This window comes from Coturnix japonica, chromosome 4 (genome assembly GCF_001577835.2).
Source record: "Coturnix japonica isolate 7356 chromosome 4, Coturnix japonica 2.1, whole genome shotgun sequence".
In the NCBI taxonomy this organism is placed as follows: Eukaryota; Metazoa; Chordata; class Aves; order Galliformes; family Phasianidae; genus Coturnix; species Coturnix japonica.
Genome location: NC_029519.1, coordinates 61,533,379 through 61,665,931, shown reverse-complemented (window position 1 = coordinate 61,665,931; position 132,553 = coordinate 61,533,379). Strand labels below are relative to the sequence as shown.

Here is a 132,553-nt window from a genome sequence, read left to right as displayed (position 1 = left end):
ATGGTAGCTAACTGGATTCTTGTGCTGAGTAAACACTGGTGAGACAGAAAATATTGTCTACCTTCAGGAGCAGGAAATATCCAGTGTTTTAAATGGAATTGTATTGTGTGAGGAAAAAAAAAAGAACTGGTCTCCCTGAGGACTGGAAAATGGATAAATGAATTATTTAAATATAGTTAAAGGACACACAGGAAAAAAGTAATGGCTTTGATACTCAGTGTAGGAAAAATTATTAATATTTTAAGGGATCAATTGTGGACACATGGAAAAGCTCATTTTAATTAAAGATCGCTTGCATAGAATGGTTTGAAGAAGGGGAAAAATTGTATAGGGTACTTGTTGCTTAGAATTTCTTAGAAATATATCCTGGATAAAGCTGATGATATGACACGTTCATAACTTCAGCCTGCCCCTCTGGGCTGGTTCGGAATGGCTTCAGCTTCCTGATTTAGTGGCTGACAACCACAAACGTCCACAACAGGAGGTTGGAACTAGGTGATTTTTGAGGTTCCTTCCAACCAGAATCATTCCATGATTCTATGATATTCTCTCATGTAGGCTTGGTGCTTGCATGCTGGTCATCTTGTGATTGCTCTGTGATGTTTTTAGCTTTGTCTTGCAGTGCTTGATGTTTTGGGAGCACTTCTGAAGATGTGTCTGCTGATGTCCTGCAGGTTGGGATCACACAACGTATTCCTTCCACTTTCCCTTAAGGGGATTGCAAAAGGGGGTCCTTGTAGGACAGGAGCAATCACACTGAATGACCCCTGGCTCTTTGCTGATAGTGGGCATCACCCAAGAACAGAGCTGTAAGTAGGGCTGTGTGGGAGCTGAGGGGCAGGAGGCCATCCCTGCATTCGCCTTCATCACCCTTCCATTCTCAAGCAGACTCTAAGCCTTACATTAAACCATGACAAATTAGCAGCTCATTCTTTATGGAGAAGAAGTAAAGGGCTCCCTCTACATTAATAATCTTGTAGCAGTAACACTGGTGATCCTTTGGGAAACCCCAAAAAGCTGTTCTCAGGGGCAAAATCATTACGTACAGTCTAGAAGAGCAGAAAGCAATGGACAAAACCTGGAATCTCCTGAGATCTCTCGATTGTGCAGTGCAAAATGACTCCATTGGGAGAGGTGCTAAAATCTTCAGAGCAAAAACTAAACTGAGTGCCTCACTGAAAGAAGCTGGGAAAAAAAAAAAAGATAACAGTACAAAAAGGCAAAATTGTATGGGAAAAGGACCAGAAAGCTGTTGTGGTCTCAGGCAAGAAGAAGTTCTGTCACCCTGCAAGTTCTGTGTACCTGGGAACACGTCCATCACAAGCTGCATTTGCTAAGGGGAAAACAGAAAAGTGAAACCATGTTTGCTTAAGGCAGTGTGCAGATGTGTTTGCGGAGGCTGAAATTCACCTGCTGCATCACCCACCTCTGCACACAGATGTTTCACCCAAAGACATCCAGAGGGGATCTCTGAACAGCATTCCAAATAAATGGCATCCTGAATAAATGAACATTTTCATTTTCTTAAATGCAAAGCATCTCAAATAAAATTGATGCTATGTCTGTGGTTGTCTCAGATCATACCACGATAATACCCTGAGTATATATCAGCTCTGCTTTTGTGATTGCTATATCACGAGACTCTCTGTGCCCTGATTGTTATTCAGAATCCTCATTACCGTGTTTGTGTTTCTTTGCTATATGACGATGGGTTTAAGTCTAAAGCCAGGAGGGACCCTCACCCATCAATGTCAAGAGAGCAGTGACAGTTAACTTTAGCTAATGATCTGTTCCCAAATCTCTTCGCTTATAGCTCAGGAAAGTTCTTACGTCACCTACCATCCCTGGAAATGTCTCCTGGTTTTGGTGCTGATTCTACCAGCCGTACTAAGAGTAAAGAAGATCAGAATTTAGGTCATTTACATTATTTTAATCTGGACTAATGTTTAAAAATGTATGAAAATCTTCCACCCAGCTGGTAGGAGAGTGGCTCTGGAAGAAAGACAGTATTTCCTGCTCTCCCTCCACAAGCATCCATTTCACTTACGTAGCATTTAGCTTATTAAGGAAAAAAGGGTTGTGGGTGCTGGGGTATTTTTTTTGTTGTTTTTGATCTCTGTGTAATACTCCAATCCCTTTGATTTTTTATTACATTATGTCATTTCCTTTTAGTGGGCTAAAAATCCTCAGCTCTATTAATGATGGAGGAAACCATGCTTACCAAAGTAAGGGCTTTAGTTTGCCTAATTGTCGTGCCCAGACAATATATATATATATATATCTGAAAGCAAGAAATCATGGCCCCTGGAAAGCAGTAGTAACAAGAAAGCTGCTTAGATTTTAAAGAAAGGACATTGCATGACCACATGTGGGCAAAATATGTATACAGCCCTGTCTTGCTTTACAATGTATTGCAGACACATTCAGGAAAGTAGAAAACTAAATATTAAAATCTGACTTCTGCACAGTTAAGAGGTTTGCCTACACAGGCGTCTCATTAAAAATGCAAATGAGGCTGGCTTCTGCGAGCTGCTGACCTGAGATCAAGCTTCCTGAAGACAGGCTATTTCCTCCTTCCTTGGAGCTCTTATTCACCTGGATGAAGCACAGAAAAATGGTGTGAGAGCTATTTATAAATATGTATGAATAAATATTTAATGATATATATGCTGAACAGTTGAACTGTTGTTCAGCAAATACATAATTTGTTAATTTTTCCTGCCTTCCACTGAATAATTTATTCAACAGATCAGCTGTTTTAATATTCACTAGATGATCGTCTGATCAAATCCTGTTAGCTGAATGTGTTATTTGATTTTTTTTTTTGCCCTTTTCAAAAATCACTTAGTTTATTGGAAGAACATTGCTGTGATTTATTAGAGGTATATTCCATCCAGTCCATGGTGACATTCTTCAAGAATAACATCTGAAGACAGTAGATTTCTTGCTCCTGTCATTCGATATTAACCTTTTGTAATCCTGACATGTATTAGATATCTCTGACCAGGGAAATAAAGCCTTGTGTCCAACAGCACCCTTCTGTGTCTCACATCCATGATGACATGTATATGATGTGGTTTATTCTTTATTTGTTGACTGAATATTGAATTATTTAGATTAACCACATCAATCGGTCCTGAATTCTTCTTCATCCAGGGGTCCCTACAGTTCACTCAGCAATGCGTCTCTGCAAAGGATTTCTTCTAACTCCTGAAATTGTCATGTAGTTTCAGAAAGACCCTGACATAGAAGTGCAGAACAAGATGCAGAAAGGACAGTGTCTAATCCTTTACGAGCCAGCCTTGAAATCAATCATCTGGTGTCTCTTTGTAGCTAGAAAAGGACTTCTTACACTTCCCACTTGAAAAGGGAGGTTTCCAGCCTTCTTTTGAACTGTCCTCACTCCCAGGGAGGCCTTCAAATATCAGGGCGTGAAGCCATGATATCATTACATCCAAAGAATCATTTAATGTTTTATAGTATTATTTTACATTTTCATAATGTTTAAAGCTTGTAAGGTTGTGCTTCTAAGTTACCGAGGCTGTAAGAAGCAGCCTCTTTTTTAAAGAGATCTTTCTCAAGTTAATTCCCTGTAAACTTGCTCTATAAAATCTCTGGCAACTGGGGAATAAACAACATCCAGAAGCACTGAAAGCACTCTGAAATGACCTGTGCAACATTATTTTTGCTACTGCCATCAAGGCTAATGCCGACATCTAGGATTCAGTTGTCTGTGCCGTAATCTGCATGGCACAGCCTAATGTATTCCATATTTCAATATGCATGCATATGTAATAGGCTATATAATATTCCATACAAAAACTGCATTAAGAAAATGTTAAAGTTGCCTAATTCGGCATTTAAAAGTCAGGAAATAAAATTAAGGTTGTACATGCAACATTAACTCTGTTCCCTAGTGCATTTGCCTATGATACACTCTAATTACATGATCAAATATTATTTCTCAGATTATACAGTATAATACCTAGATTTTTTTAATTTTTTTTTTTTTCATCTTACAAAGTGTGAAGTGAATTAGGCAGGACTCAGCTAGATTTCATAAACCTCCAAGTGAAGAATTTCTTAATGAATAGGGACTCACCAGTTTGGGAAATGAATGACTGAAAAAATCCTGACATAGTGTTATAAAACCATGAGTGGTGTGGAAAAGGTAAATAGAGAAGGATTACTCACTGATCCTTCTATGGTAAACTGGAGGGCATTCACTCAGGTTTGTACGTCACATACTTTCACGCTGTAGGACTTCACCACCACTGATTATTCGGTAGTTCCAAAGTGTAATGCCACCCAAAGGCTACCAGAGAAATGTGTAGAGTATCCAACTATCACTGAGTGTTAAATGTGAGATGTGGGCACACTGTCCATGCCAGGAAGTCACGCTCTTCTTGATGGTGAGGGAAAGAGCTGCAAAGGCAACCCCTTGGTCTAGGGCAGATGTGCAGATGTTTACCAGCTGAGAAACCCATCCTCAATGGGTTCTTCCCCTAACCCAGATGCCAGAGCTGTTGGTTATATGGTTGCTGGCATGGTATGCATCCCTGGGGACCCTGTCCCAGAGGAGCCCAAGGGCTGCATGTCCCCAGTAGCTTGTGTCTGAATGCTGCTCAATGAATGGCAGCACTGCCTAATCATAGAATCACAGAATGGTGTGGGTTGGAAAGGACCACTGTGATAATATAGTTTCAATTCCCATGCTATGTTCAGGGTCTCCAACCACTAGACCAGGCTGCCCCGAGCCACATCCAGCCTGGCCTTGAATGCATCCAGGGAAGGGGCATCCAATATGTGGGGAAAACTGGAGTGGACTGTTTTCTGTTCTGTGGGGCTGTTTTCATATATCATGAAAGTGTATGTCAGAAATAAAACAGGTGGAGATGACAGCCATGTGATAGACAATATTCACAATAAATTCAATTCACCTTGCATATATTATCTGCCTGCTTCACCTGCACTGTCACTGCTAATTCATTTCTACCAGCAGTCTTTTTCTCATGCTAATGAGGCTCTTTAAACAATTGTTGCTAAAAACTGAGTTGCTAGAGAAATGCTGGTTTCTTTTCCCAAACTGCAGAGCAGTCCTTCCTTCCTTCCTTCCTTCCTTCCTTCCTTCCTTCCCCACCAGGTCTGACAAGACAGTGTTGTGCCAGCAGTTTTAAGGTGTTATTTCAGTCTTTGTTGGGTATACAGTTCAGTATTCTTATAGTTAAGGATCAACAAATATCAGTTTAGAGGCATTGGAGTTTGTGAAATGTTGCCAGATTGCAAGGTATTGCATACAATTAACATGAAATAATCTGTAATTAAAAGATTAGCTATGTAAAAATGGTTGTTTTGGGGAAATTATGAACAGTTTAGAAAATCTATTAGTGATGATTTTTTACTCCCTCTGAAGTCTGAGGAACTTCATGACTTAGCAGACAGAGCAATATAAAAACTAAGTCAGTGTTCATTTCAAAAGCCTTGAACTCTTAATTTTGTATTCTGTAAAATGTCTGTAACCATCGGTAATGTTGATCTGTCTGTAACAACTCAAGATTACATCTGGATGAGGTACCAAATAAAAAGCTGGTCTGTTCTTACAGAGGAGAAAAACAAGCTGGATGCTTATGTTTGCCATGCTACAGTGGCTCCTGCAATAGGATTTTCGGGTGGGGAGTGGAAAAATGTATGTGAGAGGAATTATGATCTTGTGATAAGGACACAAACTTACAGTGCTGACTGTACGCAGCTCTCCTTTTACTTACCTGCATGGCAAAAATGAGGTCATTGGTAATTTGGAGGGTTTGATTGCCTTTTTTTCCTGCCACCCAGCTGGGGTGTAAATGGAAGCCTTGTGGAAGAACTTTGCACTGGAGCAAATCGTTGCACAACATCATAGCACTGGGGAATGCAACTCTGTCCCATGGGTCATTTCTAGGTGGAGATTGAAACCATTTCCATTGTCTCTCTTTTGTTTATCAGCACTCCCAGATTGGAGAAAGACCATTCCAGAAAAGGACAGCCAAGGGGCCACCAATCTCTCTGTCTGCTCCTACCACCAAAGTTTCTTTTACTTACAACTTGTTACATGCAGAACAAAGAAATAATATGTATCGGTAATGTAGCCGCACAATTGTCGGTCTGAGCCCACAAGTTGGTCTATCCACAGAAAAGCAGAAAAAAGAAGCAATGCTTGAATGCCTGAGGTCTCATAAGCTTGTATGTGCCAGTGGGAGCAACTGAGACTGCTTCTTTTGAGCATCAAGAACAGCAGAGATATTTAAAGAGGCAGGAACTTATGGTGTCATTTGCACAGACTGATAGAAGCCATTAAATGTTTGCAAAGCAGTTCTTCTCTGTAACATTACACTTAATGGGAATAAATTATCTGAAATATATGATTGCAAGAACGGTAACAGCAGGATTCTGTACGAGCTCTGAGCTTACTGAGTGTTTTTTCTGCTCCTCCATAAAGAGTTTTTTATGCATAATTTCTGTGGCATTTTATATACACATTTTAAGCCAATAAAAGAGGATGTAACTCTTTGCCCTTAAGAATGGCTTGAGTTAGGTGGTGCACAGATACAGATTAGATGTGACTCTGAACTACTGTATCCCTTGGGGCTGGCACAGTTCTTGTATAATAGGACTTTTTAAAACAACAAGGTGAACGTGGTTATAATAAGTAGTAGAAGGCTCGAATTCAATGTGAAATTGGTCAGATTGGGCTGGCTATGAGAAAATTAAAGAAGTGATGGAAAGAGCATAGGTAAGATGTTCATAGCAAGAAAGCGATGAAGCTTGGTCCAAACTACCTTCAACGGCAGGGTTGTGGAACAGTTATCTAAACTGCTACTCAGTAAATCATTAAGTCTGTTTGTGAGAAGACAGGCACCCCTATGCCTGAGTGTTAAATCTATATCAGAACATGGTGTCCAGCCACATTTACTGGTATGAATGAAATGGCTCTCAAGCTGAGTCCTTCTTTATTGTATTTCTGGATTTGCTATACTAAACAGATTCTTGCTATTCAGGAGTACCTGAGCACTTTTACAACAAAGAAACTGCAGAAGACACATAATTTCAAAATCAGTATGCAATATTTCACTGCCAGTGTATGCCTCGAGCTTACACTGTGCTCAGCTCTTCCAAAAAGTAAGGTTGAAAGGTTTGCCCAGGACCACATAACACAGCTGGAAGAGCAAAATATGATTTAGGATCAGCCACCCACCAGAAGGCTCTCACTTCTCCATCCTATGCTTCCTGATCATGCTAAGTTAGTCACAGCTCTGGCAACAGAACTAGGAGGAGCTGTTTATTATCCACAGCATAGTAATGATACCTCAGGCCACAGTGACAAGTAATTGGAACAACAGGAGTCTCAGAGACACTTAAAAGCAGAGATTTTAAAATATACAGGAGACCGGCATAGACAAATAGGATGTGTAACTAATAAATCAATTGCCAGCTGTCTGCAGAATAGTATTTGAGCCCGAATTCAGTCATTCCAGAGAGTTCCACAGTGCCACTTAGTACCCTTCAGAGTGTAAATCTGCATCAAGCCAAGGCTAAAATAACATCAATAATAATAATTAGTTATTCACGCATACTTTTGCCTAAAGGAATTTTCACTTGTAAATCCGAGGCAGGTGAAGAGTGAATTTAACACATAGGTGTGACAACAATCACATCCAATTATGGACCTACTGCTATGCAGTACTGAATATCTATGGCTTGAAGCTGATGAGAAATTAATCAAGTAAATGGTGATGCTTATAAATATTGTTGATTTAATGCATTGTGTTGTGCTGGCCTGAAAGTCTTGTTATGTCGTTTTGATGATGGGCTTAGAGATGAAGAACAAAACAAAGAGTTTTCTCCACTGTTATATTTGCCCTAAACAGATGTCATGGAGCCTTTTATTGTAAGCTCTCAGGAAGGAGGGATACAATCTTCAAAGTAAGTCTTATGCCATTAGACCCACTGACGTGTATTTCTTTATGTTCATTATTAAATGAAATTGCATTTTATATTTTTCATTTGCTTTTATGATCTATTAATAACACTTTACTTACCCATCAGTCTGTATTTTCTGCATCATTTTATCCAGTGCCTTTTGCTTTTAAGATGGTCCTAGAATTTATAGTACTATTCAGTGTACTGTACGCATTTGTGGCATATATTTTATGCAGCTGAGATATATCATACTTAACAGAAAGTTTTGCAAAACCATAGTCTCACACTGTAATGAGATACAGAGAGATTAAGGCTATTTTAGTACTTTGGCTACTGGATGGCAGATGAAGGGCAATATGATTAAAGGTGAGATAAAACTGTGAGCTGAGTGATAAAAACAGACAAGTACATGAAAGACTCTTCTGTCAGAGGTTTTACTTATTTATCATGTAAATATTGCCTGAATGTGCTATTACTGAAACTAAAGTTTGTAATTTTGCACCTAGTAATTCTCCATTAGAGGTACCATTTAATTTATCACTGTGTGAATGTCTTAGGGAGAACAGGAAATGTGGTGAAGCTATATACTAATAATCTCCCTTAACCCATACTAATCTGAATGTGCTGTTTACCTCTAGTAAGTTACACCATTTGTGGGAGCTGAGATCTAGCAAAATCTCCCAGTGCCGATGAGTGTTTCTGCCATTACAAGTACAAAAAAGCGGAGAAGAAAAAAAAAAGAATCTGCCTTTGTAGGAAGGGAATGGGTAGGAAACCAAGAGTACAGCTGCTAAGATGGCCAAAAAATGAACATCACTGGCTAGTGTGGTGGTGAGGCCATTGGTCTGAAGAGAGTTTGGTTTCTTCTTGCCTGCAAACAGGTCTGCCGGTTTTGTTCTGGCTCTGGATCCAGTGGCCACCTGCAAAGGTGCGCAGATGTTTGCAGAGGTGGCTGCTGCCTCTTGCTGAAGTGTTGCTGGGGTGCCCACCTGCTTCTGCAGCACAGGAGGAAGGCAACGTTCTCCAGGAACTCCCCAAGCACACAGAAGGCTCTGTGTAAATTGCAGAAATTACTGGCCAAATATTTCAAATAACAAATACTTTTGTTCTCAAGGTATTTATGAACACAAACAAGCAAACAATCAATCAAACACCACAAAACCCAGTGGTGTGTTGAATGTACTTTTTTTGCCTGGATGTTTGAAGAAGCTGGGCTGCATGACTCATTCAGTCAAGCAGTAGAGGTAATCAAAGGGGGTGAGAGATTCTTCCATAAGATCCAATACTATATTCTTCAAACATCCCAAACTTCCAATGAGTTCAGTACTGAAGCATTAAGATGTTCCAATTCTCATGTTTCCCTACTACTGTAGGGACTTAATCAGCTCTGAGAGCTCATACTTAAGTTGTGTATTACATTTGTTATGTGCATTTCTAATTCTTGGGCTGGATCTCATCTATCCGAGTGTGTCCTGATGCACTTTTCCCCTGAGGCCCTCCAACTCACCTGGGGATGGAGACCTCACTGTGCAGACCCAAGTGCTTTGTTAATGAGCTGTCTGGATGCTCTTGCTGAAATTCTTGGGTCCCCCGTGGATATGAAGCACCCAGGAGTAAAATGGAATTACCATTATAAAAAATCTGATCTTTTCATGTCTGTAATTTGTTCCCGTGTTTGTGTGTTATTGCATTGCATTAAGCTCCCTCTAAAAATAAAAAGCAACAATTCATAATCAGAGAGAGAGGGAGAATAATGCCGAGAATCCCAGATTACTGAAAAGGAGAAGAAAGGAAAAAAAAAAAAACCAACAAAACAACACTAAATTGCTGCCTGGGATGATTAAAGACACTTCATAATTTTGTAGTGAACAGTCTTCAAAATTGCTACTGAAAACGGTGAGAGAAAAAGAAGAAAAAGCTACCAGAGGAAGAAACTGGGGATGCAAAAAGTTGCCATGTGAAAATATCCTCTCTGGTCTCTGAAACTAAAAGGTGCCAAGAGCAGATATAACCAAGGAACATAGAGATGATATGTGTTCCCATGCTTCATTCAATCAGGCAATCAAGATAATTAGAAAGTATGGGCAAGATTGATTAATGGCCAAGGTAGACATTGAGTTGACCTTTTCTTTATTACTACAGTAGTACATTTAAACAGTTTCCACTTAGTGGGATTTAAAATAGAAAAGCGAGCTGTTATAGATGTGGTAAATGTGTACCTAAGGGTGCACGCTCTAACACCCCAGTTCTGTAGCTTGCTTCCCATCTGTAATCTTCACACCATCTCACCTGAATATGAATTAGTTTAATTTCTTGAATCTGTGCTCCATCAGCAGAGCCACAGCACTGGTGACCTCTCCAGGCTTTACAAAACACAGACAGTCTGAACAGGGAAGAATCTTTGCTAAGGTATCTTCAGGATGTGTGGTACCCAAATCACGTGCTGCTGGTGGTGTTCATTTGAGAAGCTGAAAACTTAACACAGGTTGCAAGTGACTTGTGCATCTGAGATGGTGGCACAGAGCTGGTTTGCTTCCTGGCTGGAGCCACTACCTGGGCAGCAGAATTTGGTCACGCAAGGAAACTGGACTTAAGTACGTTCAGGGAACATTCCCTCTCGAGAAGGGTTTAACCCATCTTTTTATTCAAATATCCCTAGCTCTGTGAGAAATGCATACAGTTGGACTCTGTAAGGTGACCCTAAATGAGGAGTAGAGCCAGGGACCAATGCTCCTGGGCAACAGAGTAGGAATGAACAATACTGGATCTTGCCACAAGGTATCCCAGGGCAGCAGTCTTGTGGCATCTTGAACAAAGATGGTGCACCCTTTGCCCTCCCATTAAGAGTGCTGAGTGCTGATCAGTGCTGAGCACACTGCCGCTGCCTGCTGTGGCCTGGCAGCTGAGCTGAAGGCCTGGTGTAGGCAGTGTCCCTGCTGGAGCCCTAACCTTTTAATTTTGTAGAGCTGAAAGCCATGGACATACTCAATGAAAGGTTTTCTTCTGGAAGGTATCACTCAAGTAGAAATAATCCCACACCAGTACAAATAGTCAGATCATGCAAATCAGTAAATCAGCAGAACTCCTCTGTTGTCAATAAAACCTCCTTGATTTACTGTAGCATGAGATCTGGCCTATATATCCTTTAGAAAAATGGAGGTATTCACACACTTACTGTTTCAAAGGTAGAGTCATGCTTGGTTCCAGTGGGACATGGCTGTGCTGTGTTTGTCCAACTGCAAGGTCCCTGCAGGTGCAGGAGGAGAAGGGCTTCCTCACAGCTTGTGCTGTGTAGGGATTCACTGAGCAAGAAGCAACTCCAGCATTTCCTTAGGGACGTCTCTTTACCCAATTCCATCACAGAGGCACTTGGAATGGTGATTAATTGGTTCTGGGATACCCTCCAGTGCAAAGGGCCAGATCCAAAGATCTCTGTTCTGCTGGCCTCAATGGGCACCCAGCTCAGTGTCAAGGATGTCTTTTTGGAGGCTGGCAGTGGTGCTTTATATGCATTTGGGTCATATCCTGTCTGTGACCAGACAAGAGAGCTGTGACCCTGCTCCTCTCTCAAGATGGGTGTTGGGCCATGTGAGTCTCTTTTAATGATGCTTTGGAATCAGTATGAAAGCAAAGGGCTGTGTGAGTGTGCAGAGGTGCTCAGCCTGACTGCGCTTGCTTGACTGGACCAGGCCTTGTAGTCCTGTTCCTTTGTGTCACTGGTCACTAGTGAGATTCTGGTCTAGTTTAGAGAAGTGCTGTTATTCAAATAAATATATTAAACAAATAGACTAATGAAACATGAACCTCACAATAAGAAAATGAGGATGCATTTTAAACAAGAGGGCAAGAAACAGCCATTTTGGAGACTGCAGAAAGTGCCAAGTAGTGTCAGAGCAGAGCTTGGTTTGGCTTTTGTATTGCATTCAGAACTCCGGAACTGGTGGCTCAGTGTGCCAAGAGGCTGAGCACTTCTGCCAGGTGCCGAGCTCCTTCTGCTCTCATTGACTTCACTGGAGGCCACTGAGGGAGCTAAGCACCTTGGAAGGTGACTGCAAGCTCTGACATTTGAATCATATTAATAAAATAATTTCCCTTAGTAGGATGTGCATTTCCCTTCCCCCTAAGTTTCAAATCACGCTACTTCTTAAAGTAGGAACAAACATTTTACTTATGGCTAGAATGCATTTATTGGTAATTTTCACATAAATCAACTTATATGAAAATGAATTCATAATCCAAGGCTTCTCTATAGTGATAAAATGTTTCTGCTTCTGTGATAGAAAATAGCTTATTATGCAAACAGCATTGCTAGTGTTACATTATGCATGGGAGTCACCTGGAGAACATCACAAAAGCTTCAACCAAAAGGCAAAAAAAAAGAGGGGAGAAAATCGGGTGTTCCATTTACTGCACCACTTGCCTATTATAATTAGCTGTAAATGAGCTGATATCTGTACTTTGAAATGTATCTCATATATGCCTTGGTAACACTATACAAATAAGAAAAGCAGAACAGAATGGAAGAATATGAAACTCACCAAGGAATGGCCTTGAAAAATGTCATTCCAATTAAAAAGCAAAAGCTGCTTTCCATTTTAAAACCTGTTAGTTGTATTTACTTTTAAGAATACCTTCGTTATATTTTTATACCACTTGATTTAATTCAGGATGCTATGAATTCCCACTGGACTGTTTTTATTTGAAATTACATTGTCAAGAAGTTTGATTAAATAATATCTGTTCAGAGAAGACAGAGAAATATTGCCTTAGATTTTTTTTTCTTTTTTTATATTATTATTTTTTTAAATAATAGGGAAAAAAAGAATTAGTCCCAACACAAACATCTGAGACCCAGTGCCTCATGTGGCCTTTCTTACTTTGGGAGAAGAGAGTGATTTTAAGGGAGGATTGCTGCAATCCAGGTAAGTCCTTTGGATCCACATCTTTTTAGGAGCTGTGGGAACAAACCATGTACCACCACATCTCTCTCCCACCACTGGTGTATGGTTGAAGTTCAAGACAGTGTCTGTGGTGTTTATGTTCTGAGGACCGGCATTCAATAATTCTGAGTCTTTCACAAAGCACAAGACTCAGTTTTGGGAATGTATGTGGCTCCTTTCACCAGCTCTATCTCGTCCACTGTCTTTATGCCTAAAATGTTGTTAGATCTCACGTATTTTCACCAGAGGGATTTTTTTTTGGCTGCAGTCTTGTTGTAGGGGCCAGATGTTTCCATCGCCTTTTCTAAATCAGCGTGTGAGCAGTGAGACTTCTGTGATGTTCTTGGCTTTGTCTGTAGTCTAATTGAATAACTAGTATCTCCCTGAAACATTTGGTTTTAAAAGCATTTGGCTCACTCAAAGCTGCCTCTGTTATGAAGCACTCATTTGATGAGTGCTGCTGTCAATAGCAGGACCAGTGGCTGTGCTCCCCAGGGCAGAACTCACCCTTCCAGACATGTCAGACAGCTCAGAGCCAAAGTTATCCCCCATGAGAAGAAGAAGAAATCGAGAGAAGGAAGAGATTGTGAGAGAGTTGTGAGATTGCTTCCATAGGTTTCTTTTGCATTTTGGCTCTGTATGACTACCAAATGACGTAAGGCAGTAGGAGGAGAAGAGCTAGGTAAACGTCCTGAGAAAAAGGCTGGAATGTTAGATGTTGAATCTCTCTGAAAATGTGCCAGACAACTGGAGATGATTTCCATCTCACTTCACCATCCGCGAGATATGGAAGCCAGCAACAAGAAGATAATCAGAAGGCAATTTCGTTTCTGGCAACACTTTGATCTGAGGCAGCTCGTCTGCTTAATAGTTTTCATTTAATGCTCTCTTGGAGAGATCACTAGGAAACTGTACATGGAAATGTGAGGTGTACGGTCCAACCCAGAAGAAAAACATGTTGCTAACATTGCACACATATACTATATATACAGTTGTTTATGGGAACGTGTATACACATGCATGTATGTGCGTATCTATCTATGTATCTATCCAGAAATCCATGAGCCAGTGCAGAGGAACAATCTGCGACTTATGTAAGGCTAACAGGGCAATCCTAGAGCCCCAAGTCTTTATGATAATGTCATGATAAGAATTTGGGGCAAAATACAGGAGTGACTGAGAGGTCAGAATTAATCTGTGGCAAAGGAAACAACATTTCTAAAAAGTGGTAATAGAAACTGCTTTATTTCTTATGAAGGTGATGCTATGGTCAGTAAAGGTGATACAGAATATTGCATAGAAACAGGAGCAGAAAGTCATGGCCAACAAAAATAGCATGTAGAAATGCACTGAAAGCTACTGTAAGCAAAGATAATGCCTGATATTTGGGAAGATATGCAAAATTGAAATGGATTATGCTACTTTGTAAGAGTGCATACACCAGCACAGTGTGCACAGCATGGACAAAGCAGATGACAACAGTATCAGTTGCTGAGAGCTGTTCCTTCTTTGAACAATGGATGCTGCTGCAGAAGACGAGTGGAATATTAGCTTGAAATAAAATGGAATATTTATGAATTTTAAGTTGGACACAGGTAGACAAGCTGGTGTGGGGCCAGAAACACTGATATTATCACAGAGATAAAAGCCACAGGCAGAAGGAAATGAGCTGGAAATGTTGGGGCTTACAGAGGAAGCTTATCTCTACCAAGGGAGTGTGTGAACTAAATGTATGAGAAAATGATATTTTCAGGAAAGAAAAAAAACAACAACAAACATTTGCAGATGTGCCAAGGGTGTGGGAATGGATCTGGTTTTGAGTTAGAAACACAACAAAACATGTACAGCTGTGTCAGTGAAATGAGACTAAATCTGTTTGGTAAGATTTTGAGGACATCTTCCAGAGGATAAGGAATGAGGCATTGAAACCCAGAGAAACCCTGACACTTCCAAGCCAAAGATTTCTCTCATCCTAAACCAGGAAAGGTAAGTAAGATCTTGGGACGGTGGCTGGAAGTTAGGAAGGAACATGAATGTCTGTGCAGGTGTGGAGAAAGGTTCAAAAGGACTGTGAAATAAGGTGTCCTTTCAGGCTGCTAGGCAAGAGGGAGCAGTGCTTCTTCAGACACAAGGCTGGGTTGATAGGGTAATAGCTTGCTATAGTCAAACTGCAGACGGGGTTATTATGGCTTTAGATAAGAGCTATTAACTATTGTTAAGGTGATTGATCACTTTTATCATTTTGTCATGGAAGGAGATTCACAATCAGAGCTAATCATGGGGCATTACAGTGTCCCTGTCTGCTTAAATGCTGAAATCCAGAGGGACAGATTGTGAGATGATTACAAAAATTGCAGGACTGCCATTTCCATATTCAACAGGGACTAGGCAGAAATCATAACAACACATGTATTTCTGAGATACCCCATGTGGGGGAAAACACTGCTGAAATTTGCTTTCAGCCTCTGGAGAGGGAAACAAACAAGTTTGCTTACTGTTCTGTTTAGCTTTTCCAGCACACAAAGTTTCTAGTTTTAGCACTGTGCTACTGTGCCATTCCTATGGTACATGCTGGTCAGGCTTCTCTGGTACCAGATTCTGCTATTGGCTGCAACTCTGCTCTTTGCATCCCAGGAAAGTAGCTGCACCTTTTCAAGGCTCATTTTTCACCTTGGGCACTCCATGAAGATCTACCTACCAAACTAATGGCTATTCACCCAAAACACTGTAATATGCAGCTTCTGTTGAAAGAAGGCATGTGTTCAGTTTGACTTTACACATAATAGTAAACACAATAGTAATGAAAGACCAGAGACTGCATCGGTGCTGGACAGAATGGAAAAGTGAATGACACTGGCCTGGCACTTCAGGTATTAATAAATAGTAAATAGTACAAATAATAAATTGCAATAATTACACAACTAAGTAGTGTCTTATTGTGCATCATATTAATAATGTGCAAGGTCACCAGTAATCTATGAACTGGGGTGTCAGTAAAGATGTGAGTTTTGGTTTATTTTTTTTCTGGATCAATGAATTTCAGTGCATTTCCCAAAGTGCACAGACCAAAGGAGTCTTATATGGGTATTACTTGTAATCCTTTGTCATGAATGACTACATACCAGAATTTAACCCATTTGCCTCAGTTCATCTGCCACTAATGTGCAGAGAGTCCTGTTGATATGTAGATGGTGCATGCACAGGATGAATTTGGAGATGCTTTGTATGACTTACCGTACTGCCTTGGGAGATGGTGATTTTACAGGTGATGGAAGAACTCAGGAGGAGAGTCCGTCTCATCTGGTATACCCAGATTTCAAACTGCTTTCTGAACAGAGGGACTGAAAGACTCTAAAGTCTCTGAATGTGCATGCCAGCTAGATTAGATCTGTACTGATAGCGTTCGTTTCTGTTCTTTTCTCTCTTGCCTAGTTTAATATGCATGGCTATATATGGAGAAAATGTGTCTTTGTGCTGGCATAGCAAAGATAACCTTGAAGAGTATAAATGAAAGTACGTATTGATGGAGCAATTTGTGTTTTTATTGATTTCTTGCTGTGTCTTGCTGAATTCCTAGTATGTAGAATAGGCTGTAACTATTTCATTATGAAGAATGCTACAGAATATATTTTCCCACACCAATTCTTAAGGGACAAGGGCAATTTATACATGAGAATACAAGAGAAAGCATATGGTATGTATTGATTATTATTATTTATCACTGGAGGAAAGATTTAGGGCTTTGGCTGAAGATACAAGACTTGAGATCAAGAAAGGGTGGCATGTTTTCTGTCTAGAAAGGTGGAGCTGCCAAGATGAAATATCTTGGTTTTAAAGTCTAATACACGGGCACAGGAGTCCAATCTGTACGTATTAAATCAGAGATTCCCTGCTTGTAACTTAGGAACTCAGTTTGAATCGGTGATAGAATGATTAGTGATATTTAACTGAAGACATGCAGATCTTCTTCTGCTAGTTTGCTGTTCTCCCACTGCACAGTAATCAGAAAAATATGTTGAGTGCTGGACACTGTGCAGTCTTGCTCTGTCCCAGATTTGAACCAATACTCAATTCAGAGACAAGGGCACAAAACTCAGTCTTTCTTGCCTGGTTGATAATGAATGAGGAGATGAGCATGGTGTCCATCTTCCCACACAAACACTGGTAACAAAAGGGATGCCGTGATGGGGAGAATGTACTTGCACTGATCAAGTATTTGTTCTCTGTAGGTGCCTGGAAAAGAGTGCCTGAGAAATCACATATGAAGTAGTGCATGTGTAGATTTTGGCCTTTGTAACATTCTCTGGTAATAAACATCATAATTTAATTGTATTTTTTGTGAGAAAAAGGACTTCCTTTGATCATTGTATAGATCTGAACCTCTTAATTACAAAAGAGCAGGTGTGTCAATTAATAACTTTCTTACAGTGGGGAAGGAAAGTCACAAAGCTGCATGTATAGATCTGGTGCATGAGGATGGGCACCAAATTGTGGACAATGCCAAAAGGCTAAGCAATGAAACAGAATAGTTGAACTTTATAGACCTAGTTAGATATATATACACTTTTCAAGAATATAGAATAATTATGTGAGAACATAAGAATGTGTCGGAACAATTGATGTGTGATGTGCATTATCAGTGCAGTAGTGAATCATCACACAGGTATTGGTGTCTGATGGATGCTTGTAAATGAAGGCAGCTTTAGTGTGCTTCCTCTCCATTCAGTGTCCTTGCCAACACTTGAACTACACATTATTCAGAGTTTGCATATACCGTGGATTTGTACCATCATACACTGGTATCATACTTTTCTCTTTGTTCTCAGCTTTTGTTACAGTTTCTTAAATACTACATTCTCAACAAAGATATATAGGTCTTTATTATTGAAGAGTGATGATCTAAACCTAGACAGCCTGCAGAAAGATGCAGATTTAACAACAGTGACTTAAAATTGCATTTCTAAGCACAAGCAAGCAACAAAGCTCCAGATATGTCAAAACAGCTCACACCTGAAGGCAGCAGACAAACCCAGTGACCCTTACAGCAGCAAGGAAAGCAAAGTGTGTCTCAGCCCTCAAAATCTGTGTATTCTCACCTGCCTCTGACCATGCTGTGGAGCACATATCTGTACTCTGCATGCTTTAGAAACATGAGTTTCTCTTGCGGGCACAGATTGGAGCATTTATTCCACAGTAGTGGGACCAAGATGCACGTACTAAATGATTTCTCTGAGGCTAGGAAGACCCAGGGTAAAACTCACACCTCTCCCTTGTGAATCCAGTATCTTAAAATAGGACTTTGTGCAGGGATAGTCATTTTCTACACATTAATGTCCATCTCCTTTCCTTTTAAGAAAGACTCTGACTCAGACAAATGCAACTCTCTTTCTCTCTGCATATGTGACAGATGACAGATATACCAGTCAGAGGGTCCTTAGCAATGGTCTCTGATTGTAGAGACAGCATAAGAAGTTGAAGGTCTGGGATGAGCCCAATTCAGCTTAAAGACACAGCTCCTGCCTAGCAAAACTGATCCATCCAATCCTGCGGCTGTTGCATACAGACTACTCTTTTCTACCATGATGTAAAAATGTTGCTCTGTGGGCCTAATTTTGGTGAATCATCATCAAAGAGAGTTGCATTTCACTAGACTAGCCAGCCATCGAGTGGGATTTCCTTAGATTTTAGCAGACTTCTGGTACTTAAAACCACTTTTGGTCAGAATAGCAGATCTGGAATGACTTGGGAAAACGGCAACATTGAAGTATCCTCCTTTTGATCATCAGTATTTCAAGGCAAGCGTCAAACTGAATAAAGAAAGTGAAAGGTTTGTGGCTTTTGAGTTTGTAACAACTGCCATCATGTCTTTGAGAGAGGTTGCTCAGTCCTGTACATAAATTTGCTTCTGTTCTGAAACATTTATTTTCCAGTGCCTCTGGCCAGATTCCCATCAGTTTGGATCTTGTGTGAACCCACAGAGTAAACAGCAGGTTGTGATTTTCAGACAGAATGAAGTTCCAGAAACAAAATTCTGATCTTCGCATCTAGTGCCTCCTTTACTGAACTTAACAGAAATTTCCAGAACCAACTGGACTTCTATTTATTTCCCTCTTTATTTTAATGACAACAAAAATGCTCACATCCAAAGCAAAAGCATCAAGGAGCTTAGAAGTAGAAAATTAAGAACCGAAGGGCTACATTTATATTGATTCTAGATTTTCTTTTTTTTTTTTCTTTTTTGCTAATAATTATATAGTAACAAAATGCTAAACTGATAGTACCAAATACAAAAGAAAAGGAGAAAAAGTCAATACTTATTATATTCAGCCTCAGAACGGGCAGATAGATATGACCACTTTTTGACACATTTGCCAATATTTCCTTCTCTCCTCCTGTTAGCAACTGTCTGGTGAAACCTGATGAGTGGACACAAAGGGACAAATCTATCCAGAGCCTAACTTGGGGGACACGTTCAGTCCGTTACAGTGTGCAGGGAATGCATGCTGATTGGAATCCCGCCAGCATTACAAGGTTGTTTTTAAAGCTGGAAAAATTACACGTAGCACACATTGTTTGCCCCCCAGAATGTATGCACAGCAGCTCACGCTGCATTCTCAGAACTCAGATTGCCTTTGAAAGGTAAGCTGCTGGGATATATTTTTTATTCTTCTGATTTATGGATGGAGTGGTTTCTCTTTGCAGGGGGTGGAAGTTTTTTTTTCACTTTGTCTGGGTCTCTTGTAGGAAGTAGTCCATCTATTTCTAATAAGGACAGAGTCTGTAGGGGTTTGATTAACCTAAAGTAACACCTGAAAGCTGGATCAGGAAGATATCTTGGCTGCACATTTTTCTCCTTAGAAACACCAGTAGATCTGTTTTGATGACGCTGCTGAGATCAAACCTAGAAAGAATCTTCTAACTTGGAATCAAACGAACTTATTTACACATGAACTTCCCAAGGATTATGAACCTTAATACTTCTAAACTGGCACTCTGGAAGGCCAAGAAGCCAGAGAGGGGCCATCCAATTGCTCTGTGGATGTGCAATGACTCATCCAGAGGGATTGTGACCAGGCCACCAAAGATGGCGGCAATAAAGAGGACTTCCCTGTGTCTTGCTGAATCCTGTGCTTTGCTTTCCTTCCTTTCTTAATATTGGCTTTTCCAGATAACAGCTGTGTGGATTTGAAGGGTCTTACACACCCAACTTTGCCAAACATAAGGCAGAATTTGTAGAACAGGAAAGGCTGCCAGATCCAAGAGGGTATATCTTCACACCCTTCAAATGCACAGAGTGAGCTTCAACATGGAGGAGAATCAGGCCAGTGCTCTGCTGAGGGATAGTGGTGATTTGTGTGACCCTGTTTTTGCACAGGACACTTCCATATGTCCTGCATTTTATAGTGATGCATATATGTGTAAGTCACAAATGTCCACAGTGTCAGAGCCTTCATGCTCATGCATAGTTTTTCTGAAGAGTTAAGTGGCAGATGCTAATGATAATGTAGCCAGACACCCAAAATTCAGTTGTACCAAGGCAATCTGTGTTGTATTATGTCTCTGAGAACTTAGAATGTTGCAAGAAAATGTCCTTGGCAAGCACAACAAGGTATTTTGAAAAGTCTTACTTCTAAGATAAGTAGTGCTGTATTACATTTAGTTAGCACTTCCTATTAGGAGTGCACTTTGCTCCCTGTCTACATGCCAGGCCCATCTGCAGGAGGCTGCTAGCAGCAAGTTACAGCCTTTCCTGCTGCCATAGTGCAGATGTGGAACTTCCCTGCAGTAAGGGGAGTTATCAGCATTCACAGAACGATAGAACAGTGTGAATTGGAAGGGATCTTTAAAGGCCATCTAGTCCAATTCCCTTGCAATGAACAGGGACACTTATAACTCAGTTGGGTACTCAGAGCCCTGCCCAGCCCTGACCTTGGATGTTCCCAGGGATGGAGCACCCACAGCTCTGGGCAACCTGTTCCAGTACTTTATTACTCTTATCATACAAAACATATTTTTCTATATATCCAATCTAAATCCCCCTTCTTTCAGTATTACCTGGAGCTCAGACATTACTGTCCAGAAACAACTCATGTTATTCCTAAACGCTTTAGGGCCATCAACTCCCTATGGGTTCTCCCCAGTGCCCTCCTGGACATGGTACCAGTCTGACAGCATGTGGGCAACTCCCACATCACCTCAATCTCACCAGCAATTCCGCCTTGCAGGCACAACGAGCGTCAGCATCCTTCTGTTGATAAGGAGCTCTCACAGGCCAGCCTGCGGTGCGTGGGGTGTTTCAATCCAGGGCTATCGGATTTACGGGAAAAGCAGTTCGGCCTGTCCGAACCCCAACGTACCCCTAGAGGGCACTGCCGGACTCCTTTTGGAGCGGGTCGTCTCCGCCGAGCGAGAAGGGAACGCGTCTCTTCCCAATTCATTGGGAAATCACCTTAAAGGTACTGACTTGAACACTTAGGTGAGGCTATGCAGTATGCTGGGACCGACCCCGCTCCTTCTAAGGAAAGCTGCTTCACAAACATCAGAAGTTTCGGGGGGGAAAATGGCTGTAAGATGAGCAGAAAACATATAAATATATATTTTTTCATTAAGGATCATTGTTTTGATTAATAAAGCTCGCAAAACACTTGGAGAGACCATACACAAGGAGACTGGGCTTGGTCAACGTGAACCAACCACTTCAGTTCAAGTAACCCACAGTGAAGGAGGAAGGTTAGTTAATGAGATTTCTCCATGTTTTGAATAGTTCTGAGTGCTGCTGAAAACTCATTTGCTTCGTGCTCTTGTGTTTACCTTGAATTAGAGGAAGTGTGGATGAAATAAAACCCCAAAGGTCTGCCCAGGACTTCATGAAATCCTCCTAAAAGCACACATTTCTGGATTAATTTATCAAATGAGATAGATCAGATTTCAGTCTGGATGATTTTCTGTGGTTCTTTATACGAGAGAGTTTGGACAGTGGAAATATGGGTAGCATGACCTATATGTTCCAGTCCCATTATTTTCCCATACATCAATACCATGAGGATAGATCTCACTGAGAAGTTCTCCTGTCCTTCTGCTGGCTGCTTGGTTGGCCTCGGATAAACACAGATGCTCCTGTCCTGATGGCAAATATTAGGCCTGCCAAAGTAATAATCAGGCTGTCTGAACACAAAGGCATAGCAAGAAATAGTCTATGGCTTCAGTTAACTCAGACTGCAAACAACGCAGTGTAACGCTGTGGCTGTGATGTGTCACAGTGCTGCAGCTGCAGGTCTGGGTTCTGCAGGCACAGCCCACATCTGTGTGCACACACTGGCAGCGAGCTCTGACGAGGAGCTCTGATGAGGCACAGCAGCTTTACCAGATCCCAGGGATTTGCTCTTGCTGTTTGTTCCAAAAATGAGCACATCTCCTCCTTATAAACGTTGTATGCAAATACGGCTCAGTCATTTCTATGTGAGACTTTAATTCATTCGTTTAAAGATGTTCATTTTGGAGGGTATGCAAATTTGCATATGTAATTCAGCAAAAGCAGAAGCAATCTTTTATTCTTATCACTTCTGACATTTTAATCAATGATTTATGTCTTATTCTCCCATTTATTAGCCCTCTCTCAGAATGCTAAGGCAGATTATTACTTACTGATATTTCCATACATATACAAAGCTCATTAAGACTCTCTGACAGAGAGATGGCTGAAGTGCAGGAATGAAGGCAGGTGTTTAGGTGCTTGCCTTCCTTCCTCTATGGACTGGTTACACTCGTATGACTAACAGCTTCACTGTGCCACTGCCATCCCAGCTGTACAATAGAGATGGCACTACCCTAATGCAGGGGTGAGGCTAACAGGAGCATTTAAAGCTTTCTGAGCTCCCTGGCTGGTAGCTCCTGTATAAACATTCCTCTGGTCACAAAGAAAATTAATGAGGTGAAGTCCTACGTAACAGAGATATTATCCATTATTTCTAGTTTTTCTGGCTCTTAAAGGCAGTTGAGAAATGGCATCCTCTTATTGCAGAGATTACCCCTTGCAAGTATCACACACTCGCTGTTTTATTTTATTATTTTATTATTTTATTATTTTATTATTAATTTAGCCCAAAATATGGCTTTCACTGCTGTTTCCTCCCTCTAAGTCTGTTAGCTTAGCAAATCTGAAAGACTAGACTGTATTTTATTACCTCTTAGGCACCACGAGCAGAATAATTTATCCAGTCTCAGTGCTGAGTGGTCAACGCGCTGTGATTCCTTGGAGGACAGTTGAGCTACAGGGATGAGTGGAAACAGTCTGACTGTGACATAGAATTACTGAGAAGTAATGTAAAGGCCTGGTTTATGTCTGGGAGCAATTAGTGACTAAGAAGAAAACAGTTTGGATCGCAGATCCCATTTTGAGTCTGAACAAGGTCTCAGTTACTTACTTACAATGAGAGAAAACAATAAGAGATTTTAAAAAAGTATAATTTCAACTTAAAGCATGCTGTAGTAGGATGAGAGGGCAGTGTTAAAACTAGGGGAGGTTTAGGTTAGTTACGAAGAATTCTTTACTTGGACATTGGTGAGACACTGGCTCAGGCTGCCAGGAGAAGTTGTGGATGCCCCATAGAGTCACAGAATGCTTTGAGCTGGAAGGAAACTCTGAGGTCCATCTAGTCCAACTCCCCTGCAGTGACCAGAGATACCACAGCTAGATCAGGTTGCCCAGGGCCTTATTCAGCCTCACCTTGAAAGACTTCAGGGACATGCCATCAACCACAATGGTAGCATATTCCAGTGCCTCACCAACCTCCATATAAAAGACTTTTTCCTCATATCTAACCTGAATCTATCCTCCATCCCCAGCGGTGTTCAAGGCCAGGTTGGAAGGGATCCTAGGCAGCCTGATCTAGTGGGTGACAGCCCTTCCCACAGCAGGGGTGTGGAACTGGGTGGATTGTAACATCCCTTTCAACAAAAACCACTCTGATACTATGAGTCTATAAATCTGGCCCCACAGTTCCCTCAGAGTTAGAGCTGTGCTCATGTGATTTTTGGAAATACATTTGTTTTCATACGTGCAATAAAGGCCTCCCTAGTGGAATTCAGTTCCAGCTTCCAGAAGTGCGAGTCTGCTGATGGTACTTGTGAAAAGAAGTACTCCAAGCATGTTTACACTTAAAAATGAATACTGTAATCCTGTACTTTGTTCATGGAGCTGTGCATTTGATAAATGCTCCATCAGGTTCTCAAAGAACATGTACTTAGGTGAGAAATGTTATTTGGTACAAATGCTGTCATATCTGTTGCACATTCTGTAAAGAAAAAATCTCTAGAGCAGCCTTTAACAGAATCATAGAATTGGCTTGGGTTGTAAGGGACCTCAAGGATCATCAAGCTCCAATCTCCCTGCTGCAGGCAGGGCTACCAACATCCATATCTAATACTAGACCAGGCTGCACAGGGCCCCATCCAACCTGGCCTTGAACAGCTCTAGGGACGGGACATCCACAGCCTCTCCAGACAGCCTGTTCCAGCTTTGAAGCCTCAGTTCAAACTCTTCAACAGAGTAATGTATGAATTGCCCATACTCATACTTGATCCTACATCCCTTGTAGGAGCAAATCCATGTGACTACAATTACCACCACAGCTGGATAGTTGTCCCAAAGTAAGGATGATTGCCACGAAAGACCCAAAATATATATCTCAATATCTTCACTGTAAGAAACTCCAGCCTGATGAATAATTCACTCAACTATTTTTGTGGGTTTGATGACTGTCAAATACACACAGAAATAGTTGATGCCATGCTGTCAAGCCCAGGTTAATGGGATAGAAAAGGATAAACAACTGGCACTGCAACTTTCTAATAACAAGTAATTAGATTGATACTGTTAGCAAGCAGCATAACACTGCAAAAGGGTCACCATTGAATGACTTTCCTGAGCATAGAGAGTGCTTGGTTCCTGCTCTGCACTTTCTCTCATCTGAGAGTTTTGGCCATGAACCGAACATTATTCACTGCACTCTCACGTTGGGATTTGTTTCTCAAGAGCCGGGTAGGTCCTATAGAGTGAACACCAAACTTCCCCTCGATAGTAAAAATCAAAACAAAAGATTTGGAGTATGAAATATGAAGTGCAGTAAGATTTTGACTTCTGGGTCAGACACACGCAGACATATTTTCAGTCAAGTATGCATGTTCCGAGCTTTTAATTTAATGTGAAGTCACTGAGCAATACACACGAGTAGCACAAAACCTGCTGCTCCCTCAGTTGCTGGCTCACAGACCCCACCAGCCATTCCAGCATCTTATGAAAGCTGCATTTTTCAGGTTTGATATGTTTGCCAGCACCCCCACAGGTCCTAGCAATTTTTTTTTCTGGTCATAAGTGCTATTTATCCACCGAACTTCAGGGTTTTTTTTGTGGTTTCAGAAATAATTCCACCAGAGACCAGGGCTGCAGACCCCATAGGCTGTAGCCAGCTTTTGTTTCACTTTAATCATACGGGGGAAAGTCATGGCTCAGACACACCCTGAGTACAGCCATCACCTCTGAGGTCTGGCAAGCTTGTACCAGTCAAGTTGCTTACAGTACTCTTGGTAGTTTTGCTTTGAGTCACATCAAGACTTACTGTGTGATGAGAGTCTGATGACTTGACAGCTACCAACTACTACTGGAAGATCCAGTGACCAGCTGCTCTCTATTCACTTGCTCCATGCTACTCACAACTTGACTATATAATCACTGCGCTGTTTCTCTGTTCTATGCTACAGAGCTCTGGTCCATCACTACTTCTCACAATGGAGGTACTCAATCACTCTACCCATTCTTGGCACTATGCTCTTTGCTTTTCTAGTTGTCCTGTGGTCTTTCTGAGCATCACTTCCAGCACACAGCTATTTATGTGTCTACACCACATAGTTTGCCAAACTGCTTTGTGTGCTTCACTCTCTCCTAACAGATATCCTAGTATTCAAGGAATGTCACTTCTGCACCATCTAATACCCAGATGTCCTGATGACTATCAGAAATGTATAAACCAGCAATAATATCCCAAATTGATCTCAGTATGCAAGTCAATAAATATATATATAAAGTTCACTGGTCTGTATACAGAGAAATTAAACCTTTTTCTTCTAGAAAGTCTATCATATAAAGTATAATTTCAGCTACTACACAAGGATATGATCAAACAAAAGATGTGAGGCTTTATTGCCTTTTTAATTCAAAGCTGAGGTACAGACTACTGAAATGGACAAAATATTAGACTTTTAACCTGCTACACTTGTCTACCCTCTTTCCCATTACAACTCATTCCAACATACAGTCAGTAAAAGAAAACAGACATTATGACATCAGTAAATAGCTCATCTGATATCAATAGCTCTATTTTTATTATTATTGATTAAAAATTAGTCTGAGGGCTGTTGAAATGTATTTGCATGACAAATTCTGCACTAGGGATGCCAATACTTGCTGTTCAATAGTTCTGCCTTCAGCTTATCTAGTAACCATCCATTAACAGAGAGGTTCCTCTCCGTTGCACTCTTGTGAAGCAAATAAATGCACCTTGGCAGTAGGCACATCTCACAGTGTCACAAGGATAAGTGATATTAGAGGAAATGCTAAATCTAACTTAAGGACCGATGATCCAAGAAGGTATATGTTTACAGACTGCTTGATGTGAATATTGTGTTTTGCACATTAGTCCTGTATGGTGATGCTTGTGCTGGAGCACATCATGAAAGGCTTCAAGAATGATCCGATATGGAGGTCTTTATAAAAAATCTGTAACATTGATTGATAGCTTTTATATCTTGGGTTGTTAGAGCTGTAGTATTGTGTAAAAAAATCCAACAGTAATATAAAAGTTCTTAACTCAATGAGAAAATGAGTTAAGTCATAACTTTTGGAAGCCAGATTCAAGCTAGTGAAAATAAGGTTTCTTTGCTTACCTAAGGCTATGAAGAGCTCTTTCACAGCCTTCCCATAACAGCAGCCTCGAATCTGGGGACTGTCAGCCACACTTAACAATCCAGCCCCCACTCCAACTGGAGCACAAAGTGTGGCTACAGATCATGGGTGATGGAGCGAACAGAGAAGAGGCACATGGAGGAAGAGACCCATGACCCCCAGGACCAGATCACAGTCAGGCTGGCAATGTTGCAGCAGCTCCCATCAAAGGTGAGGGTTGGTGCTATCTCCATGGTAGCTAGCACAGGGACCACCACAATCCAACCTGTAACAAGTAGAAATAAGTCCACCAATCTTGGTGATCTTTCTTGGAATCCCTGCTTCTTTATGTTTCATAGAACAGTGGTGTCTGTCTTTTTACTTATAAATGCACCATTAAAAAAAAAAAACAACAACTAAGTGGGACTTTAACAGTCAAGCTACATGAAAATGTGCAGTCTTTAAGTACTGTTTCCATCATTAATAATATTAGCAGGACATGCTCTGTATTTGTGTAACCTCCCAGTTTCCATTTTGTTGCTCTATATCATCTTGCTTCAAGTATTCAGTCTCCATGATTTATAGCTAGACCTGCTTTGTCACCATCTGCTCTGCCGTTGCTCAAAAAAGAACAAATCCCCAGAAGACATGACTGTCCAGACTAAGAATCAGAGAAGCATCCTCTGCACATTCAGCCAAACACTGACTAATGGAGAGCTAAGCTATAATCAAAAAATCCCCTATTTCCCGTTCACTACAGTTCAAATCCATTTAATAAAAATAAACCCCCAAACTTAGTGGAATTCAGCTATCCTCCTTGGGGATATAGGTTACCATCTGTCTGGTTTCCAGTGGTACATTTAAAAAACATTTGTCCCATTTTCATAGAACATCCTGCTGCACAGCAACCGCTTTAATATCTAATTACACAGCATTATGTATCACATATGTCACAAAGAGAATAATTTGGCCTAAGTTCCTAGTATGTAGTCTAGTCTGTTTTGCTATTTTAAATTAAGTTATCCAAACACCTACAAAACCAACATTATGCTTCTAGCTAATGTAATTAGAAGAAAAAAGTAAACATTGAACCACCCAGGGAATATTTTCAATTTAATTTGTATAAGATTTTCATTTCGAAGATGAGCCAGAATATAATTCAAAGTTTAACGTACTTCTTGCATAAAAAAGAAGAATAAATAAATTCAAGTTCATAAAGGCAAGAAGAGAACACCAAAAATCTTCACACATAAAACAATGACAACTACCCACATAGTATGAGAATCCCCATTACTGAAGTCTTCCCAGCTGGCCCCAGAGGGTGGGCAGTCCTTCTGTGGCCAGCCAAAGAAGTGCATCTTCCCCAAACACATCTGCTTGGGGTCCTCAGTGTGGAGCTCACCCGGCTCTGCAGGGACCTTCTCATTAACTCCACCAAGCCCAGGCACTGCTGGGAGAACCCAAAGAATGCTCAGAGAGGCAGGCAGACTGCACAGCACCCCTGACCAGCCTACTGGCCATGACTCTGAACACCTTTATAATGAGGATCAGGGCACAGATTCAATGGAAGCATAATGACTGCAAATGCACACAGAACCACTTAATAGCAAAATCCCACAGTGGTGGTGACATTCCTCAACCTAGACCAGTGGACTGTACCACCTTGCCTGGCTGTGCTGTATTTCTGCCCAGCTCACACGTACTATGCTCCAGCAGTGGAGCCTCCCCTACAAAGAGGTGTCTGTGTTGTTGGAGTAGAGGAGTTTAGGTGGCTAAATATATAATAACTTGAGATGCTAACTCTAATGCCTTGAGCATGAATGGCCTTTACATACAACATAGACAAAGCAAAGAAAGCTTGCATGCCCTGGTCACACATTACAAGAGTAATTTTCATGGTAGCAACAACCATAACAATGTGGGCATTGTCCATCCTCAGGCTCAGAGGGAGAGTGCAGGGCTGGAGGCACACAGGTAGTTGCAACTGCCCATTTAAAATCACTTTGTAACTTATTTTTTTTTTCTTAAAAATATGTTATTGATGTTAAACTGTAAGAGTTGGGAATTTACAGTAGTAAGTGTCAGGTTTTACATAGAGAATGATACTATATACAAAACGGACATTAAATTCCCAAGAAGAACTAGAACAAAAGGAAAGTTAATAAATCACTTACATTGTAGAGAGCTTGGTCTGTTCTACAAGAATCCCCATAGGACAGAAAACGCTCTTTGTAGGAAAAACTGCACAGCCATCACATAACATTTCATTATACTGCTGAGCTAGTCAATGAGATTTAGGAAATATTCAGACATTGATACCAAAGCCTATCCTCTAACTGTCCCCAGTGGTAATATTGCAGTATCAGGAGCAGTTAGCAGAGAGAAAATTCATCTGACACCCATGAAAATTTATCTACTGTTTGAGGATAGATTATCTGAACAAGATCAGTCTGGCTCTGAACGTACCTTGGAGAATGGATCCTGAACTGTACAACATTCAAGTCAACATCTGAATGAGTGAAGTACAGCAAGCATCATGACTAAGGAGACTTTTCATTTTAAGTCTATAATCAGTGGACATTTTAGCTCTCCAATTGGAAATAAAGACAAAAGGAAAGTGATCTCTGTGTCTTCCTTCCTGTAACTTTCAACTTATTGCTGAGTCAGAACTCGCAACTTTATGCTCAGATCTTCATGTAAACAACCTCATTTGGACACAGGATTTAACAGTTCATCCCCCTTCTCATCATGGAATAGGCCAGGACAACTAGTGGCAATGCAGACTTCCAATTTGATAACAAAATAATAGCCATAACTTTTACACACACAGAAACTGTTTTTGATGTCCCTGACCTTCACAGGGAGAGAGGAACATCTGCAAAAGAAAACTGAATGTACCTAATATTTCATCCCCAAGCAATGGAAATACTCTGCAACATTCTTTGCCTAAACCTGAAATGTTTACTAAGATATTAACTCTATTTTATGACTGATCAATGTCTGACATCAAATCCACATATGTAACCCCAGAAAAAGAAATAATAGTATCAATTATAATATCAATAATAATGAAAATAACAGCTGCAATAAATTCAGTGTAAGAATCTGAGATACCATTAAAAATACCTGTAAAATACAAAGGCTTTCAAAAATGATTTTCAAGACAGATAACTTTTTACATGTCTTAGTTTTAACAGAACTTTTCCCAACCAACTCAAATGTCTCTGCTGATACCATTGAGAAAATCTGCTTGGTTTGTTTAGAAGAGGGCATTGGGCTGAGTCTGCAAAACTCAAATGCAACTTTGATTACAAACCGGCAGGATAAAATTAGCCTGCATTAGTAAAAATGAAGCTGAGTGTTTCCACTTTGACTACACCAAAGACTGTGATTACCCAAAGCACAACTGTCACCCCCAGAGCATATCTGACAGAACAAACAAGTCTGAATGAAGAGTATGAAGTCTGAATAGCCCACCATGTGTTGCTGAAAGCACCTGGTGACTGGCTGGTGACAGGAGAACTGCTTGTGTTCAGTGTAAAGATGTGAGAACCAATGTGAGCTCTTTGGGGCAAAGACCTCATAATTGACTAGCAGAGAGTTTTGTGGAAATGTTTCTTGATACTTAAACTGAACTCTTAAGCACTTTCTGTAATAGAATAATAACGATTAACCACACTGTGTACTAAAGAATGAAGCAGTTTCAGAGCAATTGGCTGTTCACAGGAACAGGACTTTGTAACTCTTACCTAGGTTAAACTACAGGGTGCACAGCTATTTCACTCCTTGGTACCCTAAATGCCAGGATTTGCAATACTTCAATTAATGAAAGTGGTGGAAGTATGAAATCCTCACACTGTGCCAGGAAGACATCAAGTCAATATCAAAATCATAACATTTTTAGTTAAAGCAGTTTATCTGGACTTTGGAAATGTTTAGACTACACAGCTGAAACTTAGAAACCAAACAATTGAATTAAGCTGATAACAAATGAACATTAATTAAGACTGACATCAACAGTCTTGCAGTGAGGAAATTTCTAGGACACTGAGCCAAAAATCTAAAGATAGCCAAAGGAAGTTCCGCATCATTCATCATTAATTCCAACCAAGATAAGTTCACTGGAAGGAGCCAAAGGTGGGTGGGACAAGGGACTGTAGGCTGCATGTGTGGTAACACTTATTTCACTTCTGAGAGTAGCAGGACTCAGTACTCAGCTCATTTAGGACTGCCTTCTATGGGCAGTGTGCAAGGCACAAGCAGAAGCTGTAGGTGTCACTCTGTCTACTTCTGCTTTCTGCAACAGCTACCAATTCATTTCATCAAGGCATCTCATGCAGTACTCTTAGCCAAAGGATGGCAGAGTGAAAGTTCTTTCCTCGGCACCTTTCCTTGACTTTTGCTGGAAAACTACTCAGCGAACAGCAAAGACAACAACATCTGAGACTATATTTGAACATTAGTAGTTTTGTATCCAAAATAGGAGTATTTGTTAAATGCTTGCTGTGAACTGCAGAGTATCATAAATCCTGTTGATTTTTGTAGGTCAGATCCCAGAAGAAATCTGAGCAGAGACTGAAATGCAGATAAGGAGAAAAAAAAATCCTCAGGCTGTTATATGTAAGAATAACAACAAGTAATACTTAGAAGGAAAGCTGGTAATTCCCCAAACACGACTGCATTCAGCCTATGCAAATATTTCAAGTGAAATTCAAAAGCTAAATATTTTAAGTCAATATGACTGCTCTCCAAAATAAGTAAGGTGCTCGCTAAAACATTTCATGAATGTACACGTAGTCCTTCAAAGACGTGGTCCTTTAGGCCTCCTACATGCAGTCTGTACTTGGTCCACACTCAAAGACATCCTCCTACTCAAGGTCTGTAAGAAATGTAAAGAAACCTTAAATGAGGCAAGTGAGCAACAGAGACGATGAAGTGCAGTGTCCAACAATGCAGTGTATATTGGTTTAGAAAGGCAATCCAGGATTCATCTTAGACACTTTCCAGGACCTTTAGTTGACTGCATTATTACAGGAAGAGGGCATTTCGACCAAGACATCTGCTCAATGTTTGGCTGCTGTAAAAAACAAACAAACAAAACTACCAGCAAAGTATTTTGGACAGTGTATTAGTGTGTCTGCTCTCACACTTGAGTTAAAGCCACTCCCCGCAGTTTAGAACTCTGACATATCAGGCTCCCTAAGATAAGACTCCTTTCCTGCACATCAATTTTGTTTGGGTAAAACTCAGGGCTGTGCATTTCAGATCAGAAACCACAAATATTCCTTCTGAATGCCTTGCTTACAACTAGAACAAAGAATCTGGTTCTCAGCCTGTTAGCTCCCCTCCATTCACTGCCTGGATTATCCTAAACATAGATCTAATACATCACAAAATGGTATTTTCAGACATGGGTTATTTCATGTATTTGAGGAAAACCACTGCATATAGGAAGGATTTCTGTGAAGGATGAATCTTACTTTATGGCTTAGGGCACTCTTATCACATAAGGAAGCTATTTTTACACTAAATAATTTATCCATCAAAAATTTTCTACTGATGTAAATAGATATAATAATTTAAATTAAAATTTAATAATTTTATTTACTTGTAAATAAGACAGCAATTTAACAAGAATTACAGTGATTGAATATACTCATTATCTACTGTATAGAAGGTAGAGTTGAATGCACTCATTCGGGAGACCTTCCCATTGGGTCATAAGGCTCAGAGCAGACTCATTTGCTTTCTAAACTTGAACCACAGAGGTAAGGAGCCTGAATATGGCTGCATCCACTCTGAGTTCCATACTTGTTCCATGGCTTATATCTAATGAATCACAATCAATTTAAGACATAACCTTAGCAAAACTAAAAAAGCTGAAGACAATTCATCACCTACCAAGGTTCTGTATCAGAAGGCATCTTGATATCAAGGCCTGAGAGATCTCTGAAGCTGTATAACCTTGAGAAGGGTCCCCACTCAAGAGAGACCTTGTCACACAGACAGATGCTACGCAGGAGCTTTCAGGCCCCTGGACCACCACTATTTCTGAGGTAAGATGACTGACTCACAGCCATAGGCTGGTTTTAGGTGCATGCTCAGCTGCTCTCAGCTGTTGAACCAGGCGTTTGCTACCAGTTCTTTCTGTCCCCCAGTCTGTGTGACACACAGATGTGTGGTCATTAATCTCCCTTAACAAGGGATAGAGTTATCCACACTGTTACTTCTCTACCTGAGCAACATCCTGTGCTCAAGGTCTGGCCCAATGAGGGGTTTGTTGGGAATAAGTGTGTGGGGAGGGAGCATGATGTCAAAACTTTTTAACCAATCCATTGGGAGATTTCTTTACACTTATTACTTACTCTGGTACTTTAGTTTTGTAATAATCTTAAAAATTTAAGATTAAAACTGTGCTCTCCTGTTTAACACCATGTATTTCATATGTATTTATATGTATTTATTGCATTGGTAATTTCTTGCTCCTGTCTTCTTGAATGTACAAATGTTAATACTTAACTGATGAAAATGAAGGAAGCATTATTGCATCTTCCATAAGGTCACCATTCCTATCTCTTGTAGAGATCTGTCCTTGCTGCTTTCCTTCCAGCATCTCTGTCTGCATATGGATGCAGAAGCAGAAAGCCGCCACTGCTGTTGCCACCACAGGGAGAAAGAATAATGATTTCTGAGGTCCGAACCCAGCTTGTCCACCAGCTGTGCTGCCAACTTTACTGCTATGCGCTCACACACATACCTGTACACCCCTAACCCAACAAGTGGCCACATCCTGCCCCAGAGTACTTAGAGGCCAGTTATAAAGCATAAAATACCAAGTGCCAGTACCTGCAGCTGCAACCCCTGGCTGCATCATAGTGAAAATATAAAAAAAACCCAATCAACAACAAAGCTCCAAAGCCAGAAGCCCAGGAATGGTGTGATCATTGGTAGGAGCTGTGAATGTGTGTAAGGAGTTTTCAATGCCTTTTTACAAGCTGTCAGCTTGGTGGAGGTGGACTAATTACTGCAGACATGGTAGTGTCTGCAGTAGTGCTTTCAGAAGTAATTTAAGTTTGATCTTGCACCTAAATTGTGCTGTAATGAGCTCTCCCTGTGAGTCAGCTGTGGGGACAGTGAGAAAAGCCTGCTAGGTCATTTTGTCGGCAACTTAAGGTATTATTATCCTTTCTGCTTTTTACAGGGCTGTTTTCCTTCATTAGTTTTAATACTAAAGCCTTATAAACAACAACAGCGATGGGAGCAATGGCCACACGAGCTGTTAAATTCAGTGCTTTTCATCCACAATTGGTGATGGCACATTACCTGCGAGTTGGGAAGCTTCAGCTCGGGCTAAGCAACACGCAAAGCCACCGCGGGTACCTCGCAGAGACGTCACCCAACACCACGCGTCTAAATGAGCCACTTGTAGCATCGCGATGACCCCGAACTGAAGCTGAGGATGCTCAGCAACCGCCTGAAGACTTTGTTCCCCGCGCGGTCGGTCGTTGGTCCCGCCAGGGGGAGCAGGGAGAGGGGAGCACCGGCTCCGGGTGTTAAAGGGATGCGGAAAATCCTTTTGCCTTACACGATTTTTAATCCGCATTTATTCCTCCTATCCGGTAGAACTGAGAGAAATCAAAATGAGAGGGTGGGGAAAAAATATGTTAGAGAGGGAGAATAAACCGAGAGAACGGCCCGATTAAGGGGAAACAGACGGAAGTATTTCCCTTGAGGGCTGCGCCCGGGGTCGGCAGGAGGCTCAGCCCCGAGGGACGCAAAACCGTGCCCTGAGCGCCCCGATGTCGGAGGCGCATCGCTGTGGGTGGCACAGCGGGGACGCATCACTCACAGTGATGTTTCCCTGCTCAAAGCAGCAGCCCAGATCTGCTCGGTTTATTTCCAAGATTACTTCCCCTAGAATAAAGAATGGATGGATAAGCGGCTCCTTCTGTGGTTGTGATGCTGGCCGACTCGCTATTACGCTGTCGGCGGAGAAAGGCTCAGACGGCCACAGAACAGCCGGGTCGCTCTGCTCGGCCCCGCTGTCCCAGAGGTGCGGTACACCTCCTGCGGGTCCGCGTCGCGCACCAAGTACCCGGGAGTGGAAGCGAGTTCAAAATCAGAGTCCTAGCGCTAAATCTCACGCTCGCTCGTTTTCCGACTCTCTCAAGGCATTGCAGCCAAGCCTCCTGCCTTGGGAGGAGCGCCGTCTGCTCACGCAGAGCCGATCGAGCCTCGGCAGACGCCTCAGAGCCCCCCCGAGGGCGCGGGGCCGTGCGGGACGCCGCGGGGCGGCAGGTGAGCGCGGGGCCGTGCGGCGGGGGCGGCTCCTCCAGCGGGGCGGCGGCGCGGCGGGGTCGGGCGGAGGGGGCAGCCCCCGGACGAGGCTCCGCACCCGGGGCCGCCCCCTGCGTGCCCCCGCCGGGGCGGGCGGGCAGCGCGGGGCGATGGCGGGGCGGCGGCGGCTGCTGCTGCTGCGCTGCCTCCTGCTGGGGCTGCTGGGCGGCGGCGACGGGCAGCGCGGCGGCGGAGAGTACTGCCACGGCTGGGTGGACGGGCAGGGCGGCTACCACGACGGCTTCCAGTGCCCGGAGCGCTTTGACACCGCGGCGGCCACCATCTGCTGCGGCACCTGCGCGCTGCGTTACTGCTGCGCGGCCGCCGAGGCGAGGCTGGAGCAGGGCGGCTGCACCAACCACCGGGAGCCTCCGGAGCCGGCGGTCAGCGCCCGTGAGTGCCGCGGGGCGGGGAGAGAACGGCCGCGGGCTCCGGAGGGGTGAGGGGGAAAGAGCGGGATCGGGGGAGCCCGCACGGAGCGGACGGTGGCGGTGTGGTGAAGGAAACGCGGTGTACGGAGCTTCTGTTGTGCGTTGGTGGGAGAGCTGTCAGCGGAACGGAGCTTTGACCCGTAGCTCTAAGAAACGGACTTTTAATTTAGTTGTGATGAGAGCGGTCAGAGGCTCCGTCTCCTGCGATACTCAGTGCCCACCGGGAGCAAAACAGCAGCGTGGGACTTTGGGAATTCCGTGGGGTTTATTTCTAAGCCAGAGAATAGGTATTTCCCTTGGCTAACGCAGCTTTTCCTTTTCTTTCCTTGCCAGAACCCATCTATGTCCCGTTCCTCATCGTCGGGTCAATATTTATCGCCTTCATCATCGTGGGCTCCCTGGTGGCTGTTTACTGCTGCACGTGCCTCAGGCCCAAGCAGCCGTCCCAGCCCATCCGCTTCTCCCTCCGGAGCTACCAGACCGAGACTCTGCCCATGATCCTGCCCTCGTCCAGCTGCCGGGCCCCATCCCGGCCGTCCAGCACGGCCACCAGCTCCAGCTCGGCCAGCGGCTCCCTGCGCCGCTTCTCCCTGGCCCGCGCAGAGCCGGGCTGCCTGCTGCCCTCACCACCGCCCCCGTACTCGGCCGGCTGCTTTCCCGCATCCCACACCGCACACCTGGGGTCACCGCCGGGCTTCCTGCAGGCACCGCCTTACCTGGGCTACCCCGAGCCGGCCCTGGGTGGGAAGGGCTGCGCCGACCTCGCGCAGAGCTGAGCGGAGCATCACGGCCTTCAGCAGCGCGAGGACTGACTGCGGTGCTTGATGCTCTGCTGTGATGGATGTGATCTGTGAGTGAGTTGCCATTGAGAAGCGCACGGCCTCAGAACAGTCCTGAGTTCTTCCCCCAGCTTGGATTACAGCTACGGATGTTTTGTAAAGTATTCCGATCTTAGTTGCCTTAATAACCAACTGCTCTGATGGTTTGGTCTGAGTTGTGCAGAGCACATTGAGATACAACCAGAAAACCATTCTGGGACAAAGTTACTCAGTTCAAGGTGCTGTAAGCGATGTTTTAACCATAAATGATATTAACTTTGCTAACAAGCAGTGGCCGCGCTCCACGGCTCCAATAACCAGCATAGTTCTACCCAGCAGCAATAAGAAGTAACAGAGAGGTAACAGTACTAAACCAGAGTTCTGCGCACCCTAACCCAGCTGCCTGCTTCCATGGGCAATATGAGGAGGTACGTACTAAAGATATTGAAGGCTGTGGTTTCTAAACGTACTGATAATGTACCTGAACCCACATTGCATATTTGTACTGTTGAACTTAACTAATAGAGATAAAATAGCACAAATTAGGCTAGCTGAAATCATAGCGGTCCCGAGCAGCCAAATAATCCTATGCTAGAAGAACAGAAGGTGTTCGCTAATATTTCCACATAACTGCTTGGCATGGAATCCCAGAGCTGGTGCTGCACTGAGGTGTTTTTTAGAGGGACATATTTATTGGTGGCCTTTTGCTCGGTGCCGTGGGTACATTGGACGAACTGATCCTGAAGTTCTGTATGTAAAATTAGCCGTGTATAAATGTAAAGCTTGTAATTTAAGATGTATTTACAGCATTGACAGCACTAATTATTTCATAGTCACACCGACAGCTTATCAATAAACGGTGGTGGAAATCCGGTGTCAGCTGTGTCTGTGCACATACAGTGCTCCACGAACGCATCTTCACTTTGGCAGTGGAACTATTGTGCATATTTTCCTGTCAAAAACAGTATTTTGCATTTGTAAATGCTTTACATCTTTAGCTGTGCACCTGTTGTGCAGCCTTAACGTGATATGAGTCTCTGCAGCTAATAGACTAATTAATATCCTATATACGCACCTCATAATGTAATGTGGTTGAAAACGACACTGATTAGTTGGGTACTTTAATCTGAAACAGCCACAGGAATACGTTTTGTTTGCCCCCTACATTCCTTCATCCAAGTAAATCAACAAACCAAATGGAAGAAGAAAAAAAGGCATCTAAATCAAACACACACCAAGCCGAGGGGAAAAGGCACGAGAAAAACGGGCAGTTATTAAAGGGCCTCCTTTATAGTTCATTATGTGACAAATGTGTGGACTTCTAAGGAAAAGAAAATGCGTGTTCCATGGAGCGATGCTTTATGTAGTAGGATTTGATTTGACTGTTGGAACCCAGACCTAACAGCGTATGTGCTCTACAGCATATAACAACATGCAGCAGGAATAAATACTGACCTGTATTGACTTCAGAGTGGTTTGGAAATACGTAATATGTCTTTAGTTGGTATAAACATTCCTCTTGCAGTAAATTCAAGCAAAAGAGCTCTCACGGGCAGAAGCATCAGTGAGATCCATTTGGGCTGGGAAAGATCAATTTTATTTTCTTTAAACATTGATTAGGCATCAGAAGTGCTGAGAAAGGTGACAGCAGGCTGAAATTTGGCTTTGCTCTCGAAGATGTGCCAAGCGTGAGCAGTTGGGAGTTTGGCACAGTTATCGCCTATTAGCGTTTGTCAGTGTACATGAGAGGCAGGCGCTCAAGTTGCATCTACTCATGTATTAATGCAGGGACTGATTTTTGCTGTACTCAATGACAGTCTTTCAGGTGTGAAGGTTTATTCAGCCTAGGCAGAGGCTGTAAGGTTTGACATGTTTGTGAAATTCAGCCTCATTGGGAAGAGCTGCCTGAGCTCATTCCCTTTCTCCTCTGATGCTGAGTTTGGCCTCATAAAATGATGGAAAAATGATACAAAGGAACACCTCTATTGAATCAGGCCTTGGTGTGCTGAGCTCAAGGAGTTCTTGGGAATGATGACACCAGGTCTGGTAGGGATGGCGTTGTGCAAACAGGCTGACCAAGAATGGTGCGTTACTGTTAAAGTAAGGATAGTGACAGTGAGGCATACAGTGCAAGGGAGAGGAAGAGAGGTTGCCAAAATGCAAACCCAATGGTTGAAGTAGTCATTACCTATGCTGGTCATTTCCAGTGCAATTGGATTTAGGCTCTGAGTTAAAGTGCTGAATTTCCTTCCCAACAAGAAGGACCCAATGGCAGAGATGCTGCCGTCATTTACAGAAAACATCCATTCTTCCAAAGCCTGCAGACAGAACACAAATGGCATTTTGGTCAGCAATTTTAATGACTGGTGAAGCAGTCTGAAGGGCAAGATGTTGGCCTGAAAAAGAAAAGACCATTTAGGCAGTACTTGCTTACCATCCACACTTAGCAGAGAAGGTTTACTTCATTTGTCGTGGTGAAACTACTTCATTTTCTCTTTGCTGGAGCGACACTGATGTCAAATATATCAAAATGAAAGAATAAATCAAAATGATCCACAGTGGGCTGATTACTACCATTCACACACATTACGTCCAAAATGCTGTGACTGCAATTAGCTGCAATGGCACATCTGAAACCCGAACCTCTGGGCAAAGAGGAATGGTGACATGAATTAGATCAGCCCTTTGTTTTGTTTTCCTCTACTAAGGGCTTCTTCCACACACATCTCCAAAACACATCAGACCTCCAGTGTGCAAAGGAAAGCATTCAATGCGCTCACGGGATTTGCTGAAGGATTTTATATGAAACGAGGTATGCAGCATAGCAAATGGCTAGGTACAATGATGGGCTGCTTGTAGTGCTAATGCCCGTGGAGTATAATAAAATGATATCCGACAATTTCAAAATTATTTTTCTGCTACCATTAGCATTCAGGTTGACAGTAACATTAAAAATCTGGAGCCAGCCCTTGATGCTGCTTTTCTGCACGCAGCCATGCACCGTGCAGAACAGAATTGCTTCTGAACAGTCCGCTGTACTGCAACATCCAGGCAAAGTTTTTGATTTGCAATTATGCTGAGGCTGCAATTCCATGATACAGTCTTTGCTAGCAGAGCCAGCAAGAAATGCCTCTCTTCTTTCTCTTCACCTGACTTACGATGGATTCAGGTCTGTACTACAATTGGCTGAATGAAATGGTTTTGCTTATGACTAACATTGCCCATAAGAGAAGAGGGTAAGGACTTGAAAAAGATCCTGTCTCGTTATAACCTGAGTAATTTCAATGCCGTTGTGACTGTCTGTGTAACAGTACGTGGAATTACCTTAAAGCAGCTTTACCATTACTGATTTTTATTCAGTGGGTGGACACTGTTAGGGTAAAGAAGCATCCGCTACTATTGCATTCAGAGGATATGGTACTTACCCACGTTGTCTGAAAAATGAGGCAAGATTTTACCATTCCTGCTTTGCCCTTTCTGTACTGCATACTTCTCTTTCTGAACAGGGTAGCAGCACCAGAACTACCTTAGGGCTGGGCTGCAAATCATTACATTGCTGACTCGCATATTCTTTTTTGACTTCACGTGAGAGCCAAGCAAGACAGTTGAAAGCATCTACTACATTATTATACTTTTTCAACTTAACAGAGTAATGTAAGTGCTCTTTGATGCTTGTGAAATGCCATTCCGGATACATCCCATTTCAGAAGAATAAAAGAACAAGAATGACAGAGATACGTTTTTTACCTTGAAAGCAACCCCTTGCACTTGTAACCATTCATTCACTTCAATAAAACATCTTCATTAATGGCAAAGTTTATTTATTTATTTTTTTAACAATTAAAAGACAAAACATTTAAAATTTGCAGTTCAAAACATGCACATTCACCAAATGCTAAATGACATGTAACACTGCATAGAACCAAATGTGTTACTAAAAGAGAATAACTATAAAACACAGTGCATTTAACATCCAGTTAAAACGAAACCTGAGAAACTACCATAAACACCGATTCAAGAAGTCTTCGTTCATGCAGCTTCATAATTTCCACAACAGTTTCAGCAGTAATGGCTCAGTGGGGCTGTAAAACCTCACTTTGCCTCGAATGCAGAGTTTGCTTGTACATAGCGACCACTTTCTGCAGCAGTTCATACATATCAAACACCGAAAGTCTTAATGAAAAATTAAGTTGACGTATAAAAAAAAAAAAACAACAACAACAATATTAGTGCATTTATGGCTTCAGTTCTACAATAAAGAAACGCAATAAAACATAACTTTAAAAAATAGAAAAAAAAACTTATTCTGGTCACAGCTTTTGCAATTATGAATCACACTATTTAGGGAAATGCTTTCATTTAAGCAATCCTCTGAAAGTACCAACCCTCCTACGTGCCCAACTCTGCACGCCGTTACTCAGCTGAGCAGTCCTCATACTTATGAGCAGCCCAATTGAAGCCTATGTGAGTAACGGCTTGCATAAGCAGGAACCAGGTTTGGAATGCTAAAATATTCCTTTGTTTAATGAAGACCTATTGGTTAACAGAGAACAAACTGGGGGAGAGAGGGTAGGGGGCGAAGGAGCGACTCATTTGTTGAGTTTGCTACCAGTGAAAACATTCAGTACCAAGAAAATGGAATCAACAAACTCATTTGCTTACACAGCGCTAGCTTCTGGCTATACTATGAGGAGACTTTTAACGAAGGCGGTAAAAATGAGGGCAGAGCAACCACCATGCATTGCCTCGGAACACTGAAAAAATATCACCTCATGCAGACGAAATGACAAATTCATCAGAACTACAAGTGCTCTTACACAACACAGAAGGAAACAGGAAAATAACTTCTCTCCTTAAATTTAACACATGTCCCAAATTACAATCCCAAATCATCATTCAAGACGGGTTTGAATGTAATGAAAAGCCCTAAGACATTTTATATGCATCTCTGTGACACAGGGAATTTCGTGAATGAATGTGGGCATACAGGAATTTTCTTCTATCTCCCATTGTTTCAAAATATTTTATCTTCTTATACAAATACAATGATGATCGAGTATAAATCTGTTGAAACTGCCTTGCAAAAATAAGTGTAAAATTAGGAACCGGCAAGAAAATTTTCCAAATACAAGTTAGCAATAAGTTTGTTAAAATTGTTTCCAGTTAGTCTTTTGAATCACTTATATATCTATCTATTTAAAAATAATTAAGCAGCAGTATTTATATAAGACATCTGATTTCAAAGTGGCACCGCTCCAACTTTCTGACATAAATTTTTAACACTAGCTTGTAATTACACCCCACACATGGATCAGATGGAAAATTTCATGTGAATTCTGCATTTAGTATAAATCTGAATTGTTAAGCATTGAGAACAAATGCATTATTACAAACATTTTTGCCCACACTGTTTTTTTTTTTCCTTCAAACAAACAGCCGTACAATCCCCTGACCTTAACAAAGATAGGATGAACAAATCCAATGACAACATATCATATTACTGTGTACTTCTCAGAAAAATAAGGCGCATATTGTAGACTTGATTTAAAGAGCGGGCACACATCAGTAGGTTGATCTCATGTTTTAAAATGAAGTTGTACACAAATGTACAAAAGCGTGGTTAGATTTGTCACATTTTCTTTTCAGTGCCTCTGTGAAGCAGTATCTTCCTACCACTAAATCCAGACAATACATAATACGCGGCACATGGGAAAAGTATAGAGAAAAGAGAAGAACGCTACGATAGAAGTGAAATTTGAGTAAAGATGTAAATATGAAACAGAGACAAGATTAAACTATCTCAAAGAACTTAAATTATGGTCTAATTGAGAGCTGTTTCTGTTACTTTTATAACACAGATAAACGGGGGATACACTGCGTGTCATTTTCAACAAGCTGCTACAATGGGGCGACACTTTAAATATGAAGAATGACTGCTCTGGTAATTCTCTTGCAATATATTACAGTGAATTTATCATGCTCATCTAAGTTCTACAAGATTCATAAATAAACCACCTAGAGCAGAAAAATCATAATAGTTTAGTTAGAAAGAGAGAAGAGCTGGACTGGGGCATTTATAAAAGAAAAACAGCATCATGGTTAATTTCAGAAATGTTTTCAAGTTGGCCATTGTCCTTTCGATGACAGAAAAATAGGGATCCCCATTTCAGGAAAGGGCCATGCCCCCAAATTTTTTCTTCCTGCCTCAGGTCAAGTGATTTGCCCCTCCCATATTGATCCATCTATTTATCTCTGCCTGAAATGGCTTTTCTGAAGGCAGTTCTTGTCTGCATGACTGACTGGCAGTACTGTTTCTAGTGGGATACGTCCCCTTTGTCCCTGTGTCTTGTTTTCTCTTCTGTTTAGAGATCACTCTGAGAAAATGGGAGGAAGACATTGCATAACATGCATGTGAAATGCAGACTGCCTTCCCATTGATATGCCTTCTGAAATATGTACTTTCATATCGTTCCTGTCACCAGGGTTCTGATTTGTATTTGTAAGCTTCTTTTAGAACAGAGCACAAGAAAACTGGACAGTGCAATGAAGTTACACATTAAGTGTTTAGTTAGATGAAATGCAGAGAGATGAAATCACCTCTATTAAATTATGTTATAAGATTATTTAAGACCCACTGACGACAGCAGAGAAGATATATAAATACATGGCCTGTTGCTTGTTAGTTGAAACTGGTTGAACTGGAGAGCAAAAGGAAATTTTTAATGTAGCAGATCATGAAGGATGCCATTGTTCTGCTTTTCTTTTTAGCTGATCTCCATTCAAGGAAATGAAGTATCATTTCTATACGATGCACTGAAATTTAATTAAAATTGAAAGCGTCTTTTTCTATGGAAAAATGTATTCTAGATGTAATTATGATGGCATTTAAAATCAGAATTAACACAGACTAAAAAGAGACAAGATTTAACTGAACTCTGATGTTAAAAAAGCTTTTTGTTGTTTGAAACCTGTTGGCCACTGAATGGCAAGCTGAGAAATACCAACTATAACTACCTAAAAATACCATTATCACCATACTCTTACTAAGAGACTTTTAATTTAACTCCCCTTCCATCTTTCTTTTAATTTTTTTTTTTTTTTACTTTTTAATTTCTTTTTAATAAAAATCATAAGTGTATCTTTCTCTGCAGTCACTTCCTCTGCTTTTAATTAAAGGTGCACACATAGGTATTTTGCATGATCAGTATGTTTGAAAGAGACTGCTGAAATGTTATTTCACATCTTTATAGGAAGCAGCTTCAGCGCAAATAAAACAGTACATGCCACACAGTACTGCAGGGCATGCTTTGCTCTGTATTTCAATGTATGCATTATTTTAGTATAAAAAGACTGAAAATGCGATTAATTTTTAAAAATAAATTAACAAACTTGCTACTGAACCTACTGTATAAGCAGATACAACTATCAAATCAAACTCCAAAAATAATTATGTTTGATAGGGGAAGTAAGGCAGTGCAATCCTTTACAGTTTGAACATAAATAACGTGTACTCAATTTTACAAGGTGGCAGCCATTTTCAACATATGCACTACTAAATGAAAATAAGGGAAAAAATTCTATAAGGCCAAGGGTGCAATACTTGCACTTTTGAAAGCAAATGCCATCAAGGCCACTCACATTAGACACACACTGCACTGTAAATCCTTCTCTGCAAGTGCAAAGACTCAAGCATGCAGTTCTGAGATCAGGACTGGAGTTCATTTCCTTTCAAAGTATTTCTGACAACAGAAAACATTTATGGAACTTCTTTGGCAAGCGTTTTTAGGCTAGTTTGACACAAACAACTATAAACATCTCGACTCAAAATCTTTCTTAAAGAAGGCGAGTGAACACCATTAAGATACTATTTTTTCAGCACTTGTTGAAATCGAAGGCTTGTTATCAACTGCATTTAAATACGTTACCACTTAAAAACCTTCAAAGATGCCAATGTTCTGTCAATGTGAAGTATGTTTAGCAATCTGACCATTACCTTCCAAGTACATAACCAGTATTGATTCAGCTTCATTGTAAAATAAGCAAGCTGGCAAGATACAAGGTAAATTCCCATCTGTTTACAAAGGCTAAGCGAATACCCAGTAAAAAATTTAGAGATGTTGTGTTACAGTATAGTTGCACAGTGCTTATGTCTACTGAATACACAAATCCAAACTGTATGGAACAAGACCATCAAAGATCTTAAAATTGCTGATAACTGGGCCATGGTCACAGCTCCCAGCAAAGATCTAATAGTCTGTCTCACAAAAGCAACTTATAAGGCCTGAATATTGAGCTGCATTCTTTCACCATTCCTCAGGCCTTTGTTTTGTGGTATCATAAGCTCGTATTACTTCAGATTGGGAAACAATTCCATTTTCATCTTGAGAGAAAGCATAGCCATCTGCAGATAAAGAAAACAGGAACCAATTAAGTTTTTATCACATTTTGCATATTCCTAAGTATTTTAAAGCTTTATTTAAAGCAATTTAGCAAAGGTCAATGAAGGTGAAGAGTACAGGGAGAAAACCTACCCCATTCTTACATAATTTTGCAGTTATACAGAACTCTATGCAAAATCTTAGGAATGAACAGAATATTAACCACAGTTAAAGGATATGGTGTACTGAGTCTACATTCAGACATGAAGATGGTCACATACATTCTCAGTTCTTACAAACACAGTATCTAATAATTACATTCTGTATGTGTCTTCCTTTTTTTTCTTCTTCAGACAGACTGAATTTAAGCAATGTAAGGATGCTTAAAGTTTAAAAAATTAACTTTAAGATTCCATTGTAATTCAAGAAAATGCTTTAACTAATAATGACGAGATGTTAAAAATGAGTTCTATACAGTCTGTAATACAAAATAAAGGCATAAATTTTAAAGGTGAATGCTACATGTACTAAAAGCCACTGCAACAAGTATAAGGATACTGCATCTGCATCTTTACTACATTAAAAACGCAGCAAAAAGTGGAGTTTTACTTCTACGCTATCAATGGATATTAGGTTCTGTTTTATTGTTTTTTTAAGGTGAATACTTACGAAGCAAGTTTTGCTGCAGAGAATCGGAGCGATACAGGTTCACATGGTTCTTCTTAAAAACATTCTTCAGTAGTTGGGCTCTTTCAGTTAAGCTAGAAAGAAAGCAGACATGAAAAAATTACTTACTAGTTCCTGTATTTCTTTCCTACTTTTGAGTCTGTTAAAGAGGAATTAATTATTAAAAGAAAAACGTTCATTTTTTTGTTTACTATTTATGCCTGAATTAATTATTAAACCGATGATTAAAAGCCTGTGCAAGGGCAGATTATGAATTCCAGATCCTTGGTATTGTTTTATATTTCTTGCAGTACATGCAAAACATCTGTCTGAAGTACTGCTATGCACTTACAATACAAATAAATGAACAATATTGTAAACATTTGAGCATGACTCCTTTAGAAACATGTGGTGTAAAGGGAAGGTGCTGGCTTTCTAGAAGTAGCATGGGCTGGTTAGTGACAGGCCATATTTCTTACAGAAAGAAAGGTTCAGCTTCTACTGAAACAGTACCCTAGAGGGGATATGAGAGAAGATGGGGGGAAAGTTACACCAGGCTCAGGATGTTGTTAATTCTGATAACATATTGAAGATTCACTGGCTATATTAAAAAAAATAGTAAAATCATAACAAAAACACTGATTTCTTGCTCTGAATTTGATATTCAGACTGAATTAGAGCTTACATTTTACATCATCAGTGCTCAAAAATCCAGTCCCTCCCAGTGTGAACTGGTCTGAAAATGAATTAGTTGGCTTAAATCTATTCCAAGTTCATAGTGATTTTTTAGTTCATTTTCTTAATTCTGCTGGATTATCAAAGTTGTCTCTCTGTTATGATGTAGTAAACATGAGGGATTTACACATACCTAACTCCAGTGAGTTCTGACCAAATTACTCCTCACTACTATTTGTCAATTAGCTAAGCAGACTACCTTCTTAGACTACCAACCTAGACTACCTAAGTGGTAGAACTGCAACTAGATTCCTTCCCTTACTAGACTATCATTCAAACCTGTAAATCAGAAATGCTTATTCTTCCTTCATTAACCTCTCAATTTTTCTATATGAAACTGAAATACTGGCAGAGACTAGAGGTCTGCCTCCCTTTTCTGTTTCCCTGCAATCTGGTGGTTAAAGCATATACCAGGAGGTCAGAGCTTGGCAAGAAGGAAGAGAGAAATAAACCCACATTCCCACATCCATAGAGTAAGGCTAACCACAAAATCTACAGGGTAAGTGGATGGGTGGGCTAAACTGCTTTTGTGGCCATGCTTTGGATGGAATGACTCTACTTTATAAAAAGGAATTAGATACCAACTGCAAGAAAGCAGTCAGCATCTGCTGGCTGAGCCAAAATCTCAACAAAGGGGGATTTAAGTACTGAGACACACTTTACCTGCAGTGTTTTCATGAGGTAACTTTTTAGCTCTTTGTGAAAAAAAAAAAGAAGAAAAAGAAAATTTCCTTGCCACTGCTCCACCAGGCAGTGTAGGTACCTTGGTTTTCAGTTCAGAGCTACAAATTGATAATGTGATGAGATTCTAAAGAACTGGAGACTGAGGTTTAAATCACAAGGTGATACATGGGGTGAATAAATGAACACTTTCACATGCAACGAGAGGGCAGAGAGGTGAAAGTCCATACAAATATTCTGATAAGGACATAATCTGTATCTCCTTTGCAGCACATCTGAGAAACCTTCCTTAATATTAGCTGAAAATAGAGAATTTCAGTGATTTTTTTTTTTTTACAGGTGTTATTTTCTAGTACAAAACTAATTTATTAAAAGAACAGTAGGCCTATTCTAGCATTTTAGTACCATCATTATCACTTGCTTGTGTTCTAGAATGAAATATTCAAAGTGACCAAGAGCTAAGCACTGAAAATACCGCCTGTAAGTTTTACATGAAGTATGCACATCTGTTAGTTTCTGTATAATGAAGTTTCCACTGCTTAGAACTGATTGCTGGGACGGAAAACACAAATAAAGTAGGAAGTAATTTTGGAAAACAAAAGTGCTTCCAGCTATTCAGGTATTAAATTCCGCTCTCTTGCTATACTTGATGAAAGAGCACAGGCTCTTTATTATGAATCATCCTTTTGCCATCCAAATATTTAAAAATCTACATGCAAAGTCAGTAAAACATAGTTTCATAATTAACCAATCTTAGTGACTGTGCTCATCATGTATACCTGTATAGAAAAGCTAAATACTAACGGCATTTGAACTTGTTATATTCATTCACAGAAAAATTGTTACTACTTTGGATATTTTTGACCAATCATGGCTGGTTTAAAAGCAAAAACTTTCCAAGGTGCTTGAATTAAAAATAATTATTATTCGAAGCAATATTTGTGGCAAATATCTCTAAAGACTGGGTTGTTATTTGTGCTATTGACAGCCTATGTAGTATAAATATTTTTACAGTAAGTAATATTATTGCTGTTTCAGGTTACTTGGCAACTTATGAGAAAAAAATCCCTTTTTCTACTGTAACATAGAAAAGTACTTTCAGAGTTTTTTTGCACACTAGGAAAAAATATTAGTTGGTGTCACAACTGTTTGTCACAGTTGTTCAATCAAGCTTCTGAAGATCAAAGAATTACTAAGGTTGGAGAAAACCATTTGGATAATCTAGTCCAATCATTTACCATCTCCATCATGCCCATGGTCAGGATCACTGCCCAGGTTGCCTTGGAAAAAGGTTATGATCCACTCTGGTGCGACAGCTCAGATGCTGTGACCCTGGTGTGTGCAGACAGATGGAGATGGGGTCTCATGCCCTGGGACACCACTGGGATGCGGTGAGAGATGCATGTAAGTCACTTCATCAAAACATTTCTTTAACAAGGAATACTTCATCCACGAAGGGTGAAGTTTTGTCTCTGATACCTGAATTAAAAACACCCCCCAAAAACCATCACTGAGGAAACAAATCCTTAAAAGACACTAAGATGTCTAACATCCATTGATTTGTATGTGAGGCAGATGCTTTTATACATTTCAAAGAATACGGGCCCAAAAATGACTTTGAGGAGAATAAAGAAAGATATTGTGGCGGGGAACTGAACTATCTTAGTGAAGCCTTCCTATTTACTTAATTGTGACATGAAGAGATGACTGTAAAACCACTGGTGAAATCACCAAGTTCCTCTAAATAAGAATGGATGTGGGAGAAATTCTGGAAGTTGACGGAAGAGCATACTGTCTACTGAGCATACTGAAATAGCTGAATTCGGGAATATGTGAACAATCATGGTAATGAAAGTACAAAAGACTGAACAGATACATCACCTTACTTTCTTCTGCAGAAACAAGTTGTCCCCCTTTCAGCACTTCCTAATACTAACACCTGCCTTCCCTTTTGTAATTTACTACTTCTACCACTCCTTGTAAAACAGCATACAGCATATACTGCTTCTGGCTCACAGGTCAACACATTGACATATGAGTTAACTTGGAGGAAGATCCTGTCCTCATGATGCCTAAGAAAGATTTGCAGCTGGAGAGAGGCATCCAAAGCAATCAGCTTAGATACTCCACCCATTAGAAATGTTGGCCATCATCTTGGTATCCAACATCATTTAGTCTCAACTGGGTAAATTCTAGTAAGTTGATTCCCACAGAATTGGAGGAAGGATACCATAAGATTAAAACAGACATGAAAACTGATTATCTTTATGAACAGAAGGTGCTTCCTGAAATTGGAACTATAATAAAAGAAATGGCTCCTTGCATTTTTATGGTCTCTGTACATGCATATCTTTCCTCCTATAAAGCCTTCTTAGTTTAGCCCTTTACCATGAAGATATCAGAAAAAACAGCAGTCAAAAATCGAAAAAGAAGAGGAAAATCAAATATCGACAGCTTTGGCTTTTTAAAATTTCACAGAAGTTATGAAAATGAAGGCAAGGAAAGAAAGCCCCAGTTCAGTCAAATGGCACTAATGAAATGGAAGTGGGTAGGAGCGTACTTTGTCATCGTCAGAATTATTGGTTACAAGTAATGCATGAGTTAAAAAGATGCAAGTATTTCACTAAGCACACACTAAATTTACATATGAAAATTGTTCAGTTTCTCAATTTTACCGTCTCCCCTTTCAAATGACCTGCCTTACACATAAAGGAGAATGCAGTAAGAGAATTGTAGAGGGTCAAGTTCAAGTTATTTCTTACCTCACAAAATCTGATCAAATTTGTCTGCTCTTGACTAGCGTTAGATACAGTGACAGTTTGCTCTATTTAATTTCAACATGTCCCTGACAGATTTTGCTGTTTTTTTCCTATGTTACCAAGGTCACTTTATTTTATTTATTTTTATTTTTTACATGCTTAAGCCCAATTTGTAACTGTACGATTGAACACTGCAGGCTTAAACTCCCTATTCTTTAATCGTTAGCACAAAATGATAGGATTAAAATTTTATCATATAAGCTCATGAAAAAACATGCAGGCTGAGTAGACCCAAAATCTTTCTACAGATACCGACACAGGATGCTTTTCCTTCTATTTTGTTTCATGGTTTTGGAAAGTAATATTTTGCCTTTGATACACATACGAAACCGAAGCATCATTATTATTATTACTGATTTTATTATCATACAGAAGACATTGATATGTAGATTTTTACAGTACCTCTTGCCATGTACAACTGCCCCAGGATCCTCAGACTTTGCTTCCAACTCCTGAACTTCATCTACCAGTGTCTTAAAAGTAGCTCTTTTTACTCTGTAAGTAATACAAAATACTGTCAGATTTATGATTTTTGAATCGATCACATTATTTTAACACTTACATTTGTGCATTCAATATACAAATCCACTTTCCCAGGTAACTTGAAATTTAGCTTTAAACGAATAAATACGATAAAGCAAGTCTGGATAATATATTTCATCATCTGTTCTTGCGAAGCAGAAACAAAAAAAAGGGATTACAATTATTTAAGCATTTAAAATACTAATAACATTTATAACCGGGTGTCTGATACTGAACAAGACACCAGGTTTGTCAAAAACAAGCTGAAAAACAATTTTATAAAATCAACAGAACTGATCTCTATTTGCATTTCCTACTGTTGTAATTAGAACATGCTATTGTTCTAATTAAGAACATGCTTAAAATTCAGTACTTTTCCCATAAACATCAGTACTTTTGTACTCACACTTTGTACACTACATCAAAAAGCAAAGCTGTCATGGGAATACATAAAAGTCCCATCCAAAACACTCCAGAGCTGAACATCATAGCTGCCTGGAAGAAGAAAGCACAAGACATGATCATGTTACAAAGAGAACTAGAAAAAAACCCAACAACTTAGAAACATCAGTGACTTGGTTGAGACAATGAAAATCAAGTTTAAATGAACTGTTCTAGGATGTCTAATGTAAAATACAACTTTAACATCTTTCTAAAATCCCTTAACCTGCCACAGTAATGCAGTAGACAGTAAGCATTAATTCATGTTAAGATGACGGTAAAAAGATCATGCTGCTCAGATCTTTTAGAGAAAGGGAATCTACACCTCCACATCCCTGTTCTACATTACTACACTGATATTAGCTATTTCCATTAAAATCAGATTTAGTGACCCCCCTCAGGCCCATCTCCCAAACTTTGTTAATACATCTCTCATTTGCAATCAACCCCAGCAGCTATAATGATTACTGACCCTTGCTATGGACACTGGATGCTGCTATAGTCATTTTGCACTGCAACTCAGACTGAAGTTGAACTGTCTCCAATAGAACTCCCTCTGCCACTACTCTTACACTGCTACAGACTCCTGTGCACAAGCTGCTTAAAGATGAGAGCTAACAACTCATAATTATGTAAGTATGTAACATGGCCTTAAATGAACATGTTAATACATAGTGGAATACTTGTAAGATATGCTAATGCTCTCTGCTCTGTTTCTATTCTTACACACCTTCCTCTATTAATACGCAGGAATTCCTTCTTTTTGTAACTTGTCTATTAACATACTAAAACTAAATACAAAACAAGTACCAAAACATATGGATCAGAAGAAAATCTTTATTCTACCCTTGTAAGTACAAGCTCAAGTATCTACATTAATAATATTATGGATGCAAAGAATTAAAAAAGCATGTTACTGAAAGATTATTTTGCAGCCAGTATTAAGATACCTCTGTAATGAAGTTAGATTGCACAGAAGTTGGAAACAACATTGCTACGCAAGGATAGTCTTTGAAATCCTTGTATCATTATTTGGAGACTAGCTCCTCCGAAAACCTAAACGTTCGTGTCTAAAATAAAAGTTAAAACTCTACTAGTATAATTAAGCAGAACAATGCAAGCTTGCCGTGGCTGAAGCCCAACTTCTGAACGCATATCTCTGAATATTTTAGAGTTATACGTGGTATGTTATGTGTGTAAAACCGAAGATGAATTATTTTTCAGAAACAAATCTCATTTTCATACCAGCGAAAGCTCCTTTTACCTCATTTTTGTATCCAAATTTCATCTGACTCTCTGAAAAGCGTAAGACTGTATCTGAACTGAAATCTTGGTTAACTTTTGTCAGCTGTGTTGAAAGGACACAGATACTGCCCCGAGATTTTAGTAATTATTTTTGCCAGTGGTTGTTGGCAAAGGTGTAAATACTGAGCAATAACGGGTTCAAAAAACCCAAACCAATTCACAGCTTCAATGGGAAGAAAATAAAAAATAATTTTCTATCGGGATGTGAAGAATAATGTATTTGTGCAGCCCGTTTATAAGCAAAAGGTGACTTTTGACATAAGTGATTAAATACTAATTTCCTAAGAAAACAGCTAATAGGAAATGTCTATCATAACTACATTTTACAGGATGTTTTATAATTAAATAGAAATTAGACAGGATAACAGTTTTCTAAACAAGAACAAAAAGCAGAAAATGTCACAACTTGAAGTAATTGCAACCGTTACTTCCTATCATTAATAACATTTTTTAATTTATAGGACACAACTAAGAGCTGTCCTTCCATTAGCCACCCCGTATTAAACGTTTGCTGGTGAAACAGCAAAAGTGATAATGTAGGTCTTAGGATGTTAATTCTGACCATTGTAATGCTAACTATGAATGAAGGAACAACTGGCGCCTACTATTCAGTCCATCCAGCCTTTGGCTTTACAAATGAACAACATGAATTGAGGAAAAAAAAAGTTTTTCTGCGTCATATTTGAAAGCCTGTCAGATTTTTTTTTCTTTTACAGAGTTAATCCAAACCTAAAAGATTTAAAGCCGACATTCGCGTTAAAGACAGAGGGCCTCTTTGTATTTTTTGGATGAAGAGGGGAAAAATAAAATCCCACAGAGGTATTTCCTTCCTTTCTGTACAAGAAAGCTCCCCCCTCACTCTGTAGAAAACATTTTTGTCTCTAACTTTTCACATCTCTCTACACATAGGCAGGTCATCTGGGAAATGGCAAACCAATGCTTTCCAGACAATGGCACTAACAGGAGCAGCCTGTTCTGGGGCCGGACTCTGGCTGCCTCTGTTCGTGGTTTACAAATTGTTCCTAATGTGAGAGATTTGTGGTCTATGCCAAGTTTTCCCCCCTTTAGGCCTTGTGAAACCAAATGGAATCTGCCACAAAAGTGGCTCCCAGGGGAATTCAGAAGTAATCCAAAATGAGAGCTGGAAAGCCTAGTTTATTGTAGGACTAACAAATCCTGCAGGGAAGATAAATAATTTGTCATCTGTACAGCTCACGCTCAATATTAGGACTTTCTAAAATGAATTAACACTTCTTATAAAGCGCTACACACAGACTTATATTTTTAAAGAAAAAGATGGACTGAAAAATCATTCCTGGGTTAGAAATCCTGGAGGCAAAATGTTTTAAGGGATGGACTATTAGGAAATTATGTGCCAAAATGAACAAAAATATTTCCTTTTTCTTCACTTTGAAATGCTCTTCTAAAACAGCTAATAAAGATTTAAAACGCCAATAGCCTTCAAAAAGTAAAAAGGGAGAGATGAAAAGAAGATTCTTGTTCATTTTATCTGCCATCTATGTACATATCCTTTCCCCATTAAACCACATAACGATTAAAACAACATCTCTTCAACACCAACAACAGTTGGTTCAAGTAGTTCAAACCAACAACAGTTTTTCTTCTCAGCTGCTTTCAGAGGCAACTTCATCTTAGTTATGTGTTTCTCTTCATAGATGTCAAAGTACTTAGTGCTGTAATACTAAAACAGATTTGCAATTAATCCCCAGTGCAGCAAAGTCTCCACAAGGAGCTGTGGTCATGCCTGCAGTTATTCTTTGCTCTCTGCAGTTTAAAAAATAATCCCATAGGTCCTATTAAATAGGAACTTTGCTTATTAGGTGACTTAAAAAGGCAGGCCCCCATTTTTTGAAAATGCATTTAAAGTAAAAACAGAAGGTAGTAGGTAATTAAGAAGCAGATAAGGGGATATTTGCAGAAAGAACTCAGTTCTTACTTCAATGATTCCCCTGTGAGACAAGAAAAATGACTACAATGCCCACTGTCACTTTTTCCCCTCGTTTCTCTGATTTTTCTTAAGCTAAGGAGACTACTAGGCCATTGCAGGGCCATGGTCTTCCCTCAAGGCAGATACAAAGGAGAAAAGATATCCCTCAGAGGGATGGCTCCAGTTATATCAACAAACGTTGATATCAAAGAACGTTTTAAGTAACAAATGCACACAGCTTACTATAAATCCTAAAGCTTCAAGAAGCATTTCTGTGATGACAGAATCTAAACATTAATGACATCAGTAGAGCAATATACGTTTGTGAATCATCAGATTAGCATTTATCTGACCACAGTAAGACACTTGAGTCCAGAAAAGGATTAAATGCAAGGATGAACCTTACTACGTATTTGCAGGACTGGCCTAGGAGTGTTTGTTCATTCTTCCCTTCTGAACTACATTTACAGATACTTAACTCCCTCCTTGCATTTTAAGAAAATCTAGATTATTTCAAAAGAAATAGAAAAAAAAAAGAAGAGCATCAACAACAAGCAGCCACCAAAGAGTCCACAATGATAAAACACAAAATATACACAGGAACAGCAATAACTGGCTAAAAAATATCTATTACTAAAGACTAAGTACAACTAAATTGTGTGGTAGTAAGACTCAGAACAGAGACCAACCAAAGGGAATTAAACGGAGACATCATTGATAATCTCTATAAGAAAATTTGCTTATGAAAATTCCCTACTTTTGGATTCCAACAGTGAAAAATTTAAAGCAAACTTTATGTATAAACACAAACATTTCTGCAGATACTGATTTTTTGCTTTTAATCTTAATAGCATAATTCTTACTTTAGTAACTTTTATAATTTTTAGCTACTTCATGAATCAGATGGGTGTATAAAAAAACAACATCCCCCTAAAAATTCAGAGCATAAAACAGTATCAAGAGACTGAGGATTAGTATGAGTGTAAAACAGTCATTAAGTTGTTTATGCTTCCCTCCCAGTTATGTCTTTTCAACCTGAATCACACCCATATTTGTTTCAGAAAAAGAACTTTTACTAGCATAGAAATTTAGCATTTTTATCACTTTAATGGAAATAATCTACGAGCATTGGATTCTACTGACCTGCATTCAAACAGTTACTCTGATTAGGTGATGTAAGTTACAGAAACTTCATTAGTTAATGCATAGTTACTGCAAGAAGATTACACAGACAAAAATATAGAACAACTTAATTGAAGCATCATTTCTTTCTTTCAGGTGCTATATCGCACAGTATGGAAAAACAGGAAAACAAACATTTCTCCCACTAATCCGCTGGCTACTGAAACATAGGTCAGCTTGTTTCTTTACATTCTGCTAAATGTATCTGGATAGCGCAAGTATTCAGATGTGACTCGTACATTTGAAGGAATCAGACAACCAGCATTTGCACAGAAAAGTAGAGACGTCCATGTGCATTTTCTTCTACCACACCATAGTATGTTTCACAGCTGTGAATCTTCCAGTTTGAATACTTACAAGACCCCTGGGACTTTCTTCAGCAAAACCCAGCAAATCTGCCCTGAAGGCCTCCAGGATAGCATACAAAAACCCTGGCTTCCACCTGAGGCACTGTATTTGTCAACAGGACTGTCTTAGTCTATAAAGAATATTGCTCAAAAAGCTAGAGGAGTTTTTAAAATGAGCACTTAAGGTCTATAAGAAGTTTAAGAAAAAACATTTCAGTGTCACAGGACTCTAGCTATATTCTTAGAAAAAGAAACAGAAGCAAAAAGCAACCTCTCCAACAACTGTGTGCATGCTACTATATATACATAAGCAAACCCACAAATTCCTTCTAACAGAATAACTAGGTACTTTTCAGTCACAGATAGATTTTTACCCAAATTAATTTATTTAACTTAGTAAATCATATTAATTTGGTGTCAAGTATTTATGTTTTCTTGGCAGAAACCTCACTTTATGAGCAACTACTTTGCAAAGTTTGTAGGAAATGCATTCCTTTCAGCAACATCTTTTGTTCACAACTTCAGAGCCTGAACATGCATTAAGTAAAATATCAAGCTATTTCAACTATGAAGTAGCCAACTTTATGCCCTAGCAAGTGCAGCACATCCTGTTACCCACATTGTTCTTATTGCTACAGCTGTTCTTCTCTCTTTAACAAGACAATGTAAAAAAAACCAAACCAAAACAAAAAAACCAACCAAATCAAAACCACACATGACAAATTCCAGATATATTCTGGAGCTTCTTCTAAAAATATAGTGTGTATGAAGAAAAACACTTAGGTACAATAGCTATAATTACTTTAATTTAGAAAAATGTACATAATTTTTTTGAGTAATGGAGGCAACAAGTTAACATAAAATCTACCTATATATAGGAATATTAGAGGTTATAAAGGAGAGGAAAAACAGCAGGAAATTGTATAATTTTCATCCTTTTTCTTTGGTGCCCAAGTACTGAAGAAGTACTTAAGTCAACTCCTCATGTCTTCCACTGTAATTTAGTACTTACATAAATGACTACAAACTAGTTTTCCCATAACAGTTGATGTGGGAGGAGAGATTTGTGGGTCTGATTTAACTCCAAGCAAGGGAAGGATATTCACTACGTTTCCCCCAATGTGCAGGTTTTTTTATATTGCCGAATTACATGACAGAAGCAAAGTTAAGAGCACCTACTGTCTTACTTGTGTGTGGCTTAATCTTGATGCGCTTTGAGAACAATCAGAGGAGTTATCTTTCTGAAACAGTTATTCTCACCTTATTCCCAACAGCCACACTTAGAAACAGATATTAGTGTCTATAGAATAAATACTAAGCTTCAGATGTTTTTAGAAATGAATGAATGGTTTTGAGAATTTGGGACTGAAGTTCCATTAGATCAGGACAAGCAGAAATTGCGTATTGTTTGTGGATGTAGCACTATTTGCAATAGTCACAATAGGTTTACACAAGTAGGATAACAGTAAAAGAGAAAACAATATTTACACTAAAAAGATTAAAGAAATGGTGCACTAATACATGTCAATCACAACACCAATTGAAAAGTAAATGTGTGTATGATGATCAGCGGCTCATGCCATATTGTAGCAACTCAAATTTCTCAGGTATACTAGTTTCAAAGACAGCTTTAAATAGCACATGTAGTACACTGCTTAAGTATAAAAAGTCTCCAGCCAAGTCAGTGCTGTAATTTTGAGTTCTGAATTCGGTTAAGTCATCTCTTTAGAAAAGTAAAAGTTGCTATGTACCTGTGATGCAGCGTATTTGTCAACTCTTCCTTGCTAGACCATACAATCACAGCATGTTAGCTAAGATTTTCTTTCAAAAGAGTAAAGTTTCATTCTGCTTGCAATAAACATGACTTCCACATTGAAGGTATAATAAGAAGCAAACATCCTGCGTACCGCAAGCTAAGAGAAGGATCCAATACAGATTAGGCTTGAACTAAAACCTGTAACAGTATTCTTTGCACACATGCGGAGATTAGTTAAAGTATACTTTACCTCTCCTGACATATCGGGTGCCATAGGAATGACTGGCCACAAAGAAGAGTAGATTCCAAAAAACACTACCCAGAGTGCTATGCTGCCCCAGATAGCTATATGGCTGAACTGTTAAAACAAAGAAAAACATAACAGTCATTGTAGATTTATTATGACATAAAAAAGACCGTTGCTACTAACTATTTATGATGCATTTCTGATATACCTGATATATAACATTCCCATGCCTACTGATAACTGTTATAGTTTCTTAAAGGAAGCTTATATTTTCAGCAGTAATACCATTTACATTTTAAACCATTTTAAGCTCAATTACAAACAATTCAGTCATTTTATTTTTCTAGGATGATTTCAAGCCTTACTCCAAAGTCCTTTTCACTATTCACCATTTTTTTTCATGCATGTATTTTCTGTCTTCCCTTGAGTTACCACAATATAATTTGATATTACACCAAAAGCTAGAAAATTGCAGAGACATAATAAGAAAAAAAAATAATTCATCCACCATACTTCATAGTGCACTCGAGAATGTGATAAGGACATTTGCTTACCAAAGTCCAATAAGATGTCTCCAATCCAGCCTTCAAACACACAGTTAGAACAACAAACTTTAAAGAGAGAGAGAGAGAGAGGGGGATTGTTATTGAAGATTATTGAACACATATAGAATTTGTTTATATGGTTACTATTTCAGGAGAACACAGAATAAGAGGTTTAACTATTTCTGTAATTTATGTCATGTTTACTCGCACAAATAAGAGAAAGGATAACCAGTCTTCTCAATTTAAATGAGATTTCTTTAATAATATTCAACAAAGTACTGTCTCTGTGTGACCACACACTGGTCAACACAACAGGTTCCAGAGTTCCAATGCAATAGAAATTAGCAAAATGAAATACAGTCATTTCTATACAGAGCTGCAGAAGCTAAGGAATGGCCCTTCTGATTTAAAAGGATGTGTTCCAAAAATGTAGAATTCTCAGCAGCTCCAAAATAAAATTATTTTAGACTGCTGCTAGCTGTACTTTACCTCTTTTTTTGCAAGCATGTGAGTTTAGATCTGAAGTTTAAGTGCCCATTTGAAATGACCAAGAAAAAGCAGACTACAAACTTTAAAAGTAAATGCAATTAATGAGCAAGTAATAAAGTATGGAGGATTATTAGCTTCAAAAGACAGTCTTCATTTGTTCTATCTGGAATACTCTTATATTAGGAATCTTAAAAATTTCCTTTGCCTCCTAGAATGCTGGAAGTTTGCCTTTAACCAAGTTGCTAACTTCTCTTTCTATGTTATTTTGGTTAACAGAGAGGTGTGTGAAAAGTATTCCAACCGTAGTTCACTGCAGTCAGTAAGAGATCATAAATGGCCTTTAGCTATTGAGAGGATGACTACAACTTTCTACATAAAGAGAGATTCTGAAGCTACAGAGGTTTGGCTGAAAACCTGCAATTGTTTAAGTTTACATTAGTCTAAATTCAAAGTTTTGTTCATTTCAGCAGTACTTTGTTCAAGAGTCACCTTCACCAAACTCAGAAAAGCCAGAGCCAATGGTGACAGTCCAAAACATATGTTCTGTGTACAAAATAACACACTGAAGCAGTTTTATGTCATTTTCCTTCTTTCTCATTTTTCATCTTTTCTTATTTTGACTCTTATTTTTATGGAGCAATCCCTGAACACATCATGTTATTCTCCTGTATGACATGCTCCATTTTCATTTAGAGATGAGCAGTAGATGAAAATCTACAATCTAACAGAAATGTGCAGTCAATAGAACTGTTTATCTCTTTCCTTTGAAATTTACAGAAACAAGTTTTCTATTCACTAAGGAAATAACTGATATAATTTTAGCACACTTGTGAACAGGTATTACAAGTTTTGCTTTATCTACAGTCCGAAACACATGAGACCAAAAAACTGAGCCACAAAGACCAAACTCTAATAGCTACATTTTAGTTTCAGACATTTATGATTTAAAATCTGGTTTACTGGCCACACAGGCAGCTTCAAGGAGCCTTAAAAACTCAGAAGTAATCTCCTTTTATCAGAAGCTGAAAATCAGTAGTTAAATATATCTGACAAGTCTTGCACTGTATCTGGAGCATAGAAGGATATAAAATCCTACTGGAAAGCTTTCACTCTACCTACAGGTTTATGGTTTTACTTCTGGAGCATTTCAACTGCTGCTGCATTAATAAGGATGATAAAAACACACCAAAACAACCCCCTCCCTCCCTCCAACCCCCCCCGCCAAAAAAAAACCAAAAAAAAAGAAAACACCAAAAACAAACAGTGCCACAATTTCATTATTTAAAAATGGTGTGAAATCTCATTAGAAGAAAATTAACAACCATGACGAGTTTTATAATTAACTTAGTCTATCCAGTCATGGTGCTGTGTTTGGATGCATGAAAAAATGAATTATGGAGAAAAATACTTCTCACTATCACATGAGCTTGTTATTGTTGAATCTGTTATAAGAAGAGAAATTATCCTTTAGGATCAGTTTAAGAAGTCTCATTGCATAGACCATGCAGACAAAACAAAAACAGTGAATGCTGCTGTCAAAGGAGATAATGACTGTGTGAATAAATTCCCTCTTCGCATTACAGTGTTCCTCATCCCCAAACTCAAAGTCTCTCATAGCTTCGAGATTACTCAAGATCTGGGATTCCTGTGCAAGGACAGGAATATTGCAATTGCAACACACGCTCCTCCCAAGATTTTCAATGTGAAGGGAAGGGAAGCAAAATAAAGAGCTGGCTGTCTGGACTTAAAGTGGTGAAGTAATAGTTTATTGGAATACTTGACCATTTTGTAGGATAGTATCAATCAATTAAGACTCTCAAGACTGAGTTTTCAGTAGAAAACTAGTTGTAGAAAGTGACTCTAAGCAACTGTGACCTCTAAGGATTTATGGATGCAGCCTGACAAACAGTAATGACCAGCTCCACATTATAATACTGAAAGCATCAGAAATGAAATCATTTCTCAAGGTAGAGGACAATGCTACTGTAAATCTAAAAAAGCAGGCTTTGATGCTCGTGAACCACCTGATTTAACAGATGATACTCAGATGTGCTAAGATTTCAAGACAGGCCATTTTCAAGACTGATGGTTGACAGTCCAAATAACATAAGTAAACCCTAATCCACTAACCTCTTAGTATAGCATATGTAACTTGTTTTCTTCTGCTGTTAAGCCTGGCTTTCAAAAGGAGACACAGAGCAGAACCACTACTAGGATGAAGTTCTGAGACCATTTCAGGACAGAATTTCAGCTGTGATTACAGCAGTATGTTGAATAATTGGGTTTAACAATGTGTACAGTGCTAACCCAACTCCACTAAATGATGGCCACTGTAAAAGACACTTTAAGAGATTCACTCTATAGAATGATGGCCATTATTAAGGATGTTTTACGAGCAGAAATGGATGCTGGATGTCAGAAAACCTGGCCCAGGTGGTAGGATAAGTCAAGTTACACAAGTCGTGTATACATTTTGTAAAACTCACATCAGCTGAATTGAGCCAGATTGCAACTTATACGTAAACAGTAGGGTCTGAACCTGGTGCAGAAAACCTCTTTCTCTGAGAAGAACCTGCTTCACTTTAAATGATAGGTGGTTCTGGTAGACACTTTCAACTCTGAAGGCCAGGGGAGAGTGAGCAGGTCTAATTCTGCTTCTAAGACTTCTTGGAAAACCCGTATCTGCTAAATAACACTGTGAAGAACAGGTATTTAGCTTCATCACTTCATTTTATGAGATATAACGATTAAAAGAAAAAGCAAGAATGATTAGTAAGTACTTTTGCTTTATCTACAGTCCAAAACACACGAGTGTAGTTCAATTACTGTAGTAGTTTGACAGCCTTGTAAAACAGATCCAGCAAGTCTTAGTTGCATGTAGCTCTGCCTTTATTTCAAGTTCCTATTACTATTTAAGAGAGGGAGTAGAGATTTATACTTTCTTAAGTCAACAAACCAGTTCCACACACAATTACTAACGATGTCTCCAATGCAGAAACTTACCTAAAATCATGGTAATTATTAATTAGGGAATTACAGTTCCCACTACTTCAAAAATAGACTGTTTTCAGTAAAGGACAAATGAGTCTTATGCATCTTTATTTGTTTTAAAAACTGGAGTTAAGTGCAAAACACACATTAAGGTTTCTCAGACTCATCCAAGCACAATTTCACTTCAAGTCTTCAATACATAGAATTATAAATAATAAAAAAACCCATTTCTGTAGGAGTTAAAGATAGAGCCAGTATAGACAAACAGTTGATAGAGCATCAGATAGCTGTAGCAAGACTTACAGTATACACGGTGTTTCCCAAGAGCAGATAATCTGAAGTTTTACCATTACCAAATACAGTTCCTGTGGAAGGAAGCAAACAAATATACTCAGTAGTATTATACTATACTCTATTTACCATTCATCTCTGGATAGAACACCACACTGCAAGGAAAAACAAGAGGCAATACGCTGCCATTCAACTTGCATCCAGTGGCCTTTCAGAGAAAACAGGCTGTTCCCTATTTTCCAGTACACATCAGAAGTTACTCAGCATGGAAAAATGCAAGAAGTTTTTCCCTTAACCTTCTCAGGCACAAGCAGTTGTGACTGTCTCACTCTCTTATGTCAACCACCAGAACATTCCCACAATCCCATGTAAATGACTGGTTTACATGGGTGGATAGTGATAAGAAATGGGGGAACAGCTTTAAACTAATACAGGGAACGTTTAGGTTAGATATTAGGAGGAAGTTTTTCCACACAGAAGGTGGTGACACACTGGAACAGGTTGCCCAAGGAGGTTGTGGATGCCCCATCCCTGGAGACATTCAAGACCAGGCTGGATGTGGCTCTGGGAAGCTTGGTCTGGTGACTGGCAATCCTACACACAGCAGGGGGGCTGAAACTACATGATCGTTATGGCCCTTTTCAACTCAGGCCATTCTATGATTCCAAAATGCCTGTGAAAACATTTCTCCAGTTGTGCTAGAGAAAACTGCCCGGCTGAGAAAGCTGAGATGACTACTAATTTTACAGAAAAAGTACAAGGCACAAGCTATCCTTATGTTTATATTTTCTACAGCATGGAGGCAAAACATCCCAGGCCTATTAGAGATGCCATAAACACAAATATTCCCACATTCTGGAAATAACACTTCCAGTCTTTGACAATTAATACAGTGTGCTTCCCAACCACCCTGTTTCCTTCTACATCTAAGATGCACATAAGACAGCTAAGTGAGAACAGTGACAGGACTGAGCTGTCCAGGATGACCTGTTTTGATCTGTCCCAAGCCTACTGAAATGGATTTAAGCTACTGGGGTTACGTACCCCCGAAGTAACAGGAAAGACTGTATCCACAGGCAAAAAAGACTTACAACATAAGAGACAATGCAAAGGACTCTAGTGATTTATGGTCTTTTAAGTATTTTACACAGTAGATTATTATATAAATATAACAATTAAATAGTAATTTTCTCCATAGTTTAAATTTACTTCAAACATATTCATAGTTTCATGTAGACAGTACTGCTTCTACTTTTAAACACATTTTAAATAAAACAATTAAAATAGACTGCATCTGTTCCAGTTGTAGAAGTGACACTATTTCACAAAGTTATTAGTATTAATAAAGCATTACTACATTAAAAAGTTACTTAGAAATGCAGTACCTTTTAAGATTTATTTTTTAATTTTTCATAACACTTACCATGCTGGAGGGCTTTTAGTGGAAACCAAAACAGAATGAATGAGTGGAAGAGGCCATTTAAACAATGTACCCAGAAAACCTAAGGGAAAAGAGAAATCCATGAGAACCATTTGCAACAAACTAGCTCTGTGAACCCTGACCTTTCTTTTCATCTGCCTGTTAGATTCACAAAATGTGTTTCTGTCAGGCCACCACTGTGAAGTAACATAACTGACAGGCACTTTCTGCCTCTTAGCCCTTCATGGGTCATTTGTTTATTTTTATGTTTTGAAAAAGTATGTATTATCTCCTTCTTTTAATTTCAAATCAGAAGGGCAATTAAAACATATCCGTATGGGAGTATCATCAGAAGAAAATAAACTAAACCAGACAAGTGGAACAATTGCTACACTCTACTGAAGGGAAGTAAAAAAGGACTTTAGTTTTTATAATTTGCTTTTTGCATAATTATGTTTACAGCAGAGCAATGAACAATGAGTTTACATAAACTTACCTACATATTTCCACACACAAAGAAATTAAAAGAGGACAAATAATATCTTCCTTAGATTTCTCCTTATGTGCTTCATTCTTGAAGTGGACACCTTTATCACATTGAACTTTCTATAATGTACTTTCTACGTAATTTGAATTAACTTCAAAATTATTTCCATTATAAAAAAAACCTTCCAAAACCAACTGTTTTAAGTTTAACCAGAAACCACCTTCTGATGCTTTCTGTAATAGGTATCATACATATTCTTAAGTCTTTTTATATCTGTTACTTGTGCCTTCAGGATAGCAATTCCAAGCACTGTCCCCCCAATCCACCTTTTTTTTTTTTTTTTTTGTTTTCTATTAGCAACGTTTGTCAGTAACAGCCTTAATTAGAACTAACTAATGTGTATTATCAGAGTTCAGATGTTCAAACAATTGAAATGAAGTTGCTTGCCTCACAACATTTTTCACAATGTCTCAAAGTCTTTTGTTAGATTATACAACTACCCTACGATGTATGATCCAATTTACACTCCAACACTTTGCACATTTGAACTTGTGCTACTCATTAACCTTTGTCTCTCCCTCTTGCTATGTCATTACCAGAAGTTTTTATTTGACAGAAAGCACAGGTGGATGCAAGAAAAATTAGTTCTACTTTTCCATTTTCCTGACCAATTCTTATTGTCACATGCTAATCCTTTAACCTCTGTCATGACCTCATAACCTTTGATCCCTTTTACCATAACAAACATCTGCATCAACATTCAAGACAGTCATGTTTCCAAATCTTTAACAACACCTATTCAACTTATATAGCTGGGAATTTTGTAGACTTTTACTCCTAATGAGTATTGTATGGGAAGAGCCACAGAATTTGAATGAAATTAAGTCAATGACAGAACTGTGCAATAAGTATACATGTATAACAGAATTCTCATTTAAAAACTGAACTGTAACTCATGACATACGTTACTGTATTAAAACTATCACAACACAGAAGTGCCTGAATTAACAGACCATTGAAAGTTTTATATTGGTCAAGCATTCACAGAGACATAAAGTTTTATATTGGTCAAGCATTCACAGAGACATAAAGTTAGTTTCCTTATTTTCAGGTTTGTGGGTGAAGAGAGTAAGTGAGGCTGACAGAGAAAAAACTCATGCATAGAATAGTCAAAGACAGTTTAGACAAGTAATTCTCTGCACAAGTACTTCAGTTTCATGAGAAAAGTGGCACAAGAGTAACAGTATCAACTCCCCACAAACCATCACTTAACAGGCATTCAGAGGGAAATTAAAAATATCTTCAACTTCATTATACAATGACATTATGTCCTAATTATATGTAGAAAAATAAAATCGAAAGGAACCCTTACAATGTCACAATGTTTGCACAGATTCAGGAAATAGTTTAATTATCTCTTGATACAGATCACTGATGGACAAATCTGCAGAAATTGCAGGTTTCATATATATATATATGCCCTGTGGTTTTTTACTATCAAGTAACCCCAAATTTCTTTTCGTCTCCCTTTTTTAACTCCTGCATTTTTAACTGTCTTCAAGTATTTTCTTCCAAAACTCAGAATTAAATTGTAAAATCACAACCCCAAATTGACAAAGAATTGAACCATGTCCCTCCCTCTACAAATCTAATGACAGTTTTTATTGTCCTCTGAAACGCTTCTCCACAGGCTTCTGTAATCCATTTCCATATAACAGTACAAACTCATACAAACCAATGACAGAGAAGTTTAATCACTTCTGCCCATAGAAGACAGCTTTATTGCCAGCAGAGGAAAAGAATCAAGGCTGAAAATAAAAGAATGCCTGCTGTCCATTTCCATATATTAGTAAAAACAGATAAGTATGATTTGTACCATTTATGGATAAGGAGACAACTGGAAACAGCAGTAATAAAAATCCTCTCCTAAAGATAATTGTGTTTTAATCACAGTTGACTTTTATCTACCTTGGTATTGAAGTCCAGTGCATTTTGGGAAGTCTTGTATAACTCAGGATATTTCAGCATGTTTTCTTTTCGGCAGGATCTCTCAAATATTCCAAGAGTCAGTGGAGGCATTGCTGTAAACATCTAGCATGTGGATTAAGAGAACATATTGCAAGAGTGAAACCTTGTTTATGGATTATTCTGAGTTGCTTACTCAAGAAGCCTTTATGATAATGATTGAAAACGGAAACACAAAAACAACCTTACCACATTGTAAAGGCCTATACACCATCTTTCAAAGAGAATTTGTCCAGAAAAGCCATTGACAAAAGCAAACCAGACCTGAAAAAGAGGAAAATCATACCACTCAAGTGTCTTGCAAAGTGTAATAAACAGATTTTTCATCAGCTTTACAAAATGGGGTATTCCTAAACACATTTACAATACAGTTGAGAATGTTCTGGTTTAAACCTCTATGATAAAAACTATTATAGAAACAACTTGTTTTCAGAACTGGTCAAATATGTAAGCAATTCCAACTAAATATGAAAACACTTCAGGGATCAGCTATTTTCAGAATCAATTTTGTGATTTTTAATCATTTAAGAGTAATTTAGCTGTATGCACTTGATTTTTTTTTTCTTTTTTAATGAAACACAGATTCTTAGAAACATAGATAAAAACACATTTTCTCATGTTCTTCAGCAAAGCAAGACCACTTTCTTATTTTCCTTACCTCAAGCTTATATTAGTTGAATGACAGAAGAATAATGTCTGAGGATGTTTTACTACCAAGTTATGCCAAAATACACTGTCTTTGACAAATACTCACTGTAAGGTGTCAGAAGTTGGGATCACCTAAACAATATTCTAGTTAATTTAAGGCTCATGTCTTTCAGGAGAACTTTTACATGTCGCTTTGCAGAGACTTTGCTACAGTTCGCATTTTGTTTGACTTCATAATGGAAACATGAATTGCTATAAATCCCATGTTTATCAATATGCATGCAGGCTGATGTGCAGATGATCAGATTCCATGAACAAACTTTTATTACATGGAGGAATGTCTGAACATTTTTGCAAATACTTTGAGGTAAAAAAGAATTGAAATTCGCAACTGTTAAGACGAAAAACAGAAGTTGAAATCCAGATAAAACTGCTACTTATTCAAGCAATAAAAAGTAACTATGTACAATTACAGGAACAAGATTGTATACAAAAAGCACAGAAGTAAGCTTAAGGCATGAATCTAGTCTAGAACTTCATCACCACTGTTCAAGACAAGTTGTGCTCAACTGACTTCTCTTTTTTCACCTCTTCATTAGGCATAGCTTCTGCATTATCAAACCCCCACACTGGGAAGATGGCTCTTGGTAGGGGACCAGTGGACAGATAACATTACATGATTCACCCCTTTTAAAAACACTTAATTTGTAATGATTTAGGGTGGTGTAAAAGCAAAATATCGTCAAGGAATAAGCGACTCAGTAGCCAGGCTTAAGTGCATACATCTCTTTGCTGGTAATGTTAGACAGTTTAACAAAAATATAACTCTAGGAAGAAAATTATACCCTTAACCTTACATGAAAACCAAACTCTACAGAGCTGAATACAGTATTAATAGCGACAGTGACAAGAAACTCACAGCTTTCTTCACAGTGGGAAATTTAATTACAGAAAATTATGTTCATTCTGATTATGGGGCACAGTGAATGAAGGCAATTGTATGAACAAAACATGAGTTTTTATGACTTATTTTACATCATGGTAATTTTGGCACAGATTCAGATACTTAGGGTGTGCGCCCTAATCAAACTGCTCAAATTACTGATCAAGCATCCCTGTAATGAGAGGAAAGGAGGGAGGGGTCTCAGCAGTAATTTGGACTGTAAGAGGGAGAAGTGAAAATTCAGACCATTTTGTGGTTCAGTGGCCATGGAATTTCTCTCAAAATAAAAGACGTTGGTTCATAAAGTGAGACATATCTCAATGCAGATCCTTACACTGCTATGTTTTCAAATCATATAATGCAAAAAAGTAAGCACAAAAACTTTTGCTTTCCAACTTACATTTTTTAAACGTAAGTCAATACAGTTCATATGCATTACAATCACACTTCACTACATAGTCTTTACTGTTACGGGGACTAGTCCTACATAAAAGACGAGGTGCATATTTAAATATATATTGAGCCATAACACAAAGTGGAGAAAAAAGTTATTACTGACCACTTCTAGTTTCTTTTCAATAGCTTAGACTCTGATAAACACTATTCAGAGCGCATGAAGTATCACTATAAACCTTTAGCATTCCTAAACCAAGAATCTTGTGGCACTCATTTCACCTCACCTCAAGGCTGTCTACGAACAAGGCTGCAGTTTAGATTACATGCAATCCATTGTAGTACTTGTTTCTACTGAGCAGATGTTTGAGATATAACACACACATATTAAGTAACGGTAGGTATTATTATCTATTTTCTGCTAATAAAAATAAACTTTTTTTTTTTTTTTAACCTTCCAGCTATGTCTTTCATAGTATTACTTTCTAAATGCCAAGACAGAAAAGGCGTGGTCACAAAAGCCTCACAGAAGTTTTCCTGATGTAGCATTTCTGCATATTAAGCAGCAGCTTACAAATACTCATTGAGCTCTTTGCTCCCACGCCTGATCTGCAAAAAAAACTGAAAAGAGAGATTCAAGACTGGCAGTTGTCCTTTCCAGAGACATTCAGTGATGAATTTCTGCCCATTCACTCACAGCACTGACATGAGCCATTAACATCTGTGAAAGATTTTGAGCTGACAAATGTTGAGTATATAGTAATTCAAATAGAAGTCCTCTAATCTTCCAGAGAGGGTGTATATGACAAAATGCTTGTATGTGTGATATGTAAAGGGTCAAAATCCACATAGAAAATGATCTCTTTGCCCTCTGTCTGCTTAGCAGGTAGAGCCTTCAACTGGTACATTACTCTAGGATCTTTGCACCTTGCATTTAAGTTTCTCAGAAAGAATGCAACTAGTGGAATAATTACATCTGATTTAAGTTATACGTTTACAACATGTTTGAAGGTGATATAAACAGAAAAAAAATAGAATGGAATAGAATAATTGTTGACCACAAAGCTGCAATGTGATCACAAAGGTTGAAAACTACATCTACATAAATAACGCAAATGTGGAAGATTTACTTGTAAAAATTATTGGTGAATCAAAGCTTGAAACATTTTTTTTCCATATTTCTGAAAAAAGAGTTCAGTTTACAAATTTGACAGCTAATGACACCAGCTCAACAGAGAGCTTAAACATGTACATCTCTTGGTAAATTTAAGGCTATTTATGTACTTATTAGTAAGATTGTTGTTGGGGTTCTTTTAAAAAATAAAATAAAATAAATCACTAACATTAATGAATTCAGTACCGATTTAGCACTAGTGTTTACTGACAGTTAAATGCTTCTTAAAAATCATACAGAACAATGAAAAGTTTCAAAATAATAATATTTTGATTTTATGAAGCAACATTTACTGTAAAATTACCTCAATGATATAAAGGACTATATTCTTGTAGAAACAATATAAGATGCATTTAGCTACTCTGTTATAATTCCAGGCACCATGAACCAACAACAGGTTCTTCAAATACTTGAACTGCAAAAAATGAGAAAAAAAAACATATAATGAAAATGTGCATATTAGTTATATTAATTTGATATTAAACTACTTTGTACTTTATACTTTTACAGCATAATGGTTTACCTGAGCTATTGAGTAGTCTGAAGAATTAGCAGCTTGTAGGCCTTCATTTCCACTAATACCAACACCAACATGTGCTGTTTGTATCATACTAACATCATTTGCTCCATCACCAATTGCTAGAGTTACTACTTTAACTTGCTTTTTGACCATTTCTACAACTTCAGATTTTTGAAGTGGAGATACCCTAAGGTGTAACAGAAAAGAAAAACAAATAAATACACAACTTTCAAATGAATGACCTTGAAATTCATACTTTATTCCTTGAAAAGGCACTAAAACCAGACTAACATCCCAGACAATGATATTATCTTGTTGTTGGCCTTCTCACTACACACCAAAAGCAAATTCCCATAAAAATTCACAGAAACCTTGGATTTGTTGAAACAAGGCATTAACAGGACTAGAAATGCACAAGTCAAACAGAAAGGGGTCCCTAAAATGGAGTAGTGGAAGAAAATCCAACACTGCCACTACCAGTAGTAACTTAGAACAACTGTAGGTTGATTTTTATTTTGCTTTTATATGTTTTTATTTTAGTCTCTGCTAAAACACTTATCTTATAAAACTAAGAGGTAGACATCAAAGCAAACAGGCAGAAGGAACAAGTGTGGAGCATCAGTGCATTAAGACAACCCACAATGCTAAGATAGAAGATGCAACTTGATTGTTGATCCTCCACTCTATGTAACTGCTAGTAACTTCTCCTTCATTCTTTTGCACCAAACACCAAGAAATGTGGACGGGGAAAGAACAAACTATTTCATAGATGATTCTCAAAAGATCTGTTGATCAAACTGCATCAGTTTTGGTTCCATCTTTCTGTACGTCACGTGTATGTTCCATTTCAAGTTCACAATGTTCTATTTTGAATGTTGAAATTCAGTCCATATATTTGAGATATCATAACTGAAAATAATTTACAAAAATTATGTGCCAGCACTGGCACGTTTCACAAAGTGAGGAAGGGAAGGAGCAAACTCTAAGAAGTATGGCAATCCAGTCTCGTGCTTCTTGGCACTGGAACTGCCAACATGATTTAGGGATACTCAGATGAACAGAAGAAATGCAAAGACCTGCATCCTTCTTTTCTCTGCCTTGCACAGTGGCAATGATCTTTATGGTAACAGCCAGGCTGAATAATCTGCCTTGATCTGACATTGCTCTTTTGTTTCTCTAACTCAATGTACATTTCCCCACATTTCCTCTCCTTACCTCCTCCAAACTAAGCTCCAAAACAGAACAAATACCTCATATCTTTTAAGATAAAGAATGAAATTAACCTCTCCACATTTAACAGCCTTCTTTGTAAATAACGTTGAGTCAGAAGGTAGCAGTATGTCCAGCACATGCTATGAGATTTTTGAGAAAGGCTTCTGGGATGAGTACAACCTTCTGGTGAACTTGAGATGAAAACTTATGGGCAAGTCCTCCAGAAGAATACCCATGGTCTAGGTATGTTAAGAGGTATTTCTAAGATATTTTATAATTATTTTTTAAATTTGAACACTGCTGATGAATATGATATCAAGATTAGCATTCCTAAACCAAGAAACTTGTGGCACTCATTTTACCTCACCTCACAGCTGTCTATGAACAAGTATGATATCAAGATTAGCATTAGTCAGCTTCTACAGAAGATTACTGACCTGATTACATTTGAAAAACAAAAATACTTCCAGCTTTCCAGGAACAGTGACTTACTACCCCTTCAGAAAACATTACAGAGGCAGCTGGAAGACAGCATTTACTTTCACTGCCAAGTGAAAGTAATGTGTTCAGTGGATACATCTAAATTCAAGTCACCAATAAAAAAAAACACAAAACACCTTCTGTAAAATTTGTTTACTCGGAGCTGTGCATTTTTACTACAAAATAATCAATTTGACATTCTTATTGCAAGCATTATTCAGAAGCCAATATAGAGTTGGAATTCAGTTTATTTAAGTCTTTAAGCCAAACATCTGCTTGGAATTAGTAACATATGAAGATTTTTGAAGTAAAATATATGCTGAATATTTGTCAGCTTCTCATGTTATGGTAACTCTTATTAAGAATTCATTGGTAAGAAATTATTCTGAACAAGTGAATATGGTATGTACACTTCAAAGAAAACAAAGTAATCTGTAGTTTTAAGACAAAGAAGTGTTTAAAATTTTTAGTTCTGTTATATGGATAGAAAAGACGTTGATATTTTAATTTCATCACAACAATGTATTTAAGTGATTTTTTTTTTAAAATTATAATTTTAAGGATTTTGTCTTTAAGATGAGAAACAAGGAGAGGCAATTTTATACACTGAAGATGGAGCATTAACAGCAAAAAGCATTTTGATAGAATTTCTATTTTAGAGAAGTATGTGATATTAAAAATGTACATATTAGAACAGTGAATGCTACAAGCAAATATTTTAGTTTTAAACCTCCAGCCAATTTTAAACAACCACAAAATATGCCAGAGCATATGCGTAGATGTGCATTGAAACCAGATGACCTGAGAATATTACGGAAATATAGAAACTGGAGGAGATGCTTGAAATAGATAGAATAGGATATAAATAAACCATCAAACATACCAAGCGTTTCTTGTCAACTTTCAGGCAAATCCAAAAAACCCCACCACCAGCCGCTCCGCCTCCCCGGACGCCCCCCCCCCCCACCCGCTTACTTAGTGTAGTAGCTTTAACATTTCCATGCACTTATGCAGCATCACTGATGCCTTACAGGAAAGGCAGTGAGATTAAGTTTTGCCTGCAGAGAAAGTTCTATAAAAGAAGCCAGGTCGTACTGAAGCCTGTAGTGAACTTGAGAATCAATATAAAGTTAAGATCAGTCTTTTAACCTTGCTGAGACTATTCTTGATGGATAACACAATTTTCTTGGGTATATGCAATCTCAATTACTTTGTTTGCGAGGTACGCTGCTGAATTAGGCTTCACTACAGAAATATGTTGCTTGAATGACTGCATTTCAGAGTATTACTTACTGTTTTTCTTTATCTAGATTTTATGGGTGGAAGATATGTATATATATAATTTCTCTGTCATGGAAACAGTTCTCTAATTTTTACACGTCAATAAACATACTGTAGAGAAAGAATAATGTAAACCTTACCTGCAACAAATAACAGCTTTACATGACAAAGCCAAATCCAGGAAATATTGCCTCACTCCAAAAGTCAAAGCATACTTCAGAGATTTACCGTCAATAATGAGAGCAAAATCATTTTCCTTCCTTAAAGCATCACCAAGAGTACTGCAATGATGGCTAAGTGTTTCCCTCGTTCCCTGTTGCACAAAGAAAGTGCATATAGTTTTTAGTCTAAATATTTTTTCAGTAATCACAAACTGTCACACACTTGAGGAAATTTCCTTTTGATTAGGTTAACAAGTAAATAGTATGTTCATCTGTATTTAGGAAGAAATATTATGTATTTAGCCCGCTTTGGGAGGTCAAGCACAGCTATGCTAAGTAGTATCATGAAGAGAAAAAGTAATTTCTTGTTGTATTTCTTTCTATGAAGGGTCTTCACAGAGCTACACTGTCCTTCACAGCTCAGAAGAAATAAGGCCTTTGGGAAACAAAGGAAGATGAAAAAGATTTTGCTTATACAGATTTGAATTCGACCAACTGTTGCATCCTTTGAAAACAGCAATATATACATATTAAAACAGGCTTAACAGCCAAACAATTGTGCTTCTTCCACAATGTCAGGCATATGTATGTAGAATTTGGTGTAACCACCTAAAAAGAAAACTTCAAGAAGTTTTCAGAGCGCCTTTGACCTTATGCATCACTACAGTGTGCAAGAAAGCATATTCTCATCTCCAGACATTCTGCCAGGTATCTCTGTTGCGGGTTACGTGTAGCTGTATGCTGAAATCCAGTGCCTTCAGCGATAAGCAGTGAAACATCTCTCGTTTATTTCTACATCATTTCCATGTGGTATTTCTCAGTGAAACTCACTGGTAATCAAACTACTTTCTACTTTTGGTTTTTAGTATTCTTAAGATCACAATCAAAAGAATAAAGCTACATTATGATTTCTGTCCATAATTAGCAGTACTGTGCTGACATTTAGCAGCCCATTAAGTTAATGTGGAGGCAAAAATCAAATAAAATTACTTTTATGCAAGAACTTTCAAGCAAAAACACATTTTGTTTGTGAAGCTAAGTTGATGTTCCTGGGAGCAGAGCCATAAAACAAGTAATGCTGCAAAAAAAACAGATACTGAAATGTTGCCTGGAAGTGATTTCACTTCTACCCCACCTAATGGATGCTAAAGCTAAAGCAGACATAGTGGAGTTATTTTTTAATGCCATTGAAGGACGGTATTTGTTCATACAAAGATCTTCTAATACAGCATATTTTTTGTAAACTTAGTTCCCTAAGATGGGATAAAAGTCTGAAGAAGTATTTTTTTTTGTCTTGAGTTTATTTTGTTTTGCATGCTAAGGCTGTATTAATGACCACACTGGGGAGATGTTTGCTTTTCAAAATGTCTTACATGTCTTAGGGACATGGGACTCTGCCTGTCCCCAAAGGATCAGCGTTGAGATATTTGCATTTCAGAAGCCATTGGTACACAACAGCTATTGTGGTGTCACTGTAACAGCAATGTCAAGAACAATCTACCACTACCATTCTTTTTTCAGTACAGTCAGGAATGCGCAAACCATAAGTCCAATCTTCCTAAGCTCCTATGAGTCTATATCAATCCTTATGAAGCCATGAAGCTATATCAATACTTTGCAAAAACAAGGAGGAGAGAAATATCTCAGCAATCATTCTCTAAACACACAGGTCCCACTACACTGTGGGGCAAGGAAGTACTGTGCATTCCAAGATCCCTACAACATGATTCTACTTCAAGATTTCATGGTCCTCCTGTACTGTGGGATTTGGTGCTCAGCAGCCCTCGCGGGAGCACAGTCCATTGCAAGATGGAGCACAGAGTCCCAGTATGAGTGGTAGACCTAAGCTGCTAAGAAGCCAAAGTTTTGGCCATATAAATTAACAGATTATATTCTAGTTGATTATTATTGCCTTCTTGTCAATTGACCTTGGCATGCAGAAGGGAAACTGCATCCACTCTTTCAAGCTGCACTGACTTAAGATTCTGTAATCACAGCAATCCACTTCTCTCAAAATCTCCTAAAGCCTGCTCTAGCTTTCAAGGCCAGTTTTGACTCAAGCAGTTGCACTAGAAGTGGAGACTGACTCCCAAATCCAACCATAAAGCAAAGAAAAAACCCACAGCAAGGAGACAAGGCGTGTATTAACCAAACAGTGAAATCAATACCATTAAATGAGGCAGAAAACTTTTAATGTAGTCACTTGCTAAAATATCAGCCCAAAGTTCATTTACTATATTAAAATAATCTGCCTCTTGCCCTAAAGTTGATTGCCACATTTAACTGTTCCTGAAAAAGCAACTTAAGTTATTAGCACAGACAGACACGCAAGCGGCCAGTCTGCAAATACAATTTTGGTTATCATGAAATCTGAGTCCCCAGTGTATGTGATTTGTATTTCGTGTGGGTAGAGAAAGGACCTCTTGATCTCTACACAATCAAAAAATTTCACTTTGAAATACTGTTATTCAGTATTCATATTCAGTTTGAATACCATTTTTTCTCAGACTATATTAATGTATGTTCTTTAGAAATATTGCTTAAAATAAATTTGACTTTTTAGTCATCACACAAAAAATGTTTAATGTGCAATGCTTGCTGTTTTCTGTGTTTTTATTTGTGAAAGAAGTTATATCAACAGAGTAGGTCCAAACATTAATTGAGAGCTGCTGCCTGTTCTGTTTTCAATTCTGATTTTATTTTCAATTTTATCAGGAAAAATATGTCAATTAAAATTGTTCACATTTAAGGAGCCACTGTGATGTTCATATTTCAACACTGCAACTGTGCTATTCTACATGGCTCAAAACATTTAAATAAGTACTAATTTTTTAAGAAAAGTATTCTGGATTCATGTTATAGCCTACTTTTACACACTACCACTGAATCCTTCAGTTAGGTCAATCCCCTCTTGCTGATTCTCATACTTCCCATTCGCTCTTCCCTCCCTTCCTTTCCCTAAGTCCTACTGTAAACTTAGTTTCACGGTTTTCTCGCAAAGCCTCTTCGACATAGGAAACTCTTCCATATAAAGCTCATTTATGATTCCCTGAGAGGACAGCAACAGGATATTTTATCTGGATATTTTTATGCAGAAAATAGTGATATTATTATGTATTATTAACTTACAAATTTGCTTGTTTTACTTACATCAAGAGAGCCTTCATTTATAACAATCAGTCCCATGTTCTTTCTCAGAAGTTTACAGGAGTGACCTGTTCAGAACATTATTTTCAACAGTCAGTTCCACCAAATCCACTGTAACGTAACATAGTATTAATTTTTTCTGTAAGCGAGAGAATTAAAATCAGAGCTCCCAGTTGAAAGCACTGGGAAAGAAAAACAGTATTTTGCATTCAATAAAAATTAGGGAAAGTAAGTCAGAATAGTTAGAATTTCCACTGTTGCAACTTGAGCTACTCTGAATGAGGCACATATTTTCTGTAAATCCCCCATCAGGTAGTTGAAAACTGCAAATAGATCTTCCTTAGCACTGGAAATTTTTTGAATTAAAGTTGCATTTCATGTAACACTGCATATGTAAACATAACCATTCCTTTGTGTAACATGATGCTTTAAGCAGAGTTTGTGCAATGAGCTAATTATGTCAAGACAGATAAATATATGATATTATGCATAATTAAAATGAAAGTATTGGTATGACATTTATTTCTACAAACCTCAAGGTTGAAGAAATGACAAAAATAACTTCAGACCAATCATCTCATGGGCAAATACAGAGATTTTTCACATTAAATAGAGTAATTGTAATAAAGTACATTTATCAAAATTATTTTTAGAACACATTTAGGCTACTGTAAGGAGTACTAAGTCTTCCATTCAGTTTTCATGTATTACCATTTAAAAATACAGGTTTTACTGCTTAGTTTAGTTAATTGATTATTCCCTTCCTCCTTCCCTTAAAATACAAGGAAACAATAATAGGAAATCTCTGATTGATGGTAAAGATTACAGTACCTTACTTCACAAACCACACGCTTTACTTATTTCCGATCATGGTTCCTAACAACATTTCTTGAAAGAATGAAAAATAATGAAAGGAAATAATTATATTTTGTTAAAATTATGCCTTCTCATTTTTTTTCCTCCTCTCTCTGTTAATATGAGGTTTTTTTTTTGCTGTTATTATTGCAATGGATCAAAAAAATGACTATTACCAACTCTCCTTCTACCAGAGACTGAAAAATAAATTATTATTTAAATTCTTAAATGCCACATAGTAGTATTATTCTTCAAAATACCTTTCCATTCTAAAAACAATTTTACTCCAGCAACTTCTGCAATTTCTAAATCTATCTACAAAGCCATCAAGTAAATGCAATTGTGATACCGATGTTAATGGCAGTCTCTTGTTTGTCCCCAGTAAGTATCCAGATTTTTATATCAGCTTTCATGAGTGTTTCTATGGTCTCAGGCACTTTGTCTTGTAGTTTATCCTCAATTGCTGTTGCTCCAAGCAGTTGAAGATTCTATGAACATAAAATATTCATCACATGAAGATTTCCAGTTAACAATCACTCATTTCAATCTCTTTTAATCTCACATATTGTTAATATCCTGCGTATTTATGACAAAATTGATGTTCTTAAAATGCACAATCATGGTATATTTTTTAAGACTCTTCCACACACTGCTGTTTAAAATGCTCACATATATAAAGTCGAGCAGACTGAAACAATGGAACATGTATGTTCTCACCTTTCTTTTCTGATTGATTAAAAACTCAACTTTTATTCATCCTTACATTTAAGAGCAGTCTGCATTCAAGTGGAACTCCCCCTTCACAAAGGGACAAAATTGAAAAATTTTTCTTTTTGGAAAACAAACAACCAACAAAAAAGCCACTTCAAAATATCCTTTCCTCCGCTCCCCCCCCCCCCCTCCTTATAAGAAAGATACGCCAAACAAAGAAAGAACACAAACCCAACAGGAATACACCCAAAAAAACCAGGAAAAAAAAATGCAACAAATGTCAATAATTCATAGCAGTATCTCTCATGAATGCTTTCTGGTTATCTGTTTAAGGGTCACAGGGACCTCTTCTGCTAGGGTAGTGAATTCAAACTGCTCAGGGCTGTTCCAGTAGCAGTACTGTCAGGAACTGAAGGGAAGCTCTGCTATGGTGAGGTTGCATCTGGATATTGCCTCCCCTTATGGGTCTTCAGCACAAAAGATATTGAAAAAAAATAAATGGAGGAAATCCAGTGCAAGGACACTTAACTTAGGCTAAATGGGTGATTCTAATTTTGTCTTCTGCTAACTGAAGAGGGCTTACAGAAAAGCCATCTTTCTCTGTAACATGCACAGTGTAAGATCAAGAAACACAGTCTCCAAGAAAAGAAACTTAAATTCAGAAAAAGGGGAAGAAGAATAGTTTAGCTCTATAAAATTCCCTAGTGCAGCTAAGAAAATTCACTTAAAATTTTATTACAGTACTGGGCAATGTGATCTATCCCTGAATTAGCCCTGCTTTGAGCAGGGGCTTACAACTGGATGACCTATTAACCATAACTTTTATCTGGTTCTATGATCAGTATACAACTAAGCAGCTGTTTATTTATTACCTATTTTATTCCATAGAACAGGAACCATGAAATACAAACAACAAAAAACCTTTGCAGTAGCTTCATTCAAAAATCAGTACTTTGCAGGAAGGAAGCTATCTGCTGTCAAAACTTTGACAAAGTAATCTTCCTTTCATTTCAGTCACTTCAGTTGCAAGGGCTATAAAACATATATATCAGTACAATGCTAGAGCTTTTATTTATCAAAGCATTATTTGTCAGTAACTCAGATTTCATATTATATAAAGAAATCCCCAGAAAACTGCACATACTTTCTCAATTAGTTCATAGCTCTCCTCAAGTTTGAGTGCTCTGTTTTGTATAGCTGTAGAAGCGCGGTGATAGACATCTAACCATTCTTGATAATCACTCTCTGAAATCTCAGCCACAGCAAAACACAAGGTTCTTAAGCCTAAAAAGAAAGCAGATAGTAAATGATTATTTGTTAGTTCTTTCCTTGGTACAGATACAATGAGTAACTACTACAAGCGTTTCTTCATTTTATTTGCTTATGTCTGATTTTCATGTCTGATTTCTGCTGCATGTCTTGAAGAAATTTGTTCCATCTAAAGCAAAAAGTATTAGAAACTTAATTAAATGCTGCTAAGATGAGAAGCAATAGATCTATGAAGGTTAAAATATATAATCATGTTATAATTTCTCCTCTTTCACACCTCCCCAGATGTCCTTAGAAAGTTCAGAGCTGAAATTTGAAATTCACCACATAGAAGCCAAAGCTGAATCTCATCAAATTTTATCACCTCACAGATTTTCTCAACTTTCCAAATTCATAAAATAAAACCCTTGTATACAGGCAACGTTTTGGGATTTAATTTAATCTTTGTAGCAGTTATAGAATAATAACAGTTTTTTTTCCTTCAGCAGAAACCTAGATTGAGCATTACAGTGAGAATTTGAAACTGCAAAATTATGAAACAAAACCACCACATGTTTTCCGACCACACAGATTTTATTTCAGTTTAAACAAACAGGTACGTCCTAACAGTTTGTTTTCACGTATCATGAGATTGTTATGGCTTTAACGCATGAAACTGGATTAACTCTTTACATATGGAGAAAGGCATTGCCCTAGCCAAATGAAGTCATCTGAAAACAGAATTTGCTGGCAGAGAAGTTCAGAGGATGTATAGGCAGGACTGCAGCACACTCGGGGCATTTACCCACTGTTTTCTAGGAGGTGAGGAGCATTTTAACAAGAGGGATAGAGAAACACAATTTATTTGCACACCGTGAACGTATTTGTCTACAAGTTTCTGTTGTGCACAGTAAAGCACCAACAGCAATCTTGAAATGAAGAGAGAGGTTTGACATGGCATAAAATGAATTAAATGAAAGAAAATAAACTAATTTTGTCAAAATGTTAACCATTTGCATTCCTAATATGTTGACAACTGAGTAGTGTTACCATCACTGTTTCTTATCACCCAGCTCCAAAGAATCAACAAATGAATTACTATTAATATTTTTGTTTAAAAAGGATATGTTAGCAAGATTTAAATTAATGAATATGAGGTAAGAGAGGGGAAGAAAAGAATTAATGACTAACAATAATAGTATTTCCACAACTCCTTCAAAATATTTTATGGAGATGATAAAATAAATTACCAAAGATGAGCAAACTTGTTTTTCAAGGCTTTTAAAAAAAATATACTAATTTTTAATTTCATAGATTTATTTTAATTTTAATTTAAAAGAATCTTCCAAGTAGAAAGTAGCAAACAGTATCATTAAGTCTGCTTCATAACAGACTGGAACAACAACACAGAAAAATCATACACTTTCTCTATTTATCCAAGCAGGCATTAACACTCAAGCTTAGTAAATGCTTAGATGTAAATGCCAGCCATGCTAACCACTTCATTTTTGAACACACCAAGAGCATGCAGCAAATGCCAAGGACATACTGTACTGCCACATGAAAGGCTACACATGAGAAACTTTGCAACATCATTGGCTGCAATTTAGATCTGATGCAAAAATAAATACCAATTTCATTAATCGATTCCAGAGAGAAGTGCTTTTACTACTTTTTTTTTTTTTTTTTTAATTCCTCCAGAGTGAATTTAGTGTTTCTGAAAGGTTAGCACTTAACTTCTCAACAGTATATCTTTTCATCTGGTGAAAAGAAGGATACAGAAAAGCACTTGAACAAACTTCTTAACATTAATGCATATCTTCCCTGGTTTTAAAGAAGGGCAAAATCTTTCGCTTTTTATTTCACATCAGTCCAACCTGAGTGCTAAAGAAACACAGTATCATTTGTACCACTGATCTAATGAGAATACTGTTGAGAATTGGATTTAAATTCTCCTACTAGTTCACACAGGCTAACTGATACTAATTCTACTATCATCTTTTCTGCAAACAAATGCATAGACAAATGTCCCAAATTCACTTCATCTCTAATTACGTTTTCCTTGACTGATCCTGGTTAGGCCATGAAAATACTTCCCCAGGTTGGCCAGTCAGCTCACAGAACTAGATTCTTACAGACAGAAGATGCATCTGAGGCTTCCTGTTGTACTATCTGTCAAGGTTATTCAGTTTTAGTTCTACTTTCAACTTTCTTGTATAAATTTACTCTAATTACAAATATCTCTAAGACTTTTCTCTGTTCGTTTTTTTTTTTTTTTTTTTTTTTTTTTTTTTTTTTTTTTTTTTACTAAATGTTTCCTGTGGTGATCTTAATATGGAGAATGATCTGTGGTTTGCTTCTGCTGTCACAAACAAAATCAAGAGGCCAAAGTTGCTGACCATGACACTAACCAAAATGCTTAATTACATGATAAACTAAAAGAGAAAAAAATTATTTAGGGAAGTCATATGCCCAACAAGTAGATCATCTTTCCTGATACAATAACATCTGACCAGACACCACCTATAAAAAGGTAAGCATTACGGAAAGAAAATGTTTTAATAAAGTTTGCCTTCAACTGTAAGCTTATTTCTTAAAAATACATTGAAGTTCCTTTTAACGTCATAGTAACAGAATAGTAGAATAATTGAAGAGGTAAAAAGTTGCACTTCATGTTCTCATAAATATTATAATTCTGCTTCCAGCCACTCTCTTCCAAGAATAAACTAAAACACTACAATACTTCACAGCAAACCTACATAATTCTTGACACACACCCATTTCTGTTACCTTTAGTACAGCACAGAACTTTCTACAGTGTGCCTTACTGCTCATGTGTATATTGTGGAAAACACTTTAATTTAATAAATGGCTGTTTGTATCAATCATCTTAATTTCATAGTCTTAAATTTAACTTACTGCTCTTATTAAATAAGCCTTAATGGAACAACTGCTCTGAAAGAGTGGTTGTTAAAAAGTAGCATATGGAAAATCAGTGATTATAATTCCCCTTATCGTGACTGGTGACAGAAACAATATATTGTAAAGCAGCCTTAAAAGCACTATGCTAGTCATAACCAAGCATCTTTGCCTTCTCCCATGCACCATCCCTACAACATTCCTTGTATGAGAGGAGATGAAAGTAATCATGAAAGATGAAACCTACAAAGAAACAAAGAATTGTGCAACATGTTTGTTCATTGGAAAAACATATTCTGCTTTAGAAGCCTTAAACCACAAGCTTACCACCAAAGATCCTTAGGAAGATTATTATAGTTTAGGGATGCACAACTAAAACAATTTTCTAAATCACCATTACAGCAACATAAGATTGGAAAACTGAGTTGATCAGTAAGGAAATTCTACATTTGCACTGTATTACTCACCCTCTGTAGCAAACTGCTCTAAATGTTTTAAGGTGATTTCTTTGTATTTTGAGCTTTCAGCAAGGCGGTCATAAATCACAGTATCCTACAACACAAATAAAATGAACGCAAACCAATTTAATAGAAGCAACTGCGTTTTGTTGTGTAGACAATAAAAATAATGCAGAAAAAATGGCAGAAAAACTATGCAGCACCACATTAATTTATTTCAGTATAAAAGATGAATCTCTAAATTTGAAAATTCTACTATGATGTAATGCATCTACTTGTTTTATTGTTATTTTCCTTCATTTTGAATAGCAAAATAACTCCCTTGTGGAGTCTTTTGATCTCTTTAATATTAAGAGGAAGATGGCATTTTAAGCCCCAAATTTAAAATTAGCTTTTCATAATTGCCATTTTAAAGCTTTTGTAACCACCTTGATATACAGAATGTTAATGATAGTGTCTTGTCTCCTCTTGAGAAGATATGCAATGTACATTTATATTCAATCACCTTTATCTCTTTGAACCATTCAAGAACTAGATTTGCATCATCCTCTGATCAAACTTGAATCTAGATAATGGACAAAGAACTAATAAGCAACTCTGTCATATCCTAATCATACGGGAATGCATATGGGAATCTTCATCCCAGAGCTGTTTTCAGGAAGACAGAGAATTGGACTAACACAGATGACAGGTTAAAACTACCATGTAATCTTTCATGGTAGACTACTATTTCCACCTAGTGACTCATGAACAGCTATTCCAGCTACTAAGTGATACATTTAGCAATACCTTCAATCATTTTCTTGGAATACAGAAGAAAATTAATTGATAGTATAAAAGCATTTAGTTAAAGTACAAAAATAAGATGAATGGCTCTCCCTTACCTTCATAGATAGTAAAACAATGAATACATCAGTCCATCACACTGAACAACTACACAATGAAAACTTGTACACTGAAAATGTTATCAATTCTCTTCCCACTTCTCTCACCACTTTCCATGGTTTCATTACAGTTCTTCTAACTTTCTGCATGCATATTTGCATTGTTAGCATATGTTCAATACAGAGAAAATATAGTAAAACTCACAGCTCCTTTGCAGTAGAGACGTAGTTTTCCTGCTGGCGTTCGAACAATCACAGACATTCTCTTCCTAGAGCTGAAAGAAAAATAAGTGCCCAGTAAGCAGGTGGTTCATAATCATAAATATTTACCAATATTTTCCCTAAAGCTATCAATATTTAAGTCATAAAATAAAAAGGAAAAGAAATCAGGCCCGTCTTTTCTAAATGTAATTCTCAGGTGACTGGGATGGAAATATAAGTTTCACTGTCAATCACTAATGTTAATGTAGTCTTCCTGTGCACTTCATCTTAGATCTTTTTTCTGTAAAAAGAATTTAAGAACTTTTACTGTCATCTTAATGTTGTCTACTGATCACAAAGAAAGCATCTTATGCCATAAAGCATTTTTGGCCAGGGTCATAAAGACTTTCTTTACCATGTAAGCAGAAAGAGTCTCTAGGCCACTGTACTGTGTTACCGTCAACAAACACTTCAGAGTTTAATTTATTATGCAGTGTTCTGAGCACAATAAGACTTGCAGTGTGCCTTGCTTAATGTTAACTACCCTCTAGCTCTCAGTTGTTAATGACAGAGAAGTACCATTTCTTTCAGTTCTAATGATTGAGGTCATAGTAAGAATGAGAAGAATGGACAAGACAGTTGTTGCCTCTCTTTGAGGTCCTCCAACAAGCCTACTTTAGATTCAAGTTCAAGTCCAGCCAAAATGTGTATTTATACCACACTTCTATGAAGCTTCAATTTAAAAAAAATAAATCCACAGAAACTATTTAAGGGACAGAAATAATTTATCATGCACATAGTTCACAGTAAAATGCACAAAACAGATGGAAGGAAATGGTCCATTTATAAGTTCAGTTCCTGTTAGGAATTGGATCTCATTTATAGATCATCAAATAGCATAATTGTTCAGTAGTTCAGACTGCCAAGGAAAACATCCTATAAGTGGAATATGTAAAGATAGGTTGAGGAAATAATTTTTAAAATTATTGGTGACTGAATATTATCTTCAAGAAAGTATTTTTGGTGTGCACCTTGCTTCAACTACAGATTTGAAAAGTAATATTTAATTGCATTTCTCCTCTGATTACTGCATAAGAGAGCATAAGAAGATATTCACTGCTGCAACTAGTTCTCTATTTCATCTCTAATCTAAAAAATCTCAGATAGATTCCATAAGTCCGTAGACTCTATCCAGTTGGGCATCTGCTAAAATAATAATTGAGAAATTCAAATAACCTAAACTGCACTCATATTGCCTACAATAAAGGCAACTTCTGAGATTCACTTCATTTCCTGGCATGACTGTTCAGCCTATAGTTTCATAGTTTCATAGTTTCGTGCGGGTTGGAAGGGACCTTAGAGATCATCGAGTCCAGCCCCCGAGATTCGAGCCTCTGTGTAGCAGAGCGGCACTTCTACCACTTGCGCCACAGGGGGGATTCGAACTCTGGGCCCCAGTGTTGCAAGGCGGCATCTTTAACCACTGCGCCACCGGGGCACACTATATAGCTATCTTAATTTATTATATCTACCTGAATGTCAAAACTGTGAAGGAACCTGTTATTTAGGGCTTATTTTTTTCTAAAATGTGTATATATAAGACTGTTTATATACATATATACACAAACATACACATTTACAACACTACATAAAGTAGTCTTGTAATATCAGAATCTGATGTTCTGCATATAATTGCATGCCTATCCATCTGCCAAAGAGATGAAGAAAATAGGTTAGAGAATAACCAAGGTTTTCCTGTAGCTTTCCGAAAGCTGAGTTATGAAGACAGATATTGAACGTGGGCTGAAATACATTTCTCTTAGAAGTGCAAGAAAGCTGACTGGCAGGACTTACTGTCAAAGACTTCTAACTTTTTATGTGAGTTTTCACCGTAGTGACAATATTATATATTGTTTTGTGGTGAAATACAAAAACAAAAAAATTGTGCTACTGCACATAACTGTCAATGTGACACCAATTTTTTTTTTTTCCTTGTTTTCTTCTCTTAGGAGGTAGAATAGCTGGTAAAAATAGTGTTACTCCACGTATCTGCTGTAGCTTCCATGGAAATAAATAGGAGGCATTGGGGGTTGGACTTGATGATCTCTAGAGGTCCCTTCCAACCCCTACAATTCTGTGATTCTGTGATTATTTTTGGAGAGATCAGTGCAGTATGTTACTACTGTAAATCACTACTATTTTCACAATCACATATATGATCACTGTAGAAAGAGGATACTGTAAAACAACTCTGTGAAGCATTCCCACAAGTTCTACTTCCGTAACTTCTCTGAAGAAGTACTTTATCAAGTGTCGACACTATTACACTTCACTTTCTGAAGAGCTGCATCTGGCCTGCCTACCAAGATAGTAAGAAATTTGTCTGCATTTCTTCTGGTGCAAAAACATCCTAAAACACCTGGAAACTCTTTGCTTAGGATTGTGAACTATTACAGACTATTTATCCGAAGGTACACCTCCTACCCATACAGTCTGCACTGGGTTTTGGAGCAAAAATTTCTTCTGCTGTGGAACAAGGGTGACCTCTAGTGCTTCCAACAAGTTAATTCCAAGTAAAGCTAAATACAGAAAAAGAACATAAACAGCTACAGGAATTGAGTGCTTGGTAAATTTGGGTTATTGGTATCCACTGAAAACCTTAATCCTCCAAAGGTTAAGATTCAAAAATCTGTTCTCCACGAAGTATCACTGTTTAAAACACAGTTTTAGACTGATTCATATTTATTCATGATAAATTCAATGTATTTTCACAGATAGACATTAAGCACTTACCTTGTAAATTCTAGCACATTTAGCAGTTCATATCTTTCTTCATGTCCCAACTGAAAAACAAAAGAAGTGAGAATTAATGCAAAAAAACTTAAAGCAGAAGAATCAAGGAAAAACAAACATCTGGATTTGTACCATGATGCAGTTATTCAGTAATTACTTAGTATGGCAACAGTAAATCATAGAATCATAAAACCATCAAGGTTGGAAAAGACCTAAAAGACCATCCAGTCCAGCCGCTCACCTATTACCAATAGGTCCCACTAAACCATGTCCCTCAACACAACACCCAATCCTTCCTTGAACATCGCCAGGGTTGGTGTACTCCACCATCTCCTTGGGTAGTCCATTCCAGTGCCTGACCACCCTTCCCGAGAAGTAATATTTCCTAATGTCCAGCTTGAACCTCCCCTGCCGTAGCTTGAAACCATTCCCTCTAGTTCTAAACACACCACACTGTAATGCTTCTCCAAAGTACTTACAGACTCTATAATTACGGAGTCAGGTGTCCTTCCAGTGAATACAAAACGAAGATGTCTGGCTGCTCTGACCAATGCTCCTTCATCTGCAACAAATCAATTAGCAGTACTTTTCTACAAGATGTACGAAGAAACTGTTAGTTTGCCCCATGATTTAATGGATGCTTTTGATTTTGCCTTGCTTTGTTCTCTCCTGAATTCAAAAACTGCCTGTGAATGAGAGTAGGCTTGAACTAGACCTTTTGTGCTATACTTTTTTCTCACTCTCAAAGGATCTTATCATGATTTTATCCCACTGAAAACATTTTTCGTTCATTTTTGATTACAAACTCTTTGTTCAAAAATTCATGGTTACCAAGTACAGAATAAGTTCACAAGCAAGGACAAACATTTATGTTCCAGTTTGATTTTCATTTGCATTTGAACACTTCCTTCAGACATCCACAGCAATCTAACGACAGCTTAGGAATACTACATAGTTAATCATTCTTTGCCCTTATATAACCTGCATGTATTCTCTAAAGCAAATCAGAAAAGTTGAAGTCCCTATTTTTTAGACAGTCTAGCTGATATCTACTCTCTTTTGAGGGATGGTTTCTTCTTTAATTTCAGGAGATATTTCAAAATAAACAATTTTAAATAATTTTTGCATGTTGAGTATGCATGTTTATATTCCTTGAATTACTTGACTCTCACCTGGAGATGCTGCTTGATATATAATCTTATCACCATCTCTTTCTGGAACAGCTGTGTGACACACTGCCATCATTGTCAAAAACTCACATATTATAGGTGCAGTCGGCTAAAAAACCAGCAGAAAATGTTTAACAATTTAATTGATAAGTAACTGAAATATAATACTAGATATGGACAAGCAATAACCAATACCACATTAATGGAAGATTTCTCTTTTGAACATCAACAGATAAGCCCACCAGATGTTATCTATCTGTCTACCAACTTCAGTATGCAGAATAACTTCTTACTTGTGTGCTTCAGTATAGGCTATGCAGGTAGAATTTATAACATCTACAGTCATTCAATCAAAAATGAAAAACCATAAATACAGAGTAATTGAAACAAGCATTTTATAGGGAAGGCAAGTCTGAATGATGAAAATGTAAAATGATTTCACAGCTGATTCTTATTATTCACTGAAGTCTCTTTTGATTCTAGCTTTTTTATTAAAACTACTGTCTTGCATTACTTTTGTCTAACACCTTATTTATTAACATATATTTTAAAGAACCTTTGGAAAGATGTAGGAACAAAACTTGAAAGTTGTGTGCAAAATAACAAGGTTAGGAAACTAGTTCTTAAAGGAACATATTAAGATAAGTGTCTCAGTCACTTCAAAATCTGCAAAACTGAAAGGATTTCAAATAGTTTAACCAAGAGAGGGAAAAAGAATGTATCTAAGCAGCAATAGCTGATTGTTTTTTAGTAATAAGAACTAAAAATATATATTAGTACAGATAAAGTTTGCAAAATGAATGAACTGAATCCAAAGGAAACTATTGCATTTCTCTTAAGTAAGCTCAAAGCAGTTATTTCAATCAAGGTTTCTCACAGCATATATAAAGTACCTGTGAGCAGTGTTAGACTGTCAACAGTGAAGATGGAATTAATTACTTCATGAAATAATATCTGAAAACTTAATTCCACACTGGAACACTAATGAGTAACTTACAGAACTCAAACAAATTCAAAGCTTTTCATAATCAAATGTGAACAGGTTTGTCCTCTCACACTGCGGGCCCCCCAGATTCTTTATGGCATTTCAAAAGGGTAAATTAGAAATGCTTTTCCAAATCACTTACAACTGCATTTAACATACACTGTTGAAAGTGGTTTGAAATTTCAAAGGATCTTGCTCATATTACATACACTTTATATACACTTATATACTATATATCTACCAGAAAACATTACATATCTACCAGCTAACAGATGTTATTTCCAGATGGATCTAATTAAGATGTATCAGCAATGAATAATATAAAGGTATTCATGAGGGCATGCTGATTCTGTATGAAAACATATTTTCCCTCAAAGGAGAACACTGACTTGATGAAAGCAACACTGAACTTACAGAAAACAGTAGTAATTGTTTCTGTATCACTTACATGATTATTTTGAAGATTCTCAAGTAGTGATGAGTCACTAAACATTTTTTCGTCTCCATTTTGTGAACCCTGCCTAGAAACAGTGTGGTAAAAGACAGATCACCATTAGCATATACTTAATATTTTGCATGCAAATTATCTACATTACTGTGCTAAGGTCAAACATAAATTTTGGTTTAAGATGTTACAAGAATGGCTGCAATCACACATGGTGTGAAAATGAAGCAGGGAGGAGTTTGTTACACATCATCAAATTTAATGTAATTTTAATAAACCTAATGTAAATAGACTCAAAGCCAGGTACGTTTTTCTGTTCACTTCAGACAATGCAGGATAAAGTCTTCAACTCATGAGTGGCTTCTTGTTATCTGACCTTCACGAAAGGAAATTGTTGGAGGGACTCAGAACAACAGATATGTGGAAAAACTTAAATTTCTTAAGAAATTAGCAGCTTTGACATAGGTTTGCAATATGTTTGCAGAAAAGAAAGTCAGGGACCTGAAGGAGTAAGCAAACTGAGTTCAGACATTACGGAACAAACGTTCTGTTTATTTCCCATTACTCGTGACCAAAATAACCTAAACTGAAGGCACAGAAGGATGAAGTAGCAAAGGACTGAAGAGACACTAGGTGGAGACAGTCCTTGAGAAACAGTTTTTCACTAACTTTCAAATTGCAGAGGTCTTCTGGCTGAAGTAACTACTTCTAGAATGACTTATGTCAACTGATTGCTGGGTAGCAAGACAATCCAGCTGAGTCTGAATCTCAGCGACACAGAACAGAAACCACCCAGAAGAAAATATTATTTTCATTTACTTTGGATTTTTCCCTATAGTAATTTATGCTGAAGGATAAGCCACATTTCTTTCAAAGGCAGTCTGAAGATCTTTTATGAAAACCAAAAAAGTGAGCTGTTATAGTCTTGAATTACCCCATGAAGGAATACAAAATGACAGCATTCTCTATAACTACTCAAGGACAGCTTTTTCCAAAAGCCTGTTATGAAGTGAGAAATTCAAAGCATCAGATCACCAAGATTTATGTTTATTTATTTTAAATGCAAAGCAGCTGTGCAAAATATTAGCAATTTCACACATTCAATTTATTTACAAATGTCAAGCTTTGATTACTTAAAATTTTTAGACAAAGACTTCAGGATATTTTTCAGATTCTCAGTACTAAATCTGAAAAATACTTGTAGGTATAAGAGCTTTCCAGTTAGATAGAAAACATTTATAATTAAATATAGATATATTTATAAGCTTTGGAATTTGGTACACTATTTATTTTACATCTAGATGATGTAAAGCAGATTTTTTCAATTACATTGGAATTGCACACAAAAATAATTTTCCTGAGTATTTTAATCTTTTAATGTATACACGTTACTTGTACCTTATATAACACTGTTGTTTGTTTTTAAACTACTATTCAGGCATTAGTTCACTCATTTTTGCCATTTCAGATGTGATTATAAAAATTCTGATGCGTATTAGTCAAAAATAGACTTATTTCACACGCATGCTTTATTTCATGCTTAACGGAACCTCTCATTTGCACCACTAAGCACAGCAGTACACATTGGTAATAAACAAGTTACTAGAAAGAAAAATATTTAAAGAAATATCATTAATTCTAATCTGCGGAACTTTTAAAATGTATGACAACAACATCTTACACAGTTTGGTGTGACATACCTTGCCATGACTTCCATGAAATACAACAACAATAGCTTAAAGATTGTAAGTGATTTTTGTCCCTGATTTACCTCAGTTGATTTTGAAAAAGACTCTAAATATTTAGTTTAAGAAAGAGCAATAAAGGAAGCATAAGGCATCATGCAGAAGGCAATAGAAATGAAGTCAAGACTCAGTCTTTTCTGAGGGAATCTGTTAAGAGATTGTTATCTCAGTTTCAGTTAAGGAATTAAGTAATGGTAATTCTCTAAAACCATTTGCAGGAAGCAAAATATTAACACTAATTTCTGTATTTTTTACTCTCAAACATTAATTTTCAAAGACGTTAGGGATCATAACTAAACTGTTACTGGTAACAGGAGAAAAGTATGACTGAAATTACCATAATACCAAGTACCTTTTTAAAACTTTATTCAGTACACAGGTTTGTACAGGATTTGGGTTTGTACAGGATTACCAGTAGGATACCTCAGTGACCCTATTATCAATTCTATTCCAGAGTACAGATCCTAATGCCACTGAATTCTGATGGCATAAATTTGTTTAAGACTTGGTTGGGCTGCATCAACTTGAAGATAAAATAACTTTTGAGTAAAATATTTTGCAATTAGCTATCTCTCTGAAAAAAATCTCACTGTTTTTAATCTTCAGTTTCAAGCAAATGATTCTGAGAGCTTACCAATCATCTGAAGGAACACTATAGTCCTCAGGTTCAGGGCAATGGCTGCACGTGAAGCAAGAGAGGAAGGAATAGGAAAAAGAATCACAAAGGCTAAAGAAACTGGATATGTGTAAAAGAGAAGGCAGTTAATGAAATTAAATGATTAAAAAAAAGTAAAGCAATCTCAACTGAGTATTCTGCTAGTGCCTAGATAATAGTAATTAAATACTGCAAAAATATATTTCTCTTGAGGCTTTACAAAACAAAAGCTATCATTTTCATTCAGCTGGGAGCATGCCTGCTTACTAACTTCTACCAGCTGAACAAATTACAATTCTTACTTTATATTTCAGTATACACTTGAACAATGTTTTGATTGTAAATGAAAGGTAAGTTTTTATTTTTGCTATGATAATGAAACTTACTTGAGTTCACAAAACATTCAAGAGCATAGTTATCCATAGCACATCAGGATTCAGCCCTGTGATGATACGCTTGCATATATCACAATTAGCTGACATAGGGGATATAGAGGTGTGTGTGTGTATAAGTAGATATATGAAATATCAGGGTTAGGATGGCACTTTATTACAGCACTTAATTAAAAAAACAAACAAACCCACACACAGTATGGTTAAGGATCAAAGTTTCTCAAAAGAGAATGCTGACATTAGAATCCTCAAAATTACTTTATCCAAATGATAAAGCCACACTGCTACCCTAAGCCACAGACTAAATCTCACAGACTCTGCTTGGTCTCTGCCCACTTTCAGAATTATCTAATAATCAGCTTTCTTATCAGACTAGGTCTGGCATCTCATATACTGGGCAGCCATGCTGCCGCTTAAAATACAGGTGCTTCTGCACTATTCTTTGCTCTAATGAATTTATTCTATGTAAACCACTTTGGAAGTTTGAACCCTTTGCAAACTCAGATGAAGAATTTGGCTGCAATTATTGACTAATAACTAATAAAATTATTTGTTTGCAATTAGCTGGAGAGGTTTCTTAATAGTGTGAGTTATGCCATTTAAACAATATTCATAAAAGCCATTTAGATTAAATGTGATAGCACAGCAATTTGAATTCTTGTTCATCCTCTGTACTATCTAGTGAAAAAGTATGTATCCATGTAAAACATGAAGCATGGACTAATAAGGAAGTCCATGCACTTTTGCAAATGTGAGAGAAGACTTTGCTTTTTTGTAAAAGAAAAGAAACAAACAAACATTAAACAGACACAGTAACAAAAAAAAACCAAGTATACTGAAGTTGTGTCACAACAGTAAGCATAGCTATACTTTTGCTTGCAGAAAGAAACATTTGTGCTTACTAGTAATAGCACTTCATAGTCACGAACAAATTGATCCCTAGTTGCATCTACTGCCAGGCACAAAATATAATTTTTAGTATGGTGTTAATTTAACTGTGTGCAAATACATGTAGGTGGAGGAAGAGCATACTAATAAAGAAATAAGTATATAATAAAATACCTACCCATAAGCAACTCCTGCCACAGTACATTTTTTAAACTGCATGACGTTGCATGTCAGAGTACCCGTTTTATCAGAAAATATGTATTTGACCTAAATGAATGATGAAATCATCATATATTAATATTCAGCAGTTACTTATGTATCTAGTACAATTTTGGCTATTAACATACTAAAATAAATTTTTACCACATCCTGCCGTGGGCAGGGCTGTAACCCACCAGATCAAATTGCCCAGGGTCCTACCCAACCTGACCTTGAAAGCCTCTAGGGATGGGGCATCCACAGCTTCTCTGAGCAGCCTATTAAAGTGCGTCACCACTCTGAGTGAAGAATGTCTTCTGAGTATCTAATCTAAATCTATCCTCTTTTAAAGCCTTTATAGTGATGTCCTATCACTATACACCCTGATAAAGAATCCTCCCCACACAGAATGCTACAGGCCCCAGGTACAATTCTACAAAGTCAGACCTTCAGAAAACAAAGAACACACAACTAAACTCTTGTGAAATGTGACTGCTTTTACAATATGAAGAGGTAACTCTAAAGCAAAATGCACAATTTATCTTTGTCAAAATTAAGAAAAAGTAAAATAAGGAAAACATGAATTAAGTAAAATAAAAAGGCTAAAGCACATATATTTTTAAAAATAAAATCTCACTTAATTTTTTAATAATTTAGATTTTAAAACACTGACTTAGGGCCAGTAATCTTTTCTACCTGTCCAAGTTCTTCATTGAGATTGGAAGTACGAGCCATTGCAGCAGTGTCAGTAGGTTCATAATGCATGTCTATGTCCTACAGGAAAAATGAAAGCATATGTTTAAAATAATCTTTCCAGAACTTGTTATGAAAATAATCTGCCCCAGTAATAATACACAGTACAGTGTAGTGAAGTGTACAGTGAAGTATTTACTGTAAGAAAATAAATCCATACATACACAAGTGTTCAACTTAGTTGTAAGCCACTTAGTTTTAGAAATTAATACATATTATAAAAATATTTACCCAATTTATGAAATATGCTTGGATAAATTTAACAACTTCAAGTGTGACCAACAAACTGATTGGAATTAGATTATTGAAGAGAATGATAAAAGTCAAGAAGTTCAATCCGAAGTTACTTGCTCCACCATCTGCCAAAAAAACAAAGCAAATCAGAAAACATTTAAAACCATATTTAAAAGCAAAATGTATACAGTATATTTAGAACATTAATTGCTGACTTTAAGAATTTATAAATTACTAAGAATTTATAAATTACTGCCTTAAAAACTGCATGCAACAGGAAAGGTTCCTTAATTAACATTAACCATCAGCAATTTAAGAGTTCTGTGAGTGCATTCCACAACAATGAATAACAAGGTCAACATGTTAGCCCATGTTAAGAAGTATTCTTGCGTTAGCCTATAGAGGCTTATGACTACTGTTTGGAAATGTATTATCTGGTTTTAGCAGTACCTACAGGTTGACAAAAGAGAGAAGGAAAGAGAAATGGAGCAAGGGTCAGACATTCAGTTTTATAGTGGCTAAGACATTTCAAAACAGTGGACTGTTGTAGAAGGCTGCCCTCCAGAAAATCAGCAGCTCTTCCAATTCAAAATCTTGGTGATCCTGTTCCAGTCTTTCCATTGTACACAGAGTCCCTTTGCATTTATACTGCACATAATTCAGAAGCGCTCCAAAAACAAATGGTGTTTTATGATTTATTTATTTTTTCATGGTATCACTGTGCTCAGGGTCATCAATTGGTGTGCTTTACAAACATCCTTCTGGCAGATACAGGGCTGTGGGCCTATGGTATGTGGACCTGCTTCTTACAGTAAAATCCAGGTTCTGGATACTTTTCTTAATACCAATTCTAGAACCAAATGAAGTACAAATTTGGAAGATCAGGGAGGTAATGCTGTTATTCTAACTAATGGCAACCTAGATTAAGTTAAGTTTGATACAAACTGCTGATTAAAAATAAAAATTGTGCTAACAAAATTCCAAAAGTATTCGTCAGAAGAGATGAACTCTAATAAGAATGTAATTAAATAAGCAGAAACATTCAATAAAGGTAAAGGGGAGTACATTGCTTCTTGCGTATTAGCAGTACCTTGTTCAAGAACAATTCTAAAGGGCATAACTTAAAGAAACATCGTAAGTCCATTTAAGCATGAAACATGTATCAGTAAGTGGACTAGTAAGGACAATCACTTGAAATTCCCACCAAATCTCAGTGGCCACTATTTCAAGTTTTCTTATTTTCAGGAATAAAAAATATAAGCTTCAGAACTGCTTCACTACTGTGCTAACCACTGTCTTCCAAAGACTTCCATAATTATTTATTTGACTACTACATTGGCAGTTTTGTTTTCAAGACTCAATGGTGTCAGAAGAAAATCTATCTCTAGCTTGTCTACCTAACTAAAGACTCTAGACCCTCTGTAAGAAATTCTGAAAACAACACTAAGAGATCACGAAGTCTATTTATGAAGACTTCCTTTAGATCCAGTTCCCTCATTGAGAGTTGAATTATGTCAATACATTGCATCCTGCTGCAAGACTTGTGTAACATTCCATTTCCTTTGTCAACTGAGAGTAGAGCTGTCCATGTATTAGGAAAGAGGAGATCTTTGCGCCCGCTCATTTCAGGAGCATCCTGCTTGGATCTGATGCTGGCAGTCAGCGTTTATATTATTTAAGAATCTAAGTAAAAACTATGAAGCTGCAGCATCATTTCCTGTTTAAAAATTTGGGGAAGAAACTGCAGCTTTTCATGTAACTCATCAGCAATAATGAACAATTGCTTCAGTTTGATATCAGTGAAGTTGACTATGTCAGTAGAATGCTGATACAGACCTTGCTGAGCTGTAGAGAAGCAGAAGCTTCAACAACAAAATTTCCCTTTCTGAATTTAGCAACAACTCATATTGCACAGTAAGGTAAAACTTAAACTAGCTGTGATATACCCAGACTAACAACTACAGTGAACAACCAATACAGAAGGACTGATAGAAGGATGGCAATCATCCCCCGTTCAAAAAATCAAAGGCTTCAGGACAAGTGAACAGTAAAATAGCAATACATTACTTTACAGCTTACAATTTAGATCAAGATACCAATCTCTTTCAGTATGCCTTCGATTCCATACAGCTGAACCAATAGAGCAGATCAAAGACATGGCAATAAGGATGCAGAAAAGAATCAAAATCTGAATATTTGTAATTCGTTCCACATTAGACATTTTAAGAGGTGGACTTGTTGAATTCTGCAAGAGACAAAATACAGTAGTGACCATTAAAAGATGTCCCAAGTTCTAACTTCCAAATTACAGGTTATTGCATTCTTTTCTAAATATTCTTCCAAGTACCATCACAACAAATGTCATCAATGTTTCACTCAAAGAAGAAAGCAAAACAAAGCAAAACAAACGTTAACACCAACAGCTAACTGTAACAGTAACATTTAATACATATTTTAAATATATGTGCATACATCCTATCAGAACTATAGAAAGTTAGTGGTAATTAATGCAATTGAACTCATTTTAAAATAACAGCTTTACAGATCAGAAAAGCAATAAATGAGACATGCACAACCAAACTGAAAGCATTCTTTTTGATGAACAAACACAATTCAATTTTGATATCTCAAACACTACCAGGAAAATAACTTTATAGCTTAAGAATGGTTCTTCTCCCTCCTTATTTTGTAAATCAAGTTTCATTTTATTTTCTGATGAGAATGCTTACCTTTGCACTTGAAAGAAAGCTCCACAAGAGGACAGTTTTAGGAGCAGTCAAAAATAAAAAAAGATGAACAGGCAAACTATAACGATCCAACTTACTAATGAAACAGTTTTCAAAAACACAAGCTAAAAAGAGAATCAACAAACACACTCACTAGAGGAAAACTACTCTTTCAAAGCAATTGATAACTGTCTAGTAACTCTAAAAGCAGTTATTTTCTTGAAGTAAAACCAATAAAAACAAAGATGCACTATTATCGACATTTGAACTACTGTACTCAATCTAGTCATGTTTTCTTAAACTTTTCTTTGGCGTGTCCTGCGATGCAGACATATTAAAAGGTAACAATGTAATTATCAGAAAATTAAAAAAAAATAAATCTGAGCCACAAACCTGCATAAGTTTTGTATCAAATCCTGTATACACAACAATACCCAAGACCCACTGAGTGTTTCTCAACTGAGCTCCTCGCAGAAGAATCTGGTCAGATCCCAAAGGAACGGTACTAGAAGGAAGCATTTTTGTATTTTAGCATCAGAACAGTTAATATCAGTGCAGTAAGGACAATGCATAATTCATAAGAAAAAATGCAAACAGCACTTATTAAAACTTATTAACTCATTTCTCCGAATTTAGATGATTATAGTAAATACACCAGAACCTCATTTTCAGAGTTCAAGTATTTGGTGTGCTGACGTAGAGAAAATGTGACAGTTTAAAGCAAGTCAAATTTGGAGCCCAAATATTTAAATTCACAACAGTATTATTCACCACTTAATTTTAATTATTAACATTAAAGATATGGTACTGCATAGTTAAGTGTGCTGAAACCAAGAAATGTTAATTTTCCTTTCTGATTACAAAGTTTTGTCTAATCGTATGCTGAAATATGACATCTCCTATAGAATTGATTTTTCCAAAGCAGTTCTCAAATAGTCTTCTCAGAACTCTCAGCTTAATCCTTTCTTCCAGCTGCATGAGGAATTCATAAAATGTTGGAAACGGCTGACTGTCTTAAATTTACGCAACTGACTTTGTCAACATAATGTAGTTTGTATATTTTTTATAAAATAAAAACTTTTTGATAATTATCACTGTTCCTCATACAATTAATTTCCTGTTTTTGCACTTCTGTCTATGTAAATACAAGCTATCAGATTTGCCAGTAGTGCTTTAGTGCTTGCTGTTCTCCCTTAAACCTATCATCTCCACAGCCATTGAAAATCAACATGTTAAGATAACATATAAGTTGCTTGATGATAGTAGTCATACCCTCTGATACATAATCTGTAAACAGCCTGAGCAAGTCACCATATTTAGTAGTATTTCTGGCAATTTCAGGAATTTTCATTTATTAATTTCTTTTGGACCCTCATTTCTCCTTCTATCCTCTCATAAACAAGCTTTTAAAGTGAAAAGACTGCAAGTAAAAAAGAAACAGCACATTCTTCCTCCCCTAAAAATAACAGCAGCAGTAGAGTGTTTTGGAAAAAGTTCTCACAGAAACTAGGAAAAAAAAAAAATCTGGAAATAAATGTTTGAATATATTTCCATTCAAAACAGGCAAACAGCAAATCTTACATCATTATCTTACTGTCTAGGATACTACCAAAAAACAGCAAAAAAAACCTCTAAAAATATGCAAGATACTTAAATTGACTTTAATTGTAGCACTTTCATTTTGTGGTAAAATTAGAAGAAAATTGTTTTCCTTTCAATTATGAAAGGAACTGAAATGGGTCTGAAATAGCCAATAATCATTAAGAGGGACTCATTCTGTCATCAAATATTGTTTCCATTTTTTAAAAACGCCTTCCTTTCTCTAAAGTGTTCAAAGTTATTAATTGTCATTCCATGAGTAACCAGATTTTTCAAGGCTATTAACAATAATTTCACCTATCAAAGATGAAAGTCTTTTTGGTCACATGCCTACATTATCCACAGACAAAATGGAAACTTGTAAAACTGCAGACCTTCTCTGGAATGCCAAGACTTTCTGTCCCTTCTGCTAACATGAAGAGGTAAAGGAACTCTAATGTGGCAGAAGTAAAAACTTTCTACTCCTACTTGTACTTGTTGAAGAGTTAGGTTGAATTCTATGACTCCTGCAACTTCTTAGCCCTCCTGCTTATTTCCCCTCTTAAAAACTCTGACAATTATGCAGTTAAGTCATTTCTGCTACCTGAGCCATTGATTTTTTCTTTCCCCCTCCACCAAACAGCTCTCAAATGGGTACGGACACACCTCCAACCTGAAACGGGATTTATCTGCAAGGGCCTGTTACTAGGAAGACTATTAAGACTATTAAGGTGATTGCAGCCTGTGGGAGTGGGTCTCCATCAGTACTTCTATACAAATGAAGATAAACAGCAGAACAACAGAGGACAGACATAGAAAGTCCCCTTCTACTAGGTACCGTGCTACTTCTTTCAACATTGTGACCTTACCCCATTCTGTAACAGTGCTACCACTGGACAGAGCACTCAAGTCTCTTGGCCTAAACCTGCTCAAAACCTCCCCAGGTTATCTGATTCCTATTGTACACTGCACGACTAGTGGTTTCTCAGCAATATATGTTGCTTATATTCCGTGAAAAATATCCTTAATGGGGAAATATTCCTTCAGCATACTACCCAGCTAAGCATACTACCATATTTCAGCATACTACCATACTACCCACTGGCATATTAAGAGATGTTAATTTCAAGGACACGTTTGAAAGCTTACATAGCAAGGTGATGCTTTTTTTTTATTTTATCAAGTGAAATTTATTTTTATTCACAATTTCCTCAAGATGGTCTTCAGGAAAATGTTTCCTTCATGTCTTAACAGTCAATGTCTGTCCTTGTTTTTAACTTGCTAATCTATTTTTCTCTGAGGAATTTATCTAATCATAACTTCAAATTTATCCAGGCTAAAGAACTTTTCTCCTTTCTCCTGCTAATAGTTTTCAACTCCTGAAAATCAAATACATTTTTGATCACAAAAAAAAGAGCTGCAGCTTTCACACACAAAGTTAACATACTCAAAAACTGAGGATAACATGAAATTCTTTTTGACCTTAAAACAATCTACAGATCTAGCAAAAAAATTAGTTGCTGTAGAGTTCTATTTTCTTGAATGTTAAGTATCCAAACAAGAACCACTGCCTTTTACAGCTCCCATGAAACGAAGATCGCCCAGATACAACATTTACAGAGCACGGCGTTCTTGTACTCCAGTAAGATATATAAAATGAAAGTTAAGAAATAAAAGGGAGAATAATCTTCATTACTCCTTTTCCTTTGCTTTTCCAAAAATGTCAAGATTGTGGATACAATGGAAAACCTAATTGTGGGATCTTAAACATCTAGATAAATGCTAGTTAGACTAATCCATGTTACAGATAATGTGGGCAGAAAGAGAACTCATCTTTGATTTTTTCTGGTTGTAAATTAGATCAGGATCCAGAAAAAGTTACTTACCTGCAATTCTTTTTCACTGAAGGTAAATATTATATTAGAACCACACTTTAGGAACTATCCTACTGAACAGCAAATATATCTAAATGTTCCCAGACTGAATTTCTCAAAGGACAATTTGCTTGACCAGCAGATGGCATGCTCCTACACATTCTTGAGGCATACCAGTCTATATTTAATATCTCTTTTTAACTCAAATTTTACAATTAAATAATTAAGTTAAACAGAAAAGTGTGTTTTCTCCCTAGACAGGGAGGAAGGATGGATGTGTGGATCTAGTATAACTATTACCTTCAGAGAAGAATTACAGGTAAATGTTTTTCTCTTCTTAACGACAAGTACAGTGGAATTTTAATAGATCCACACTCTTGCGACTGAAAACTCCCGGAATGCATCTGTAAGAAATCAGTAAATAAAAATGGAAAATAAAAAATGTATTTAAGAATTAGTTAGTAATATATATTATCAGTATATTAACCACAAACATGGATAATACTGCATATGGAGAAATAAAAGCCTAACAAATAATTAAGAAAAATGTAATGTGTATCTTCAGGAACGAAGAACTAAACAATTCTGGATATAAAAACAAATTTAATAGTCCCAATATATCAAATTAGCTTTGAAAACACAGAAGACTTCAAATATTTAATGTGTAAACACTTAAAAATTTTAAGAATTTAAGTAGTTTTATAAGCACATATGCTGTAATTGCACTGAGGCTATTCATTTTTAGAGAAACATACTTTCAGTAAGCTAAGGTATTAAATGTCTTCAGCCTATTTAATTAAGAGTTTGAAGCACACAGTAATAGATTCAGTTCCTCTAATAAAAAAAAAACCAAAAAACAAAAAACAAACAACAAGATAATAAAAGAACAAATAAAACAAAAAACCCTGCAAAAAACAACAAAATCAGACAAGAAATTTCTTATGTACAGATTCTATAATACAGAATTAATATACAAGGAATGAGATCCTTACAAGTGACTTACGTAGTAGCTATAAATCCCCAAACAATTAGAATTTGGTTCATACACCCTTCTATTAATAGCTATTGGTTTATGAAAATCAACTAGTATTAAAACTCAATCTGCAGACATCAGAAGATTTTACAGTTACAATCTTCTGAAGAATAAACACTAATAAAGAATATATCAGAAATGTTTTTACCTCTCTAGACTACCGAATGAAGATCTTACTGTTTATATTTGGAGCAGTTTAACAACGCGTACTTATTAGTATAGATTGAAACTACTGACATCTTTCTCCTTGGATTTACATACCCATGCCCATCCAGTCTGATGTTTCCAACAAAGTCATACAGATGTCGGTTTGGGCTCTCACATTCAATTCTGCCTGAAAGTCTCATCAAGCTTTCTATATCCTTTATTTCTGATGTTAGAGGCAAACCCTGTAAAAAAAAAAGTTTGTTATCACATGTAAAATTGCTTTCCTATATACCATACTATGTACTTCCAAACTGACAGTGCAAGATGTGAAAACTGGTATTCCTATGGGAACAAAATAGGACCACTACATTTTACTGTCATACAGTGACAGTCACCTTGGTATCATAAAATATCATGATAAAGACAGGGTCTTAGTCTATCATGTAACTCAGTAATAATGTCCATGCACAGACACTGCACACTCAGTTAAAAGCTGCCATTCCCTACCTGCCTAAGGACAATATCAACAGCTTCTTTCTGCAGTGTTTTTGTCTCTTTTACCCTCTAAAAGTAAGCACACCCGACAACAAATCCATCCGCTTGTTCACTCACAGGAAACTCCTCGACGTGCAAGAAGCAGCTTATGGTTTAAGCATTCATTCCTTCCATTTAATGCATGGAACAAAAACATTTATAAGATAGCAATAACCCATGGCTTTTTATTCAAACTATTAAAATTTCACAGCCCTCTAAAATGAGCGCAAATGTCCTAAAACATTCTATATGCAATAATAGAATAAAACTAATATAGGAAATATTCTCAAAAATGAAATTCCTACCTGTCGAATTTTTAAGTTTGTCTCACCATCTAAGTTAGATGTTTCAATGTAGCACATAGCCTGTGGTTCACTATTGAGAAAAGAAAAATCCTTAATTTTATATTACAGTGTCAAAATCCATGAACTTTCTTTGCTTTACTAATAGCTGCTTAAACAATTGGCTTTATTATTATTTTTTCTTTACTTATCAAATCTTGAGAACTAAAATAATATATAGCCAAATTGTGAAATTACCGTCAGTACTTCACATTGTCAGAAAAGTTTGCCAGAAGGTATCTACTCAGATGAAACTCTTCTAAAAATGCAGCATAATTTTATTATCAAGTTTTTACAATAAATTATACATCGGCAGTATAATTGTATATATACAGTATATTTGTAGTGCTTTCTGCCATATGCAGTGGTTAGTTTAAATATGAAAGATTTTTGCAAAGAGTTTCTATAAGTTTCTATATGAGTCCATATTACGGACTTTTAAATTGCATAATCACCCTCTTTACACAATTTAGAAACACTTCTAAAAAATGTAAACTTTTTTTTTTTAAGGTTTATCCAGAAAATCACAGATTTCATATTTTATCTCTTTGAGAGATAAAATGAGACATGGCTTATGTCTTAGGCTTTTTTTTTCAATACAATTTGTTTACTTATAATACACTGCAGTGATTTTGTATCTTGTATAACACCTCTAGATTTGAAAAATACACAACCGTTATAGAGGTGTAACCAGGCAAGCAGAAAGAAGAATAAAATGACTTTTCTGCAAGAGTTAGTAAACAAGAACAGGTCAAACAGGTCAGGATTTCTGAATTACTCCACTCAGCTTCCATCTTCTGCATATGAGGACAGAGCACTTACTATTAATAACTGTGATAAAATAAGATCCTTTAAAGGAGCAGTAGAGCCATAAAACAAACTGATACAATAACACACCTTACAACTTAGAAAAACACCTACTCTCTATACCACTTTGAAGCCAATATTTCTCTTTCTTTCTAGCATGTCATTCAAGAGACAAGAACTTTTTTTTTTTTTTTAGTTTTTCTTAAAACAGCAATAGCTACTGCTAAGTCTCAATTTTATTCTGCAATCATTCTAAAACTACATAGGTCACTGTAGGATATTGTTGTGAAGCAAAAGCATTAAAATGTACTAAATCATTGTCATAAATTCTTCTCAGGAGAGTATTTACTTCTTGGCAAACTTTTCTAAAAATGTAAATAACTTCTGTCTATGTTGTTTGGCTGGAATCACCTGTGTAAAATACTACTATAACCCTATCATTCTAATTAGTTAATAGTAATAAAAAAAACAAAAACCCAAACAATATTTTTGTGAAGCACGTTTAAGGAAGACTAGGGCAGTGAAGACATTTCCAGTGAAACACATGCTCAGTTTAATTACTATAGCAGATAGCAGCGACCTCCAAAGTAAATGAATTACAGCTGGATCAAGGCAGGCCCATTGATTTAGTGAAAAACAAAGTTCAGTAACAGTGCAGACAATAGCATAAAGCTGACATGTCTAGGAAACATGCATTCTGTCACAGTACACAAGAACAGCGCTGCTTTTGCCACTGCATGCAGCAGAGAATGTACAACATTCAAATTTGTGCAGAGGGTCCTCTACCAGTCCTACCAATAATAATCTATATCCTTCACTGAAAATATCAGTTGGTGTTTTACTCTGTGCTTATTTAATGACAACTTGTCTGATAAGATTTCACGAGGATTGTGTAAAATCTTAAAAAGAAGGTCTGGAACAAGTTCTTGCTTCTTGGAGAATTATCATCTGTTTACACTTTACAGGATCTGTGCTTACATCAACTGTACCTTTTCTAATTTTATAAATGTGTGGGTATTACTTAAGAAAGATGAATGGCATAGCAAACACTATCAACACATAAGGATTCTTTATAGTTGGTATATGAGGACCCACATACACATATCCTGTGTAGCTGGTTTATTCTAACCTTGACGATAGACTGATGAGATCAGCTGGGAGATGTTCCCCATTGGTCACTTTCACTACTTCCCCTACTGCCACCTACACATCCCAGTTTGAAAATGATTAGAACAGAAATATAAGTGATAGGGGAAAAAAAAACCAAAACAAAACAAAAAAGAAAACAAATGGACAAAGACAAAAAGACAGAGTTTGAAATTATTATACAAACAATATATGTTAATTAAAATGTCTGATGACATTTTTTTCAAAATCTATTTTTATCAGGTCAGAAGTAAAATAATTAAAATATTTCCATCTCTATCCAAATGGATCATTTTACTTTAAGGCACCAATTTTAGGCTGCAGAGAACGCTGGTATTGAACAGAAAACATAGAATCTCAAATGACAAAAGATTCTAACCACTCCATAAACTGTTCAAAAGTAAAAATAAACCAAACTACAACAAAAGATTACTCAATCCCGCAATGTATCTGGGAAGCTAAGTGAAAAAAACACGCTAAAAATCATTTTTTGTTTTCTGTTTTTGTTTTAAAATCTTCAATTTCCAATTAACTTGCAAGAACAAAACAGATTTTAATTCTTATAGGACTGTTATTTCCACTGTAATAGACACCATGATCTTAATTATTTTAGGAAACTGTAATTCTCCAGAAATCACCAGCACTTGTAAAAAGAAACTAATATTAGTCTGAAATAAAATCAGGACTGTAGACTTGCATCACTTCTGAAGCCATCAATTGTAATTGGCCATCAGGAAACAGCTGGAAAGCAAAACTGTTGAAATGGTTGCCTGGGAAGCGTGTCACCATGCCAAGACAAGAACTGGAGGAGACTACATGCTGGTGTGCACACAGAATTACAGGTAACATAGTGGCACAAGGCTCCCTCTACAGGAGGGCTGCAACAGGCCCCTAGTAATTCAAGAAAGAAAGTTGTTTTAGCCAGAACTGGTTCCAGAATACCAATCGGTATTCATCTTAGGACTCGCTTTTGCATGTTTGATCCTAGAAGAAAACCTGATAGAAAAATTCAACATGAATAACAGTCGTAGAAGGGACAGTACATTCTGACAAGAGGGGGGCAAAGTGATGCAAAGCTGAGGTAAGTCCTGGCAAGTCCAGTAGCAGCTAACCATTATTTCCACTCATTAACACACGATGCAAGATTCCTGTTGAGGGACAAGGCTTGGAAAGAAGTATTTGCAGGCAGGTGGCAGTCTTCTGTGAGTAAAACAACAGCTGTAGAACACTGCAATGTGAATGTCCTCCAGATTAAAACGGACAAAACAGTGAAGAAATCTAGGAAAAGAGACAAATTCAGGAGCTTAGTCAGGAGGACTATAAAGAAGATTGTTCTGATGTACCTTGCCTGCAAGACACTGGAGTTTGCATGAAAAAAGCTGTTAACAGGCCAAAATGTTGCTGCTGCACAGTGTGCCATATGTGAAGATCTTGGTGGTGTGGCACCAACAAAACTTACAAATGCTTCTTGGGGTGCAGAAATAATCCTTTATTAATTCAGAAGATACTGAATAGAAAAGCATCTGAAGTTATGATAAACATGCAGACTGAACAAAGACAGACTGTAGGAGAATTTACAGGATTACCCGGCAACTATTTGACACTCTGAAAATTTAACAGAGATGTTTTCAAAAGTACTACACTTAATTTTGAGATATAATGGAAAATGGCATAAGCACATGCCGGTGTGCACCACAATCTGTCACAGAAATTAATAGGATCCTAACCTTATTAATGATATACATGAGTATATTTGTTCACTTCAGTGGACTTGTAGAGGGTTTATGCCTAAACCATAATCATACGTGTTTAAAGTAATACTTTCATTTGTGCCAGAAAAAAGATGGATGTACTTGCATAGTAAACATACAGCAATTAATCAAATTGCAATTGAACATATTTAAATAATCTTAATTTAAAGCTCGCATACAAACAAACAAACAAACAAAAATCAACAGCAAAACAAATTCTTAGAATATATTGTCTATTGACCTGATCAAATAGATGTTGAAAAATGTTCATCTTCCACATAGTAAGATGTGGATTTCTTAAATAAGACTGTCCAAGGAAATGATGATAAACAATCTCTGACTGCCCATACAAAAACAATTACAGCATTACATTCCATAAAGGCTTGCTTTCAGGGCTCAAATTATTCAAGATATATTTTATAGAATAAAGTAAATGCTCAGCTCAAAGACAATGCCAGTTTGACAGTCCACATGCTTTGATCATGTTTTCGTCCCCAATTCAACTATCACATATAAATTAAACCACATTTCTGTTGTCTGCAATATACCAATTTTAATTTATTTATAGAGTGTAATTTGTTATGTACATACCAAAAAGTCAACCAGGTAAAATACAGCAGTTGAGGTCCAAGTTTTAGGCAAATAATCAGCCTCTTTTAAATTAGTACGTAATTTTTTCATTGAGTTTATTTTCTCAGGGGTAAATGAAATGCCAGTATAGTTTGAGAGAAGTTATTGACACAATTTAACAAAACACTGTCTGGAATGACAAAATCCTAAATAAACAAAAGATTACATTTAAGAGTTGCAGCATTTTTGTTTATTCCTTATTTCCTTGGAGCAATCACAAATAAATTAGTAAATAAATAAATGCAGGGTAGAGAAACCAGCCTCTACACTATAAGCATCAGTGGGCATCTCTACCTTGATGAGAGCAGTACAGTGTCAGCAGGTATATACTCTTTGCCTTTTATTATAACTATATCTCCAACATCTACCTGAAAGAAAACTGGGAATTGGTTAATGGTCTCAAACAAAATATGTTATCCCTTTGTTTTAAGCACAGTAAATATTTAACCTGCTGAATTTCCTAGAAACACTGCAAGGAACTCAAAACACTTTAGGTATTAGGTACTTAAAGCCCTTGAATTCATTGAAGATCTCTTTAACAGGCCTAATCCTGATATTGGCTATGCATTCTTTACTTTTGCTAGTTATTGTAACAAATATTTTATTAGATCACTGAGGAAGAAATGAATCTCCCTAGGGTCATATTTCTATTGCATCCTGCTAAAGCCTTTTACCTGCTTTCTGCAAAGATTTCATAAGAATTGTAAACTGAATCTTGCCTCCGCATTACTGATGATGTTCAAGTTTTCAGGTGAGGAAACCAATAGAAGTAAGAGATAAAGTGGGCAGTACAACATTTACTCCCTGAAAGGTACTTCTAATAGTCCCCTCCTCTAATTAAGGTTTTTATGCTTTAAGCCGAAGTAATTCTGCAGACATAACAAGTAACTTGTTTCCAGAAGAAAGCTTCTTCCTTCGCACTCCAAATAATACTAAGGTATTATCCAAATAATACGAAGGTAAGTACAGCTTTGCCAGAAGGGAAATCTCCCTAGTTAACCATATGAATTAGGTGATTTTTAACTGAACTTAAGGGCTGTCATCTAATAGAAGTTTTGGCTGATTCACACCATCAAAACTGACTTGACTGAAAAGTACATTGTAAGAGATAAATACAACAAGTGGAAAATAAAATTTAGTAGATGATACATTTCCCAATATACTGGTTAATTTTTATCGGTGATACAGATGTGAAGAAATAAAGCAAATATGAGAAGATGTGTATTATGCTCTACAAGTCACTTTGAAAATATGAATACACACCTTTTCCCAGTGGACAATCTCCCATGCACCATTTCGTAGTACTGAAAAAAAGAACAAAAAGAATAATTCTCCGTTTGCACACTCTAAGTGCAGTACACAAGTTTGTGTTACTTTTCTTTTGAAAAGCCATTCAGATAGAGTACAATTAGAGAACAATTTGAAGCATACCTTGTTCTGTAAATTTCAGTCAAGCATCTAAATTATACTGTGCATAGAAACATACTATAAAACAATTAAGAAAATTCTATAGGGTTTGCTCAATCAGATACAGATTGCACAATAATGTGGGGTTTTCTAAGTAAGTTAGTAATTGGAATGAGAAATTTCAAAGTAAAAAACATCACGGGGAAAACATCAATTCAGGAACGTATTTTTTCTCATTTTAAATAATGATATTCATACCGAAAAAAAAAAGGCACCAGAGGCTTCTCAGGATTCAGCTGTCCAGACTACTGGCATGTCACAAAACATATTAATATTGCACTCCACTACTCTGGTTTTGTACTTTAAAGTTGAGCAATACTTGTTACTACAATTAAAATAATAATAATAATAAAAAAATTGAGCTAATTTGTCATGTAATTGACAAAATTATGTTTTCAGGGAATAATAAACATGTTTTGTTTCTTTTTAAATTGTCATTAATTACAAAGCTTTTGAAGACTAATACGCAAGAAGTAAATTAAGATAAAGTTTATAGACAGGTATTAATACTAAGACAGCTACAAGAGACTGCTCTCTTTCAGTACGCCTTCCAGCTTTCAAACTGCCTGGATTCTCATTCAAGTACCTGATCAAAAAATCCAGTTCTTATGAAATATGCTTCAAAAGAATTGATCAAAATCTAGGAATGCATACTATCCATATGTCTAAACCTTCCTTGGGGTTCTGTTCAAACAGAATGAATGTTCAAACCCTCTTGAATGTCTCTATTTCTGTAAGCCATCAACTAACCTGCTTAATAATTCCTTATTATGAGATTAATCCTCTTACCCCTCCCCCTAGATTTATTAATCCTGATACATTTGGGCCAATGGTAAATGGAGCAGTCTCCATTATAGATATTAAGCATGCTATTTTCATGACCGTCTCACTATCAGCTGGGACATAACACCAAATCTTATCCAGCAAACCATTTCCCTTCACTGGGAAAACTGAAGATCCACAGTGAGGACTGACTGTAATAGCACAGTAAGGAATTTAATACAGTCAGTAACTGTGAAACCAGCTACCCTAATCTATCCCCTTGTGTCAGCAGTAGTGTTTGTGCGGCTATGGTATAAAACAGATGAGAGAGCTGATAGGGGTTGGAAAAAACACACACACACCTTGCAGCAATCCACATGACTAAATTTCAGCAGTAGCATAACTAACAGTGAAGTTCTGCTCACTTGAAATGTAAATAAGCTGCCAGACATAGCTAAGAGCTTCTTAAAAACTAGCTGCAGAAGCACTCTCACTGCTGAAATAGATCCCAAGGCTGTTTTGCATGCAGCCAAGCTGAACTAACAGAGTACTGCTATTGCAAAGGCAAGGTCCTGCTCTGCACTCACCTAATGCAAAGTGCATAGCTTTATGTGCCCTTAATGCATGCTGGCTTCCCAGACCCACTGATTAGCCAGTTTAAGCTACTAAGTGGAAAGAAATCATCAGCTTTTCTTGACAGGTTTGTTTTCTGCTCTAGCTAGTTAAAATTGGCTAACAAACATAGGTAAACAGAGTCACAACACAGTGAGAGACCTGAAATCTTAAGAGTACTCTACCCAAGCTTGCTCCAATAAGGTCTTAAGTGCAATTAACATGCACTAGCATTCATTGAGATACCTTTTCTTACAAAGGAGGGGGAAAAAATGGTACTGCTATGAGTTTTTCATGTAATAGATTACTTGCCCCATAAAGTCTTCTGCAGTCTGAATTTCATTCTTATCTCCCATTTTTCAAAAGCATGCTCCATCTGCCCTACAGAAGAATAATTTAATACAGTGCAAAAATATATGCTTCACAAAACCTGTGTGCATGACCGTGTCCCAGTATTTATACATGTATTTTGGGGAAATAAAATCATCCCTAATACAGCCTAATAAATCAAAATCCTCTGTAAAAGGCTTTTTTAAAACACTAATTGAAATTTAGAAAGTTAATTACTTCAGGCTGAGATAATGATGGTCTTTTATGAACAGATAGACGAAGGAAAGCCCATGCACAGAATCCATACATACACAGGTGATACATTAACAATTCTCCTTGTTTAAATGACAACCGAAGGTGGAGCTGGATATATAGCATATTATGCACATCTCTAATCTTTAAGGTTATAGAACTGTTGAATAAATGAAAACAAAATTACTTTTTAATTACTCTTCTGACGATACACCACTTACATATTGTTTGAAGAGTAAACTAAGATCAGTGTTATGCTTATGTGAGTTCTGCACTAGCTTAAACTTGTTCCAACCAACTTAGCTCTGATCACTTCCAAGGATGGGGCATTCATAACTTCCCTAGGCAACTTGTTCCAGCATCTTAACATTCTCATATTGAAAGACTTCTTACTTTTGTCTAATCTAAATCTGTCCTCTTTCAGTTTAAAACCATTAATCCTGGTCTTATCATTACATGCCATTGTAAAAAGTCTCTCTACATCTTTCCTATAAGCCCTGATTGATGTACCAAAGTCTCCCCAAAGACTTCCGTTCTCCAGGCTGAACAACCCCAGCTCCCTCAGTCCTTCTTCACAGGAGAGGTGCTTCAGCCCTTTGATGGCCATCACTGATTTCCAGTGGACCTGATTTAACAGGCCCATATTTCAGACTGGAGGTCCCAGAGCTGGGTGTAAGGCTAATCTGGCTGCAAGATGTTATTTCAACTGTTTAAATTCCAAGTTCAAAAAGAAACAAACTGCACACGCAACTTCCAACTCATTTCCCCGTGTATTCATCAGTTTGATTACCAACATTTGCAAAAAACTTCAAAACAACCAACACACAACCACAATCAATAAGCTTTAAAAAGTTTCCTACCTTGAGTTTGTTTCTTGTTCACCGCATTATCAGCTTTATGCCTTTTCTGAATCAAAAAAGCACACTGATTAAAGACTTCATTTGACATGATTAAACTTTCACACATGAGATGTAATGCTCATTTGTTTGTAATGCTTGCACTAAATCATTTAATGAACAGAATTATTAATTACTTGCATATTCTTGATCATCAGGAAAGTTACATACTTTCTATAATAGGCTAATAGTATCCTATTAAAACGTCTCTCATCTGAGCAATCAGTATCTGAACACATTCCTTGTACAAAGATGTGATGTAGTTACACTACACAACTTTGTCCTTCCCTGCAACTTGAAAAGTAACAGTTTAATTTCAATTGCTTTTTGAGCTATGGTGGGCAAAAAAAGAATTAGAAACAGTCAATAATCTTGCATTGCATGTCACAAGTTTTGCTAATACTTCTAAAGCATATATGTAAAACATATACTGTTTGTGAATAACGCCTGCTGCAAACATCATCTACTTCTTGTGATTACACTCCAGAAAAGGAAGTGCTTAGTTATTCAGTTGAAAGTATTATTGTAATAAACTGAAAAGCCAACTAAACCTGCTTTAATATCAGGCAAAGATAATTATTTCTCTCACTGAGTAAAGAAATTAAAATATAACTAAAACAAAAGAAAAATGGAAAACATGCTAAATATTTTACTATGGAGCTTTTCAAGGAAAAAAGTGCTCTTGTCACTGTTGGACAGATATTCCTGCAACGCTATAGGAAGTACGTACATGCTGAGGCAATTAATAGAATTAATATAATTAATTAATTAATAGAGAATTAATAGAAGGAAAAAATAAGTTTTGACTTGCCCTTAGGCAATTCTGTAGCAATTAGTATCAATACCTTTTATTTTCAAAATTGATATGTGTAAAAACAAACAAATAACCCTGGACCTGTACCACGGCTTCTGCTTCATGCCAAACTAAACACTTCTAATCACAAAGAGCAAATGACATAAGGAAACAAATGACGTAAAAGAGGAGGGAGATAATTTTAAAAAGGACACTCTGTACAGTAGCAGCAGCCTCAGTTTTATATTTGCATAGACACTGACAGATGGTGCAAGTCTGTAAGCATTAACAGCAGAACAGTTAAAAATATCTGAAAGAGTGTGAATTGATTTTATGGCTTTTTAAAAGGGACTTTGTTTATGTAAATGGAAAGCAACAGAGACATGTAAGGAGAAGCTGCCTAGTGGGCAGCAAATAGTATAAACTCAGAACACAAACCCATCCACACTCTCTTGTTTCAGGGAAAGGAGGTAGTGAAAAAAAACCCCAAACCTTTGCTGTTACTTCAAGTTTTATAGAAAATGTTATAGTCCAGTACCTCATTCAGCAACAAAATTTAAGCCCAGCTCAAATGCATCATTAATAATAATAATATATTATTAATATATATAATATAATATAATATATATAATATATAATTAATATATATAATATAATAAAGGACTAAAGGCGGAAGAAAATACACTTTTTTCCCCTGCCCAAATAATTATTTAAAGCTTATTTTTTTCTAAAATAAGTTCAACTTCCGACAGATTCAGTAGCTGCCAACATCCCATTAGCTGAGTTTTTGACAAAATTGCAATATTCTGAACATTGTGAGACTGAGATGCTGCTGTGGATTTAGTAGAACTTACTAGTTTTGGCTCCAGCTCATACTTTACCTAATTACCTAGTACTATATTAATGAGAGCAACCTGTCTACAATCAATCTATATAATAAGCAGTCACTGATTTCCCATGTTACTGTCACTCCTGTACATATTAAACACACAAACTGTAACACCACATTCTATAAGATTCCATCTTCTGACATCAGTAGCTTTATAAGCTTTCAAGAACATCCAAAAACCAAGAATGGCCCAACAGATAATAATTTTAAAAGGTTTTTTTTTTTTTTTTGTAATATAATCTATATGAAATTTGATCATTATTTATTAAATATGGCTATTAAATACTTACAATATCCTCTATTATCTCCTTCACAGCAGCTACAGCTAAAATAAATAAGAGAGGGACCAATGTTGTGTAACGGCCTGTTGGTGATACATCTGGAATTTGCTATTAAAAAGAGAGAAAAAAAATTGTGCTTGAATTCTTGGTTAAAAACATTTTTAACACAGTAAGTAGAACTTTCAACTTTTCTTGAAAAACACAGAGATGACAAATAGGATCGTTACTCAGACACGGTACTGATCATTTCCAATGAGGGGTGCTGTCTTAGAATCAAACAAAGCTGATACAACAAACCATTTTAACTTGAGTGGCGTTCAGTAGTTACTTTCAGAGGTTTAAATGTCTCCAGAATATTCACCTTCATCTTGTGTGGTTCAAATAAAATTTAAACACATATTCATAAAATACCATCAATTTTTTTCAGTTTCATCTGAGAGACTGGACGCAGCTCCAAGGTATTTTAAATTTCAAGAAGATATTTTGTATTTTACTATTAAACTAATAGACAAATATAAAAAAGCTACACAACCCTAAGAGATCTGTTTGTGCTAAGCAAGTAAGTGCACAGACGACGCAAGTGAATGTGTATGTAGAATAAATACTGAGAGGATGCAGCTACATCCATAGAATATGAATACATATTCATAACCATCTGTAATTATCTTCATATTGACTAGAGCTGTTAGTGGCAGCAGCAATTTACCACAAGAGTATTCCTGCCTTAATACATTTAGAACAGGCAACACCACCCACATGGCTACAATCAGATTTTGTAGAAAAAGTGGAGTAGTAAGTAGTGCCTCAGTGCTGTTAGAACACATCCTCAATTTATCATAAAAGGTTTACAAAAACAGTCAATGTTATTTATTACAGATTTATTTTTTCTATCACTACACTGTTTATCTGAAAACACAATGTTATTGTATATATGCTGTGCTTCTTGGAATAAGATGAATGTACATCTATTTTCAACAGCGCCCTAGATTATACTTTAAAGCAACTATGTGGTAACCCAGCAGAAATTTAATGGACAGCCTTCTGTCAGCTACAGGGCAACAGCATCCAACACTTCTCCAGTAATTTCTTCTCTTCTATTTCTAGTCACACATGTGCCTACACATCCCCATTCTAATGGCACATTATTTTCCAGGCAAAATATGAAATCAAAGGGGCACCACATTGTACTCTGGTGCCAGTACCCTTTATCTGTTACTCCTGCTTACTTACTGATGCTCTTACCTGAAGTAATGCAATAAAAAGAAAAAATGCATTGGCAGCTCTTCTGAACTGGGAATAAAGGAACCTTGGCAGGAATGTGATAATGTTGTACTTTGCAGTGCTATGACAAAAAGACAAAAACATGTACTATTATTACAATATGAAAAAAATTCAAATGTATTCCTTCCTTCTCAGTTATGCAAGCTTTCAAATATAACAGAATCTTCTCTCATTTCTGTGATAGCAAACAGATTTGGTTTTGCTTAAAAGAGAATCTTGAAGACTTCTACAGACTTCTACAAACTAGCTACCCAAGAAAAGAGCCCATCACCCACAGAAGCCATTCTGTACTTCAGTTTTGAGGCAAGAAGTTTCCTTGTCACCTCTGCTGTGACTTTGTTACAGGAAATGAGGAGGAAAAACAAAACAAACAAACAAAAAAAAAGAGAAGTAGGAAGCAGGGAAGTGGTTGCCCTGAGGAATTAGGACAGGATCTAAGCTCACAGATCTTACACTCCAGAACAATACCCTTCCCAGCTAACTATGGCAGACAGTTGGTGATCAGCTCTGCACCATGCCTCAATTGCAGAAAAATTCTTGGTGAAAGGATTACCAGTTGAGCTACCATAACGAAAAGTGTGAGACATCAAAACTGAAGAGTTGTGGAGCTTCTGTTTCATGTAGGAATCTTTGTGACTCAATGCACACTGAAGACTAAAGAAACCCTTACGGGCTTAACAATATTTAAATGGTGCATTTAAGAAACTAATAAAACTACAATATCCAATAATGTACAATTTTCCAATTTTTCAATGTCTAAACTAAAGGGGTACTGCAGGAAAGAAGGGGACAGACTCTTTAGCAGAGTCTGTGGTGAAAGAACAGGGCAAAACTGCTTCAAGCCTAAAGAGTATAGATTTAGGCTGCATACAAGGAAAACGTCTTTTATAATGAGAGTGGTGAGGTGGTGTTGCCCAAACATATAGTTGATGCCCCACCCCTGGATACAGCCAAGGCAAGGCCAGATCAGTCCTTTGGCAATCTGATCTAGCTGTGGTGTCCCTGCTCACTGCAGGGGAGCTGTGTGAGACAACCTTTAAAGGTCCCTTCCAACACAAAGCATTCTATGATTCTATATTCGTTAAAAGAAAAGCTACATCCTTCATCAAGTGGAAAGTTTACCTTTAAAAGAAAACAAAACAAACAACTCCTGCTCAGTATTGGTTATAAAGTGAAATTCTAAGTGTTGGAATAATGAAATATAGTTAATTCTTGTGTACTTAATAAAACTTTCAACACAAAACTTTTGAACATTCGGCTTTTTGTCTGCCTTACACTTGTTTAAGAACAGAACATCTCCCCAACCTTATGAAATCCATTGCATTAAGAAAAATATAATTTAATACCTGACATGATTATTACAGAATTTGGTTAACTGGGGCTGATTGATGAATATAGTTCTCAATTCTTCTTGATCAGCCAGAGAAGTTTTCTCTGAAACATCATCTGTCTTCTCATAGCCTGTTTAAAAAAAAAAAAAAAGAAAGAAAGAAAAAGGATTTTTTAAAATACATATAAGCAAATGTACACATACAAATATATACAGGATTTAGGGCACTTCATGACAAAAAGATCCCACATCTATTCTGAATGTGAACTCAATTTATTTGTGTTTCTTACAGTAACAGGTAATGTTTATTTAAAAAATAGTGTTTTAAAGCACATTGGTGATTAGATATGAAGATAAAATAATACGGTCAAGAAGCCTCGTAAAGCTACAATAATGAACAATAATCTACTGAATTAATGAGTGCACTCAAATAGCTTGTGCGGCTTCATGGAAAAATGGAATGAACTATGGTCTGTGATCGACAACCTCTTTCACTTCTTAAGTGCCCCTGGTACTGGGGCAAACAACTGTTTTAAAAAGAAGATATCATAAGAAATAAATGAACACTAACATATGAAAAGAAGTTCAGTACTATACTGTAATATAACTGATGAAAAAGTAGTTATCTGTCAAGTAAGTATCATTAACTCAGAAGATCTCCGCTTTGCATACAGACCATTCAACAGATTAGTTTCCAGTTTTGCATGCAAAATTTAACACTGCTTGTTGATGAATTTAAAGGAAAAAGAAAAATTTAAAGGGGCATTCATACAACTTATTCAATTCTTCTTGATTGGTTTTCCTGTTATCTTCCCAATAAACATATAGCACCATTTCTCCTATGTGCCTCTTTTAAACTGAACTGTTACACAACTACAGTAGTGCAGCCATTAGAGTTTTCATAAGGATAAATACAGAAGAAAAATTCTTACCAAAAGCTTGGAAAAACTTTACAGTTAATCTAAATGGCAGAAAAACAGTTCACTGAGAATATGCCTGAAAAATGAAATTAAACACAAAAAGCAGATGTCTAGTATAGCTGTCTTAAATAAAAGCGACTCGCCGGTTCTACTTGCATGAATCATCTTTTCTGAGAAATACTCAGAGAAAATTCATTGTTACAACCTATACAAAGGCAGAAAACCAAAATAGCCTATCCTACGGTTAAAGGAATTACATTCTTCTAGTCCTCGGGGACCACCCAGAGCAGCACAACCCTTCATAGGTAACTGGGGGTGGCCTACTGTTGTGATCAGCTGGCTCCCTCAGCACCCAGGGATACATCCAAGCACTGCCCTATTTCCTGTTAGGAGTTTCTGAACCTGATCCTCCTCCACCAAGGTAAATCTTTCTTGCTCCAGACTTTCCCACCAATATCAGGGACGTGAAGTTCCTGATATTATTACAAAGGAAATTCCCACTACTGTGTTCACTCATTGGAATTCACTTCCTTCCTTCCAGCTCTCCAGTGAAAGGCACACATCCAACAATTCCAGTCAAGCTTCAGTAAACATCTCAAGAACACCCTCTGGGGCAAGCCTAATAGACTTGGCCCACCAAGGGACCTGTACACCACTCTTTGCCTGGAGGAACCTCACGAACACATACAGCAGACTAAGCAATCCATCTCCTTCTCCTTTCATTAGTGACTCTTAGAGAGGCAACCCCTTCCCCATCACAGAAACAACCAGCTGTGCAGGACCTGCAGCACACAGCTCCATAAACACGTACAGCCATAAAACAACTTGACACAGGCACAACTTAAAGAACATGAACTTTTCAATCACCACAAGTACACACTGAGTCACATGGTTATAATCATGATACTAAGTATCAAGGAGGTACACCTTTTCTTCCTCATTTGTGTCTATGACTATCAGAAAGAATGCAAGAGAAAATAAAAGTGTTGAAATCCTAATCTAGCATTTGACAAAGGTCTGCTTCATCCTACTCTCCCACACTGCCATCTCTTTACAGCAGATCATCCTTTGGAATGCTATCATCACCTCTTGCTCTCACTGTATGCCCAAGAACTTCAAGTGTTAGCACATGCAGGTTTCAGCCCCTTTGCAGCTAGTATTTGCTTGGGTTAACAAGAGATGCCTTGCAGCAGATTAAAAATGAAGCAAGCTTTTCTTGCCAGGAAGCTGCTCCTTTTCAGAGCTGCCTGAAGTCAAAGAAAACTCTGCTGCACATCTGTACAGCAAACACCACCCCAGGCACCATTTCTGTGCTCTATGTGCACCAAATGTCTTCAGGGACACAGCCCATGTGCTATACAGGCCAAGTCCAGAACTCCATCTCCTCCCCCCCAAGCCTATACATTATATTTTTTAGGTGAAATTTTTCACAAATTTCACAAGATATTGGATCTCTGCAATTATCACTTTGAGAGTGAATGGGCTTTTATCTACATGATGCAGCCATTTGAATCACAGTTGGTTTCTATTTTGCATCTTCAGAAAATGATGAGTATTTCCAGTTTCCTCCCCATCTCATCCATACTCATTTAGTATAAACAGATTAAGTCATCAAAAGCTCTACTTAATCACAGCCATTCTTTCAAACATGACCTGCATATCTACACTATGTTTTATTTATATTAGGTAAATACAAAATTTGGCAACAAGTTGTTGGCATTCAAATGGCCCCACATAATGTCAGGCACTAAAACACAAAGTAGGACATCGATCAAACTACACTCACAAACTGAAGTCTAACTGCAATAAATCACACCAGACTTTTAAGAGCTACAATTCTAGGACATTTTAAAACAAAATTTATGGATTAGAGCTCAGCTGCTGCCTAAAGCCTCAGTGCAGCAGGTTTCATAAAAGCTGACTTTTATGAAAGGAAGCCACTAAGTGCTTTATTTCTTCCTCAAGAAGAGCAAGAACCCATTGGCACCAAACCAGTTTGAGTGAAGAAGTCAGCCCACTAATCAGATACGCAGATGACCATCTCAAAATGTTGTCTGAAAGTAATTAGAAGAACAAAGGGAAGCACATCCATCAGATCAACTCCTGGTGAAAACAGCAAAGGTGGATTTCAAAGATGCAGTTAACAAACTAGCAAGAATTAAAGATGGCTGCTCTCCTGTAATTCATTATAAGATTCCAAGAGAACAACAGTGATCCAAATGTTCAGAAAGATGACAGTGAAGAAGGTATAGAAAAACCAGACAGGTATCCAGACAGGAAAGATAAAAACTACAAGACACACAGTCAGTATCAAAGCATCAAAGCTGTTACAAATATCTGATAATGAAAAAAATACCGTGAAGATGATGAGTAAGGACCTAAGATGAAGCAATCATTCTAATCTCCTTCCTTAAAAGTATGCAATTATTACTGTGTTACAGACGTCAAAACGGACACTGACTGAACTTGTACCTTGTTTGTTCATCATGCTAAGGGTTCAGGGAAGCATTGTCCCAGGGCCTAAAATTAAAGGCATCATCACTCTTCCTTGGCTCTTATCTAAGGACACAACAAACTAAGGTAATAATACACAGTAATAATTTTGAAGTCTTACAGTGACCAAGAACAAAGCAGCAATTATCACACTTCAAACAGGAAACGTCACACTGCTCTATGTAAAACCTGGCATTTAGAAAGAACAAATACACCGTAAGACTCCTCATCTTCTTCATCAATCATTAGCATGTAACACTACTGTTATTTAACCAGAGAACTATCAGACAGATTCTATGACACACATTCTCATGTGCCCCCACTGACAGAAAAGCAGCTGACTCGAAAACATTTGCAAGCCAGCTATTAAAAGAATAACTGGAAATACCAACAAGCCATATACTCTGATTTATTATGCAGAAATGGCATGTTTTAAAACTAATTTCCATTTCATAATCAGAACCAGATTTTCTGATAACATATTTTGATTTTTTAAAATTTAAATTTATGACCCAGTAGCATCAAAAACTATAAAGATGTGCTTCAATATCAAAAGAAAGTAATTATTACTCCAATTTAAAGGTTGGTTTGCAAAACTGCTGCATTAAGTAAAATTAGTGTTTTGTTCTGCACTCCAAAGTTATTTGCTAGCAAAATGCAGAATGTGGAAGCTATTGATGAATAAACACAAAACTATAAATTTCATTCAATGTTGTATAAATAACACATTTTGATAGAGAATTTCCTTTTAAGGAACTGAAGTAAAATACACACGACAGTGGGAAAAGGCAAGAAAAAATCAGAGAAAGTCATTGGTAATTCTGAGAATATGAAGACATGGCTGTCCTTTGTCAGAGTATAAAACACCTGAAAGAAGTTCATAGTAAAAAGTGTAAGGAATAAATATTTTAAGTTTTTCCAGTCAATGATAGCATCTTCAACAACAATAAAACCCAAATAAATAACCAATGAAATAACAACAAAAAAGCCTAACAATCAATTTGGCCTTTCTCCACTAAGAGAACCCATTAAGGACCATGTTTTGCTTCCCAACAAAACTTCACAAGGGACAACTACGTTCTGCAACACCGTATTTGCAGGGCCTCTTTCAAAACCACACTTGGTAGTAAAGTCTCTAAATTAGCAGTTAAAATAACAACAATAAATTCTTAACTCTGTACAAGGAAAAAAAAAAAAAAAAAAAAAAGTATGTGAATCCAATTTATCCTTCACATAAATGAAGAAATAGATGGAAGGTAAGCAAAGATGAATTGTGCCACGGAAAGAAAGGGAAGGAAAAAACCCCAACCACCTAACTGAAATCAAAAGAACCATTTTAATACACTTAATGATTTAAAACATTATTTTATTTTTAAAGTAAGGCATTCTAAAGCTTTGAAAGCTTGGTTCTTTAGCCAAGAACTCTTACATTAGCAAGTATGCTAACTCACATTCCCAGAGAACACAGCACAGTTCAAAAAGAGCCAGTGAGACTGAAAAAGTGTGTCACACTGCCACAATAAAACTTTGATAAGAGAACTAGCACTGAGAACCTGACCTCTGCACCACTGAGGAGTCAAAGAACAGGAGGGAACCGCAACTGCAATGAGCTGCTCTGACCTACTGCTGCTGAGGCTGCCAAGGCTGCACTGCGACTGGACCCAAATTTTCCACTTTTGAAGCACTGGGAATCTCAACATAGACTGCAAAACACGCTTGTCAGGAAAAAGTACCAATAACAAGCATTATGTCTGTTAAAATGCTATGCAATCACATAGTCCAGAAGTAGAAACACCTGAAGACATATTAAGTATCACAAGAACGGACAGTGCTGAAAATGATCTGATGACTACTATGTAATTTCAAAATAATGGTGCTTTTCATACATAAGTCATCACATCTTACACAAGTTCAGCTTTACCTAGTTCTCATGTGGGCATTTGCCTTTCCTACTATGAAACTGCTATTAACGTTGTTGGCAGACAGCACAACAGCACCTCAAAAATTTCTGTGCTTTCTCTACCATCCAAGATAGTTCACTGAAATCCATCAATGCACAAAGGAAATCATAAATGCTTCTATGTAGGTTGCCCTGAAAGTAATGCCTCCTATTTATTGCCATGGAAACTGCAACAGATACAAAGGGCATGGTAACACTATTTGACAGAGCAGATTCTTAGTTACAAAACACTATTTTTCAATACAGTCACAAATGTTAGCTATGCATTTTCACCAATGATGAACAAGAGTCATTAAAATCTGCACCAGTGAAGGAGATCTGCTGTTTCCAATGTTGCTACGATGGCATAATTGCTAAGAAAATGTTACACAGTCTTCAAACTGGTATGAGGGCTGGCATTACTATGCTGCAAGAGTAAAGTTATTTTCTTTTCTGGCCTGACTCTGCAAGTTCAAGCCTTTGGTTTAGTCAGCAGCATGATGAAGCAATCAGATCAGATGTTTTGTCTGGGTTCCAAGAAATCTAGATCCTTTCCTATCCTAAAAGTATACATAACTTTATCCAATAAGGGTTGTGCCATCTTTCCACAGACTGCCATTTTGACTCTAGCTTGTAGCAGTGATGCCACATCTTGTCACCGATAATGATGCGATCCAGAAAACTGTCACCTTCATCCTCACAGTGGTTCAACAGATACAGACAAATCACACAGTGCTCTCTCTGCTCCTGTGTAAGCACTCATGGGACTCACCTTGTGCAAACTTTGCAGTATTTCAAAACTATTATCACCATTCACAGCCAGCTGACACTCAGCTCCATACACAGTTCCCTGGTCATAATTTGCTGATTCACACAGATGATCTGATTGAGATGGTCTTCATTTTGTGAAGCGACACTTGCACATGGAAGTCCAGGATGTCTTTCATGTCACTGTTGCTACTGCTGAAACACACCACCCTCTGCCTCACAGTGCTCACATCCAATGTTTGATCTCCATAAGCATTCAGTAAGTGTCAATGAGTGTCGGTGGGTGCCAATTTCTCCACATGAAGGAAATCAGCAACACATCTTTGCTTCATATGCACTTCCATGTATGATGCTATTTTGTCAGACTCCTCCTCTACTGCCATCTGTCACACATCACTAAAATGTAATGGAATATTGGCAGAAAGGTTGAAACTGTACTGCCACACCACCAACACCTGTCTCTGACATTGTGGGCCATCATAATAAAATAGGAGGCATTACTTTTGGAGCAACATTCATATTTTCAGAAGCTTAGAGACACCTAATAAAAACTGCCAATACCAACACCGCTCTACCAGAAAGTACATATTTATTTATATATATATCTCCAAATTATTGTATTTCATATTATTTAACAGATGCATATATTAACTGCATGGGTATAAGTACACTCAAAGATTTCCCCATGTGTTTTGCAACTGCAGAATACAAGACACAGATGTTGTTTCTGTCATACTAAACACCTGAAGCCCAGCTAAGATTCTGAGTTATGATTATTGGTGGTGAAAAACTATTTAGGAAATCTCTGCAATGTGTTTAGGAGGACCAGATCTTCTATATCTTGAGCGAGACTTCACTGGTACACAAACCAATTCTGCACAAGTGTAGCACTGCCTAATGTGAATCGCAGGTTTTCTTTACAAGAAGGACACTAGACACAAAATTTATTAAAAAAGAGTTTGTAAACTTGACTGCTTTTCAGGATCTTGTGCTCTTTGTGGCTGATAAGGTATGGAAGAATAGCACCAAAATATTAGCTGTGTTTTAACCAAATTCTGTTCCCCATGCAAATTACATGTTGTCTTACAGATGTTAAAATGCCTGTAGTTTTTATTTTGTAGTAATATACAGACCATAGCATTCCATCTTCTATGACTGGGAATGGCACACATGCATTATTCTGACAGGTCTGAGTTCTTTTCATCTTGGCACAGCAGCCAATTTTTTCTAATAGCGATATTATTATCCCTTTATGCCAGAGTGAGCTCAGTTCTGAGATGATGTCAAGGCAGTCCAGACTGATAAGGTAACTCATGATCCATGGAAAAGGTCTCTGAGGCAGAAATTACTTGCTGCAGTGACAGGAGAGGAAAATGAGGTTTTAACACACAACAAAGAAATTCTAGAACAAAGGAAGCAATATTAGCTTGTCTACCACATCCCCTCAAGTCTTTGACTATTCTAAGGCACGGCCTGTGCTGTAACAGCACTTATGAAAACTGCTCTTTGTGAATGCAGTATAAGCAGAGCGTTACACAGAATGGACAGCAACTTTGTCATTAACCAAGTGCTTCCTACTCTGTGCTGCAAGTAAAGCTTTGGGGTAGGTTTCAGAAGGCAGCCTTGTCTCTACTCTGCACAGCGCTTATCAAAACAGACTCCTGCCATGGCCACAGCTACGATTGTAGTGCTACTTTATATCACTTTCAAGAGGGAAGGATGACACCCACATTATAGAACTCAGAGGTCTCTTAAGATAAGGTAACATTTCCTTATGCATCACTGTTTACAAACACAGGCCACACAGGCCACATACATCAAGTCTGGAAAAGGAGGAAAAAAGAAACTAAAAGACCTGCTGACATTGTGAATGAACTGAATAGGAACAAAATGTTCTAGTAAGGTTCACATTAATCTCAGATCAGAAGCACAGATTTTAAATGACAATCATCACTTTTATGTGACCTTTGAGTAATGTACCATACATTAAAGCAGAGAATAAGGTAGTAATGAGTCTGCTACGATGAAAAGCCATCACATCATCTTCCAAAAGTTATGTTTCTTAAAAGAATATTTACATATACATATTTACAGACCAAACAAAGGTATTTTGGAGAAACCTATTAATCCCTGTAGTCAGCTGTCTTGCAGTCATCCAACCATGAACAATATTCAAATAAGCAGGATTTCTTTTTTTCCTTTGACTGCACCCATACTTCTTAAACAAACACTCGCTTTTAGGGACCACATTTGGTCATTTAACAATCCTTAAACACTGCTGTAGTTTTGCCACCTTAAAGCAAGAGCAAATAAACTGGAAACGCTGATACTAAGCTTTCAGTGGAAAAGCAATTGACTTGAAAAGAAGAACTGGCAATGGACTGAAATTCAGCACTGAGTGTATACTCTGCTAGTATCACTGTATGCATCTTCTAATTACTGTGGGTACAGCAGCACAGCCTCTCTGCTTGTAAGCACATTTCTAAAGTGCCCCTGGAGGCATGCATCTTTTCCATTGCTTCTCAGAAGGTTATATTCTTCTGCTCTCTTGGCCAGCTCACACTGCCTAGGAAGTAAGAGGTAAGCTCCTACAAACAAAGCAAGCTCTCCATGAAAAGCACAGAGGAGAAAGGCACGCAGGATGGTTAAAACAGATAAGACTGAGAAGGGAACTGCCTATTTACGATATTTATTCTTCACACTCTTGCTGGGGCACAAACATACACATACATATCAAATAAAAAGAAGTAATCTGCTTGGAAGAAGGAAGGAATATGTAGGGAGAAAGCTGCTACTTCCCCTCACGGCCTCCACACCAGCTGCAATGGCCCGATATATCTTCGATTGACTCCAACACAGCCCCTAGGACTAAGGGCAGCACACCTGCCTCAGGAGGTACGGGTCACCGCGGTGCCACAGCCAATACACAGAATGACCCGGGTTGGAAGGGACCTCAAGGATCATGTAGTTCCAACCCCCCTGCCTGGCAGGGCCACCAAACATACACATTTACTAGATCAGGTTGCCCAGGGCCCCGTCCAACCTGGTCTTGAACACCTCCAAGGACGGGGCATCCACAACCTCCCTGGGCAGCCTGGGAGCCATCTGCTGTCCCAACGTTCTGCTGCTTCTGCACTGTTATTTCACGCTCGCACGGGAAGCGGTTACTTCCGACGATCAGCGCGCACAGATACAGCCCATAAGGGAGGCGTTCCCGCTGAACCCCAGGACAGAAGCTCCGGTGCCCGGCACGGGGCACGCCGCGCTCCCCGCGGTGCTGCAGGCGGCTCTGCCGGAGACAATGACAAGCGCACAACGCGACACCGCCCGGAAAGCACAGCGGCGGCACCGCGCCCCAACGCTCGCCGCTCGGCCGCGGCCCGCGACCACCGCCGCAGCCGGGCGGCCCCCGCCGACCGCCTCCGCTCCCCGATCCCGGCTCCGGGCGGCCGGGAGCCTGACGAGCCGAGCGCCGTCCCTCCGTGCGGCCGGGGGAAGGCGGGCGCCGGGCGGCACTTACCCTCCGCGCGGGAGCGGATCTCCGACACCGTTTTCTGCACCGCCGGCATCGCCGCGCTGCACCTGCCCCTGTCCCCGCCGCCCGTCGGATCGCCGCGGCGTGAGCCGGCCCCCGGGCCGCGCTGAGCGGCGGGGCTGCGGCGCCGAAGGCACTGGGCTCAGCGCCTCCCTCCGCAAGCGCCGCCGCTGCTTTCCGACAGCGCAGATCACCCGCCGGCCCCTCCGGAACCTACTAACTCCGCCCCGTCTTCCCCCTCCTCCTCTACCCCCGGTCCTCCACCACCGCCCGCCGCCCCCGCGGGGTCGGCCGTGCCGGCTGGATGCGCCCAGGCGCAGAGCGGCGCGACGAGCCGCTTCGTGCTCCCTTCTCCGACGAGCGCAGGGGCTCCGGAGCTCACCCCCCCGCGCTGCGAGGGGAATGGAACGTGCCGAGCCTTGGGCCGCTGCCCACGCTCCGGGGTGGCTCCGTCCTGCCCCCGGGGCTCGGCCTTGGAGCGGGCGGGGAGGCGGTGGTGGTGCGGATCAGCTCCCAGGAGGACAATGTTATGGGGCGAGGTGCCGGACCGACCGGCCCCATGAGAAATCACCGGGGCTTCTCGCCCAGCTCTCTATTTTTTTTTTTTAATCACCATTCGCCATGCCGCAGTTTGACAGCGAACTGCGCGATGTGAAGCGCTCTGCCTGCGTGGGTTGGCGAAAAGGAGCTCCCAGCTGCAGGTGCCTGAAGCCGCATCTTCGCTGTCGGGCTGTTAACGTGACATTCGTTTTGTGCGACCGCAACAGGCAGGGAATGTGTCTGCGGCGCGTCGTGCCTTGCCTCGGTGCGAGCTGCCGCCCGCGCTGCGTGAGCACGGAATAAATAGGAACGGCGGTGGGGTTTGGAACCGTGGGTCTCGGCACGCTTATGGTCTGCATCCATCACAGCTGGGCGTGATATATAGCTCAGATGCAAGGAAAGGGGGATGTTGCCTTTCATAGGAGACTGCGTTGGGAAATAAACGTTGTTTTTCAAAAGGCTGTCAAGTCTGCTGGAGGCTGTTCATAAAAGACAATAGTCTTCTACATCATCCTCTGCAGCAGCGTGTTTGATTTGTGTTTTTGCTTTTTTTCTCCTGAACCATGAACAAAGATGGTGGAAATATTTATTTTCATGCTATTTTTAATGGAAAAAATAAAACACGTGGAGAGAGCACACTCATCCAGTTTGAAGGAATACTCTACAGTCAGCCATAGGTAGACACATAGCCATAAAACTCAGCATAAATGGACAAAGAACCTGGTGAAGGTCCTTATGTTTTTTAATTTCACAATTCACAGCAGATACGCAGTTGTTAAAAGGCTGCAACCAGAATGAACCTCACTAAGCTCATACAGAAACATGGAAGGGCTTGGGTTGAAAGGAATCTCAAGGATCATCAAGTTCCAACCCCACTACCACAGGCAGGATTGCCAGCTGCGGTATCAGTTAGCCCAGGGCCCCATCCAACCTGGCCTTGAACACCACCAAGGATGGGGCATCCACAGCCTCTCTGGGCAACCTGTTCCAGTACCTCACCAGCCTCTCAGTGAAAACCTTCAGCCAAAATCTAATTCAAGTCTTCATTTAGTTTAAAACCAATCCCCCTTTTCCTACTACTATCCACCTGTGTAAAAAAAGTTGATTTTCCTCATATTTATAATCTCCCTTTAAGTACTGGAAGGTAATGAGACCTCCCCACAGCCTCCTCTCTTCTGGGCTGAACAACCCCAGTTCCTTCAGTCTGTCTTCATAAGGGTGGCCCTCTCCTGGACCCTCCTTTAAATCTGTACATCTTCCAACTGGGGAGTCTACACCAGGTCACAATTCTCCAGATGGGGCTTAATGAGGGCAGAGCAGGGAGGGACAATCACCTCCCTTGCCCTGCTGGCCATTCCATGATGTAGCCCATGATACCATTGGCCTCCATTCATTCTCCCCAAAATCACTGTAGTGATGATGACAAATAGGCTTGTCATTAAAATCCACTTTAAAATTCAATTTTGTCTATTTTTTTTCCCATTATTCTTTCTGTAAATTCCCTGTCAAGCAATGCCTATTACTCATACCTTTGGTCAACTGGAAATTTACCCAGACAAGTACACAAGGTACTAAAACAATGCTGCCAAGTGCTCATTCACATTTGTGAATAGCTATTTTACAAAGGCCACTAACCAAGTTGTTAAGAAAACAACACAACATTATCCGTAGCTTTATTCTCCATATATATTTGTTTATGATGATTTGTTGTAAATGCTCAGTATCCTTTTCATTTTAAAATAAAAGCCTTTTTAAAATTTCTAGTATCAGTAATATTTGAAGAAAGCTGAGGAACAATATCTAACCCAAACCTCCACTAGTAAAGTTTACAGCCACTTACAGCCATTTTCTCTCATCCTATTGCTATTATCTAGCAGAAGAGGCCAACTCCCATGTCACCAGAACCTCCTTTAAGGCAGCTGTAGTGGGAGATAAAGTTTCCCCTGAGCCTCCTCTTCTGACAGAGCAATCCCAGTTCCCTCAGCTGCTTCCCCATAAGGCTTGTGCTCCTCTTGTGCTTCCTCTTTGATTTAAGATGTATATTTTGAAATACGCTGAAGCTCTGGTGGAACTAATTATTACTTTTATATCAGACTACATTTTGGCACAAAAGATGACAAACTTCATTCCTTAATGAAACTGAATAGCATACCCACAAAGAACAAGTTGTTTCAGATAGAAAAAAAGGCATTGCAGTGACAGTGCAGTGAGTTTCAATGGAATGGTTGGACAGGGAAAGTGAGGGCCGTACACTTGATGATAAAAACCCAAGATTTTACTTTGCTGATATTTGAGGTACTCTCAGTAAAACTGCTGGCAGTTTTCTATGTATTTTATCAGAAACCAATATATCTTCTTAAATACAACACCAAATTTAAGAGATATAAATTCTAAAAGACAGTATGTTATGTTACTATCAACTCCTACATAAACAGAGGCATAATTACAGCAACTAGACTTATACTCCCAGCTAAGCTGCAGCAAACATTTAGAGACCTCCAGTCTGCACTCTGCTAAATCAATTGCTGTAGCAGTGCCTGCAGTTCTGAGAGTATAAACACAGCACTGGAGAGCAAAATAGAACCAAGTAAACAGAAACAAACCAGAACCAAAAAGTGTAAATTTCCCCTACCTACATTTCCTTTATGCACTGTTAGCACATCCAGAGCACTGAGGGAAAAAGGCTTAGTGATACATAATCCTATAGCATGGACCCAGACTCACATTTTGTTGCTGTGGAAATCTGCAAGGATATGTTCTCTGACGTGCATCATGTATTACCCTGTGGTACAAATGAATGGCCATCAGACCTGCTAGCCTCTGAAAAGACATGATCTCACATGCAAGAATGAATCTTGGTAGTTATAAGAAGCCCACGATGGTACAATGCACATATGGTCAGCTCTTAGCCTGTTTCATAGCTTGGCTTGGAAAGTCAGTATAGATTATATTAAGTGAACCATCAGGAACATCCATTCTCATAAAAGAGACTGAATGTGTCAGTACATTTTAAAATCCTCATTATCCTTTTCTAAGAAATGTGTGGGATTTGTATCTTTTTTATTATTATTTTAAATGTGAAGGAAGTTGAAGTTCTTTCTTTTCCTAAAACAGGCTTTGCCATAATAAAGTTTGGATACAATAATAATGGAATAGGTGCAGGCAGAGAGGGGCAAAAAGAAAACCTTGGGGACCTCTGCTGTTGGTGATTATGGACTCTGTGATTGTGCCATATATAGTTGTCACCTCAACTTCCGAATTCTCAATTTTAGAAGCATACTACTACATTTGGAGCTGATTTTAGGGTAACTTTGTTACATATTTACGGATTATGTTCTAATTTACGCTACTAGCTCTTCAGGGTTGTACAAAGGTGAGACAACTGCATTCTCTTCCTGAGCCTACCAGGGGGCAGTTTTATGATCTTGAATAAGGAGCCACTGGCTATTAAGTACCATTTCTTTGGCCTTGAATCTTTTTGCAAGGAACTTTTTCTCATGATATTCATTTGGGTAGTTCCAGTCCCATTTGAGTGGGCTCCTAACATCAGTGCTTAGCCTCTTACAGGTGTTCAACAGCATGCAAGACTGAGCCAAAGCAACTGTCATCTCAGAGACTGTTTCTTATGAGGTTGCCTGTACCACAGGACCCTGTATAGTACAACAAGGATGGACAAGAGCAAAGTAATACAAAAACAAACAACTAAAGGAGTTTGTGAAAATAAAGGTTTGCTTGCACCTCATTTTACAGCTCTTATTTTAAAGATGTTATAACACAACATAAACATGGAATAAATGGATAGTGAACTGGGCCCTGAAGTCTAGATCTAAAACAGCTGCAAATACTTTCCTGATAGAATCAGTAAAAAGTTGACATCCGATTAGTTACATCTCTAAGAGAATGAGGAGGGAAAACAGGGAGAGCCTCCATCACAATAAATTCTTTCAGTTTTCTAGGCAGGCAGCTACCAGAAACAATGCTAAGAGGTTTAAATACCCACCATAGATATCTCCTGGAGATGAAATCGCAGGAATATTCAAAGTAGAGAAGGAAATCCTAAAGGGATCATCAATCTGAAAACCACCCAAACCAGGATAAATCCTGTTAAACAAAGCAGTTCCCAGAATAAGCCAGCTTTGTGTGCTACAGTAAGCAAGCAGGTATCACTCGCTCCATAATATCAGAGCAGTACAATGTGCACTGCCTGTTATCTTAAGGTGCTGTAGCTTGACAACAGAGCTGCAAGCCTTTTTATCTCTCCCTGTTTTACTGCACCTCAATAAAAACAGAATACCTTGTAAGAGAGGGGAAAAAAGTGCATGGTGTGCAAATTCCTTCATTAAAAATACTAAGTAATCACTTAATTGAGAAAGTTCTGAGCCTTTTCAGGTGCAGGTGGCATACCTGGTCATCAGATTAACTTTTTATGACACTTCTCAGGAAAAAAACAACATTGGAAATAATGTGACTAAAATTGAGTGTGTCATGCCTTTGAAATTCTAAACCTGTGTATGTGCAGGCTTGTGGAAAACCTTCTGGTATTTGGACTTAAGGTAATGAATCAAACTCTAAGTTTCAACTGCTAAGCATTGAAACTCATGACAAACCTAGAAGTTTCAATGAAAGTGAAAATAGCTTGCACTTCAGATTTTTGCCTATTTTGGTCTTGGTTCTCGAACAGCTTTAAAGCTGTAGCCAGACTCACTGTAGCAGTTACAGAACCAATGTGCTACAAGCGAGAGGTCACAGAATGGCTGCTTACTGAACTGTATGGGCAGGGGGTTTCAGAGTAGATGATCTTCAAGTTCCCTCCCAAACCAAGCCATTCTTTGACTCTGATTTTTGCAGTGCTATTGTGAAAACTTTCTTTTAACATCTTCCACATCTTAGTAAAATAAAAGTTCAGAAAGATATCCTGAAAATAACAGGAATTTTTGCTATTGAATATAAGTGTACAAGAACACTACCCAGTATTTTTAAGACTGTCATATTAGTCAGTAAAATAAAAACAAAGAACTCACTCCTAACAAAACAAAACAACAGCAAACAGTCTCATATAATTTTTAAAACAACATAGCATAATGCAGTGGAAAGCTCAGCAATGACAACAGAACAGTAGGGTCATAGGCTACAGCAAGTAAGGATTAGCACAAAATCAGCAGCCACAGAAATAAAGGAAAGAAACTGCATACCTTCAGAAAAGCTCAGATATGCAGAGATATCCAGCAAGATAACTTGAGCTCTACTGCCAACCCTTAAATGAGATAGATCTTGGAAGGGGTGGATCTTAATTTCACCATGTCTGCTCTCTCAGGTACATTGCATGCACCTGAGCTCCTATGGGTTGGCCCTGCCATCCCACCAGGCACTCAATCACTGTTTCAAGCCACGACTTAGAACCTCTGCTACATGTAGTTACTAAATTAGCCATTTGGTTGTCTGTAGCCTATGTTGAATGTATATCACCTTGTATTTTACTTTGTAATGCAGTAAAAGTCTGTCTGGATCATTCATTTAGCTTTGTAGTATCACAGGAAAGAGAGTTACAGGACCACTTAGATGGGAAACGCAGCCATTATGCATTTAATAAAGAACTTTCAGACCTATTTCATTTCAGGAGCTTATGAACAACTGATATAATGAACAAAAATATCCTACGTTCTGTGTAGTTTGTATGTGTGCACTGGGTTCAGTGTATACCTAGGTGCCCACAGCTAATATTTACTGTTATAAAGCAGCATTATTTTAGATAGAGTGATCTGTTATGTTGATGTAATGATAAGCATTTGCAACATGTGTGCTTTTACAGAGGAATTAGGTCGTTGGCTCTGAACTCAAAGCCTTGCAACACTGGGCCCTTTTGAAATATTCTAACCATGTTCATTTACACAATTGTTTTCTTGAAGGTTGGACTCAGCTAATGTCTTGCATGACCTTTAAAATAAATAATGTCCTTGTAGTGGGCTCCTTATAGAATGTAAACATACCCCATGGTAGGAGCCTCTGAAAAGCCTTGAAAATTTCTAACATAGATAGAGGGAATGCAACATGACAGATGCCCATTCTTCTGTGTTAGGGAGGTGAGAATTCATGTTTTATTTTTGATATGTTTGACATGCCAAAAAATCTCTATCAGTCTGGGTAGTCAACACTGTAACAAATGATTTGACTCATTCTCCTCTGTTCCCTTTTTATGTATTTTTGCACTATAACAATTAGATGTTTCTGTTTTTCAGAAAAATAATTTGTTACATGACTAGCCTGTCACAGCTCTGCACCTTCTTTATCACTGTGTTTACATTGTAATAGGCCAGATTCATTTCGGATATACTTTGATAAAACCAGTGGAATGAGATCAAATGAAATGAGCAGTGTCTGGCAAGTTAAGTTTTAGAAAGGTGTGTGTGGAGCCAGCTATAGATTTTCTATTAGTCCCAGACAATGCCTTCTATCCAACTGGATGACTTGGCAAGAAACAGCTCATGCTTACCAAGCACTTTGGACAAAGTGGCTGTGCTTTATGAATTTATTCCCGGGACAGGCAATATCTCTTCTAAATCTGAATTTAAATCTGAGTTTAGCATGTAGGATCTTAGGGATAAAGATGGGCAGACTGTTTCTGTACACATGGTATTACTGAAGGCTCTAAGCTTGGCTGAGTTCTTGATTAAAGTGGCCAAGGTTTATCTGTGTTTATGCATGTGGTAACTTTTCCCCAGGAGTCAGAAACTATCACTTTTAAATAGTGTTGGGAATGTAAGATACACTCTGATCCTCATCATCCAGCTAAACTGCTGACAAAATTTTTTCACAGAATCACAGAATTGTTGGGGTTGGAAGGGACCTCTAGAGATCATCGAGTCCAACCCCCCTGCCAAAGCAGGTTCCCTACATCATGTCACACAGGTAGGTGTCCAGTCGGTCTTGAATATCTCCAGAGAAGGAGACTCCACCACCTCCCTGGGCAGCCTGTTCCAGTGCTCCGTCATCCTCACCATAAAGAAGTTCTTCCACACATTCGGAACTACCTTTTATTGGGCCTATTTTTGGACAGATTTTCTTCTGTAGTGTGAGTGCATGGTTTTTCAGTGTGGCCTCTATACTTTCTTTTGGACTGTAATGGTCCTGAGTGGGTCTGCAAGTTTATTTCTTACTGTGAATGAGAAAGCTTTTTTTTCCCCCCTTTGTTTTACTGTGAGCAGTTTCAGACTTCTGAATGTATGATTTCCTCATCTTCAGTGCTTTTCCATGTAAATGCTGAAAAGGTAAAAAAAAAAAAAAAAGAAAACAAAACAAAATAAAAAAAAAAGACAACTTGTGAAGTGCATTATGTGTTCGGATATGCTCAGCACCAAAATTGCAGTGATACTTCCCTGTCATCTACATCGAGTGGCTTCCCTGATGTAGACATCACTATGTCTACAGCCACAGTGCTCCAGTGCAACATCTCTCTGTGAGTCACAGCCTAATGGCATTACAAGGTCTGCAACAGCTGCTGCAGAGACATATTTCTGAGTCATCTGGAATCCTACTATGAATAAAGCTGTAATCCAGCATCATGGCCTATTCTGCTAAGAAAGAATGCTAAATATAAATAGATTTGTAACAGAATGCAAATAGAGTGGAAGGTTGGTAAGATTTGGGAGGAGTGAAAACACTCCATTACCCTAGAAAAGGAAAAATGAAGGGAAATGAAAATATATTTCCCTC

The 132,553-nt window shown here is 37.9% G+C and overlaps 2 protein-coding genes across 4 annotated transcripts; one reads left to right on the top strand and one right to left on the bottom strand.

Moving 5' to 3' along the window:
* The first annotated feature begins 35,282 nt into the window (after nt 1-35,282).
* On the top strand, nt 35,283-40,645 carry SHISA3 (shisa family member 3). Its single transcript, XM_015862373.2, has 2 exons — nt 35,283-35,565; nt 35,937-40,645. The coding sequence occupies exons 1-2, from the start codon at nt 35,283-35,285 to the stop codon at nt 36,377-36,379; spliced, it is 726 nt and encodes a 241-aa protein (XP_015717859.1). The 3' UTR covers nt 36,380-40,645.
* Nucleotides 40,226-124,550, bottom strand: ATP8A1 (ATPase phospholipid transporting 8A1). Of its 3 annotated transcripts, none has more exons than XM_015862437.2 (37): nt 124,289-124,550; nt 114,665-114,779; nt 113,280-113,379; nt 112,047-112,145; nt 110,039-110,084; nt 107,019-107,059; nt 106,050-106,123; nt 101,386-101,455; nt 100,661-100,788; nt 96,308-96,419; nt 95,268-95,433; nt 93,186-93,313; nt 92,898-92,975; nt 92,182-92,270; nt 90,703-90,747; nt 88,327-88,399; nt 86,897-87,002; nt 86,204-86,286; nt 85,725-85,774; nt 82,936-83,005; nt 81,856-81,940; nt 78,366-78,505; nt 76,860-76,998; nt 75,659-75,723; nt 72,488-72,660; nt 69,378-69,561; nt 69,159-69,269; nt 65,886-65,960; nt 65,640-65,762; nt 63,188-63,266; nt 61,777-61,838; nt 58,003-58,059; nt 57,452-57,559; nt 50,629-50,717; nt 50,103-50,195; nt 45,469-45,560; nt 40,226-44,822 (listed from the first exon to the last, which is right to left on the bottom strand). In XM_015862437.2, the coding sequence occupies exons 1-37, from the start codon at nt 124,335-124,337 to the stop codon at nt 44,725-44,727; spliced, it is 3,495 nt and encodes a 1,164-aa protein (XP_015717923.1). In that variant the 5' UTR covers nt 124,338-124,550; the 3' UTR covers nt 40,226-44,724. The 3 variants fall into 3 exon arrangements, with proteins under 3 accessions (XP_015717923.1, XP_015717922.1, XP_015717925.1); XM_015862436.2 differs by lacking the exon at nt 106,050-106,123 and adding an exon at nt 103,358-103,431 and having other exon boundaries at nt 124,289-124,548; XM_015862439.2 differs by lacking the exon at nt 90,703-90,747.
* Between the last annotated feature and the right edge of the window lie 8,003 nt (nt 124,551-132,553).

Coding starts and splice junctions, on each gene's coding strand:
- SHISA3 (XM_015862373.2), top strand. CDS start 35,283: ATGGCGGGGCGGCGGCGGCTGCTGCTGCTGCGCTGCCTCCTGCTGGGG. Junction 35,566..35,936: donor GGAGCCGGCGGTCAGCGCCC/GTGAGTGCCGCG, acceptor TTTCCTTGCCAG/AACCCATCTATGTCCCGTTC.
- ATP8A1 (XM_015862437.2), bottom strand. CDS start 124,337: ATGCCGGCGGTGCAGAAAACGGTGTCGGAGATCCGCTCCCGCGCGGAG. Junction 69,270..69,377: donor CAGACTACTCAATAGCTCAG/GTAAACCATTAT, acceptor CATTTTTTGCAG/TTCAAGTATTTGAAGAACCT. Junction 65,961..69,158: donor TAGTCCTTTATATCATTGAG/GTAATTTTACAG, acceptor CCTCTTTTTCAG/GTCTGGTTTGCTTTTGTCAA.